Raw genomic sequence first — 144179 nt, 5'->3', positions numbered from 1 at the left:
CTAATATCATCCTCAATGGGGAAAAACTGAGAGCTTTCCCCCTAAGGTCAGGAACAAGACAGGGATGTCCACTCTTGGCACTGTTATTCAACATAGTATTGGAAGTCTTAGCCTCTGCAATCAGACAACACAAAGAAATAAAAGGCATCCAAATCGGCCAGGAGGAGGTCAAACTTTCCCTCTTCGCAGATGACATGATACTCTATATGGAAAACTCAAAAGATTCCACCAAAAAACTGCTAGAACTGATTCATGAATTGAGCAAAGTTGCAGGATATAAAATCAATGCACAGAAATCGGTTGCATTCCTATACACCAACAATTAAGCGACAGAAAGAGAAATCAAGGAATCGATCCCATTTATAGTTGCACCAAAAACCATAAAATACCTAGGAATAAATCTAACCAAAGAGGTGAAAAATCTACACACTGAAAACTATGGAAAACTTATGAAAGAAATTGAAGAAGACACAAAGAAATGGAAAAAGATTCCATGCTCCTGGATAGGAAGAACAAATATTGTTAAAACGTCTATACTGGGGCACCTGGGTGGCGCAGTCGGTTAAGCGTCCGACTTCAGCCAGGTCACGATCTCGCGGTCCGTGAGTTCGAGCCCCGCGTCGGGCTCTGGGCTGATGGCTCAGAGCCTGGAGCCTGTTTCTGATTCTGTGTCTCCCTCTCTCTCTGCCCCTCCCCCGTTCATGCTCTGTCTCTCTCTGTCCCAAAAATAAATAAACGTTGAAAAAAAAAATTTAAAAAAAAAAAACGTCTATACTACCCAAAGCAATCTACATATTCAACACAATCTCTATCAAAGTAAAACCAGCATTCTTCACAGAGCTATAACAAATAATCCTAAAATTTGTATGGAACCAGAAAAGACCCCGAATAGCCAAAGCAATCTTGAAAAAGAAAACCAAAGCAGGAGGCATCACAATCCCAGACTTCAAGCTATACTACAATGCTGTAATCATCAAGACAGTATGGTACTGGCACAAGAACAGACACTCAGATCAATGGAATAGAATAGAGAACCCAGAAATGGACTCACAAACATATAGGCAACTAATCTTTTACAAAGCAGGAAAGAATATCCAATGGAATAAAGACAGTCTTTCAGCAAATGGTACTGGGAAAACTGGACAGCGACATGCAGAAGAATGAACCTGGACCACTTTCTTATACCATACACAAAAATAAAGTCAAAATGGATGAAAGACCTCAATGTAAGAGAGGAAGCCATCAAAATCTTCAAGGAGAAAGCAGGCAAAAACCACTTTGATCTTGCCCGCAGCAATTTCTTACTCAACACATCTCCAGAGGCAAGGGAAACAAAAGAAAAAATGAACTACTGGGACCTCATCAAAATAAAAAGCTTCTTTACAATGAAGGAAACAATCAGCAAAACTAAAAGACAACCGACAGAATGGGAGAAAATTTTGCAAATGACATATCAGATAAAGGGTTAGTATCCAAAATCTACAAAGAACTTATCAAACTCAACACCCAAAAAACAAATAATCCAGTGATGAAATGGGCAAAAGATATGAATAGACACTTCTCCAAAGAAGACATCCAGATGGCCAACTGACACATGAAAAAATGCTCAACATCACTCATCATCAGGGAAATATAAATCAAAACCACAATGAGATACCACCTTACACCTGTCAGAATGGCTAACATGAACAACTCAGGCAACAACAGATGTTGCTGAGGATGCAGAGAAAGAGGATCTCTTTTGTATTGTTGGTGGGAATGCAAGCTGGTGCAACCACTCTGTAAAACAGTATGGAGGTTTCTCAAAAAACTAAAAATAGAACTACCCTACAACCCAGCAATTGCACTACTGGGCATTTATCCAGGGGATACAGGTGTGCTGTTTCGAAGGGGCACATGCACCCCCATGTTTAAAGCAGCACTATCGACAATAGCCACAGTATGGAAAGAGCCCAAATGCCTATCAATGGATGAATGGATAAAGAAAATGTGGTGTATATATATATATATACACACACACAATGGAGTATTACTCAGCAATCAAAAAGAATGAAATCTTGCCATTTGCAACTACGTGGATGGAACTAGAGGGTATTATGCTAAGTGAAATTAGTCAGTCAGAGAAAGACAAAAATCATATGACTTCACTCATATGAGGACTTTAAGAGACAAAACAGATGAACATAAGGGAAGGGAAACAACAATAATATAAAAACAGGGAGGGGGACAAAACAAAAGAGACTCATAAATATGGAGAACAAACTGAGGTTTCTGGAGGGGTTGTGGGAGGGGGAATGGGCTAAATGGGTAAGGGGCATTAAGGAATTTACTCTTGAAATCATTGCTTGACTGTATACTAACTAATTTGGATGTAAATTTTAAAAAATAAAAAATAAAGTTAAATTACAAATAAAAAAATTCTTTAAAGAAAATTTATTATGGATCTTAAATTTGAATTTTATATAATTTCACATATCATGAAAGGATTCTTTGTATTTTGTCAACCATTTAAAAAACATAAAGACCAAGTAACATAAGTGACATTCATCTTCTATCCTCCCATGAATGAAGATTAACAATTTAAAATCACAAGATCAACCATTTAAAAACATAAAGACCAAGTGACATGAGTGACATTCAGCTTCTGGTCTCCCATGAAGATCAACAATTAGACAGATATCCACAGCATAAACAGCTCTAGAAGATCTCTGGAGTCCACTTAAGAAACTTTAGCAACAGAGTGGGATAAAAGCCTGAGAAGAACTGCAAAAGAAGAGAAGGAAAACAGATTCAGTTTGCCTGCATCATCCCATCCCCAAAGTAAGCATTGCTCAGTACCAAGGGAGAATTTCTTCACTAGAAAGAACTCTTCTCACCAGAAAGGGTAGAGTGAGCACCAGCTTTCCCAGCCTTTTGGAGAACCACACAAAGGTCTCGCTTTGGTTTTATCCAGCCCAGATTGGCAAAGCTGAGATGTATGGGCATGGCTAAGAACAAGGGAAAAAAATGCAGAGGCTATCAATAGCTAGGGACAAGGAAGAAAAGAAAGGGCTACCAATAGTAGCCATGATGAAGGAGCACTTGTAGTTCACAGTAACCTGCTGTGCAAACAAACCCAGCAGATTTTGTCACTGAAAAAACAAACAGTCAGCAAAACCACCCTGGGCCCTCTGCAAACTTCACCAGCTTTTGCACAACAGGTATTTATGTATGTTGACACTTGAGTCCCTCCTTACTTTCTCCACCCCCTACCTTTAGAACCTAAGAACTGCAATGGCAGACAGAGCAGGACATTGTGGCTGCACAGCGCAAGACACCAGCCTAAACACCCACAGCTGACCATCCTCCTCAGTATGCATGTGCTCAGGGCTAACCCCTCTAGCTATGTGCCTGCATGCCTACAGCCCAACTTCCATCACCAGCCTCTATTACTGTATACATTGAGCAGCCAGGGAGAGCATGCTGACAACCTGGGCAACCACAACTGCCAGTGAGCCTATACTTGGCTCTGGCCCTTTTTTCCTTCATTTGCCCCCATTACTAGGTGTGTTTCTGCACCTTGCACCTAGGCACCTACAGGTAATCCCTGCAGCCAAGTCTCCAGCCACCATTGTTGCCTGCTCACTGGAACTGGAGGTATACTGAGGACCCAAAAACCCTGAAACACTTCCTGCAGTGCTCACCAAAACCACATGGTTATCAATGATGTGGACTCCAGTAGCCTTAGCTGAAGAGACATCACACACCTTTGGACCTATGCTATCATATGCCCCCACACTTGGCACCCTGCACCACTAGACCCAGGGGTACAGTATATTCCAACATGCCCCCACCTGCAGGTGAAAGTCTTCCCTTACCAGAGTCATTTCATAAAGTTTGGAAGAGGAGACTATTTCTTCAAATGTACAGATACCTTTGCAAATCTACAGGGGTAATGAAGAATCAGGGAAACATGACTCCACCAAAGCAATACAGTAAACCTCCTATAACTGGCACCAAAGAAATGGAGATCCAGAAATTCAAAATAAAATTTCTAAAGATGCTCAGAGAGCTACAAGTGATATAGATAAATGATTCAATAACATCAGGGAAACACTATGAGAACAAAATGAGAAGATTAACAAAGAAATAGAAGACATAAAAAAGAACCAAACCAAAACTTTGGATATGAAGAATACAGTGATTGAAGAATTCAATATAGAGATTCAATAGAAATTAAACCAAACAGAAGATGTGATTAGAAAGCTAGAAGATAAGATCAGTTGAAATTATCCAATAAGAGGGGCAAAAAGAAAAAGAAGAATGAAAAGGGATGAAGAAAGCCTACATGACTAGTGGGATACCATCAAGACAAATAATGTAATTATCATTGGAGTTCCAGAGAGAGAAGAGAGGAAAAAGGGGGTGGAAATAAAGCCTGAGATATTTCCATACCTGGGGAGAGATTTGGATAAGCTAATAGGTCACCCCCAAAATTTCAATCCAAAATAATCTTCTCTAGGACACGTCATAATCACACTGTCTAAAATGAAAGACAGAGTTTTAAAAGCAGCAAGAAAAAACAATTTTCTCATATAAGGGAATTCCATAAGGCTACTAATGGAGTTTTCAGCAAAAATCTTGCATGCTAGAAGGTATTGGGATGACATATTAACAATGTGGCAAGAAAGAAACTGCCAATCAAGATACATTACCCACAAAAGTTGTCCTTCAGAAATGAAGGTTAGAGAAAGACTTTTCCTAACAAACAAAAACTGAAAGAGTTAATCACAACTAGATCTGTCCTACAAGAAATGCTAAAAGGAGTTTTTCAAGCTAAAACAAAATGATATTAATTATTTACATGAAAATATAAAACACATTGTTGAAGACAAGCATACTCAAGCAGATTCAGAATACTCTAATACTGTGATGTGGTGTTGTGTTAACTATTAAACTCTAGTATAAGCCTAGAACAAAATGGTTTCACTGGTGAATCCCACCAAATATTTGAAGAAAAACTAACAACAAACTCTTCTCAAGCTCTTCCAAAAAAAAATTCAAGAAGAGGTAACACTCCCAAAGCCACTTACAAGGCCACCATAACTCTAATACCAAAGCCAGATAAGGGATCTACAATAAAGGAACATCACAGGTCAATTTCCTTTATGAATATAGATGTAAAATTTTTCAACATAATTTTAGAAAACGGCCCACCATGATCAAGTGAGATTTATCTCTGGGATGTAAATATGTTTTAACATATACAAATAAACAGATGTAATATATCAAATTAATACCATGAAGGATAAAAATTATATAATTTCCTCAGTAGATGCAAAAAAATTTGACAAAATTCAACATCCTTTTGTGAAAATACACAATGCTGGGTATAGAAAGAACATACATCAATGTAATGAAGGCCACATGTGACAAACCCTCAGCTAACATCGTACTCAACAGTGAAAAATTGAAAGCCTTTCCTCTAAGATCAGGAAAAAGACAAGGAGGTCCACCTCACCACTTTTATTCAACATAATACTGGAAATCTTGTAGCGAAATCAGACAAGAAAAAGAAATAAAAGACATACAAATCAGAAAGGAAGAAATAAATCATCTCCTTTTTTTGCTGATGATATGACCTCATATATAAAAAATCATAATATTCCACCAAAAATTGTTAGAACTAATCAATGAATTCAGTAAAGTTACAGGGTATAAATCAACATACAAAAATAAGTTGCAAAAAAATAAGTTGTATTCATGTGTAATAATGTTGAAACATTTGAAAAAGAAATAAAACAATTTCATTCACAACAGTATCAAAAGCATAAAAATACTTAGGAATAAATTTAACCAAGGAGGTAAGAGATATGTACACTGAAAACTATAAAACCCTGATGAGGGGTGCCTATGTGGCTCAGTCAGGCAAGCATTCAACTTCAGCTCAGGTCATGATCTCAGGTTTGTGGGTTTGAGCCCCACGCCGGGCTCTGTGCTGACAAGGCAGAGCCTGGAGCCTGCTTCAGATTCTGTGTCTTCCTTTCTCTCTTTTCCCCTCCTCTGCTCATGCTCTGTCTCTCAAAAATAAATAAACATTAAAAAACAACAAAAAGACCACAGATGAAAGAAATTGAAGTAGACATGAACAAATGGAAAGATATCCTATATTCATGATTCAGAGAATTACTGTAATTAAAATGTCCATACTACTCAAAGCCCTCCACAGATTCAATGCAATTACTATCAAAATTCCAATGATATTTATCATTGAAATAGACAAAAAATAATCTTAAAATTTGTATAGGAACCACAAAATCCCCAGACAGTCAAAAGAATCCTAACAAAGAAGAAAAAATCTGAAGACATCACACTTCATGATTTCAAACTATACTAAAAAGCTATAGAAAACAAAATAATATAGTTCTGGCATAAAAATAGACACAAAGACCAATAGAACAGAATCAAAGCCCAGAAATAAAGACTTGCATATACAGTCAACTAATGTTTGACAAGCCAAGAATACTCAGTGGGGAAATGTTCATCTCTTCAGTGAACAGTTTTGGGAAAACTGGATAACCACATGCAGAAGAATGGATCACTACCTTACACCACTCACAAAAATAAAAAAAAAAATAAATGAGTTCAAAGCTTAAATGTAGGACATGAAACCATAAAACTCTTAGGAAAAAAACATAGAGAAAAAGCTTATCAATATTCGTGTTGGCAATAATTTTTTGGATATGACACCAAAAGCACCAGCCTCAAAAGCAAAAATTAATAAGTGAGACTACATTAAACTAAAAATTTTCTGTATGGCAAAAGAAACAATGAAATGAAAAGGCAAGCTATGTAATGGGAGAAAATATTTATAAAATACATAGACTCATACAACTCAATTGAAAAAAACCCCACAAATAACCCAATTTTAAAAAGGGCAAACAACCTAAATAGACATTTTTTCCAAAGAAGATATTCAAATGGGCAACAGGTAAACAAAAACGTGCTCAACATCAATAACCTTCAAGGAAATACAAATCAAAACTACAATGAGATACCACCTGTTAGCTATAATTTAAAAAAAAAAAAAAAACAGTTAACAAGTGTTGGTGAAGACATGGAGAAAAGGGAACTCTTGTGCACTAATGGTGGGAATGCAAACTGGTATAGCCACTATGGAAAACAGTATGGAGCCTTCTCAAAAAATTAAAAATACAACCACCAGGGGCGCCTGGGTGGCTCAGGTCATCATCTCACAGCTCATGAGTTTGAGTCCCTCATCAGGCTCTGTGCTTGCATCTCGGAGCCTGGAATCTACTTCAGATTCTATATCTTCTTCTTTCTCTGCTCCTTCCCTGCTTGTACTCTATCTGTCTCTCAAAAATAAATAAACATTAAAAAATTATTTTAACGTTTATTTATTTTTGAGAGACAGAGCATGAGTGGAGGAGGGCCAGAGAGAGAGGGAGACACAAAATCTGAAGCAGGCTCCAGGCTCTGAGCTGTCAGCACAGAGCCTGACACGGGACTTGAACTCACGAACCATAAGATCATGACCTGAGCTGAAGTCGGACGTTTAACCAACTGAGCCACCCAGGCGCCCCCCAAAATTATTTTATTTTATTTATTTTTTTTTTTATGAAATTTTTTTTTTGAATACATATGAGAGATGATTATTCTTAGAACAAATACATCAGAAATTAGAAATCTAAGTATATTAATGTATAAAGAGACATATTGAGAGATTAAATGTTTTCCAATGATGTTGCCTTTACTCAAAATGTATTTGCCATTTCTTAGTAAATAGCCTTCACAGTATATATTTACATGTTTTAATTTTCTCTAAATATTTTCCTTGAGTATTTCACTTTTTTTAAATTTTATTTTATTTTATTTTATTTTATTTTATTTTTTTTATTTTTTATATATATGAAATTTATTGACAAATTGGTTTCCATACAACACCCAGTGCTCATCCCAAAAGGTGCCCTCCTCAATACCCATCACCCACCCTCCCCTCCCTCCCACCCCCCATCAACCCTCAGTTTGTTCTCAGTTTTTAACAGTCTCTTATGCTTTGGCTCTCTCCCACTCTAACCTCTTTTTTTTTTTTCCTTCCCCTCCCCCATGGGTTCCTGTTAAGTTTCTCAGGATCCACATAAGAGTGAAACCATATGGTATCTGTCTTTCTCTGTATGGCTTATTTCACTTAGCATTACACTCTCCAGTTCCATCCACGTTGCTACAAAGGGCCATATTTCATTTTTTCTCATTGCCACATAGTATTCCATTGTGTATATAAACCACAATTTCTTTATCCATTCATCAGTTGATGGACATTTAGGCTCTTTCCATAATTTGGCTATTGTTGAGAGTGCTGCTATGAACATTGGGGTACAAGTGCCCCTATGCATCAGTACTCCTGTATCCCTTGGATAAATTCCTAGCAGTGCTATTGCTGGGTCATAGGGTAGGTCTATTTTTAATTTTCTGAGGAACCTCCACACTGCTTTCCAGAGCGGCTGCACCAATTTGCATTCCCACCAACAGTGCAAGAGGGTTCCCGTTTCTCCACATCCTCTCCAGCATCTATAGTCTCCTGATTTGTTCATTTTGGCCACTCTGACTGGCGTGAGGTGATACCTGAGAGTGGTTTTGATTTGTATTTCCCTGATAAGGAGCGACGCTGAACATCTTTTCATGTGCCTGTTGGCCATCTGGATGTCTTCTTTAGAGAAGTGTCTATTCATGTTTTCTGCCCATTTCTTCACTGGGTTGTTTGTTTTTTGGGTGTGGAGTTTGGTGAGCTCTTTATAGATTTTAGATACTAGCCCTTTGTCCGATATGTCATTTGCAAATATCTTTTCCCATTCCGTTGGTTGCCTTTTAGTTTTGTTGGTTGTTTCCTTTGCTGTGCAGAAGCTTTTTATCTTCATAAGGTCCCAGTAATTCACTTTTGCTTTTAATTCCCTTGCCTTTGGGGATGTGTCGAGTAAGAGATTGCTACGGCTGAGGTCAGAGAGGTCTTTTCCTGCTTTCTCCTCTAAGGTTTTGATGGTTTCCTGTCTCACATTTAGGTCCTTTATCCATTTTGAGTTTATTTTTGTAAATGGTGTGAGAAAGTGGTCTAGTTTCAACCTTCTGCATGTTGCTGTCCAGTTCTCCCAGCACCATTTGTTAAAGAGGCTGTCTTTTTTCCATTGGATGTTCTTTCCTGCTTTGTCAAAGATGAGTTGGCCATACGTTTGTGGGTCTAGTTCTGGGGTTTCTATTCTATTCCATTGGTCTGTGTGTCTGTTTTTGTGCCAATACCATGCTGTCTTGATGATGACAGCTTTGTAGTAGAGGCTAAAGTCTGGGATTGTGATGCCTCCTGCTTTGGTCTTCTTCTTCAAAATTCCTTTGGCTATTCGGGGCCTTTTGTGGTTCCATATGAATTTTAGGATTGCTTGTTCTAATTTCGAGAAGAATGCTGGTGCAATTTTGATTGGGATTGCATTGAATGTGTAGATAGCTTTGGGTAGTATTGACATTTTGACAATATTTATTTTTCCAATCCATGAGCAGGGAATGTCTTTCCATTTCTTTAAGTCTTCTTCACTTACCTTCATAAGCTTTCTATAGTTTTCAGCATACAGATCCTTTACATCTTTGGTTAGATTTATTCCTAGGTATTTTATGCTTCTTGGTGCAATTGTGAATGGGATCATTTTCTTTATTTGTCTTTCTGTTGCTTCATTGTTAGTGTATAAGAATGCAACTGATTTCTGGACATTGATTTTGTATCCTGCAACTTTGCTGAATTCATGTATCAGTTCTAGCAGACTTTTGGTGGAGTCTATCGGATTTTCCATGTATAATATCATGTCGTCTGCAAAAAGCGAAAGCTTGACTTCATCTTTGCCAATTTGGATGCCTTTGATTTCCTTTTGTTGTCTGATTGCTGATGCTAGAACTTCCAGCACTATGTTAAACAACAGCGGTGAGAGTGGGCATCCCTGTCGTGTTCCTGATCTCAGGGAAAAAGCTCTCAGTTTTTCCCCGTTGAGGATGATGTTAGCTGTGGGCTTTTCATAAATGGCTTTTATGATCTTTAAGTATGTTCCTTCTATCCCGACTTTCTCAAGGGTTTTTATTAAGAAAGGGTGCTGGATTTTGTCAAAGGCCTTTTCTGCATCGATTGACAGGATCATATGGTTCTTCTCTTTTTTTTTGTTAATGTGATGTATCACGTTGATTGATTTGCGAATGTTGAACCAGCCCTGCATCCCAGGAATGAATCCCACTTGATCATGGTGAATAATTCCCCAAAATTATTTTAAATAAAACTACCATTGATCCACTTTTGCATACATATCCAAATAAATGAAAAGATAACCAACCTCAAAGAGATATCTGTACCACATGCACATTACAGTATTATTCACAATAGCCAAGACACAGAAACAACCTAAGTGTCTGTTAACAAATGAATGGATAAAGATGTGGTATATATACAATGGGATATTATTCAGCCATAAGAAAGAAAGAAATCTTGCCATTTATGACAATATGGATAAGACTTGAAGGCATTATGTTATGTGAAATAAGACACAGAAAGATAAATGTATGGTATCACTCATACATGGAATCTAAAAAAGTTGAACTCCTATACAGAGAAAGAGTAGAATGATGTGGTTATCAGGGACTGGGGGTTAGGAGGAATGGGGAGATATTAGGAAAAAATGTACAAACTTCCAGTTATAAAATAACTAAGTTCTGGGGATCTAATGTGCAGCATGGTGATTACTAATAATAATTACCAACACTGTATTATATACCTCAAAGGTGCTTAAGAGATTAGATATTAAATATTCTCACTACAAGAAATATCATTCCAATTTTAGTATATGTGCTGCCGAAGTGAGCAACTCACCACAAAAAATAAATGGTAATAATTATGTGATGTGATAGAGGTGTTAGGTAACACTATGATGGTAGTCATTTTGAAATATATAAATGTATCAAATTAACACCTTGTAGTTCTTAAAGTTACACAATATAATATGTCAATTGTATTTCCATAAAGCTGGAAAAAATTATCAGTAGCAAATAAAAAAGAAAAAAATTAAAACACAAAAACTATTCTTAGTTTGTGGGCCATGCAGAAAGTCTGAAAAACAGGCTCTTCTGAGCATTTGTTAAGTCAAGAACTATCTGGGCTTCTGCCTAAAGGTCTGACCAGGAGGCCCAGGTGAGGCTGAAGCACCTCAAGTCCTAATCAGTTACCCAACATTCTAGTACAGCTAGCCCAAAACTGTGCATTCAAAATCACTGTGGCTGGTGGGGGAGAGTCATTGAAAGTTTCTATTCAGGGGAGTGATGTTGTTGAGAAAATCTCCCAGGCTGAAGTATAGAGGATGGACTGAAAGAGGCAGAACCAAAGGCAAGAAGCCCCATTAAAAGTCTGTAACCAAGGGTGGAAAAAAGGCTGTGACCAGGCTCTAGGAACAACACCAGAGTCTTGTAGCACAGTAGTGCTGGAAAGACCAACAGAGGCAGAGGATGGGGTGAGAGATAAATGTTTGAGAGGGAGAATAGATGAACTGATAGAACTTATCTGGATATAACGTGTTGGACAGACAGAGTAGGTTTAGAATGCCCTGTGAGACTGAGGACATGGGAACAGTGAAAAGAGCAGTTCAAAGTGAAGATGCTAAGCTCAGGTTGGAACGTGTGGAACATGGAGGTATCTGTGGGATAGCCTGTGATACTGAGTTCCATGATGAAAATTGATGTTGACTCCAGGGATAATAGGGATCCATTGAAAGTCCTTGAAGTAGCAGTGCAACATGGAGAATTTAGAGTTTAAGGAAGGTTACATTGATGTGGAAATTGCACTGTAGATGGGGTACACAGGAAAGAGGTCAAACATCTAGCCAGTGATGGGGCTTGTCCAAGTGAGAGGTGGTGTGTACTGAAGCTGGGGAATAGCAGGGTGCTGCTAAGTGCTATCTCTAAGGAAGAATATTAATAGGATTTGTGAGCTCCTTTGTAATGAACAAAAAAGTACTTATTAATTCATCTTGATTACAAACCCACCCATTCACACTTGAGATCTTAAAGTGGGGCCACTGTGTGCCTGACCAAGATGGGACAGCCATGTTGGGATAATGCCTACTGGTTCCATCCATCTTTCATCTTCTGGAAGCTGGCTGATAGACTATACTTGAATTCTGGCAGATGCTTCTTTGACTTTTGCTCAACAGTCCTGCTCTTACCTTGGCTTCCCAGTTGTGCTTTCCTAGAAATCATGGCCAGAAGAAACCAGACCCTGACCCTTTTGTGCCCAGGGCTGGACTAGCTGACAGTGCATGTTATTTCTTCATGCTCATGGGCCCTTCTATCCTTCTCTGCTATGGCTGCCATGTTAGAGAACAAGCCAGGAGACATGTCTGTTCATTGCAGGCTCCACATCAGGGCCTAGTTTGAGGAAACCTCTCCAAAACCACTTTGTTAATGACATAAATAAAAAATCAACCTGGCGTAGACTTTTGAGTGAGATTGGATTGGTGAAAATCATCTAAATTGTTTTGAACCAAACCTTGCTTAACCAAGTCTTATTACTTAAGATAATGATCAAGCTGGCTAGAGCTGTTAAAATATGGAAGAAATAGAAAATTATAAGCCCCAAATACTGTGATTCTGTCTTGGTTAAAATTGTAGTTAAACACAAAGGTCATGGTAATATTTAAAGAGAAAACCTGAGAGAGAAAAAAAAGGATTGATAACTTGTGTGCTTCTGGGAATGCCAGCTGTCTCAGTGTGTTCAGGATGCCATAATAAAATACCAGACCCTATGGCCTAAACAATTTATTTTCTCAGTTTGGAAAAGACTAGAAGTCCAAGGTCAAGGTGTAGGCAGGTTTGGTTTTTCCTGAGGCCTCTCTCCTTGGCTTGTGAATGGCTGTCTTCTTCCCTGTATTCTCACATGTCTTTCCTCTGTGCATACACAACCCTAGTGTCTTTTCCTCTTCTTATAAGGACATCAGTCAGATTGGATTAGAGCCCACCCTAACAGCCCCATTTTACCTTAATTATCTCATAAAGGCTCTATCTCCAAATACAAGTCATAAATGGAGTTACAGCCTCAACATATTAATGGGGGGAAGGGGAAGAAGACACTTTAGTCCATGAAACCAACCCTTTGAAATAGAATAAGAAGGTTGAGAAATACTTACTAGTTATCATTAAGGTGCAAGGGATAAAAATCTTATCCTTTAAATACTTTATTTAAAAAATTCTTATACAGTACTTATTATAAGTCAGGTACTGGTTCTAGAAATTTACATATATTAATTCATAAGGTGAAGGACCTATTAAAGGTCAATTTGAATATTTTTTCCATCTTGTCACGATAAATTGATATACCAGCTGCATATCATTTACTACAAAGAACAAAGAAGTCCCTGGTAATAATGACGAGTATTACATCTATATCCAGATCCTAAGGTCTGTAACTTGTGTCCTTGAGACCCGGATAATTGTTACAGGAAACTGCATTTCTCAGAATGTTTACTATAGACAATTGTATCAACTCACTCCAAGTTATACACTATATTTGTTTCAGGAAATTAAATTTACTCACCAACTTTGTTGTGATTAACCCACTATCGCCTCATCCTTCGTTGTATTAATTTGATATATTACATTATATTGATATATTACACCAAGATACTGGCAAATTGAATTCAACGGTACATTAAAATAATTATTTACCATGATCAAATGGGATTTATTCTTGGACTGCAGGGCTGGCTCCGTATTTGCAAATCAATCAATGTGATACATCACATTAATAAAAGAAAGGATAAGAACCATATGATCTTGTCAATAGATGCAGGAAAAACATTTGACAAAATACAACATCTATTCTTGATAAAACCTCTCAACAACATAGGGATACATTGAATATACCTCATTAAGGCCATATATGAAAGACCCACAGCTATATCATCCTCAGTGAGGAAAAACTAAGAGCCTTTCCACTACACTCAGGAAAAAGATAAGGGTGTCCACTCTCACCATTACTATCTAACAGAGCACTGGAAGTCTTAGCCTCAACAAACAGACAAAATGTTTATTCTTCTGATCTATGAGCATGGAATGCTTTTCCATTTTTGTGTCCTCTTCAATTTCTCTCATAAGCTTTCTATGGTTTTCAGAGATCTTTTACCTCTTTAGTTAGATTTATTCCTAGGTATCTTATTGTGCTTGGTTCAATTGCAAATGACATTTATTTCTTGATTTCTTTTTCTGCTGCTTTTTGTACAGAAATGCAACTGATTTCTGCATGTTGATTTTATATCCTGAGTCTTTGCTGAATTTGTATATTAGTTCTAGCAATTTTTTTGGTGGAGTCTTTCGAGTTTCTACAAAGAGTATCATCATCTGAGAAGCTTGACTTCTTCCTGCTGATTTAGATGCAATGTATGTATGTATGTATGTATAAATGTATGTCTGACTGCTTCCCCTGGAAAGCCATTTGGCCCAGGAGTCTATTTTGTGGGAGATTTTTGATTACTGATTCAATTTCTTTGCTGGTTATATGTCTGTTTAAATTTTCTATTTCTTCCTGTTTGAGTTTTGGTAGTTTGTGAGTTTCTAGGAATTTGTCCATTTCTTCCAGATTGCCCAGTTTGTTGACATATAATTTTTCATGGTATTCTCCTTTAATTGTTTGTATTCTGTGGTGTTGGCTGTGATATCTCCTCAAATTTTATCTATTTGAGTTCTTTTTATTTTCTTTTTGATTTTGAGTAGGGTGTTACCAGTTATTTTATTCTTTCAAAGAACCAGCTCTTTGTTTTGTTAATTTGTCCTACCATTTGTTTTGTTTGTTTCTGTATCATTTATTTCTGCTCTAATCTTTATTATTTCCCTTCTTCTGCTGGCTTTCGGCTTTATTTGCTGTTCCTTTTCTAGCTCATTCAGGTTGTATAAGATTAGGTTGTATATTTGGAATCTTTCTTGTTTCTTGAGATAGGCCTGAATTGCAATATACTTACCTCTTAGGAGCACCTTTGCTGCATCCCAAAGGTTTTGGACTGTCTTGTTTTCATTAACATTTGCTTCCATGTATTTTTTTTTCTTTAATTTATTGTTAACCCATTCATTCCTTAGTAGGAGTTCTTTAACCTCCATGTATTTGAGGGGTTTCCAATTTTTTTTTTCTTGTGGTTGACTTCAACTTTCATAGCATTGTGATCTGAAAATATGCATGGAATGATCTCGATCTTTTTGTACTTGTTAAGGACTGATTTGTGACCAAGTATGTGATCTGTTCTGGAGAATGTTCTATGTGCACTTGAAAAGAATATGTATTTTGTTGCTTTCAGATGAAATGTTCTGAATATATCTGTTAAGTCCATCTGGCCCAGTGTGACATTGAAAGTCATTGTTTCCTTGTTGATTTTCTGCTTAGATGATCTGTCCACTGTTGTAAGTGGGATGTTAAAGCCCCCTAATGTTATTGTATTATTATCAATGAGTTTCTTTATGTTCGTGATTAATTGATTAATATATTTATATATTTCTTTCAAGTTGGGGGCATAAATATTTACAATTGTTAGATCTTGGTGGATAGGTCCCTTAATTACCATATAATATCCTTCTTCATCTCTTGTTACAGTCTTTGTTTTAGGGACACCTGGGTGACTCAGTCAGTTAAGCATCCAACTTTGGCTCAGGTCATAATCTCTCAGTTCTTGAGTTTGAGCCCCACATTGGGCTCTGTGTACAGCTCAGATCCTGGAGCCTGCTTCAGATTTGCTGTTTTCCTCTCTCTCTGCCTCTCCCCTGCTTGTGCTTTCTCTCTCTCTCTCTCTCTCAAAAAGAAATAAACATTAAAACATTTTAAATCTGGCTTATCTGATGTAAGTATGGGCTATTCAGGTTTTTTTTTTTAATGTCCATTAGCATGATAGGCAGTTCCCCATCCCCTTACTTTCAATCTGCAGGTGTCTTTAGGTCTAAAATGAGTCTCTTGAAGGCAGCATATAGATGGATCTTGTTTTTTTTTTTTTTTAATCCATTCTGATACCCCATGTCTTTTGATTGGAGCATTTAGTCCACTTCCATTCAGAGTGATTATTGAAAGGTATGGATTTAGTGCTATTTTGTTACCTGCAGAATTGGTGTTTCTGGCCCTTTTTAGTCTTTGTTGTTTTTGGTCCCTTTTTGTTTTTCTCCACTCAAAGAGTCCCCCTTAAAATTTCTTGTGGGAGGGGCGCCTGGGTGGTGCAGTCGGTTAAGCGTCCGACTTCAGCCAGGTCACGATCTCGCGGTCCGTGAGTTCCAGCCCCGCGTCGGGCTCTGGGCTGATGGCTCAGAGCCTGGAGCCTGTTTCTGATTCTGTGTCTCCCTCTCTCTCTGCCCCTCCCCCGTTCATGCTCTGTCTCTCTCTGTCCCAAAAATAAATAAATGTTGAAAAAAAAAATTTTTTTTTAAAAAAATAAAAAAAAATTTCTTGTGGGCTAGTTAAGTTGTCACAAACTCCTTTCGTTTTTGTTTGTCTGGAAAACTCTTTATCTCTCCATTTTGAATGACAGCCTTTCTGGATGAAGAATTCTTGGCTACATATTTCCCCCATCCAGCATGTTGAATATATCCTGCCACTCCTTTCTGGCTTGCCAAGTTTCTGTGGACAGATCTACCTTGAACCTCATCTGTCTTCCCTTGTAGGTTAAAGACTTTTTTTCTCTTGCTTTTTTCAGAATTCTTTCCTTGTCTGTGTATTTTGTGAATTTGATTCTGATATGTCTTCGTGATGGTTGGCTTTTGTTGAATTTAATGAAAGTTTTCTGCGCTTTTTGGATTTTGATATCTGTGTCCTTTCCAAGAATAAGGAAGTTTTCAGCTATAATTTTCTCACATAAACATTTTGCCCCCTTTTCTCTCTCTTCATCTTATGGGACTCCTGTGATACAAATGTTATTACATTTTAATAAATTGCTGAGTTCCCTAAGTCTGCCTTTGTAATCCCTGACCTTTGTTTGCCTCTCCTTTTCAGTCTCAATATTTTCCATACTTTTACCTTCTATATTGCTAATTCGCTCCTCTGCCTCATCCACCCTCGTTTTTATGGCCTCCATTAGTGTTTGCATCTCAGTTATAGCATTTTTAATTTGGTCTGAGTAGATTTTAGTTCTTTTGTCTGCATAAAGGGATTCTCTGGTGTCTTCTATGCTTTTTTTCAAGCCCAGATAGTATCCTTATAATCATTGTTTTAAATTCTAGTTCAGACATCTTACTTATATCTTCATTGATTAAGTCCCTGGCCATCATTTCTTCCTTTTCTTTATTTTGAGGTGAATTCTTCTGTCTTGTCATTTTGGAGGAAGAAAAACAATAACAACAATAATAGAATGAAATAAAAATTTAAAAATTAAAAAAAAATCAGGGGCGCCTGGGTGGCGCAGTCGGTTAAACGTCCGACTTCAGCCAGGTCACGATCTCGCGGTCCGGGAGTTCGAGCCCCGCGTCAGGCTCTGGGCTGATGGCTCAGAGCCTGGAGCCTGTTTCCGATTCTGTGTCTCCCTCTCTCTCTGCCCCTCCCCCGTTCATGCTCTGTCTCTCTCTGTCCCAAAAATAAATAAACGTTGAAAAAAGAAAAAAATTTAAAAAAAAAAATCAAATAAAGGAAGCTAGATCCTAGGTGTGTTTTCATGTGCTTGTTAAGAGAAGCTTAATAGAAAAAAAAAAAAAAGGAAACAAATAAAAATAAAAAATTATAAAAATTAAATAATAAAATAAAGATTTGCTCTTTCTGTATCCAAGAAACAAAAGAAAGACAACAACATCAACAAAAACTGAAACAACAAAAAAAGCAGACAAATAGAGCTGAAACTTTGCAGCAGTCTATGGTCAGTAGACAGAGTGTGGACGGGATTTGTACTGGTCTTCTCAGGGAGGGGCTTGCTGCTCTGATTCTCAGGTCAACTTGCCCTAGTAGAGGTGTGCTTGGAAGGCACAGGTATAACAGCTCTATTCTCCACTTGGTGGTACTGTTTAGCTCACTGAGGTCCATCAGTGTTGGGCTACTGGTGAAAGTGGCTTCACCCCACTCTAGTCTCTGGAGTGGGAAGTTCAGACCCTCACAGCTGAGCTATCTATCACCACTCCTGTGTCTCCCACTTCTGTCAGCTCCCTGCCTTCCCCTGTCTGTGTCCAAGCTGTCTGCCTACCAGGTGGTACCTCCCTCCAGAGTTTTATCTCAGGCATGGCTGTGTTTCAAAACCACACACTTCAGAGACCCCTGTGGCTGGGCTTGGACCTGCAGTGGTCCTCTGGGGGAGGGTTTTACCGCACTGTCACTAGTGCTGGCCTGTTTCAGAAAGTGGCACTGTGACTGGGCAATGGCAGTGTCTCAGTGTTTCTGGTAAATTGCAACACACAGCTGACTCAGCCGGCATCTTTGTTCCTAAATGGGTGAATACGGCAGATTGATGGCACCTGCTGGGTCTTTTGTCTGTGGAGAAGTCATAACACCTCTACCAAATGCACTCCAAGCAGGGGAACCACTTCTCTCCATGTGACACAGGGACTCCTCAGACCACACTGCCTGCTCCTGTGACTCCATCCTGATTCCTCACTGGAGCACTACCAGGTGCTGACCTCTGAAACTTCAGACTCTATGCGCTGTTTATAAAAACTGACAGTATTGAAACCCTCTCTATTTCCCCCTTTCAATGGTTTTGGGAAATAATTTTCTTGTGCAGTCCACTGTGTGTGTTTTCACTCTAGCTGCTTTCAAGGGGAGTGCTTTCTCGCAGAAGCCTAATGCACTGCTCTCTCCCTGCCTTCTCTTTCTCCTCTCCATGCAAAAGGTTCCCTCCCCTCTGTGGCACCACAGCTCCTTTCTCTCCAATTCACCTCTCTGCACCATGTACTTGCTGTGTTCTCTCCCTGAAATTATATAACTTGTTCTGTTAATCCTCAGATCAATTTACTAGGTGTTCAAAATGGTTTGATATTGATCTAGCTCTATTCGAGGGATGAGGCAAGCTTAGGGTCCCCTTACTAGTTTGCCAACTTAACTCCTCCCATAATTCTATTTTTACTTTTTTTTTTAAGTTTTATTTATTTATTTTGAGAGAGAAAGAAAGCACAAGTAGAGGAGTGGCAGAGAGAGAGGGAGAAAGAGGGTGAGAGAGAGAATCCCAAGCAGGCTCTGCACTGTCAGCATAGATTCTGATGTGGGGCCTGATGCAGGGCTCAAACTCATGAACTGTGAGATCATGACCTGAGCCAAAGTTGGATGCTTAACCTACTGAGCCACGCAGGTGCCCCCTATTTTTATTTTTTTGAAGAAACACCATACTGTTTTCGACAGTGGTTGCACCAATTTGCATTCCTATCAATAATGCATGAAGATTCCTTTTTCTCTACATCTTTGCCAACACTTGTTATTCCTTATGTTTTTAATGTTGGTATTCTGATATGTGTGAGGTGATATCTCATTGTGGTTTTAATTTGCATCTCCATTGTGATGAGTCATGTTGAGCATACTTTCGTGTGTCTGTTGGCCATTTGTATGTATGCCTTCTTTGGAAAAATGTTTATTCAGGTTCTCCGCCCACTTTTTAATTGGATTATTTGGTTATTTTGGTGTTGAGTTGTATCAGTTCTTTACATATTTTCGATATTAACCAATGGGTATATCATTTGCAAACATCTTCCTCCATTAATAAAGGTGCTTTTTCTTTGTTGATGGTTCCCTTCACTGTGCAAAGGCTTTTTATTTTAGTGTAGTATCAAGTTTAATTTTCCTTTTGTTTCCCTTGCCTGACGAGACATATCTAGAAAAATGAATCTATGGCTGATGTCAGAGAAATTACTGCCTATGTTTTCTCCTAAGAATTTTGTAGTTTCAAGTCTCACGTTTAGGTCTTTAATCTATTTTGAGTTTAGTTGTGTGTATGGTGTAAGAAAGTGGTCTGGTTTCATTCTTTTGCATGATGCTGTCCGGTTTTCTCAACACCATTTGTTGAAGAGACAGTCTTTTTCCCATTGCATATTCTTGTGTCCTTTGTTGTAGATTAATTGACCATAAAAGTATGGGTTTATTTTTAGGTACTCTATTCTGTTCCATTGATATATGTGTCTACTTTATGCTGGTCCTGTACTGTTTTGATTACTACAGCTTACTATACCTTGAAATCTGGGATTGTCATACCTCCAGCTTTATTCTTCTTTTTCAAGATTGCTTTAGCTATTTATGGTCTTTCCTGGTACCAAACAAATTTTAGGATTATTAGTTCTAATAATAGAACTAGCATTTTCTGTGGAAAATGCTGTTGGTATTTCATAAAGATTGCATTAAACCTGTAGATAGATTTAGAAATATGTACATTTTAATAATAATTTCCCAATCCATGAGCATGGAATATCTTTCCATTTGTTTGTGTCATATTTAATTTCTTTCATCAAGCTTTATAGTTCTTGGAGTCAAGTTTTGTCACCTCCTTGGTCAAGTTTACTTATACATATTTTATTATTTTTGGTGAAATTATAAATAGGATTGTTTTATTAATTTTTCCTGCTACTTCATTATTAATGTATAGAAATGCAACTGTTTTCTGTACTTTGATTTTGTATCCTGAAACATTACTGAACTCATTTATCAGTTCTAGTAGTTTTTTTTTAATTTTTTTAATCTTTATTTATTTTTGAGAGAGACAGAGCATGAGCAGGGGAGGAAAAGAGAGAGAGGGAGACACAGAATCTGAAGCAGACTCCAAGCTCTGAGCTGTCAGCACAGAGCCCAATGTGGGGCTCGAACCCATGAACTGTGAGATCGTGATCCGAGCCAAAGTTGGATGCTCAACTGACTAAGCCACCCAGGCACCCCATCAGTTCTAGTAGTTTTGTGGTGGAATCTTTAGGGTTTTCTATGTATAGTATCATGTCATCTGAAAATAGTGACAGTTTTGCTTTTTTCTTACCAATTTGGATGCCATTTATTTCTTTTCCTTGTCTGATTGCTGTGGCTAGGACTTCTAGTACTATATTGAATAAAAGTTGTGATAGTGAACATCCTTGTCTTGTTCCTCATCTTATACGAAAAGCTCTCAGTTTTTCACCATTGGGTATGGTGTTAGCTGTGGTTTTCCACATATGGCCTTATTATATTGAGATATGTGCCCTCTAAGCCTAGTTTGTTGAGTTTTTATCATGACTGGATATTGTACTTTGCCAAAATAGATTTTGAAATCTATTTGAAAGGATGAAAATATTTGCATCTATTGAAATGATCATGTGGTTTTTATCCTTTCTCTTATTGATGTGATGATCATATTAATTGATTTGTTCAAATATTGAACCATCTTTGCATCCCTAGAATAAATCCCACTTGATCATGGTGAATGATTTTTTTAATGTACTGTTGGATTTGGTTTGCTAATATTTTGCTGAGGATTTTTGCATATATGTTTATCAGAGATATTGGCCTGTAGTTTTGTGGTTTTTTTAGTGTCTTTATCTTGCTTTGGTATCAGGGTAATGTTGGCCTCATAGAATAAATTTGGAAATGTTCCTTCTTTTTCCATTTTTTGGAATAGTTTAAGAAGAATAAGTATTAATTTTTCAAATGTTTGGTAGAATTCATTTGTGAAGCTATCTTGTCCTGGACTTTTTTTGTTGTAGGGTTTTTTGTTTTGTTTTGTTTTTTTGTTATTTTTATTATTTTTGCTTTGTTTTATTTTTTATTATTTCAATTTCATTGCTAGGACTGGCCTGTTCAAATTTTCTATTTCTTCCCAATTCAGTTTTGGAAGGTTATAAGTTTCTAGGAATTTATCCATTTCTTCTAGGTTGTCCAATTGTTGACATATAATTTTTCATACTATTCTCTTAAAATCCTTTGTATTTCTGTGGTGTCAGTTGTTATTTTTTCCTTCTTTATTTCTGATTTTATTTGAGTCTTCACTCTTTTTTTTTCTTTGATGAGTCTGCCTAAAGTGTTATCAATTTTGTTGATGTTTTCAAATAACCAGCTGCATGTTTCAATGATCTATTCTATTGTTCATAAGTCTCTTTATTGACTTAGTTTTGTTGGATGTATGTTTCTAAGGGTTTGTCCATTTCATCTAGATTATCCCATTAATTGACATATAAATGTTCATAGCATTCTTTTATAATCTTTTTTATTTTTGTAAAATGGTAGTAACATTCCTACTTTCATCCCTGATTTTAGTACTTTGAGTCTTTCTTTTGTTTTCAATCTAGGTAAACATTTGTCAATTTAGTTCATCTTTTCAAAGAACCAACTTTTGGTTTTGTTGACTTTGCAATTGTTTTTGTATTCTCCATTTTATTTATCTCTACTCTAAGCTTTATTATTTCCTTCCTTCTGCTGGCTTTGAGTTAGTTTTTCCTCCTTTTTCTCATTTCTTAAGGTATAAAATCAGATTATTGATTTGAGATCTTTCTTTTTTTAATGTATGCATTACAGATATAAATTTCTCTCATATTGCTTACTCTGCATTCCATAAGTTTTGGTATGCTGAGTTTCATTTTTATTTGTCTCAAGGTATTTTTAAATAAAGTTCCCTGATCCTCCATGTTGAGTCTGTGATGAGCCCATCAAAGGAATTCTTCATTTCTGTGCCAGTACTTTTGATTTCAAGCATTTTCTTTTTATTTATTTCTTAAAATTATTCTTGTAAGTTGTTATTACCACTGGTTATTACATGTTGTCTACTTTTTCTCATTAGAGTTCTTAACATATTAATTGTACTTATTTTATAATATTTATCTGATAATTCCAACATCTGTGAGTCCAGTTCTGATGATAGCTTTGTCCTTCAAAGTTTGTTTCTTCTTGAACTTTATAACTTTGTGTTGAAAGCAGGACATATTGTATAGAGTAATATGTACTGAGGCAAATAGGCTTTTAGTGTAAGGATTTACATTAATCTAGCTAAGAGTTGGTCTGTGTTAATATTAGTCGCAGCTAAAGGCACAAGAGCTTCATATTACTCTAGTGAGCTTACTTTTTCCTCCCTTCTCATCCTCATCCTCCTGCTCCTCATCTTCGCCCTCCTCTCCTTCTCCCTCTTCCCCATCCTTCTCCTCCTCTTCCCCCTCCCCGCTTCTCCTTCTCCTACTCTTCCTCCATCTTCTTCTTCCCCTCCCCCCTCCTCCTCCTGCTTCTGCTTCCCTTTGTTCTGGTCCTTAGATGGAATCTTTATCTTGTAACTCTTCTGGCTGTGATTCACTGTTATTACTGGATGCTTATTAGTGTGTTGATAGGGTGAGTGGGTAGGGTGGGGAGGGAAGGGATGTTCCTTTACACCTAAGCTTCTAAGTATGTCTCAGTCCTTTGTGGGCTTGTACTTTGGGGGTGGGGTTAGACCTTAAGAAGATTTAGTCTCTCTCCTACTGTTTCCAATCTGTTTTCTTGAAGTCCCTCTTCCAATTGACTGTCACTTACTTTACTTATTTACTTATTTATTCACACATGGGAAAGGAAGGTTGGAGAGGACTGGAGTAGGGTGGATTTCTTTTCCTTCAGCTTGGAAAAGTTTCAGAATCGCCCTCTGGAGAAGTCCTTCCCATGTGAGGTAGACCTATTAGGGAGAATGGTCTGGAGGGTTTCATAGTAGCTACTTTTCCTCTCCCTCTGCCAGGCCTATGAGAAGATCTTTCTCTGTCCTCACCCTGAAAACGTTCCTAGAGGAAAAAGGCTATGAAAGCATAGCCCCTTTTTACTGTCCAGCTTTCCAGCTTCTTGCTCAGCCTGGAACAATTTGTCAAAATTACTTTTTATCTCTTCCTAACAGTTTTTGTCATTTCGTAGCTTCTGCTCCAGGTCTTGGTTGCTATATTTCTCTGGATGCACCTGTTTCTCCATATTTCAAGGAAGTTGTTTGCTCTGTTCTCTGGTCATGAATAGGCATTGACTTTCAGTTTGTCCAGCTTTTTCTTGTTGTAAGGATGGGGATGGCAGTTTTCAACGTCTTACATGTAATAACAAAAAACCACCTTTCCCTTCCTAAATATGGGTGTGTGTGATATGTGTGTATCACCATGGAGCCCAGAGCATTAACATCAAGGCTTCAGGACAGCTGGGCAGGGGGTGAGTACAGGAAACAGGATGTATTGTTCACTTTTTAAATGTATCTTTTCATTGTTAAGTTTCATTTTTATAGTTTTTAAGAGGACTTTAATAAAGAAGACTTAGGAGAATAAAGAAGTGACCAATGCATTGTTTTTTAACAGCAAAAATCAAAATAACTTTAATAGCCATCAACAGGAGAATATCTAAATTAATTGTTACCTATAGGAGATTGCTGTGGAATTGTTCAAGAGAATGGAGAAACTGCCTGCTGCTGGCACCTGCTAAGAAGATGTCTGTGATGCACTGTGCAGTAAAAAAGATTAACATTCATGTGTGTTTATTTCATGGGCATAAAAAGGGTCTGAGGACATACCCAGTGTTCAAGAAGCTCCAGGAAGTGGAGGCTCAGCACTTTGCTTTGTTTGGATTGTTTGTAGTAAATGGGAATAAATTTTGTAATCAAAACAACAGAAGGATAAAAGAAGGAAAGAGACTTACTTTTTATTGTCTTCTCTTCTGTGTCTTTTGAGTTCTGTATCCTGCTTATTTATCCCCATTCCATAAAAAGTAAAATAAAATAAGAAACCAGGAAAGGTAAGAAGTATCCCCTGATGTAGTTCACAGGCTCTTCCTTAGCATGTGCTGGTCTTTACCTGTTTTCATCACCTCCCCCCTGTTCTCTTTCTTGCCCCCTGGTGTACTCCAGGTTACTCTGCTGTAGGTCCAGGCCACCACCACATTTAGGGCAGGCTTGGAGGCTGCCTGGCCTCCTCCCAGCACCTCCCATTTCCCCATGCAACCCTGGAAGACTGGATGTTTGAAAGGCATAGTTCACAGGCCCCAGGGTGAACCCCAGCTCTCTACTTGCCACTGTATGACCCTAGGTGAGTCAGACTCTGTGGAATATTTATGGGCTGCAACAACTAGATGTACTTCTCAGGATTTTACTTTATATGGGAGAAACAAGCTCCTATAACCTCTATAGCCATGTGAATGAGAGAGTAAAAAATGACCGGAATTCTGAAAATGCCTCATAGGCCTCTGCTACTCCCAACACTGGGCTAGGCACTCAACCCAGGAGCTGGCCCTGCAGTTCGATCCTATGCTCTCCATGGATCACCTGGAGAACATCCTTGAGGCCTGCAGAACCCTGACAGACGGGCACTGCCTGGACCCCTCTTGCAAGGGAGGGCAGCCTAAGGGGTGGGATGTGGAGAGAGATGGTCTTTGGCTTCCTCAGACCCTCTGGACACAAGAGAAAGGGAAGTGCCTCATCCATTCTCCCAGCAAGGTGCCTAACAGGCCACTGCTGGGACTTTCCCCAACATTGCTGAGAATGAGAATTTCTAGGGTGTCAGGATTGCTTAAGATGCTTCCCAGAGTGAGAGCCACTGGGTTGGGGGTTTCTCTCAGGAGGCAGGACCTGTTCCTTGTCTGTCCTGCCCTGCTGTGTGTCACTGTAGACTACCCTCACCATAACCTCTGGGTCCTGGGTCTACTTTTGTCCTGTCATCCTGACCCTAGGCCCCTCCTGACTGTGCCTGAACCTCCTCAGTTCCTGCCTCTCCCAGCGCTCTTGGAGCTGGCTGGATTTGCCTCCATCACCACCAGTCACCACATCACATCAAGGAAATGTTCCATCAGAGCTTCTGCCAAGGTAAAACCTTAACTCTGCTACTCTCCAGACACAAGACTCACATTTAATTAAAAAATCAGAAAGCCACAAGCAACCTTTTGATATTTCATTATTTGAACAAGTAAATATGCACTGAGCACTTGCTCTGCTCAGGTGCAGTACAAAGTGATAAGGGCCATGACTGAATGAGATACTCAGCCTGCTTACAGGGGGACATGTGGCTGGCACCCAGACGGTGCTCAGACATCTGTGCCCTGAAAGAAGGGAGGAGTGGAGGCTTTGAAAGAGGTGTTTGCTGCAGGAGCTCAGCAAGAGAAGTTCTAGAACCTCGTGAAGAGCTGGGCCTTAGGAGTCAAAGTGTGGGATTCAAACCCCATCAACCCCACACACTAGCTGTGTGCATCCATGGGCAAGTCACATCAGCACTCTGTGCCTTGGTCTCCATATCTGAAAAATGATGACAACAATTATATCCAGGTTGATGCAGGGATGAGATAAACTATTCCACATGTAACCTGTTCCCAGCACAGTTCAATAACACTAATCATTTGTGGAGGTCCTGAGAGGAAGCATCATGTGTGATTTCCCAGGAAGACTGGCCCTGTCTTTCCTCAGTGTCCAAGGTCTGGATAGGCCTGGTCAGCAGCCTATAGGAGCACACAGTAGGCTCCAGTAAGCAGTTGTTAATGAGGGCAGAGCATTTTCTATCCTGAAATGAAGCCTCAGACAATCAGGAGAGGCCCCAGCCGGTGATCAGCTATCAGACTGCATCCCTATGGTTGGCATTTCTCCCCTATCCCCACTTAACCTATCCCTTTCTGATGACCTTTCCTCTAGAAACAGGTTCGTATCTGTGGTGGCCATCCTTTACATCTCACTGCAGCATGTCAGGTGAGGTAGGATCTTATCACAGAGAACCTTGATGTGTGGTCTGTTGCTGTACCCAATATCCTGACACCTGCCCTTCCTGAAGATGTGGGCCACCTTTCACTCCAAGATTCTGGACAGTTGGTATTGTGCATGTTGTTGTGGGTTTTGGGAAGATGAGAGAGTTGCAGCTTCATTCCAAGGTAAGTTTTCCTGAAGGGGGAGGCAAGGATGCTGACAGTGTGGAGGGATGACAATGGCAGAGTTGCGAAGAATCAATCAACTTCTTCCCTAAGAATATTTTGCCATCCTTGGCTTCATTTAGAGAGTGAAAGTTTGGGGAAATTATCGGGCTGATTTGTAATTGAGAACTCACCAACACCCACAGGATCTTCAGGGCTTGGCTAGCCCTGGCAAGGTTGCACAGTAACACATGGTGTCTGCTGATTCAAGGCTCTTACTGAGATGAGACCTGTCCTGCTTCTTACTCCCATGAGAAGTCCTTCAGGGCCCCAGCACATTGTGGCTGCTTGTCCTGGAGGTAGAGATCAGGCTTGTGTGGGGCCAGTGGGCATTCCTGAGCTCATCCGTGGCCCCCTATCCTGCCTGTATCCCATTCTCTGCATCCCACCCGTAAGCCTTGGATCACACATTATTATTCTCAACCACCTATGCAGACTTCATGGCTCCCTCTACCTCCGATTTATAGGATGTTCTGTTATCTCCCCATCAGTTTCAAGCCTGAGTTCCTCTCTATGACATGCTGTATAAGGAGAAGCCAGGTGTGGCCACTTCACAGCCAACTGGGTTTTGAGTCTTCATTTCTCTGTAGGGAAATCAGTGAGGCACACTTTGAGAGCAATGGCAGCTTTTCAGCTGTCCTTGGCCTTAGGTTACCCAGTATCTGGCCTGGCTGAACTGGTGGGTTCAGGCATAGATGCCTCCATATTAAAATGCTCTGCTCCACTTGCTTGTGTCCTGCCACCTCCTACCCCCCAATAGTCCTTACATCAGGGACAAAGATGGAAAGTTGGGTCTTAAGTTCTCTTGAATGTGGCCACAAAGATGCAGTTCCTGGTGACTGGGGGTCCATGCTACACGTGAGGCTCAAACATGGATGGCTTAGGGCCCCTACTTCCAGCTGGTTTCAGGGGAGGCCCTTATGGTCCAGGAAGTTTTCTGGGACACTTGCAGAAGGGGTTCACTCGTGCTGGTTTTTGGAAGTGAAGTCCAGGATTCCTGGCAATTTGCCCCAGGGTCTCAGCTGGGTAGCAGGGCCAAGAGGGGTTATAAGCCCAGCTGGCCCCTGTGTGCCCCTGCTCCACAGCCCTTGAGTTGAGCTACAGGGGCTGGTTCTCCACAGAGGCACGAGACTGGGCATCCATCCTGGTGTGCTCCACCCTGAGCTGGCTGAGGTCAAGAACATGGCCTGGGCACCTCTGGTCCTGTGAGCTGTGTAGTGGACTACCCAGGGAGGGCAGGCCACATGAAACTGCCACGCTAGGGAAGCTGTTAGGCTGTTTCTGCTGCAGAATTTCAGGGCCCCTGGTTTGAGGTTTCCTGCAGAGCCCACTGCTCACGTCCTGCCTTGGGGGCTGTTTAGTAGGGGGTTGGCAGTCTGGTTGGATCTGCAGGGCTGCAACCTGGGCCGCACAGCCTGTCAGGGTGGGCTCTACATCGAGGGTGCTTTCCCCAGGACCAGGCCTCCAAGAACCTCGGAAATACTCCAGATTCCCAGGTGGTCTGGGCTCCTGGGAGCTAGGCCAAAGGTTTGAGACTTTGTTTTTGCTGCAAGTGTCTGTTGTTGCAGAGGTTGCAGACCCCACAGGGGAGAACAAGCCTTCATAGCAGCCTTGTGTCCCTCCTTCCCCAGAGACCTGCACACACTCCAGAGATGGGTCCCTGGACAGAGAGCTAGTTACCTGCTCAGGCCCTGCTAGGACCTTGCTGTCTCCAGCAAGTAGGCCCTTGGTAAGCGAATGTGCCCACAGCTCCCGCCTGCTGGGTACTGAGCCCACAATGGTCCTACCTGCATCTGAAGCCCCAGGCCCCCTGACCTCCAGCTTCACTGGACCTGGGCTCTTTTGCTCAGAGCCAGCTTCCAGTTTCTCTGTCTGTCCCCTGGGTGAGGTTGCAGTATCCCCAGGGGCTGAGGCAGGTGGGGTGCGGAGCTCAGGGCTACGGCGAAGCCAATTGATAATGCCCATGGTGATGGCAAGCTCAGTGTCACAGAGCTTTAGCAGACACTCTTTGCCCTTCCAGGAGCTTTGCAAAAAGCTCTGGCTGAGCAGGTCTGGACCTGGTGTTGGGGCCAAGTTCTCCTCTGCCCCCACATGGAAGCTGCACATGGACAGTGGTGCTCCTAGTGCTGGCCCTGACAGACTCTCAGACACACACAGGTCATCATCCAGGCTTGGGCCAACAGGGCCCTCGCTGGGGTCATAGAAGAGCTCATAGAGGGCATCTCCACTGTAGCTATCCCGGGGGAAGGCAGCTGCAGGTGTGCCTGGGCTCGAAGCCTCCTTCTTATCCTCCTCGAGGCCAGGTGAGAAGGAGTCATAGTAGCCTTCATCACTTGTGGACACAGATTCTGGCTGTTCACTCTTGGGGGTACCTGTGTCTATGGAGCTGGCTTTGGAGCCACTGTGGGGGTCCCTGCAAGGACACAGGGGGAGCTCAGCAAGCCCAGCTGTATCCAGCCTGGGTCGGTCTGTATCTGTCCCCTGGGGACTCCCCAGCCATGGGCCCAGTAGGGTGCTATGCTGCTGTCTCACAGAGCGATTCACACTGTCCCAGAACTTGGCAAAGTCAGACATCTCATTTTGGGCAGGTGATGCCAGCTGTTCCATGCTGCCCTGGAAGGGGCCCCTAAGAACTTTGTTTTCAAGGGCCTGTGATACCTGAGTTGGGCTCTCCAGGCTCTCGTTCAGTTCCAGGGATGGCACGGAACTTTCATCTGCAAAGATCTCCCCACAGCCTGTGAGAGAGTCAAAGCTCTTGAGTGAGGCCACATCCTCACACAGGGCCCTACAGAGGTCAAAGGAAGAGTCGGGCAGGAGCTCGCTGTCAGATAGGTCTTGACATAGGCCATCTGGCCCCAGTCCTTCACCAAAGGGAAAGAAGCCTGTGTCTGTCTGCCCTCCAGACTCTGATGGGCCTCCAGGCGAGGACAGGCTCTCCCTCTTGGTTACGAGTGAGGCCAAGTTCTCAGTCTTGTTTCTGCGAATGTGGAATAGGTTCCGAAAGCACTTCTTAGGTCGTTTCAGGGAGATCCTCTTCCTTGGTATGCTCTTGGCCACAGCTGGCACGAAGGGCATCTGGGGTACAAAGTGGCGGTAGTCAATCATGCGCTGGCTGCTAGAGGGTCCTGGGAAACTCGCGCTGCCCACCAGGTGCCCTGTGGTGGCACTCACCCTGCCAGCCCCAGGCACACTGTCATGAGTCTTGCTCTTTCGTACCAGTTTGAAGGTGGTCCCACAGAAGGCTGTAGCCCCCACCTCGGGTTCTGGTTTCGCTCCCTTGTTGGGGCATCTGTCATAGCCTTGGGCGTTGGGACTAACCTGTGGGGCTCTCTCACTGTAGGGCCGCTGTTGCCCTCCTGGTGAGACTGACCAGGGACCTGCATCCTCCCTGACTGGAGCAGTGGCTGCTGGGTCTGGGGGTTTCTCATGGGAAATCTGCAGGCTGGATTTGATGAAGGTCTTTCCTCTCTTCAGCTCCATGCTGCCAGTGCCCCAGGCTGCTGTGAAGGAAAACAGGAGGCACTTAGTATCCAAGATGGAGGCCTATGGTTCTAGAAGACCTCTTCCTATCCCTGCTTACATAGTTGCTTTGGAGCTGAACTCTGACATCTAAACTTGGATCCTTTCAGAGGTAAGAGAGAGGGAGATGGGATGGCCCCACCCAGACTCACTGCCCCAGGGCTGCTCATTGCTCCATAGACAACTGATCCCAGAGAAGTTAAGTCACATGCCTAAAGTCACATAGTAGGAGCCTAAATGAGGACAGACTGGGGTCTGATTCTATTGTGTCTGTGATCTCTCAACTCAACCAAGCATCATCTCAGAGTTTACCTGGCCAAGTCAGATTCCCATTTCTATGCCCAGGCACTCTACAAATAGCACCCATCCTCACGGGGGAAGTATCATCGCTCTTTCAAGTGGTGGAGGAAAGGATTCAACAAATAAGTTCCTGCCTTCATCTAAGAGACAAAACTCAAAGGGAAACCCAAGCCTGTATCCTGGGCTGGATGGAGTAGCTCATCAGTTGGAAGGGGAGACACATACACTATCCTTCATGGCTATTGCATCTGTCTGAGGAAGTAAGAGTTGGTCTACACAGAGACCATCAGCAAGGCACAGCTGAGTATCTAATGGTGCATGTTGAGCTTGAGCACTGAGAAGAGAGACGGCATCATGGTAGAAGGCAAAAGAGAGGAGGCAGGCATGAGGCCAGGATCAGACAGATTAGATAGACACAACACATGATGGGCTGGAGAGCAGCCAGGTATCACCTTCTATGCACATCTTAACTGAGAGGCATTGATGCCTGGAATGCCATCCAGAGTTCCATCCAGATGAATGCCCAGTCTGAGTTCAATGGGAAAGGGTGTTGTGGTTGACTATTGATGTCTGTCCTGGTATGGGAGGGGGAAGCCACATAGGAGTGTTAACTTGACCATTTTTGCATTGCTAGGGAGTATGGCCTTACTCTGAGATCAACGAAGAGCTATTTGATGGTCTAAGATATCTAATATCTGATATCTAAGTGGAGGACAGAATAAATTAGGAGAGAAGCTTTGAGCAGAGAAGATTCACAAAGGGCAACTAAAGTGGTCTGAGTATGTGGAGATAAGATCCAGATGGAAACTGCAGTCAAAGTCATGAAAAAGAGAGGTAAAGTTATAAGGACCTTTCAAAGGCAGAAATGCTAGGATTTGGCAACTGAATAAAGAGAGAAAAGTCATCAACAATGAGGAAACAGTAAATACTGATCCAGACAAAGAAAAGTGGGAAATGGTAAGGAAGTGGGAGTGGAGTGAAGGTGAGGAAGGGGCTTATACTAAGAGCTGGTTTGAAAAAGGGAAGTAAGGCTCTAGTTTTAAACATGTGGCCTTTGGGGTGAGCTTGGAGACCCCCAAGACCAGACCAAAAGAAGGTGATGTCCAAGAGCACCTGCAAACTTCCCCAGACTCTCCCTTGCTGTGTCTTCACAGGTACCCAGCTCACAGCTCAGTCTGTGCCAGCAGCTGGGAGTGGTGAGTGACCTGTGGGTCAATCCTATCAGTCTGGTGAAGGAAAGACTAGAAGAGAGAGTTTGGGGATGGTTTCTTTGACTTTCTTTTTTTTTTTCTTCTTAAAAAAACTTTGTTAAATGTTTATTTTTGAGACAGAGAGAGAAAGAGAGAGCAGGAGAGGGGCAGAGAGAGAGGGAGACACAGAATCTGAGCAGACTCCAGACTCTGAGTTGTCATCACATGGCATGTGACATGGGTGTTGAACCCACAAACTGTGAGATCATGACCTGAGCCAAAGTCAGCAGCTTAACCAACTGAGCCCCCCAGGTGTCCTTCTTTGGCTTTTCATAAGGACTTCTCCATAGGGAGCATCTGAATTCACTCCCCACCCCCGCCCCTGGTGCACAGCCTGTGAGGGACGTACACCACAGGTGTGAAGGCAAGTGGCTCTGTCAGCCTGCTTGCCTTTCAGACCCACTTCCCAGGAAGCTTTGCAGCTACCTTCAGAAAGCTGCTTGACAGTTATGAGCTGACCAGGGTCAGCTTCGGAGTCTCTCAAATGCTTAGACATGAAGACCTGGAGGTGAAGAGAGGGGCTGCCTCACAGCCCAGGTGACAACACTAAAGCTGAAGATGAGAAGTGGTGACAAAGCTGCCACTGCAGGGGCTCACAGGGACAAGCTGACTGGCCTCAACCCTACTCCCACTCATGGGCAGCACTTCCTCCCCTACAGGGGGACACTTGGGACTTTTGGCTGGAAGATAGGAGAAAGTGCTATGCCGGGGAAAACCACAGAACCTGGACTTGGCTCTGGCAGCAGCTCAGCTCTTGGTGACAGCATCCTGGACAGTGGGACAGTGCTTCAAGTTACCTTTCTGTCTCCTATGAGGTGTCATGCGCCCAAGCCTTTCCTACCCTATACCTGCAAATCCCATTTTCACTCACCACAGTCCTCTGTGGCTGAGACAAGTCCTTCCTTAGCTCTGATGAATTTTCTTTACACTGCATAGTGGTTAATATTTGGACTCTGGAGTTGGAGAACCCAGATTTGAGTCGTGGTTGCATCTACCTAACCAGGTGAGTTCTTCACCTATAACCATATAAGAGACATAACTTCCATTTTACAAAGGAGAGAGAATAAGGTCGAAAAAAGTCAGTCAATTGGCCCAGGTCACACATGTGGTAAGTGACAGAACTAAGATTTGAAACCAAGCCTGTCTGATTCTGGTCATGTGCTCTTAACCACAACAGACATTCTGTGAACCAATACCCAAACTCTTCTTCATGGGAAACTTAAAAATCAAATACTAAACGTGCTCTTATGAAGAATTTTGAAAGCACAATGAAAATGGAGATTAAAAACCAAAGTGCAGCTTACACAAATTCAGAAAAATTATAATTGAAGGTCATATACTTTCTATGACAAGAAATCTTGGAGATATTTTATTATGAGATCTCTATTCTATGTTAGAAAAATATTTTTATTAACACACTTTTGGAAATAATTTCAAGTAAGCATGACAAAGATTACTTCACTGTGTGCAGAATTTGCAACTACAAGAACTAAGGTGGTTCATTTGATATCGATCTCTATCAATAAAACTGCTGATTTCTTATTTCTCAGTTCAGTGAACTGATTTAAACTCATGAAGAACCAGAAATTTCACCACATTCTGAACTTGGAAAATAGCCTCTCAGAATAGCAGTCACTGCTAAAGATGGCTACACTCAGTGTCACTGATGTTGCCAAACCTATTTCTTGAGTTCATTTAATACTTTGGCACATTGATGGGACAATAAGCGGTAATGTCCAGAATAATGAATGAGAGACTTGCAAAACACTGGAGCAATCATGTGAAATCCAGTGTATGTTCAATCTGGTCACATTCCACATTAAAATATTTTATCAGAGCCTGACTCTCTGGAAATGTGAGGCCCATATGTGACATGGGTGGGAACACCCTGAGGAGTCAGAGGCCTCACTGTCCAACTGGAGACAAGCTGAGCAGTCTCCTTCCATGACAGTTCTCAGGGACAGAATGGAATTTATCTGGAAAGCCAGATGCTGGCACTGTCATTGCCTAAGGGCAGAGGCCAAATATGTCCAGGTTCCCAGCTGCAAAAATGTACACTCTGCTCTGTAACTCTCTGGCTGAAGACCCCCTAAGTGGATCCCAGCATGAAACCTGAGAAAGAATCCTCTACCACATGCCACATCCCTCCCCAAAGGACAAAGTAGGCCTGTCCCTTTCCTGGTTTGGTGCCTTCTTGTATATAACACTCAGGGATCACTGGCTGCTCATTCTGGTGCTTGCTTGGTCTTGCAACTCCCCAGTGAGGTTGAAAACTTCTTTAAGATTCAGGACTCCAATGGTGGTCAACTGTGAGCTACTACTTATTTAAATGAAGTATTTATGTTTTTGAGACATCTTAGCTATATATTTATATCTAAGTTTCCTAAATGGAACACTGAGTCTAGTTTTTAATTCCATAATTTATGTACATCATTCTTTAAGACAGTTCTCAGTGACAACAAGACCCTGGACCGAGTTCTTCATCTCTAAAATGAACTTGCAAATTCCACGAGAACAAGAACCATACCATGTACTTTATTTAATCAACTCTGATTCACGGATGTGCTATTTTAACCAAGATCTAAAAGACAGCTGAAGACAACCAGGCAAAAGACGTGGGAAGCATATTCCAGGCAGAGGGAACATCCTGCAGAAAGGCCTTGAGGAGCAAAGGAGGAAGAATGTTTAAAACTCTGAAAGCAGGCCCAGGTGGCCAGAGCAGCCGGATGAAGCTGGGAAATGGGCAGGGCAGACTGTACTCTGCCTGAGGTCACAGGGAGGGTCTTAGCTTTTATCCTATGCACCATGGAGAGCATATGCACCATGCTTTTATCCTATGCACCATGAGATCCAGCCATCAAGGGTGAGTAACATGGCTAATATTCAGTTTTTAGGGCTGCCTGGGTGGCTCAGTTGGTTAGGCATCCAACTTTGGCTCAGGTCATGATCTCTCAGTTTGTGGGCCTGAGCCCCGTTTTGGGCCCTGTGCTGACAGCTCAGAGCCTAGAGCCTGCTTCAGATTCTGTGTCTCCTCTCTCTGCCCCTCCCATGCTCATGCTCTGTCTCTTTCTGTCTCTCAGTAATAAATAAACATTAAAAAAATAAAAATTAAAAAAAGACAGATTAGGAGCCAGAGCAGGGTCTAGCTGAAAGTAGTGACAGAGACTGCTCATGTATGTAAACCTTTCCTCTCAGCACCTTACACAAAGTATGCACTTGCATATGGATTTATTACAAACTGAGCAAATGAAGTAATTCTAATGGCTGCTTTTCTACATGATAAATAATTTTAGCTCAACTGCCTACAATTTTTTTTTTCCTTTGGGAAGGTAATTCTGTGCTCTTCTTTCTTTTTTTTTAACATGAAAGTGACTGAGTGTTTCATGGATGAAAATAAAAATCGCTCAGGTACACATATGTAACAGAAGTGGTTGGAGATACAAACATTTTGACTAATAGTTTTGGCATTGCCATGCCTTCTCCGGCCCCGCCCCCAACATCCAGTAAAACCAGAAGCCTAGACATACAAAGAGGTGAATAGTGATTAGAAAGCAAAAGCCTCAGAGGGGAGCCTTGCCCAGGGACATCCAGGACATTGGGGCCAGGGTGAGAGGCTATAAATGGGGCCATAGTTTATCTCTGTAGAAGGTACCTGTCTAAGCCAAAACCTTCAGGATGGATGGAGTGAAGGCTATTGTGGGGAGAGAAAGCCTCGTGTTATGGGGTGGGTGTGGGTTGGGGAATGAAGCAGAAATAGAATCCGCAGTGAAAACATCACCAATTCACCCAACCCCCACGTCAGGGAGACAAAGGGCCCTTTAGGGAGCGAAGGTTCTGGCCCACCTCCTCTAAAGGGAGTCTCTAGGTGTTCCTGGGCTGCTCAACTGAAAGAAAATCGGTCTTGAATCTAATCTATTCTTTCTCAGCCCCTGCATCCGCGCGTAAGGGGTCTCTCTCTTCCCGTAGCCAGACCTAAAAGGGTCGTCTCCCTCAGACCCCAGATTCCTCATCAGCCACGCAGGACACCGCAGGGTTGAGAGGGTGCACACCCTGGTTCCTCCACTCAGCCCGTCCACTGCGCGAAATAACGCACAAAAATTCCCCCCAAATCTTTCCTCCAAGTCTACATCGCAGGGCCGTTGGCGACTTACCGCTGGTGGCCGGCCGGGAGTGTCGCAGTAAGCGTCCTTGGCAGGGCCGGGAGCCGCTCCCGAGCCGCGCACGGAGCTCAGCACCACGGTCAGCTCCCGGCGCCGCGCGTCCCCGCCAAGTGGGGGAGGAGGAGGGCCAGAGCCCGCCCGCAGCGGCTGGAGGGGCTGGGCGGCTGCGGCAGGAGGCGGGCAGGCGAGGGTTAAGCTGCCGGAGAGCACTGGGGAGGGGGCGGAGCCGGGCCGGGAGCCAGCTCGCCAGAGAGGCAGGCGCCCCCAGCGAAGCAGTGGGCGAGATGGAGGGCTCTGGGCCTGGGTGGGGGATGCTCCCGAAGAACTGCAGCCTCCTTGTGCCGCCACCGCTTGGGCCCCGCTCGGTCTCGCTTTGTTAGTATTTCTCCCGGTCTCTGTCTCTGTTTGTCTGTCTCCCCGCAGCGCTGTGGTTTTACATCCTTCAGGCCTTGCTGCCAGGGCTGCCAGGATGTACAGACGCCCAATGGTCTCTCCTGGTTCGCGACTGCACGCCTGCGCGGCGGTCTGAACCCCTTAGAGCTCACAGGTGTGGGTGCACTAATCCCTGCAGCCGGTAGCGCCCAGGCAGATTTAATCCCAACGCTCTCGGAAGGGCTGGGCACACGGGGCCTAGTTAAAGATTCCTACTCAAGATTCCGAGCTTGCTTGGAAGAAGTGGCAGTCCAGTCTCGGGATGCAGGGCTGAGTTTTACAGAACCTTTTTTACAGAGTGCCTTTCTTGTACCGAATTGTATTACTAATGGAACGCTTCCCTTAAAGCGCTTCCCTTACAAGTACTTACTGTGTGAAGTCAGCCGGTGCTTTGCCCTGCAGCAGTTTGTGGGGAAGAGCAGAAATGTTGTGGGGACTCTCCCCTCTGAGCTCAGGACCAAGGACCTGATGGTGGGAAAGGAATAAAGTAAGGATTAAATAACTTCTGGATGGCTCTGGGAGCGGTGCCAGGACCATGGGGGAAGGTGTGTGGGGTGGAGAGGGGCGGGAGCGCACAGCTGGTGCTGGTGAAGCTGCCTATCCCTCAGGAGTGTGTAAGGGAGACAGAGATCCGGGTGGTGGTGATGGCTGATCCCACACAACAGGGGTGAGTGCAGGCAGTGAATGATGGAAGGAAGGACTCAGGGGTCGCCTAGTCCAGCCTTGGGTTGAGACCCAAAAGAGGTCAGGACTAGGGCAAATGACAAAAACCATGAGTTCCTTTCAGCCTGATGGTCTCCACTTCGTCCCCATGTCCAAAAAACCCTCTAGACACAGGGTGTGTCATGTTGGTGTGGGCTGTCTTTGGCATAACCCATCAACCTTCTTTATAGTCATCTTGAGATCATTTCACCCTAGAGTCAAGAGGCTTCTCACTGCTGTCCCTTCCTCCAGAGAGTGTCTGCCACCACCTTTGGATAAGTCCACCTAATTAATTGCATTTCTTGCTATTAAAGGGCCTTTCTACCTAGTGACTGATGCAAGATGACCCCAGGTGTCCCCTCTCCCTGTGGTGTAGTCCTGACCTTTTCTGGCAGTTTCTGGCCATCAGACTTCCCTCAGTCAATTCTTCCCTGTTAGGTAGAAACAAAGGCTGGTCTATGTTTCATCGCCACATACACCCTGAATCAAGAGGAGGACTCCCACAGACTCCACAGTCCTCACTAGCTGAAGTTAACAAACGTTACTTTCTTCTGTTAGGATCTTCCATCTTCTGCATTACAAGGACTTTATATTTTTCTTAATTTTCTCCTGTTTTGAGGATAATTATGGGCTTAACTTCTTCCAGTGGGTGATAATTGCTCTTTTCCATCTGAACCTGTTACCCTTGGGCCAATGAGAGCTATTCTAAGCCATCTACTCTCATCCTTTCAGAGAATTTTAAAACATCCTTACTTTTAGGGGCAGGTGGGTGGCTCAGTCGGTTGAGTGTCCGACTTCAGCTCAGGTCATAATCTCACAGCTTGTGGGTTCAAACCCCGCATCAGGCTCTGTGCTGACAGCTCAGAGCCTGGAGCCTGCTTTGGATTCTGTATCTGCCTCTCCTATGCTCATGCTCTGTCTCTGTCTCTCTCTCTCAAGAATAAATGAACATTAGAAAAATTTTTTAAATAATATAAAATATACTTTTAGGTAACAAAACAAACTATGTGTATAATTTATAATATATAATTTTTTTCTTTCCCAAAGATATGGGATCAGGTCTTCTCCAAGGATCCCCTGGAATGATCTTTCACAGCAAGATTTCCCAGTTCAGAAACTACTGATGATTTTTCTTTAATAGTGTCCTATTGTAAACTTCCTTTATGTAATTTTTATAACACACTTAGTTTTCTTATCAGACCTCACAACATTTTTGGGCCATGGCTGTAACTCTTTTCATCCCTGGCATGAGCCCTTAGGGTTCTCTGACCTTGCTCCCTGTCCTCTTGATTGGCCAGCGGGTCTCAGACCTTCTGGCCATAACCCTTGCTTTCTGAAAGACCCAAAAGATTTCAGTTGACTGAACACAAATACAATACGTAGGTGCTGATCTGTCAACTGCATTGGTCATGGTGCAAGAATCCAGGTTTGCAGCCTGAACTCAGTAGTTCCTTATGGATCCTACATCAGAGAAGACTGGGAAATGAGACAATGGGATCCTAAGAAGGCTGGCAGGGCTGGGACTGTCAACTTGGAGAAGAAATGCTTCAAGGGCCACAATTTGGAGTAGGTATCTGGGTGAGGAGGAGGAACTCTAGTACTCAGGCTAGTTCTCCTGCAGAAAGTTGTTCTCCCCAATCTCAAACAAACGCACATTAGAGAGTACATTCACATGATGTGGCCTACTGAAATGACTTGGTGGTTTCTTGTTCTTCAAAGCTATCTGTATTTTGTTTTATTTAAAATATGGAATACTTCATGGATCTGCATGACATCCTTATGCACAGGCAATGCGAATCTTCTTTGTATCATTCCAATTTTAGTACATGTTCTGCAGAAGTGAGCACAAAATCCATCTATATTGTAAAACTTCCATTTAAAAAAATTGAACACAGTTGTTTCTTTTTCTTTTTTAAAATTCTGGTAAAATATATATAACATTGAATTTTCCATTCCAATACGTTTTAGGTGGACAATTCAGCATCATTAGGTACATTCACATGGTTGTGCACCATCACCTCTAGCCATTGCCAAGATATTTTTATCACCTCAACAAAAACTATGAACTAAGCAAAAACTCATCCTTCTCTCCCTAGCTGGGGGTAACCTCTATTTTACTTTCTTTCTCTGTGAATTTGACTGTTCTAGGTAACTCTTAATGAGGGAATTATTCAATATTTATCCTGTTGTGTCTGGTTTATTTCACTGAGCTTAAGGTTTTCAAGATTCATCCATGTTGTAATATGTATCAAAATTTCATTTCTTCTTAAGGCTGAATACATTGCTTTATCCATTCTTCCATTGATAGACATTTGAGTTGTTTCCACCTTTTGTCTATTGTGAAAAATGCTGCCATAAACATTGGTATATAAATATCTGTTCAAGTTTCAGCTTTCAGGTCTTTTGAGTATATTCCTGGAAGTGGAATTATTTGATCATAATGGTAATTCTATGTTTAATTTTTTGAGGAACATTGTACTTTTTACTACATTCCTGCTAGCAATGCCAAAGTTCTCCATTTCTCTACATCCTTACCAATACTTGCTATTTTCCATGATTTTGTTGTTTTTCAATTAATAGTCATCCTAATGAATATAAAGTAGTATCTCATCATGGCTTTGACTTGCATTTCCTTAATGATTAGTGATGGTAGGAAATCTTTCATGTGATTATCAGCCATTTGTATATATTCTTTGGAGAACTGTCTGTTCAAGTCCTTTATGTATTTTTAAATTGGATTGTCTTTTTTTTTCCCAGCTGTATTGAGGTATTACTGACATATCCATATGGAAGTTTAGGGCATACAACCTGGTTATTTGATACATGTATATATGGCAAAACATCCCTCCTCAATATTAGGGTGTTGTAGTAACATTTGAAGTTTACTCTCTTAGGAATATTCAAGTATATAATACAGTATTGTCAATTATTGTCATTATGTTGTACAGTAGATCCCCAAACTTATTCATCTTATGCTGGAAGTTTCATCCTTTGGTCAACATCTCCCCATTTCTCCCCCCACCATCCCCTGCCAACCACCCTTCCACTCTCTACTTCTATGAATTCAGCTTTTTTAGATTCTACATACAAATGAAATCATATAGTATTTGTCTTTGTCTGACTTATTTCTCTTAGCCCTCAAGATAGGTCCATGTTGTCACAAAAGGCAGGATTTCCTTTCTTTTTTATAGATGAATCATATTCCATTATGTTTGTGTGTATATATGTGTGTATATGTATATGTACATGTATATACATGTACATATTATTTATCCATTCATCCATTGATGGACACTAAGGTTATTGCCAAGTCTTGGCTATTATGAATAATGCTGGAATGAAATATGTATATGTATATGTACATGTATATACATGTACATATTATGTATCCATTCATCCATTGATGGACACTAAGGTTATTGCCAAGTCTTGGCTATTATGAATAATGCTGGAATGAAATATGTATATGTATATGTACATGTATATACATGTACATATTATGTATCCATTCATCCATTGATGGACACTAAGGTTATTGCCAAGTCTTGGCTATTATGAATAATGCTGGAATGAAACATGAGGGTGCAGACATCTCTTTGAGATAGTGATTTCATTTCCTTTGGATATATACCCAGAAGTGGAATTGCTGGATCATAAGAAATTCTATTTTTAATTTTTTGATGAACCTCCATTCTTTTTTTCATAGCGGATAACTCAATTTACATTCCCAACAACCACATACAAAGATTATATTTTCTTCACGGTCTCTCCAACACTTGTGGTCTCTCGTTCTTTTGATAATAGCAATACTAACAATTGTGAGGTAATATCTTGTGGTTTTGATGTGCATTTCCCTGATAATTAGTGATGTTGAACACCTTTTCATGTTTCTTGGCCATTTAGAAGTCTTCTTTGGAAAAAATATCTGTTCAGTTCCTCTGCCTATTTTTTAATTAATTGTTTTGTTGTTGTTGTTACTGAGTTGTATGAGTTCTTTATATACTTTGGATAATAGCCCCTTATCACATAGAGAGTTTGTGAATATTTTCTCTCATTCCATAGATGCCCTTTACATTTTGTTGATTGTTTCTTTTGTTGTGCAGTGCAGAAGATTTTTAGTTTAATGTAGTTGCACTTTATTTTTGCTATTGTTGCTTATGATTTTAGTGTCATATTTTAAAATCCATTGCCAACACCAAGACAGCTTTTCCCCTTGTCTTTTCTTTTATGAGTTTTATAATTTCAGGTCTTAAATATATTAAGTCTTTAATCCATTTTGAGTTAATTTTTATAAGTAATCTAAGATAGGGCTTCAGTTTCTTTTTTCTGCTTGTGCATATACAGTTTATTGAAGAGACTATTCATAGTCTATAAATATGCTATGGTATTTTGATTACTACAGCTATGCTATGCTATAGTACTATGCTATTTTGATTACTACAACTTTGGCATAAAATTTGAAATCAGGAGGTGTGATGCTTCCAGCTTTGTTCTTTCTCAGGATTTGTGTTATTCAGGGTCTTTTGTGGTCTTTTTGGAGTTTTAGGATTGTTTCTTCTGTTTCCATTAAAAAGTGCCATTAGAGTTTTGATAAAGATTGCATTAAATCTATAGATGACTTTGGATAGTATGGACCTTTGAACAATATTAATTCTTCCTCCACAAACTTGGAATATTTTCCCATTTATTTCTATCTTCAGTATCTTTCATCAATGTCTTGTAGTTTTCAGTGTACAAATCTTTTACCTCTTTAGTTAAATTTACTCCTAGGTATTGTATTATTTTTGATAATATTACAAATATAATTATTTTATTTAATTCTTTTTCAGATTATTGTAAGCATAGAGAAATGCAACTGATTTTTGTATGTTGATTTTGCATCTTTCAACTTTACTAAATTTGTTTATTAGTTCAACAATGTTTTGGTGGAGTCTTAGGAATTTCTACGTATATCACATCATCTGGAAACAATGACAGTTTTACATATTCCTTTCCAGTTTGGATTTCTCTTTTTTTCTTTTCCTCAGCTAATGGCTCTGCCTATAGTTTCCAGTACAATGTTGAATTAGGAGTGGTGAAAGTTGTCTTATTCCTGGTCTTAGCAGAAAAGTTCTCAGCCTTTCACTGTTGAGTATGATGTTAGCTGTGTGCTTGTCATATATGGCTTTTATTGAAGTATACCCTTTTATATCCATTTATTGAGCATATTGATCCTGAAAAGACATTGAATTCTGTCAAATGCTTTTACTGCATCTATTGAAGTGACCATATGATTTTTCTTTCATTCTATTAATATGGTGTACCATATTTTATTGATTTGTGTATTTTGCTTGCTTGGGAGTGTTTCATACATATGAAAGTATATAGCACACTTGTAAAGGTAAATATGCAATCAGATTTAGAAAATGATAATTTGTAATAGAATGGTATGTTAACCACTTAACTATAGTTTGAAAGTCAGAGGGAAAGACTATTAAAAATAATTATGGCTACTATACTTTGTTAATGAATTCAATATAAAAAGAAGTAAAAGTGACATCAAAAATAAAAGCAGTGGATTAAAAGGTGAATTTTTTAACAGGTGATCAAAGTTAAGTTACTATTGGCTTAAAAAGGACTGTTTTATCTATGATATGTCTTATGTAAGCCTCAGGATCATCACAAAGCAAAACCCTAGAGTAGATTCACAAAAAAATAAAGAAAGGGGAAACAGAGCACACCACCACAGAAAATCACCAATTTACAAAAGCAGGCAGAAACAGAGGGAAGAAGAAACAATGAAACTACATAGCATCAGAAAGCAATGAACAAGATAGCATTAGTAACTCAACAACAACCCAATTCACCAGTCAGAAGGCACAACGTGCTGGAGTGGCTAAAAACACAAGACCAGCTCACATACTGCCTGTAAGAGACTCACTTCAGCTTTCAGGACACATGTAGGCTCAAAGGGAAGGAATAAAAAAAAAAAAAAAAAAACAACCAGGCAAATAGAACAAAAGTGGGGTAACTATATTTAGATAAAATAGACTTTAAGCCATAAAAGGTAACAAGAGACAAAGAAGATCATTATATAATGATAATTGGGTCAATACATCAAGAAGCTATACCAATCATAAATATATACATACCCAACATCAGAACACCTAAATATATAAACTGAATACTAGCAGATCTGAAGGGAGAAACAGACAATACAGTAATAGTAGAGGCCTTCAATATCCCACTTTCAACAATGAATAGATCATCCAAACATAAAAAATCAATGAGGAAACATTGAACTTAACCATGCATTAGTCAAAATGGACCTAACAGACATCTATAAAATGTTCCATCCAACAGCAGCAGAACACACATTCTTCTCAGGTGCACACAGAACATTCTCCAGGATAGATCATATGATAGGTAACACAGAAAACCTCAGCAAATTTAAGATTGAAAAGATCATACCACTGATCTTTTCTGACCACAATGGCATGAGACTAGAAATCAACAAGAAGGGGAAAGCTGGAAATTTTTAAAGCATGTGGAAACTAAACAGCACACACCTGAGCAACCAATGCATAAAAAAATCAAAATGGAAATTTAAAAATCTCAAAACAAATGAAAATAAAAACAACACACCAAAACCTATGAGATCCTGCAAAAGCAGCTCTGAGAGGGAAATCTATAGCAACAAATGCATATAGTAAGAGAATAGAAAGGTCTCAAACAACTTAACTTTACACTTTAAGGAACTAGAAAAAAAAAAGAACAAATTAAGCCCAAAGTTTGCAGAAGGAAGGAAATAATAAGGATCAGAGCAGAAATAAATGAAATAGAGACCAGAAAAACAATAGAAATGATGAATAAAACAAAGAATGGGTTTTATTGAAAGGTGAAAAAAATTAACAAACCATTAGCAAAACTAAGAAAAAAAGCAAGAAGCCTCGAATGAATAAAATTAGAAATGGGGGTGCCTGGATGGCTCAATACAATTAAGTGTCCACCTCTTCATTTTGGCTCAGGTCACGATTTCACTCACAGTTTGTGAGTTCAAGCCCTGTGTTCAGCTCTGTGCTGACAGCGCAGACCCTGCTTGGGATTCTCTCTCTCTCTCCTTCTCTCTCTGCCCCTCCCACTCTCACTCTCTCTCAAAATAAATAAACTTAGAAAAAATTCTAAATGAAAAAGGAGATATTATAACTGATACCACAGAACTATATAGGATTATAAGAGACTTCTATGAACAATTATATACCAGTGAATTGGATAACCGAGGAGAATTGGAAAAATTCCTAGAGATGTATATTCTATCAAAACTGAATCAGGGAGAAATAGAAAACCTGAGCAGACTAAGTATATTGAATAAGTATTCAAAAAACTCCTAGCACGGAGGTGTTCAAAACCACTGGTAGATTTACTAAACATTTAAAGAAAATTAACCCCAATATTTATTAAACTCTTCCAAAAAATTGAAGAAGAGGGGACCTTCCCTAACTTACTTTAAAAGGCAGCATTATCCTGATACCAAACCCAGATATAGACACTACAAGAAAAGAAAACTAAATTCCTGATGAATATAGATACAAACATTTGCAAAAAATAGTAAACTAGGGGTGCCCGGATGGCTCAGTCAGTTGAATGTTCCACTCTTGATTTCATCTCAGGTCATGATCCCCAGATCATGGGATCAGGCCCTTCATGAGGCTCCTGGCTAAGTGTGAAGCCGGCTTGAGATTCTCTCTCCTCCCTCCCCATACCTCCCTACTCACATTCTCCTCTCTCTCTCTCTCAAATTAAAAAATATATATATTAGCAAACTGATTTCAATAACATATTAAAAGAATCATACACCATAACCAGGTAGGATTTATCCTTGGAATGCAAGCATGGTTCAGCATACACAAATCAATCAATGTGATAAGCTACATTAATAGAATAAAAGAAAAAATAATATAATCATTTCAATAAATGATTGAAAAATCTGTTGACAAAATACAACATCCTTTATGATAAAAATAATTCTCAACAAATTGGGTGTACAAAGAACATACCTCAACATAATAAAGACCAATGGAACAGAATGAAGAGCCCAGAAATAAATCCAAACTTATATGGCCATTTATTATTTGACAAGAGAGACGAGAATACTCAATGGGGAAAGGATAGTCTCTTCAACAAATGGTGTTAGGAAAACTGGGTAATCAAATGCAGAAAAAAAGAAATTGGAACCTTATTTTAAGCCATTCACAAAAATTAACTCAAAATGGGTTAAAAACAAACATAATTCCTGATGCCATAAAAATATCAGAAGAAAACATAGGGAAGAACCTCATCACAATGATTTTTTAGTTAACACACCAAAAGCACAAGAAACAAGACGCAAAAATGAATGAGTGAGACTACATCAAACTAAAAAGCTTCTACATAGAAAAAGAAGCAATCAACAAAATGAAAAGGCAACCTAGAGAAGGGGAGAAAATATTTGCAAATCTGTATCTAATAACATGTTAATATCCAAGATATATTAAAAAATAAACAACTCCTACAACTCAATGACAAAAACCAAACAATTGGATTGAAAAATGGGCAGAGAAACTGAATAGAAATTTTTCCAAGACGACCTTCAAATGGTCAACAACTACATGAAGAGGTGCTCAACATTGCTAATTATCAGGGGAACGGATGCCAAAACCACAATGAGATATCACCTCACACTTGTCAGAATGGCTATCAACAAGAAGACAAGAGATAACAAGTTGGCAAGGAGGTGGAGAAAAGGGAACACTGTACACTGATGGTTGGAATGCAAATTGATATAGCCACTATGGAAAACAGTACGGGTTTTTGAGGTTCTCAAAAAACTAAAAATAGAATTACCAAATGATTCACCAATCCCACATCTGAGTATATATTTAAAGGAAATGAAAACAGGATATTGAAAAGATATCTGCATCTCTATGTTTACTTCAGCATTATTGATGGAAATAACCCAAGCAGAAAAAGATGTATATATACATATGCACACAATGAAATATTATTCAACCATAAAAAAGAAGAAAATTGTACCATTGATAACAACATGAATGGACCTTGAAGGCATCATGCTTAGTAAGATAAGCTGGACAGAGAAAGACAAAAACTGTACGTCACTCACACATAGAATTCAAAGAAGGCAAGTTCATACAAATGGAGAGTAGATATAGCATAGAAAATTGTTAAAGGATTCAATATTGCAACTGGAAGATTAGAGTTTTGCATGGCATAATGATTACAGATAGCAGTACTGTATTATATACCTCAAAATTGCTAAGAGACTGGATCTGAAATGTTTTAACCATAATAAAGAAATGATAATTATGTGTTGTGTCAGTGGTGTTAGTTAAAGCTATATTGGTGATCATATTGCAATATATAAATGTATCTAATCAACATATTGTACACCTTAAACATATACAATATTATATGTCAATTATATCTCAATTAACTAAAGAAAATATGCATGTGCAATGATAAGTGTAGGATAAATAACTAGGAACAGAATCCTGGGTCAGGTGTATGAGTAAAAACGCTCATATGGGCTAAGATTTGTGAGCATGTGATTTAACACCAGACTGCCTGAGTTTGAATCCCAATTCTACTACTTATTAGATGTGTGATGTTGGAGAAGGTACTTAACTTCTCTCTCTGTGTCTGACTTTCCTAATCTGTAAATGGGAAAGATGACATGGTGTCTATCACACAGCGTTATTATTGTGTGAATTTTAAACATTGTTAGTTACTGCAAATTGCCCTCCCTAGAGTTTAGAACAATTTATAATCTTACAACCCATGCTTATCACAGTAATCAAAAAAAAGGTATTCTTAAACTTATAGAATTTTTATCAATTCAAGAAGTGGAAAATGTTATGTCATTGTTTTATTTTCCATGTCTATTGTATTAGTGTAGTGAATCACCTTTTCAAAAACTTATAAGACTTGACTAGTTTCTTTTATGTGCACCGGGTATATGTTTTTCAGCAGTTTTTAATTGTGTGATTTGGGGTTAAACTTATGGACTATATAATACATATACATATGTATATATTATATATATATATTATGGACTATATATATTATGGACTATATATATATTTATATATATATATTTAATGTTTATTCATTTTTGAGAGACAGAGATAGAGCGTGAGTTGGGGAGGGGCAGAGAGAGAGGGAGATACAGAATCCGAAGCAGTCTCCAGGCTCTGAGCTGTCATTACAGAGCCCAACGCAGGGCTTGAACCCATGGACCATGAGATCATGACCTGAGCTGAAGTCAGACGCTCAACCAACTGAGCCACCCAGGCGCCCCTGGACCTTATATTTTAAGGAAACCACTCATTTTTGAGATCAGTAGCAAGTATTTTGTCACAACTTTTGATTTGTCTTTTGACTTTACTTATGGTATTTTTCCCTTCTGTAGAGTTTTATAGCTTTAGATAAGTAAATCAATTAATATTTCCTTGTAACACTTCTGTGTTCTATATCCCATTTAAGAAGGCTTTCTACTGCCTTTGATGGCTTTATTTTTATATTTAAATATTTCTTTCATGTGAGATTGTTTTTAAAGCTAGATGGCCTCCCAGGTGTCCTAAAATAATTGAATAATTCATCATTTCTCACTGATATAGAATGATGCCTTTACTATCTATCTGTTATCTATCATCTATCTATCTATCTATCTATCTAGCATCCATTTACCATCTATATTATCTTATCATATTATTTTATCTTATCTAGGATTGGGAACAAAGGGAAGTGATTGGGGTTACCAGACCTAGAAGTTCAGTGAAGAGGTTTTGTGTCACTGAAACTCAGACTCTCAGAGGAAGAGGTGCTGTCTGGTGATGATACTTCTGAGGGACACAAAGAGAGAGAATCCAAAAGGGTGGAAACTGGAACCAATTGTTACTGCTGAGGTAAAGGGCTATTATTGAGGTGATGCAGACAAGAACAGGGAGCAAAACTGGAAGGGTCAGTATTTTATTCCTCCTTGTGCCCTCCATTCTCTCTCTAGGACCCTTTTGGGCAGAGTTTAACAAGAGACGAGTGGGCAAAGGAGAGTGTGGCTTGAGAGCCCAGCTCCAGCATCACAAAGATAAGTATAAAGGGTGGGAATTTTTGCAGGGGGACAATAGCTTACTAACCTGCGTGCCATATGTTTTAGAACTACTTCTGGACTTTCTATTTTGTTCTGTTCTTCTGGCAGTTCATGTGCTAGTACCACATTGTTTTATGTCTCTGCTATGACTAGTGCCCACTCATTAGTCTTCTTTTTCAGAATATTCCCCGTTCCTTTATCTTTGTTCACTATTTCTTTTTCCCAAAGCAACATTGCTGTAAGTATGGATTGGTATAATGTTAAACCTATCAATTGGTAGAAATAATTGTCCAGTGTATGATGTAGAATATTCAGGACAGGGCTTTCTATGAGTTCAAGGCTTCTTTGTTGTTGCTTAAACCCATAATTTATAACACCCCCACTTTCTGGACCAAATTCTGTATAAGTTCATGTTCTTAGTCGCCAGCAACAGAACTGTCCTCTGACTGGTTCATCCAGAGAAAAGACTGCACTGAAAAATTTTGAGTAGGTCTCAGAATTTTCAACAGCCCTGCAGAACAAGACACAGAGGCCATGTAGCCATAACCCAGCCCAAACCATAGTACCACCTCTGCTCCTGGCAAGGTGAGGCTGTGGCTTGCACATTGACCACACAGCATGGACCTAGCTCTTCTGCTGTCATCACTGGCTCCTGTTTCCATGTATGGGTTGGGGACATCCCACCAAACAAGCCCAAGTCATGCACCCACCACTGGCAGGACAAACTGTAAGGGAGGGGAAGCAAATCTGGATATTCTAACTTCCCAAAACATATCGAGAGAGTGCAGAGCTCTCTCATCCAGGTGTCCACAGATGGCTTCTATTGAGCCTACAAATGAGAAAATCTGTGTCCCATTGTCCAAGACTTCCCTGCCATTAATGGGAAAGTTAATATACATGCTCATCTCTGGGCCAGTAACAGCCAGTTACAGTTGCCCTAGAAATGCTTGTTCTCTTGACCACATTCCTTACCCTCTCTAGGTCTTTACCTTCTCATATATAAAGGGAGGTAGAAAGGTGGGAGAGCTGAAGAAGGAAAGGCTGTAGGTCACGTATTTTATTAATTCTTTTGTTTAACACAGCATATGTTAAACAGTATGTATAAGTTCTATGCAATTTTAAATATAAGAAATGGAACAAATACTGTGGACCCTGCTTATAAAATATATTAAACATAATTTAGAAAATCCCTGTTATCTCCAGTGACATCTTCCTCCTTCCCACATATAGTCTTTTTTTCTGAATTTTGTGTTAATCACATTCTCTTTTATACTTTCCAAACATAAGCATGTATTGGTAAACTTCATGTTGTTTAATCTTCTCCATTTCCTTCTGCTTTATAGAAATGAAACTGGAAAATATGTATTCTTCTGTCACTTGCTTTTTCCAGCAACAATATCCTTGTGAGATTCACCAATGTTAATGTGTACGCTTTTTGTTCACTTTTCAATGCTGTATAGTGTTCTGTTGTATGAATATTCCATAATGCATTTACCCATTCTTTTTTTCCTGGCCATTGGTGTCATTTTCCATTTTTAGCTATAGTAGCAGTGCTGCCGTGAACACAAAATACCTGACAAATGTTTCTCTAGGAACTGTATCTTGAAATGTAATTCCTGGATTATAGAGTAGGGCATCTTCAACCTTGTTATTTTCCAAAATGGCTGTAAATTGCTATAGTAACCCTCCCTGTATCCTTGTCCCTTGTAATGTGATTTGGAGCTTCTCCCATCAGGAGGTAGAGTCTGTTGTTTCATCCCTTGACTGTGGGGTGGTGCTGTTCTTTATCCAACAGAATGTGTTGGAAGTAATGGTGTGCTTGTTCCAAGTCTCTGAGTACTTCCCCTCCCTTGAAACTTCCACTGCCATGTGAACTGCCCAGGTTAATCTGTGGTAGATGTGACACTATGGGGAGCAGAGAAGAGCCATCCATAACCAAACCCACTGTATTATTTTCCTATTGCAGTTGTAACAAATTACCAAAACTTAGTTGTTAAAAATAATACAAATTTATTATCTTAAAGTTCTGAAGATCAGAAGTCAAACATGGGTCTTACTAGACTAAAATTGAAGTGTCTTTTGGAGATCATAAGGGAGAATCTATTTTCTTTTCTTGTCTACATTTTAGAAACCTCCCACATTCTGTGGAAGATGGCTGCTTCTCCATTTCAAAGCCAGCAGTATAGCATCTTCAAACAGTTCCCCCTCTCTGGCTTGTGATTCCATCATCACATCTCCTGCTATCCTCCTGTTTCCTTACTTCTTTGTAAGAATCTTTGTGATTACATTGGGCCCAGGCAGATAATCCAGGACAATCCTCCCTTTTCAGGATTCCATCTGCAAAATCCTGATGAGACACAGCCATTGCTAACTGATAACATACATGTTTTATCTTCAGTTTCTTAATTTGGATACTAGCTCATTAATTTTGAGACTTTTTCCTTTTGGATAGAGCATATATGATTATGTATTGTCCTCTAAATTCTGCTCACATGTCAAAATTTTTGATATTTAATATTTTATTGTTATTCTATTCTAAACATTTTCTAAGTTCCAATATTAATGAACTGGTTTTTGGTCCATGAGTTGCTTAGATCATGGCTTTTAAATTTCCAAGCATACAGCAAAGGAAACAACCAACAAAACTAAAAGGCAACCAACGGAATGGGAAAAGATATTTGCAAATGACATATCGGACAAAGGGCTAGTATCCAATATCTATAAAGAGCTCACCAAACTCCACACCCGAAAAACAAATAACCCAGTGAAGAAATGGGCAGAAAACATGAATAGACACTTCTCTAAAGAAGACATCCGGATGGCCAACAGGCACATGAAAAGATGCTCAACGTCGCTCCTCATCGGGGAAATACAAATCAAAACCACACTCAGATATCACCTCACGCCAGTCAGAGTGGCCAAAATGAACAAATCAGGAGACTATAGATGCTGGAGAGGATGTGGGGAAACGGGAACCCTCTTGCACTGTTGGTGGGAATGCAAATTGGTGCAGCCGCTCTGGAAAACAGTGTGGAGGTTCCTCAGAAAATTAAAAATAGACCTACCCTATGACCCAGCAATAGCACTGCTAGGAATTTACCCAAGGGATACAGGAGTACTGATGCATAGGGGCACTTGTACCCCAATGTTTATAGCAGCACTCTCAACAATAGCCAAATTATGGAAAGAGCCTAAATGTCCATCAACTGATGAATGGATAAAGAAATTGTGGTTTATATACACAATGGAGTACTACGTGGCAATGAGAAAGAATGAAATATGGCCCTTTGTAGCAACGTGGATGGAACTGGAGAGTGTTATGCTAAGTGAAATAAGCCATACAGAGAAAGACAGATACCATATGGTTTCACTCTTATGTGGATCCTGAGAAACGTAACAGAAACCCATGAGGGAGGGGAAGGAAAAAAAAGAGGTTAGAGTGGGAGAGAGCCAAAGCATAAGAGACTCTTAAAAACAGAACAAACTGAGGGTTGATGGGGGGTGGGAGGAAGGGGAGGGTGGGTGATGGGTATTGAGGAGGGCACCTTTTGGGATGAGCACTGGGTGTTGTATGGAAACCAATTTGACAATAAACTTCATATATTGAAAAAAAATAAATTTCCAAGCATATTTTAACTATCTTTTTCATATTTATTTCTAACTTAATTGCACTGGACTCAGAAGACGTGGTCTGCACAAGAATTTCAATTATTTGAAATTTACTTAGATTTGCTTTGTGGGTAGCATGTGGTCAATTTTCTTAATAATTTCAGACGTTTAGATATCCTATATATTCTCCAATTGTTGAGTGTCATATTTTAAATTTGTCCATTGGGTCAAGCTTGTCAATTGTGTTGTTCAAAATTCAATATCCTTGTTTATTTTGCCTGCTTGATCTACCAATTAAGGAGAAATGATCCCCAAATTCTTTATGAGGGTTGATTTATTCATTTCTCCTCATGACTTTATCAGTTTTGCTCTGTTATTCTGTGTTATTCTGTGTTAGTTTTTTGTCCTGATAAACTGGGCCTCATATCATTATGCAATGAGCTTTTTTAGTAATGCTTTTCTTGCTTGAAAGTCTACTTTCTGTCTTCTGTTAGCTTACATTTAATGAGCATTTGCTTTCTGTATCTTTTTCTGTTCTTTTTACTTCCAGCTGTTCTCTGCTATTTATTTAGGGCTATCTTTTATAAATGACATATATCTGATTTAAAAGAAAACTGACAATATTGTCTACCCATCATCAAATTTTAGTCAATTTAAATGTATTGTTTTTGTACATTTAAACTAGTTGTTTGGATTCTATCATATTATTTTATGCTATTTTTCCTGACTTTTCTATATAGTTTTTCCTTTCTTGCTTTATTTTGGATGATTTCTGTTTTCTCTTACTCATTGTATTTGTTCCATAGATTTTTTTGAAAGCTTTCCTCTTTTTGCCTACTCTGTTAGTGGTTACCTTGGGTATTTTAACATACTTGCTTAACAAAGTCTTAGGTTAATATTTCTACCCTCGTCCTGAAGACTGCTAGAACTTTAGAATGATTTGTGTGCAATTATACCATCCCATTCATATGATATTTTTGTATGATACTTTTTTTAACCCCCTAATTAGACATTTTTATTGCTTTCATACAGCCAACCAGACCATGACTGTTCAGATTTATGCACATAGATTTCAATGTTTATTCCTCACCATTTTTTTCATGCACCTCAAATCATCCATGTGGAATAATTTTCCATCTGCCAGAAATATATCCTTTAAAATTTCTTGGGGCGCCTGGGTGGCGCAGTCGGTTAAGCGTCCGACTTCAGCCAGGTCAGGATCTCGCGGTCCGTGAGTTCGAGCCCCGCGTCAGGCTCTGGGCTGATGGCTCGGAGCCTGTTTCCGATTCTGTGTCTCCCTCTCTCTCTGCCCCTCCCCCGTTCATGCTCTGTCTCTCTCTGTCCCAAAAATAAATGTTGATAAAATTTCTTTAATGTGCACTGTTAAGAATAATGTCTTTTGGGTTTTGTGTTCTATAATGATTTTTATTTTGCTTTCTGAAAAGATTGTTTTCCCATGTGTAGAATTCCAGATCAACAGTTATTTCTCTCATTACATCAGACTTTTGCTGTTTTTGTCAGAAGTCAGCTGTCTTTTAAATTGTTATTCTTTTGTCTCTTATCTCTACCTGCTTTAAATAGCTTGTCTTTGTATTCAGTTCCCTGCAGTGTCACATGATGTGCTTCAGGTGGATTATTTGTCATTTGTAGTATTTGTAACTAGTTAAGAGTTCTTGGGTCTGAGGTTTGATATCTTTCAAACATCTGAAAAATTATCAGATATTATGTCTTTAAGTATTTTCCTTTCCACGTTGTCTCTATTGTATTCTTAGATGTCAGTCTTTTCTATTCTAAATACAATGTCTCTTAATCTCTCATTTATATTTTTTTATTTCTTTGTCACTCTAGGCTGAATTTTAGATCATTTATTTAAACCTATCTTCCAGATTTCAAAATATCTCTTCAGTTGTGTCTAATATACTTTTTTTTGTATTGCGTAAAAGATTTATTAACATAACTTCGGAGAGTTCAAAATTAGCTGTAATGAAGAATCTGCTGCATACTATACTTTTTAACCCATTTTAAATATAACCATCTTTTCCAATTCTAATTATTATGTATATATTTTTATTTCTAGAAGTTCTATTTAATTTTTTCCCTAATCTTCTCAGTTATTGTAAAAATGTATTGCTCTTTATTCATATGCCCATGTCATTTTTCATGTCTTAAAACATATTGAGGGGTACCTGGCTGCCTCAGTGAGTAGAACGTGTGACTCTTGGTCTCAGGGCCATGAGTTCAAGCCCCACACTGGGCATGGAGCCTACTTAAAAACAAACAAACAAACAAACAAACATTGAACATTTTTGTATTAGCCAAGTGTCTGACAGTTCAAGGAGCTGGATGTAGTATACTGCTGCTATCTTTTTTCTTCTCACTTTCTTTCATGGTGCCTTATTCTTTTGTGTGATTTTGTGAGTTTTGACTACATGCAATTCATTTTCTTTGGCATTCTTTTACCAGGGAAATTCTTTGAAGCATGAGCTGAAGCTCTAGTCCTGCAGAAGAGCCACATCAACCACAGTATGAGGTTTGTTGACCACAAAAAAAATTTGAAACCTAGTTCTAGTCCTGTCTGAAGGGTAGCTTCTATTTAAGAATTCTTGAGGAATTTTCTTCCTCTTCTGCACAGCACCAATATCAAGGCAGTAAAGTCCTTGCTGTTTGTTAGTTGTCATATATCCTTGTTGAGACTATAATCGTTTGGGGTTCCAGCTTTATAGATGTCTTCATGACACTCCCTGGTATAGATGGGTCCTAGGTTTGCTCTCCTCCCTTCCACATCCTGAGAAGCTACCCAAATGGAGGTTCCTGGTCCCAGATTCAGCAAATCTGCTTGCTTACACTTCAGGTTCAGATTACTTTCAGTAATCTTTTGGTTTCTGTGTGTTTGTCAGCAACATGCTTTGTCAGTGGCCTTGGAGGGTATGGGGGAAACCATTGGAAAGGCACAGATCTGGCCTCAGCTTCACTTTGATCAGAGCTCTGCTGAGTCATTTTACTTGCTTCAATTTTCAGGTAGGGCTTCAGTGAGAAGTTAGCTTTCTCTACTTAAAAACTTTTGAAATGTTGAATGCTGAGGTCATCTTAAAGGTCCTGTTGCACAAGTATATTACAGTTCTCTGGAGTTGATGATAATTGAACGCTGATGCATCCAACATATAATTTTTAGCCTCAGCTTGCCAAACTGTGAAATTTGTAGCTCTTAAAAATGGTGAAGATGTCACTGTGCCTCGTGGAGGAGAAGTGGCCCCCGACCATCCCCAACAGCTACCAGTAGTGGAGTGTATACAGGTATGGGAGCATGGCACGAGGAGCATCATAAGCACCTCGCTGTTGGCTGCCATGAGCCACACATGAGTTTTGGCATCAATGTGGTTGTACTTGGTTAGCATGATATCCAGGCAAAACACCATAACAGGGCTAACGTACAATATGAGTAGCACTGTATGGATGAGCAGGGTGCCCATGGCCCAGGAATAGCCTTGGACCCAGATGCCTGAAGTCCTGGTCTCTGCATAGATCCTCCAGAAGCAGTAGGTGATGAGACCTGTGCATAGATAATAAATGCATAAAATGTAGGTGTGGGTAATAGTGACCAGGGGGCCACAGCCTGGCTCATTGCACAGGGTCAGCTGCAGGATGCATAAGGCCCCTTGTTTCTCTAAACTGGCATCTTGCTGCTTGCTAAGCCAAATGAGACATGTAGGGAAGAATTAGGCCAGCAGCCAGATGAGGGCCACCACTTTCTGGACAGCCTCACATGACATGAAGGAGAAGTAGCACAAAGGATAAGCAACTGCCAGGTAGGTGTGCAGCATGGTGGCCATGAAAGACAGGATGGTGCTGGTGTAGGTAGCAAAGACAACATCTGTGAGAACACCACAGGTGATGTGGCACAGAGTCCGGCCACCCAGGTTGCTGGATGAGATAAGCATTTAGAACACAAGGTAGGCCAGATCTGAAAGCAGGATGCTAGCCAGCAGTAGGTAGTGGAGCTCTTGCCACAGCTTCTGGCTCTTCAGGATGGTTGCCAGCAGCAGGAGGCTCAGAGTCAGTGTGGCTGCAGCCAGCAGGCTTGAGGGAAGGAACAGCCAGCACAGCACGGAGACAGGCACCCTGAGGTCCCCAAGGTTTAGGAGGTGTTGCTGGCTAACGTGGCTTGCTGATGAGCTGGTCAGAGGCTGGCCAGGCTGTTGTGTCCAAGGGGAAGGGTGCCAACTGAACCCCCAGGCTTCCTGGCAGGAATGGCAGGCTTTCTCACAGGTGGTTGGTTCTGTACCCGCCCAAGGTATAGATCTCCCCTGCAGGATCCTCATGGTGCTACTCCTCTGCAAAAATGTTGAGCTTGAGCAGGTCTTAGGGATGACTGTTTAACAAAAATAAAACAACAAAGCAAAATTCTGCTCATACAGGGCTTCCTACATTCATGCATAGCTGTCAGCTGTCCTGGCTGCATGTGTGTGGGCACATCTAAATGGATCAGCCTATTGCCATGATTCACTGGTCACTGATCTCTGATCTCTTGAGAAGTGTCCCCCATTTTGATGTCCCCCAAACCCATCTGGTTGGCTAGCAGGGAGTGTGCAATGAATGCTCACCACATTGGATTGAATTCAGTGGTCATAGTCAGGCAGTCCTATCTGAAGGGAAGGAGCAGCCATCTGGGAACTAGGATTTCTGGACTGTGGAACAGGCCTAGCTTCCGTCTGAGGCTGCACATGACAGGGCCTCAGGAAGTGGTACCAGGCTAGAGGGGCCTGGGTATGCTCACATAGGTGACCCTATGTGTGAATGTGTGTGTGTCCCACAACGCTTCTACACAGGACTCCACATGGGAGAGCATTCAGCTGCCCTCTTGTGGTGTCCCTGTGTGGCAAGACAGATACCCCACTTGGCAGAGGCTGCACAGATGCTAGAGGAAAGGGGCGGAAGGCAGGAGAGAGAAGAGGATGGGAGGTTCACAAGCAGCTGGGACATCACAGGTTATCCAGAAATGTATAGACAGTTATGTGCACTTGGTTGGGGCCCACAGTGGGGTGGCCTGGGAAAGAACAAGGCATGCTCCAGTTCAGGTAAGCAGGCTTTCTGTTATTGAGATCCTGGCTTTGAAACCTTAGGAAGCTTTGCTCATCTCTCTACATTTGTTTCCTTATCTGTGAAATGTGAGTGCTTCCTATGCAGACCTCTTGGAAATGCTGCAAAAACCTAGAGGTTACATACTTAGTGCAATGTGTAGCCTGGGGTAAATGCTCAATATCAGAACACTAGCCCTTACCTTACCACACTCTCCAGAGGCTTGGGTCCTCTCTGCTCCACAGACCCCCTTGCCCTCACTGCAGAAGGAGTACACTAAATGCTTCATGCCCCTGGGACCCCCGCCCCATGCTGCTTGTGCCACACTCCTCCAGCCCCTCTCTGGCCCCACACCAGGCCCCAGCTTGACACCATACTGAGCCCAAGGAAGGAGCTGCTACAGAGCTGTTGACTTCCTGAGCACAGGCGGAATGTTCTTAAGATTAGAGGGAGACAAAAATTTCAGACATTGAGCCACAAGAAGCCCAGCCTCACATCATGAATGTCACTTGGAACATATTCAGCAAGTGACACACCAGAGTCCTGCTTCATCCCTCAGCTAAGGGCCCTCTGACCACACAGGCATTTGCTTTCTGCCTCCCTTCTCTTTCTCAGCAGTGTCAAAGCTGAAGACTTCAGAGGAAATCTGGCTTTGCCTCTTATGATTAACTGTAGCCTTGGCTGAATTACTTTGCCCCTCTGGGTCTCCATGACCCCACTGGGGGCCCATGATGACAATACACCTGTCCTGGAGGCCTGCATCCAATTACACAGGTGCTGACAGTCACTGCCAAGTAAGTAGCTTCTTTCCTAAGAGTGCCCCATGGACAGAGCCTTGCCATAGAACATATCTGGGGTACAGGTAAGGGGAGACCCCCACTTAACTCCCACTCAACCCAGGGACCATGCCTTTCTTGAGGGTTTGTTACAGTATTTGAGGAGGAGCAGCAACTTCATTCTGAAGGTAGACTATAGTAAAGACTCTAAAGGTTGTTCTGACAAAGTACATCTCCCTCCTCCAGAAAATTTGCAATGCCAGAGAGCTAACCCTGCCTCCCTATCTCCTCTGCCAGGGCCTGTGCTCCCCAGGGGGTCTCCCCTCAGACCTTAAGTGGCCCCAGGTCTGGGGAGGGAACAGAGCCCTGCCCTGCAGGTGTACTCTGAAGCCTGTATGCCTAGAGCTGGGCTGGAGGTAAGGCTGCCCCCTGCTGTCAGCTTTACAGATACCCTTGCCAGTCCCTGGCTGTCAGTCTTGCCCTCAGCAGGTGCTTGTCTTAGAATACAGATTCCCTGGGAGAGAGAAACCATTAAATGACAACCCTTCAGTAAAAATGTAACTGAAGGCTCAATCCTTCTGATAGCTGGTGACAGGCAACAGCTCCAGGGAAATGGAAAGTTAGTAACTCCCATGATGAATGAGCTGGTAAGTGTAGTAAGGAGCCTGCCTTACTGTTGAAAATCATGCACCACCCAGGTTGCCCTTTCTGGAAAAATCCAGACTAGCATGGATGTGGGGTCTCTGGTATCAGCCTTTCTCGAAGGTCAGTATGTGCTGACTGCTGTAGGGATGACATAGCACTGCCCCTTCTTGGTTAGTGACATCACCACCTTTAAATGCTCTATTCCCCTCCATTCTCTGATCTCAGTATGGGTCAGAACATGCCTGTCTGTATACGTTGTGGGTGCTATAGGAGACCACATACTGATACAGAGAAAATGAGCAGTACAGGTTATCAAATCTACATGTCACTTTGGAAATAAAATCTTCACCATGTGTGGCATTTCAAAAGCCTCTGGCTCCTGGGACTGCCCTTGTCCAGGGACCAGACAGAAGGCACCATCCAGGAAGCTGGAGATAAGCTGAAACTATGGAAAAGCTTGATGCAAATTCAAACTGCCAAGTGGACAGGCCCCCAAGTCCTGCCCCCCAAGGGAGAGAGAAACTAAGTGACTGCACACAGCCTCACTGTGGGGCACCTACTGCATGCAAGCACCAGCACATGACATCATGGGAACACTACACTGAATCAGCAAGACAGCTTCTAGGTGGGAAACTGAGACCAAAGGAGGTTAAGTGCCTTGCCATTGTGGGAAGGCTCAGGATGAGTACAAGCTGCCTTTCCCGAGACATGCAGAGTATTCATTGCTGCATCCCCCAGAGTTGGCAGCAGAACAGGAATTACTCACTGTAGTGTTAGCATGAAGCTCAGGTGTGTCAGGGTGTGGGCAGTTGAAGTGGCAGAAGTAGCCCCAAGCAGAACCTCTACCTCACATAGCTGTTCCCATAGACAGCCAGCAGCCAGGACTCTCAAGTTGAAGGGAATGATCTAAACAAGAGCTCTTGGGCTCCTAGAAGCAACACTATGTCCCTCAGCAATAGGCAGTGTCACCTGACTGGGCTGCAGGAATGAGGCCCTCATAGTCATATGCTTAGCTACATGCCTCTGTGTCAGGGAGAAACAAAGGAAACTTACAGTTGTACCTACTGGGTGCCAGGTAATTTTATACACATTGTTTCACCTTTGGGATTCTTTTTGAGGGTGAGGAAATTGAGGCAGATGTGAGATGAAGGTATTTTCTCAAAGGCATCCAGAAAATAGATGGCAGAGCTCTGGTGTGTCTCACTCCACATCAAGTGTTGTTTCTTTCCATCCTTGCTCCATCAGTGTCCAGGACAGTCCTCTTGTCTCTACCGTCCTAGCAGGTATTGGTGCTGGACTCTTCACCACCATCACCATTTCCATCAGCATCTCAGTCAACACATCTTTTTTAAAATTTTTTAGATTATATTTTTGTTTTTTTGAGTATAGTTGACACACAGTGTTACATTAGTTTCAGGTGTGCAACCTAGTGATTCAACAAGTCTATATGTCATGCTATGCTCCCCACAAATGTCACCACACAGCGCTGTTACAACACCCTTGACTATATTCTCTGTGGAAGCCTGTACCTCCCCTCACCTGTTTTGCACATTCCTCCACCCCCATCCCCTCTGGCAACCATCAGTTTGTTCTCTGTATTTATAGGTCTGGTTCTTTCTGTTTATTTGTTTATTCATTTTCAATCTACATATATTCATCATCACCATTATTATCACCATGTCAGCATCACTGTCACCATCACATCGGTCTTATCCTTATTTCATCCCTGTTATCACTGTCCTCATCATCACATGATCATCACCATCGTCACTGTCACCATAATCTTCCTCCTCAACAGTCTTACCATAACAGGATCACTAGCATAGCATCAACATGTTGCTCCTATTTTAAATAAAACTCTTCTCATTGCTCTTAAGATAACGACTAAGGTCTTTGTCTTAATATATGAGACCAAGTGCAGCCCATCCCTTGCCCCTCCCTCCATCTTCAGTCTGTTCTCCAGCTCACTTCCCTCCTTTCCATTCCTTAAAGAACATGTGACTCTTGCTGCCTGGAAACATTGTTACCCCCCTTCCTTATCAGCCAGTTATCAGTTTGAAGGACTTTTTTGGCAAATGTCTCCTGCCTGCTGGAATGGATCACAGCTATCTTCTTTATACTCATATATTTCCACCCCTGCTTTTTTTTTTCTATTTACAATTTGTTTTAGTGTTTCCTTGTGTGAGTCACATCTAACTTTGTTATCAGAATCAGGTCCATAGAGGCTGTCCTGCTCACTAGCAGACCCTCAGTGCCTGTCACACAGAGAGGTCATGTAAATGCTAGGCTGAGGCTTAAAGTGGATTGACCTGAAGGCCAGTTGCTGAGACAAGGAAAAGAGATGGGGTAGAAGTTCCAAATGAGGGACTCAGCTTGAGCAGAGCCAGGAAGATGAAGGACCCAACACTGCCAGGGCACTGCCTGTGGGCCACATGGGCTGTGGCAAGAAGGAGGAGGGGGGAAGCAATGAACACTGCAGAGCAACAAGACAAAACTTACCTACTATGAGGACAGAGCTGACATCCAGATGGACAATGGGCTGGAGGAGGCCTGGAGGCAGAGTGAGATTTCTTTGTGATGGACCAGATGTGTAGAAGAGGAATACTTTTGCAAAGACAGGTCCTAAGTTGACCGTTCCATTGGTAGATATACCACTTTTTAAGAACTGTCCCTGAAATCCTAGAGGCCTTCACCATACTGACATCTTTAGAATTAGCAAATTTTCAGAGTACCTGCTGGCTTAGTCAGTAGAGCATGCAAGTCTTGATCTCAGGATCTTGAGTTCAAGCCCCACATTGAGTGTATAGCATACTTAAAAGAAAAATTATATATACATATAAAATATGTATAAATATATACAAATATATACATATACATGTGTATATATATATATATATATAGCAGAGTTTCAATCCATAGTCAAGTAATATTGGAATGTCATCTGCATCTCCTGGTTAAACCTAGATTTTAAAAATAAAAAATATATACTGATGAAATATAAATTAAAACTCTGATAGCTCCCACAGGCCCTACTATTCTCTCCATCTCCTGTGTTCGTTTGTTGGCCTTGTTCTCTACCACACCGAGCTCCCTGAATGCAGGGCCACAGCTTATTTGCATTCATCCCCTTTCAGATGGTGTTTCCGGGTCAGCACTCCTACCTGGTAAATCTTAGGATAATAAATAAATGGATGATAACACCTGGAGCCTGGCTGGGGTAGCTGGGCCAGAAAGACCATAGTGTTTGGTCCTCATTACCTGTATGCAAACCTGAGTGTCTCTTGGTCTTCAGGGCTGGCCCAGGTCTCACCTTCTACACACACTAGGGTGTCCATTAACCTTTCTCCACATTGTAGTCAGAGAAACTTTTTTTTTAAATTTTTTAAATTTTTATTTATTTTTGAGAGAGAGAGAGAGAGGGCATGTGTAAGTGAGTGGGAGAGGGGCAGACAGGGAAGCAAAGGACCCAAAGCAGGCTCTGTGCTGAGAGTGGGGCTCAAACTCAACCAGCTGTGAGATCATGACCTGAAGTTGGGCGCTTAGCCAACTGAGCCACACAGGCAACCCCAGAGGAACTTTTTATTCATGCAGTCACTGAGGCAGTAAGTAAAGATTATTTTATCGTATTTTAGCATGAAAAGCCTCTTTAACTGTGCATATAATTCTTACCATCTCATTTACCCCCTCCTGAAGTCCAAAAAGGCCCCATAAAGACTGGAAAATCATTCTCACTTCTGTCCCAGCTGAAGAAGTATTGGGACTGTGCCTCCCTGTGCAGCAGCTGCCCACGAGCCTCCCAGCCTTGTACACTCTGCCCTGCCCTCACCTGGTGCTCTCCTCCATAGCCAATTCCTTGGTTTCTTCCTGTCTCTTCTGTGGAGGCTGCTCCTTCCCATCTTCTGTAGACTCAGGCCCTCTCCTCACCTCACCCTGCTACTACTTAGGATTCATTTTGTTCATTTATTTAATTCTAAAAGTTAATATATAACACTATGTTCTTTTATTATCATTGTGAGCTATTTTAAATATATTGAAAAATTCAGAGAGGAACTAACAAATGTTCATGGGCCTACTATCCAGAATTAACAAATGTTTGTATTTTGCCATATTTGCTTCCAATAATTTTATATACTGTTTTAATGTTATATATATAGATATATATACATAGATATATAAAATATAAAATATTGTATATTTTATATGCAATATATACATGTGTAGCATATAAGTATAAAAAAAACATTACACACATGGCTTACAGCTGCCTTTGTCACTATCCTCTGGCCTGCTCCCTCTCCTACCTCCCCAGGGGGAAGCCTCCATCCCAAATTTAGTCTATATTCCTCCTACCCATGCGTTTGAACTTTCAATGCAAATACACGGTTCCCAAATCATATATAGTATTGGTGTTCATGTTTGGTGTTGAACTATGATTAATTCCACTATTGCCTTTTTTTACTCAATATTATACCTTGTAAGCCAGTGTTTTTCTTACACAGATTGTTCATTCTATGAAAATGCCCTACACACATGCACCCCAATGTTTACAGCAGTGCTATCGACAATAGCCACAGTATGGAAAGAGCCCAAATGAGCCATCGATGGATGAATGAGTAAAGAAGATGCGGTATACATATACATATATGCAATGGAGTATTACTCAGCAATCAAAATGAATGAAATTTTGCCATTTGCAACTATATGGATGGAACTAGAGGGTATTATGCTAAGTGAAATTAGTCAGCCAGAGAAAGGCAAATATCATATGATTTCACTCATATGCAGAATTTAAGATACAAAACAGATGAACATAAGGGAAGGGAAGCAAAAATAATATAAAAACAAGGAGGGGGACAAAACATAAGAGACTTAAATACAGAAAACAAACAGAATTGCTGGAGGGGTTGTGGGTGGGGGGATGTGCTAAATGGGCAAGGGACATTAAGGAAGACACTTGTTGGGATGAGTACTGGGTGTTATATGCAGGGGATGCATCACTGGATTCTACTCCTGAAATCATTATTAGACTATATGCTAACTAAATTGGATGGAAGGAAAGAAAGAAAGAAAATGAAAGAAAATGAAAATTTGCAAAATGAAAATGAAAGAAAGAAAGAAAGAGAAAATGCCTTACCGCATTTCATTCTCTGTTTATACCACCACTCTATATCCTTTACCTATTGATGGATATTTATGTTATCTCCAATATAAGCAGAGCAGTGATGAGGATGCTGGATTGAGTCTCTTATGTGCATACATGATGTTTCTCTAGTAGCAATAATGATCAACCATAAGAAATCATACATTCATCAGAATTTTCCTTTGGCAGGCAACATGTAGGCAGATACGTACCCCAAGAAATGGAGAATACCACTATGCACACAGTCCTGTCTCAGCCCTGAGCACCCACGGAAGAAAAGACATACAGAGGTCACATGGAGGGGAAATGCACATGAATTCCAGTGGAGCAAACTCTTCTCAGCCCTGCCTTCCATGGCTGGGAGGGGAAGGTCATTATAGGGTCCTTGGATGCAATATTCCAGCTGCAAGCCATTGCTCCACAATGAGGCTGTGTCACAGACACCAGAACACAGCCTCTGCCTCTAGGAAGCTTGTTGTAATACAGCAAGAGGGTGGGAAAAGGACACTGCACACACAGGACAGAACAGGGGAAGACAATGTTTTTAAAACTCCCCACAAAGATGCAGCAAAGGCAGTCCTAAGAGGAAAATACATTGCAAGCCAGACCTATCTTAGGAAATAAGAAAAATCCCAGATACAAAATCTAACAGCACACCTAAAGGAACTAGAAGCAGAACAACAAAGAAATGCCAAGGCCAGCAGAAGAGAATAAAGATCAGAGCAGAAATAAACAATATAGAATCCAAAAAAACCAGAACAGGTCAATGAAACTAAGAGCTGATTTTTTTGAAAAGATAACAAAATTGATAACCCCCTAGACAGACTTCTCAAAAAGAAAAGAGAGAGGACCCATATAGATAAACCCACAAATGAAAATGAAAATTAATCCCTCAGAAATACAAACAATTATCAGAGAATACTATGAAAAATTATATGCCAACAAAATGGACAACATGGAAGAAATGGACAAATTCCTGGACACCTACACAATACCAAAACTCAAATGGGAAGTAACAGAAAATTTGAACAGACTCATAACTAGTGAAGAAACTGAAACTCTCCCAACAAATAAGAGTCCTGGGCCAGCTGGCTTCCCAGGGGAATTCTACCAGACATTTAAAGCAGAGTTAATACCTATCTGTCTAAAGCTGTTCCAAAAAACAGAAACAGAAGGAAAACTTCGGGACTCATTCTATGAAGCCAGCATTACTGTGATTCCCAAGCCAGAGACCCCACCAAAAAGGAGATTTACAGGCCAATTTTCCTGATGAACATGGATGCAAAAATTCTCAAGATACTAGCAAATCAAATTCAACAGCATATAAAAAGAATTATTCACCATGATCAAGTGGGATTCATCCTGGGCTGCAGGACTGGTTCAATATTCACAAATCAATCAATGTGATATGTCACATTAATAAAAGAAAGGATAAGAACCATATGTTCCTGTCAATAGATCCAGAAAAGCATTTGATGAATTACAGCATCCTTTCTTAATAAAAACCCTCAAGAAAGTCGGGATAGAAGGAACATACCTAAACATCATAAAAGCCATATATGAAAAGGCCACAGCTAATATCATCCTCAATGGGGAAAAACCAAGGCTTTCCCCCTGAGATCAGGAACATGACAGGGATGTCCACTCTCACCATTGTTGCTTAACATAGTGTTGGGAGTCCTAGCATCAGCAGACAACAAAATGAAATAAAAAGCATCAAAATTGGCAAAGAAGTCAAACTTTCACTTTTTGCAGATGACATGATTACACAGAAAACCTGAAAGACTCCACCAAAAGGCTGCTAGAACTAATACGTGAATTCAGCAAAGTTGCAGGGTACAAAAATCAGTGTACAAAAATCAGTTGCATTTCTATACACCAATAATGAAGCAACAGAAAGAGAAATAAATAAACTGATCCTTTAGTTTACAATTGCACCAAGAACTATCAAATAACTAGGAATAAACCTAACCAAAGATGTAAAAGATCTATATGCTGAAAACTATAGAAAACCTATGAAGGAAATTGAATAAGACACAAAGAAATGGAAAACATTCCATGCTCCTGAATTGGAAGAATAAATATTGTTACAATGTCAATGCTACCCAAAGCAATCCACACATTCAATGCAATCCCAGTCAAAATTGCACCAGCATTCTTCTCAAAGCCAGAACAAACAATCCTAAAATGTGCATGGAACCACAAAAGACCCTGAATAGCCAAAGTAATGTTGAAAAAGAAAACCAAATCAGGAGCATCACCATTCCGGATTTTAGCCTCTACTACAAAGCTGTAGTCATCAAGACAGTATGGTAATGGCACAAAAACAGACATATAGACCAATGGAGTAGAATAGAGAACCCAGAATTGGACCCACAAATATAGGGCCAACTAATCTTTGACAAAGTAAGAAAGAGTATCCAAGGAAACAAAGACAGTCTCTTTAACAAATGGTGCTGGGAGAACTGGACAGCAACATGCAGAAGAATGAAACTAGACCACTTTCTTACACCATACACAAAAACAAACTCAAAATGGATGAAAGACCTAAATGTGAGACAAGAAACCATCAAAACCCTAGAGGAGAAAGCAGGCAACAACTTCTTTGACCTCAGCCACAGCAATTTCTTTCTTGACACGTCTCCAAAGGCAAGGGAATTAAAAGCAAAAATGAACTATTGGGACCTCATCAAGATAAACACCTTCTGCACTGCAAAGGAAACAATCAACAAAACTAAAAGGCAACCGATGGAATGGGAAAATATATTTGCAAATGACATATAGGATAAAGGGTCAGTACCCAAAATCCATAAAGAACTTACTAATGTCAACACCCAAAAAACAAATAATCCAATGAAGAAATGGGCAGAAGACATGGATAGACACTTTTCCAAAGAAGACATCCAGATGGCTAACAGACACATGAAAAGATGCTCATCATCTTCATCAGGGAAATACAAATCAAAACCACACTGAGATGCCACCTCATACAGGTCAGAGTGGCTAAAATTAACAATTGAGGAAACAACAAATGCTGGCAAAGATGTGGAGAAACGGGAACCCTCTTGCACTGTTGGTGGGAATGCAAACTGGTGCATTCCAGAATGCATTCTGGAAAACAGTGTGGAGGTTCCTCAAAAAAATTAAAAATAGAACTACCATACAAGTCAGCAATAGCACTATTGGCAATTTATCCAAAGGATACAGGAGTGCTGATTCATAGGGGCACATGTACCAGAATGTTTATAGCAGCACTTTCAACAATAGCCAAATTATGGAAAGAACATAAATGTCCATCAACTGACGGATGGATAAGGAAGATGTGGTTTATATATACAATGGAATACTCCTTGGCAATGAGAAAGAATGAAATCATGCCATTTGCAACAACGTGGATGGAACTGGAAGGTAGTATGCTAAGTGAAATGAGTCAGAAAAGACAGATATCATGTTTTCACCATATGTGGAATTTGAGAATAAGTTTCTCAGAAGACCGTGAGGGAAGGGAAGGGGAAAAATAGTTACAGAGGGAGAGAGGCAAACCATAGGAGTCTCTTAAATACAGAGAACAAACTGAGGGTTGATGGAGAGCAAGGGGGAGAGGGGAAAATGGGTGATGGTCTTTGAGGAGGATACTTGTTAGAATCAGCACTGGGTGTTGTATGTAAGCAATGAACCACCAGAATACACCCCCAAAACCAAGAGCACACTATACACACTGTATGTTAGCCAATTTGACAATAAGTTGAATTTTAAAAAAGGAAAATAAAAACAAAATTTTCTCTTTCTGTTTTCAAGAATAAGAAAAGAAAAAGAAAAAATTGAATAGATGGACCAGTGAACAGAATGAAATATGATTGAAATTACATCTGGTTTCCCCTAGAAGTTGAACTTGAAGCACTTTATAGTCTGTGAACTAACCAGGCTGGGAGACTTATAGTGTTCCCCTAGAGCACGCTTATGTGCCTTTGGTCAGGGCTTGGTGTAACGTCCACATTCTCCACTAGATGGCGGTGTTTACTGTAGTGGGGCAGATGGTTGTGGCGCATGTACTGGTGTAAGTACATGTGAGGGAGAGGTGAAAATGGTGTCACCCAGTTACCTAGTCTCTAGTATCAGAACTCTGCGCTCTCGCCAACCAGCAATTGAGCGCTCCTCCTTTGTCTCCAGCTTCCATCCATTCCCCACTTCTATGCTGTCTGTGACCAAGCCATCAGCCTGCCAGGTGTCACACCTCCCTCCTGAGTTTTATCTTAGATGGAGCTGTGTTTCCAAACTCCTCACTTCTGAGGGTCCTGCGGCTTTGACTTGCTCCGACCCTCTGGGGGAGGATCTCGCTGAGCAATGGCTGGGTGCCAGCACCCCCAGGAACGTTCACGTGACTGTGCTACTACAGATGCCCAGAGACTATGGCTGGGTGACAGCCTGCCCCAGAAGTTCACGAGATCATGTAGCAGCAGCATTTCAGGGATTATGGTAAATCACAACACACATCTGGCCCCAGGATTTACCCTTAACATCCTTGTTCCAACACCAGCAAATGTGGCTGTTCTCTGGGGTCCAGTGGGACCTTTGCTTATGGAGAAGCCACAGAACTTCTACCAAATGTCCTCCCAGCAGAGGAACTGCCTCTCCCTGGTGGCCCAAGGACCCCTCTGACCTTGCTGTCTACTGCTGGGGATTCACTCTTCCCACCAGAGCTCTGCCAGGTATGGAGCTGAGGAGTTTCAGACTCTTCATTCCCCTGTTTATAGTATTTATACCATTTATCTTAATGGTATTTAAACCCTCCCCTTTCTCCCTTTCTTATTCAGTCCATTATGTGTGTTTCAACTCTTTCTCTTTCTCTCCAGCTGCTTTGGGGGAGTAGTGCTTTTCCTGTACTCTCCCCCCTGTCTCTGTCCTCTTTCCACAAGCAAAAACAAGTCCCTACCCTCTGTGACTTCTCTCTCCCCCAGTTTACCTCTTCACGCTGCATACTGCCAAGTTCTGTGGTTCAGGTTATGCAGATTGTTGTGTTAATCCTCAGATCAGTTTTCTAGGTGTGCAAGATAGTTTGGTGTTGATCTGGCTGCAATCAGGGATGAGAGAGACAAAGAAACTTCCATGCTACTCTACCATCTTGGCCCCTCCCTAATATTTGCTTCTTTTATACTCTCTGAACTGTTTTGTTTTTCTTTCCCTCTTCCTTACTTTTTCTTGCCCTTTAATATTTTCTTGACCTTAACAAGAAATCTTCAAACTTTATAAGAGAACATTTGTAGTGCTTTAGAGATTTACATGAATGAAGTTCTAAATTTTTCTGTATGAGTCATGTAGTCCTTAATAGATAATTTCATGAGTTATAGCTGCAATCTCAATGACTATATTTTAAAGAAGAACTTTAAAATATTGCTCTAAATTTATTTGGAATAATGGAGGCTCTCTGAAAAAAATAATAAAGAAAATAATGATTGGAAACAATTATTGTGTCCTTTTTAGGGGGAAGTACTACATAGCTGCACAAAATTTGTACCTGAGTAGCTCTGTCAACTTGCTTCCCCTTAGTAGAGATCTAAGGGCCCAACTTCCATTTTGTATTTTATCTGTCCCTGTCAGTAGAAAACCCCAGTACTTCTGCTGACATAAACTCCAGAACCTTGTGGTCCTTGGGTGGATTTCATTAGGTTTCACGCTATTAGATAAAGCCACATCCACACATATTTTTGAGACAATTGTTTCTCTAAATTGGCCTCCTGTTGAGAAGTTATGTATATCCCTCCCACCTCACCACACACAAAAGCTGAAGAATAAAAGTACTACACTTCTCCCTAATATAGTCTGAGACATAGAGGACAAGATTGAGAGTTTTGAACAGAAGCTGGAAAAAGTGACCAGAATGGGCAAGGTGGGGAGGCATGATGACTGGGCCTCAAAGGGGGCATCAGGTGTGGGGAATTGGAGACATTTCAGAAGCTAGGAGTCACTACTGGGCAGGAGCCAGGGCACACCAGGCAGGTGGGTCTAAGGACAAAGGCAGCCTGCCACTGAAAAACCACGGGAAAACTGTTTTCAGGAAATGTGGGAGATAAAGGGAACTTTGGAGAAGATGGGGTATAGGACATTTGTTGCTCATCATCTGAGATGCTTTTGAAGGTGCTCAGGGTGAGGGAAGGACATGTCTGGCATTGGGACATGTGCCTTCCAGGCTTCCCACGTGTCATTTCCACAACTACGCACATGAGAAGTTTGCAGGTGAGGAAACAATCCAAGGAAAACCCAACAATTATGCAGGAAACGCAGGGCCAGGACTCAACTCCAGGTCTGCTGGTGCCCCACTGTGTCCTGTTCCTGGTCAATCAGAGCTCTAACCTTTTCCCCGCCTACCTCAACTCCATGCTGTTTCCAAGGAAGTGCAGAAGATAGGCTTGGGACAGGGGTGCCACCATCATGAAATCGGTGGTTTTGGAGAGTGAAGAGCACCCTGTGAGCAGTGGCAGGGTGCTAGGTGGGCTGTGGGGATGAACTATCCTAATCCCCACCTCACACATAAGGAATCAGCATCCTCAAGAGGCAAACTGGCATGCAAGCAGGGTCTGTGCCAAGACTGGGCCCAGCTAGCAGGCTCTAGAACCATGACGGTAAATGATGAGAAAAATCAAGGCAAGAGAAATATAGCTTAAATTAAATCACACAGCTTGTAGCCCACTGATAGACACCTAAAACATTCAGAGTGACCTTCCTCAAGCAACTCATGGCTGCCTTAGTGTCTTAGTGTTTTGTTTTATTAAAAGCTAAATGTAACCATATCTTAACAGCAGCTAGTCCTTCAAGGTCCTGAAATCCTGGCTTCCAAATTCCTTAGAAAACTTATTTTATCTCCCTCCTTCCACATAAAATAAAAAAGGAGATAAAGAATAGGCATAAAGAGAATAGATTAAATATGTCTGCTTAAACAAACCAAGAACCAGAGTAACCAGACTAGAGGAGGGAATAAATAAGGAAAAAAGGAAGAAAAAAAATATGTATAAGAATTGCCCAAAAATTAAATCAGAAAATGAAAAATCACTGGGTGCCTCGGAACCACTGGCAGCGCTGGTCTGGATGAGGGCCTGTCTAGTCCATCACGTTAATCCCACTCCAGTAGATACAAAGTTACCAGGTGTGGAGGGGCATGGTTTTCTATAGGTGGGTCCCACCTCCACTGTGGGCCCACTGTTGGTTCCCTGAAGCCCCCCCTTGTTGGTGATGGGGAGAAAAATGGTGACACCCCAGTCTCTCCTCCACAGACAGAGTTACCCAAACCACTCTGTTCAGACCATCCTCACAGTGCCACGGGTGTGAACGAGGCAGTTTGTCTTGCTCTGTTGACTCCCATGCCTCTCTGGCACTCAGCTGGGATTTAAACCCTGATGTCTTAAAGAGTCCCTCTCTGTGTGCCCTGTTTCTTAGGAAGTGCTTCTCCACACCTGGACATTTGGCCTCTGGCTGGCAGGCATAGGCAGTCTTTGTCTTTTAATGGTTATATACTTTCTTCCCACTGCACTCCAGGGAGGGGATTGCTTTCTCCCACTGCAGACTGCACCTCTGAACTAGTTACTGATCCCGGGGCTGGCTTCCCTCCTCCCCAGGTGTGCAAACAGGTCAGCTGGCCCCAGTTGGAGAAAGCCTTGAAGTTAGAGATTGGATCTCTGTCTGTCCCGTTCCATGGTTTTTCTCTTGTCCAGATACAGTCTTACACTTCCCCAGCCTCTCTTTCTCTTCCCTTTGTTTCTCCATAGAAGGAGTTACCACCCCTCTATGCCCACGCCACCTGTTTTTTCTCCACCAGTTTGCAACACACACTTATGGCCCTCCAGGTTGTCCCCGTGGACGCCTGGAAATGTCTTTACCCTAAATAATGTTTTAAACCACTTATTTTAACAATCTTTTCTTTAAAATCACACAATTAAAATAAAGGGTGTTCAAAAGTCAAAGTTTTTATATGCTACCATCTAGTGGAGACTAGAACATACTCCACTAATTCCATCTGAAAATGCATTCAGATCTTTTGTTCATAAGACAGAAGTAAGAGGAGTTTTGCTTACTGCAATCATTTGAAGTCCTTCTCAAAGTATAATCCAATGACCTGGGGTATCAGAATTAAGTGTTTAATCACAGTTTCCAAGAGCCCATGAGAGGGTGGCCCAGGAATATGCATGGTTTAACCCCACTGGAATTTGAAAACTAATGTTCTATCTCCTTGAGAGGCATGGTATAAATGTAGGCATTATCATAAATCTAGTGTCTAGTTAGGATGCAAATCTCTAAATCTTGATGGGATGTATATATTGAAATTCTCTTTTCTTTATTCCAGGGTTTAAAACAAGTAGAAAGTAAATATTCAATCAGTTTCCTATAAACTTAGGAAAAAGGATCATGCGAGCACCTGAGTGGCTCAGTCAATTGGGTGTCTCACTTCAGCACAGGTCATGATCTCACTGTGTGCTGACAGTTGAGAGCCTGGAGCCTTCCCCAGATTCTGTGTACCGCCCCCCCGCCCCCGCTGCTCCTCCCCCACCCATGCTTTCTATCTTAGTTATTGGAATGAGATAGTATCTCACTTCACATACCATGGAGTAATAGTATGGAAAATAATGAGGCAAATAAATATGCTCCAATGTGAAAGATCTTATAACAGATCAAAGATCAGATGGTTCTATTATCCTCCAGATATGACGTTCATCCTTGACTCCAAGGTGGCTGCTACAGCCCCTGTCATCACATATGGATCCCACCTGGAACCCCAGTCTTCAGTCTGGGAACTGTGCTGCCAATGGAGCCAGTCATCATTTCTGTTTTTATAAAAAAAGATTATTCTTTCATTTTTTTCTACTGTATTTTTTACTTTTTTGTAAATTTTTAAAAATTCTGTTTTACTTTCATCATTTCATTTTATTCTATTTTTTATTTTCAAAAATTTTCCTTCCCTCCCCAACCTTTTTCTTTTCTTTCCCTTTTTTCTCTATTCTATCAAGCTTATTTCAACAACCAGACCAAAAAACACCTAGGATTTAGCTTCCATTATTTGATGTTTTTGTGCTGTTCTTAATTTTTCAATTTTAATTTTTAATTTTATTAATTCTTTGTCTTCCTCCAAAATGGCAAGATGAAGGAATTCATTCCAAAAGAAAGAACAGGAAGGTATGACAGCCAGAGACTTAATCAATACAGATACAAGCAAGATGTCTGAACCAGAATTTAGAATCACAATAATAAGAATACTAGCTGGGGCTGAAAAAATCATAGAATCCCTTCCTGCAGAGATAAAAGAAATAAAATCTAGTCAGGACAAAATTAAAAATGCTTTAACTGAGCTACAATCTTGAGTGGATGCCATGGTGGCAAGAATGGATGAAGCAGAGCAGTGAATCAGCAATATAGAGGACAAGCTTATGGAGAATAATGAAGCAGAAATAAAGAGGGAAACTAAGGCAAAAGATCACGATATAAGAATTAGAGAACTCAGTGACTCATCAAAAATGAATAACATCCAAATCATAGGGGTCCCAGAAGATGAAGAGAGAGAAAAAGGGATAGAAGTTTTATGTGAGCAAATCATAGTGGAAAACTTTCCTAACCTGCAGAAAGACACAAACATCAATATCCAGGGAGCACAGAGAACTCATGTTAGACTCAAGAAAAACCAACCATCAACAAGGCATATCATAGTCAAATTCACAAAATACACAGACAAGGAAAGAATCATGAAAGCAGCAATGGAAGAAAAGTCCTTATATTACAAGGAAAGACAAATCAGGTTCACAGCAGACCTATCCACAGAAGCTAGGCAGGCCAAAAAAGGAGGGGCAGGATATATTCAATGTGCTGAATTGGAAAAATATGCATCCAAGAATTCTTTATCCAGCAAGGCTGTCATTCAAAATAGAAGGAGAGATAAAAAGTTTCCCAGACAAACAAAAACTAAAGGAATTCATGATCACTAAATCAGCCCTGCAAAAAAATTTAAGGGGGACTCTCTGGGGGGAGAAAAGATGGAACAAAACAAAAAAGACCAAAGCAACAAAGACTAGAAAGGACTAGTGAACACCATCAGAAACTCCAACTCTACAGGCAACATAATGGCAATAAATTCATATCTTTCAGTACTCACTCTAAATGTCAATGGACTAAAAGCTCCAATCAAAATACATAGGGTAACAGAATGGATAAGAAAACAAATTCCATCTACATGCTGTTTAAAAGAGATTCATTTTAGACCTAAAGGCACCTTCACATTGAAAGTAAGGGGATGGAGAACTATCTATCATGTTAATGGTCACCAAAGGAAAGCCAGAGTAGCCATACTTACATCAGGAAATCTAGATTTTTTTTTTAATTTTTTTCAACGTTTATTTATTTTTGGGACAGAGAGAGACAGAGCATGAACAGGAGAGGGGCAGAGAGAGAGGGAGACACAGAATCGGAAACAGGCTCCAGGCTCTGAGCCATCAGCCCAGAGCCTGATGCGGGGCTCGAACTCCCGGACCGCGAGATCGTGACCTGGTTGAAGTCGGACGCTTAACCGACTGCGCCACCCAGGCGCCCCAGGAAATCTAGATTTTAAAGTAAAGACTGTAACAAGAGATGAATAAGGGCATTATATCATAATTAAGGGGTCTATCCACCAAGAAGTTCTAAAAATTGTAAACACTTATGCTCCAACTGTGGAGGAATGCAAATATATAAATCAATTAATCACAAATAAAGAAACTCATTGATAATAATACCATAATAGTAGGGGACTTCAACACCCCACTCACAGCAATGGACAGATCATCTAAACAGAAAATCGACAAGGAAATAATGGCTTTGAATGATGCACTGGATGAGATGGACTTAACAGATATATTCTGAACATTTCTCCATAAGGCAGCAGAATACACATTCTTCTCAAGTGCACATGGAACATTCTCCAGAGTAGACCACATACTGGGACACAAATCAGCCCTCAACAAGTACAAAAAGATCGAGATCATACTGTGCATATTTTCAGACCACAATGCTATGGAACTCAAAATCAACCACAAGAAAAAATTTGGAAAGACAACAAATACTTGGAAATTAAAGAACATCTTATTAAAGAATGAATGGGCTAACCAAGAAATTAAAGGGGAAATTAAAAAGTAATGGAAGCCAACACAAATGATAACACCACAACCCAAAACCTCTAGTATGCAGCAAAGGCGGTCATAAGAGGGAAGTATATAGCAATCCAGGCCATCCTAAAGAAGAAAGAAAGGTCTCAGATACACAACCTAACCTTATACCTTAAAGAGCTGGAAAAAGGGGCACCTGGGTGGCTCAGTCAGTTAAGCGGCCGACTTCGGCTCAGGTCATGATCTCGCAGTCTGTGAGTTCGAGCCCCGTGTCGGGCTCTGTGCTGACAGCTCAGAGCCTGGAGCCTGTTTCAGATTCTGTGTCTCCCTCTCTCTGACCCTCCCCCGTTCATGCTCTGTCTCTCTCTGTCTCAAAAATAAATAAACGTTAAAAAAAAAAGTAAAAAAAAAAAAAAGAGCTGGAAAAAGAACATCAAATAAACCCAAAACCAGCAGAACATGGGAAATAATAAAGTTTAGAGCAGAAATTAACGCTATTGAAATAAAAAAAAAAATCAGTAGATCTTATCAATGAAACCAGGAACTGGTTCTTTGAAACAATTCACAAAATTGATAAATCCTGGCCAGTCTGACCAAAAAGAAAAAGGAAAGGACACAAATAAATTAAAACAAGAATGAAAGAAGAGAGACCACAACCAACACTGCAGAAATACAAACAATAGTAAGAGAAAAGAGCAGTTATACACCAACAAATTGGGCAATCTGGAAGAAATGGACAAGTTCCTAGAAACATATAAACTGAAACAAAATGAAACTGAAACAAAAAGAAACTGAAACAATAGAAACCAGTAAAGAAATTGAATTAGTAATCAAAAATCTCCCAAAAAACTAGAGTCCAGGGCCAGATGGCTTTCCAGGGGAATTCTACCAAACATTTAAAGAAGTGTTAACACCTATTCTTTTGAGGCTGTTACCAAAAATAGAAATGGAAGGAAAACTTCCAAACTCATTCTATGAAGCCAGCATTACCTTGATTGCAAAACCAGACAAAGACCCCACTAAAAGGAGAACTACAGACCAATTTCCTTGATGAACATGGATGCAAAAATCCTCAACAAGATACTAGCCAACTGGATCCAACAATACATTAAAAGAATTATGCACCATGACCAAGTGGGATTTATACCTGGGATGCAGGACTGATTCAATGTCTGCAAAACAATCAATGTGATACATCACCTCAATAAAAGAAAGGACAAGAACCACATTATCCTCTCAATAGATGCAGAGAAAACATTTGACAAAACACAGCATCCTTTCTTGATAAAAACCCTCAAGAAAGTAGGGATAGAAGGATCATACCTCAAGATCTTAAAAGTCATATATGAAAGACCCACTGCTAATATCATCCTCAATGGGGAAAAACTGAGACCTTACCCCCTAGGGTCAGGAACAAGACAGGGATATCCACCTCTCACCACTGTTATTCAACATAGTGTTGAAAGTCCTAGCCTTAGCAATCAGACAACACAAAGGAATAAAAGGCATCAAAATCAGCAAGGAGGAAGTCAAACTTTCACTCTTTGCAGATGACATGATACTCTATATAGAAAACCCAAAATATTCCACCAAAAACCTGCTAGAATTGATCCATGAATTCAGCAAAGTCACAGGATATTAAATCAATGCACAGAAATCAGTTGCATTCCTGTACACCAATAATGAAGCAACAGAAAGAGAAATCAAGGAATTGATCCCATTTGCAGTTGCACCAAAAACCATAATATACCTAGGAATAAACCTAACCAAAGACATGAAAAATCTATACACTGAAAACTATAGAAAGCTTATGAAAGAAAATTGAAGACACAAAAAATTTGAAAAATATTCCATGCTTATGAAAGAAAAAAATGTTGTTAAAATGTGAATACTACCCAAAGCAATCTACATAGTCAATGCAATTCCTATCAAAATAACACCAGCACTCTTCACATAGCTAGAACAAACAATCCTAAAATTTGTATGGAACCAGAAAAGACCCCGAATAGTGAAAGCAATTCTAAAAAGAAAACCAAAGCTGGAGGCATCACAATCCCAGACTTCAAGATGTATTACAAAGCTGTAATCATCAAGACAGTATGGTACTGGCACAAAACCAGACACTCAGATCAATGGAACAGAATAGAAAACCCAGAAATGTACCCACAAATGTATGGCCAACTCATCTTTGACAAAGAAGGAAAGAATATCCAGTGGAATAAAGACAGTCTCTTTAGCAAACGATGTTGGGAAAACTGGACAGTGACATGCAGAAAAATTAACCTGGACCACTTTCTTACACCATGCACAAAAGTAAGCTTAAAATGCAAGAAAAACCTAAATGTAAGACAGAAGCCATCAAAATCCTCGAGGAGAAAGTAGGCAAAAACCTCTTTGATCTCAGCCACAGCAACTTCTTACTCAACTTGTCTTTGGGGGAAACAAAAACAAAGGAAACAATCATCAAAACTATAAACTAAAAGGCAACCAATGGAATGGGAGAAGATATTTGCAAATGACATATCAGATAAAGGGTTAGTATCCAAAATCAATAAAGAACTTATCAAACTCAGCACCCAAAAAACAAATAATCTAGTGAAGAAATGGACAAAAGACATGAATAGACACTTTTCCAAGGAAGACATCCAAATGACTAACAGACACATGAAAAAATGCTCAACATCAACATCATCAGGGAAATACAAATCAAAACCACAATGAGATATCATCTCACACCAATCAGAATGGCTAAAATTAACAACTCAGGCAACAGCAGATGTTGGTGAGGATGTGGAGAAAGAGGATCTCTTTTGCACTACTGATGAAAATGCAAACTGGTGCAGCATTTTCTGGAAAACGGTATGGAGATTCCTCAAAAAATTAAAAATAGAACTACCCTACAACCTAGCAATTGCACTACTAGGTATTTATCCAAGGGATTCAGGTTTGCTGTTTCAAAGGGGGCACATGCACCCCAATGTATAGCAGTGCTATCAACAATAGCTAAAGTATGGAAAGACCCCTAATGTCCATCCACAGATGAATGGATAAAGAAGATGTGGTATATATATACAATGAAGTATTACTCAGCAATCAAAAAGAATGAAGCCTTGCCATTTGCAACTGTGTGGATGGAACTAGAGGGTATTATGCTAAGCAAAATTAATCAGTCAGAGAAAGACAGATATTATATGACTTCACTCATATGTGGAATTTAAGGTAGAAAATAGATGAATGTAAGGGAAGGGAAGCAAAAATAGTATAAAAACAAGAGGCAGACAAAACATAAGAGACTCTTAAATATAGAGAATAAATTGAGGGTTGCCAGAGGGGTTGTGGGTGGAGGGATGGGCTAAATGTATAAGGGGCATTAAGGAAGACACTTGTTGGGATGAGCACTGGGTGTTATATATAGGGGATGAATCACTGGAATCTACTTCTGAATCATTATTGCATTATATGCTAACTACTTTGGATGTAAATTTAAATAAATAAATAAAAATAAATAAATAAATAAATAAAAAGCAAATAAATAAATAATGAAATAAGCAAATATTAAAATTAAAAGAAAAAGCAGGAGAAGGATAACCAAGAGTCTAAAGAGCAGAGCCAAGAGTCACAGAGAATTCTTTCCTAAGGCCTTGAAATCTTGTCCAGTAGGATATACAAACTTATGCACAAGTAACTCCTTTGTATTTTCCATCTCCCCTCCTCCTCCCTCTTTGAATGGCAATGTCTTGCATTGTTATCCTAGGCCTGTCCCACCATTGTGTGTTGGGAATGTTGGGTAGGTAGTTTCTTTAGTTTTATAGGTCCTCAGATGGAGGAAAAATTTTGTTTAAGAATGATGTTTAATGGATTAAAGCTAGGAACCTCATCCTCACCTAACTTAGAGGATTTAAATGATGAGATTTTGCACTTTGAGCTGATGAGATACTGATGCTTACATTTAGATGACTAGGTTGGCTCACAGATTGGCCCCTGTTCGCAGAGGTCAAGGAGAGGCTAGAAAAAGAGGCAGGCTGCTGCAGATTGGTAGGTGGCAGATTTAATTAGCAAGAGAACTTAAATATGAGGCTTGTCTTGGGTGTCCTTGAAGCAGCTCCCACTTGGTGGGCAAAGCATACATTCCAAGGCCAGGGGAGAGTGAGGGGCCTCTTCTGCCTGGATCTAGCTCTAAGATCAACCAGTGGTCATATCCTCTCAGTGACCTTCTCTAACAGATGAGACTCTGAATTTTGAGTTGATACTGTAATGGAATGAGACTCTTGGGGACCTTAGAATATAGTGAATGATTTTGCATTTGGGAAGAACATAAGTTGTTGGCAGCCAGAGGTTGAACTCCGCATACAACCCATACCCTTGCATAATGCCCTCTTGCCACCTGTGACTATAATGAAATATCCACCCCATTACTATGCCATGCTGTATTGCTCAAGTGAGTTTAAGAAAGAGATATTATCCATAGTGGGTCTGACCTAATTATGTGAATGGGGGAGGGGTAGAAATGAGCGCTTTGGATCTTGAAAGCCAGTTAGAAATATTTGGTGACATTATATAAGCACATGACCTCTGACCATTAGTGCATATTCCTAGGCATACACCATAACCACGCTGTGTCTGCCATCAAACTGGGGTCCCTTGGCAGAAGACTCTATATGTCCTCTGCTTCTCCCATCAGCCTAGGGACTCTGGCATCGTGTGTGGGCCCATTGCCTCCTCCTGGTACCCACACAGGCTGCAGGGCAGGAGGCGACACTCCCTACAGAGGGAGACGGTTTCCCAGCAGCCCTTGCGGCCTCGCGTGGCGCAGGCCCCTTGTCTGGGAAGACGACGTGGACTGGCCCAATGGCAAGCGCCCGGGCCGAGGGCTCAGGCCCAGGCTGGCAGGGGGCCTGCGTGCTGGCCACAGCCCTGCTCTGGCTGTGCCCACTGTTGCTTCGTGCTGAGCCCGAGGGAACTGCTGCGGATGGTGAGTGTAGGGGGGGGAGTATGGTGAGGGGCGTCAGGTTCCCCCACCTTTCAAGTGTCCCTCACCCACCCCACCAGCCAGGAGGAACTCTACCTGGCTGAGTGGGGCCCTAGAATTCCTGGGTTCCCCTTCGGCACGGTCAGGGAGACCCATGGCTGAGGAGACCAGGGCACCCCCTCTTCTTGCCAGCTCTTTCCTTCTGGATCTCAAGCCTCCTCAGTTCAAGAGCGGAGGTTCATCACTGGCCTGTCTGTGTGGACCCCCAAAACCTCTTCATTTTAAGAACAGGATGCAGTGCTTTAGGAGAATTATCAAGCAAAATGTGCTCCATTTGGCCTCAGTCTCCCTAGAATATTGGACTGAGGTGGGAGGGGTGCAACCACTTAATCCTCAGTGGCCCTGAGTAAACAGCATCCCTAAGTAAGTCCTTAGTTTCTGGGACTTCAAATAATGGTGTGCTAGTTAAGTGAAATAAGGTCTGGTGAAGCACCTGGGGCAGCACCACCTCCTGGTCTTGACTTGCGCACCCCAGTGGTATGCAGATGTGTACCTCTGCAGGTGCCTGCACCACAAACCTCACCCCCACCCTTCTTACTGAAACCCACAGGCTGCTTCCTTAGTACTAGCATCACCAGCAAAGCCAGGTGGCTCTTTGTTACATGAGCCATGTCTCTTCACCCTGGGCCTTGGATTTCCCAGCTGAAAAGTGAGGAGGGGCCATGGTGGCCCTGTGTCCTGTTGATGCTGACATCCAGAGACACCAAGGCTGGCATCCATAATACCTCATGGTGCCTCATGGGTAGGATTGTCTCCACAGTGTGTGGGAAGCCAGCAGTAACTGGGAAGATCTTTGGTGGCCAGAATGCACCGGACCGTCGGTGGCCATGGCAGGCCAGCCTACTCTACCATGGCAAGCACATCTGTGGAGCTGCCCTCATAGATGCCTACTGGGTGATCTCAGCTGCCCACTGCTTCCAAAAGTGCGTGTTCCCAATGGGCCCAGTGACTCAGGTGGGATTGGGGAGGGAACACAAGATGGACAGAACAGAAGGAGGAGAATGATGTCCCAGACCTTTTTCCCTGGGCTTTGTTCCTGGCCACCACCAGGTGTCTGTGTGCACTTTGCCCCTGCCTTTGACCGAGCATTCCCCTCTACTTGGAATGCCATCCCTTCTCACCACCTTACTCCAGTCTCCTGACTCTCTGAGTTCACATCTCCCAGTACAAAGGCCATTTACCTTATCTCTTCCTTCAGGGATGTTCCCATCTGTCCCCCTCCTCACACTTTGGTAATACCAAGATGGTATGGCTGTCTCAGCTACATGTACATTACTTGTACATAGCTAAGTGGAAATTAACTTCAACTGTGATTATCAGTAAGTACTGGAAAACAAACTTTAGTTCCAAAGTCATTGCCTTCAGCCCACTTTTTGTCTTCTTTAAATTTTAGGATTCTGAGTCCTGTTCCCACTCAAGGTAGATTCTGCATTCTACATCTTACCCAGCTCTAGACAGGCCAACAAGATGTCAGTGGGTTTGTTTCCTCTTGTGCAGATGGTAGTGGGTGTGTAGTATCCCTGGCTGAACATATGGAACAGGTTTTAGGCTTTAAGTCAGAGCAATAGTTCTAGGGTCCCCACTTTCCAGGGCTGGGGGAGCATTAGAGCCTGGACAAATTGGGCAATTATTTTGTCCTCTTCCAATCAGGCTGTTCAAAGGTCATCATTGGCACAACTGCCAGAGGCTTCCCTGGGTCCTAACCACCTGCACATTCTAGCACATTTCTCTGTGGAAGCATCATGGGACTCTGGCTGTTTAACCAGCATCCAGAAATTCCTGTCACTTCTGTAGAAATATGTGCCTAAGAGCAACTGTGTTCACCACTGTCTCCATAGGCCAGAGTGAGGCATGAAGCAAATGGCCTCTGTCCTCGGATGGGACACAGATAGTCAGGAGAGTGGGCTGCATCTCAGGTGTATCCTGAGCTTACTCTGTGCCCAGAGGGAGCGGGGAGAATATCACACTCGAAGTCAGAGGAGGTAAGAGCCACTGGCATCAACTGGCTTTGAGAACCACTTGGGTTCTGTTCATTTATTCAGCACTTGTGGGTGGTAGGCCCCTTGTGAGGCCCACCATGGAGGATGTGGAGATGCAAGACCCACCTTGAAGTTTCTCATCCTATCAGGAAAGTGACACATGAACCCAGCTACTGTGCTGCAGGATGGAAAGACCAGAATATGCAAGAGGGTAGACCCTGAGCCAGTGTCAGGAGAGGTACCATGGGTTGCATCAGAGGAGGGGCTCGGAGCTAGTACGGCCTTGTGGGAGAAGAATCCAGTCACATGGAGTCTGGGCAAGGGAGCAGCATGAGCAGACCACGTATGTTGGAAAGCTGCTCACATTCCAGAAGCAAGTTCAGTTCCATGTGCTCGCCTGTTTGCTCCACACAGGCTTATTGAGTGCCTGTCTCCAGATGGGGTTCATCCTTTAGGGAAGTCTGAGTGTGAAGAATGGGAAGAGGGAATGGATGATTCTGCACTGAGAAATGGGGTCTTTGAGAACCACTCCAAGTGATGGGACCTTCCAATAGTTCTGGTCAGAGCTGGGAAGGAGCCAAGTCTCCTCTGTTCTAAAATGAAGGGGTATAGTTTGATGTGCCCCAATGTTTCTTTCCAGCACTGAGATTCTCTGCTCCTTTGATTTGGGGGCATACTGGGAAAGCCATCAGAAACTTTCAAAGGACAGATTTCCTGAGGCAACAGACAGACAAGAATCCAGCCCACCTGATGAGAATATTAGGAAGGGAGGAGAGAGCAACCTCTGGAATAATGGTGATGTCTGGTTGCTTATGGGGTTGGGAGAGTTGGGGGTAGGCAGTCAGGTGAGAGTGCAAGGGTGTTAGCCCAGTGCTCAGAGGAGACAGGTGATAATACAGCCTCTCACAACAGGTCCCATGAACCATCTGACTACCAGGTCCTGCTAGGGTACCATCAGCTCCAACATCCCACTGAGCATAGCCGGCAGATGACAGTGTATCGAGTCATTGTTCACAATGACTTTAACAAACGCTACTACATGGGCAGTGACATCGCTCTGTTGCAACTGCATCTATCTGTGAACTTTACTTCTCACATCCTCCCTGCCTGCCTGCCGGGGCCTACCATGAAGCTGCCCCTTCACAGCAGCTGCTGGATAACCGGCTGGGGGATGATCACTGAGGATGGTAAGTAGGAGCAGGGCAGGCAGGGAGGGTAAGGGTGGTGGAGGAGGAAGGTGTGTTAACCATTGTGGGGCCCTTCCAGCCCTGATACCATTTCCTTCTAAAGCTTCAGTTTCCTTCTGTCATGCTTCAAAAAGTCTGAGCATATCTAACTTTTGGAATCAAGAACTTGGGCTCTTTGACTCCAAGCCATTTAGGATTCCACTCTGATTCACAGGTCCTGCATGAGACCATGTCAGGCCCCTCCAAAGCTTCATCAGGCACCTCTTGGGCTTTCCCTACCATGGAAGGTACTCAGGGAAGCATAACAGTAAGGAAATGAAAACAAGTTTGCTTGTTGGCTTGAGAGGCAAAGTTGGGTGTTTCTGGATTAAGAACATATTCCTATGTGAATCTCACTTCCCCTCATCCATTAATTCAAGTAAAACTTGCCTGTTCTGCCAGCTTGCTGGGCTTGTACATTTTTAGGCTGAGAGAGGAGAAATGGTGGGCAAATATTTTTTTAACACAATGGAAAATGCTTTTAATTTAGGAAAATGTAACATAGAGTGAAAAAAGCAGAATGTAAATTTGCCGTGATTTGTAGGGTCATAGGGTCATGATCTGGCAGAGTATCTCACTGGAGGTATTTGGGGCAAGATTTTCTTTGCTGTGCTCTGGCCACAAATATCAATCACACTGTCTAGTCATGAAAACAGCCAATGCTTCAACATTTCCAAAGACACCCTCTTGGGAAGCACTGTCACTCATTAAGAACCACTGGCAGAGCAAGGAGGATTCTGCAAAACTGGTCGGAGGGTAGGAATTGGGGTATGAGGGGAAGTTGCAGGCTAGAGCAGCCAGCAGGTCAGGGAGCATCTGACATCAATGATAGACTCAGCCTGCAGCTGTTCTGTCCTCTCCCTGACCACAGTTGCTGGGCCTGGGTTGTCCCCAAGGACATGTGAGAGCTGTACATGGCAAGCACTCCACAGGACGGAGCTGTCACTGTGACACTGAAAACACCAGTCTGATCTGTGAGCAATCTGTGGAAATAGAATCCACATGGAAAGCATCCACAGACCAGCTGCTCGTTGAGGCTGGGCCATGTCTTATTTGACATACTACCTCACCCCACCCAGCATCCATTAGGTGCATCACTGGAACCTGGGCCAAGCCAGGACTCTCAACTTCCACCCTCCACCTCTACTTCTATATCTGCATAGCTGCCAGATTAATTATTTTCAAAACACAAGGAGACCCTTCAGTGGTTTCCCAGTGTGCTTGAGGGAAATCCAAACTCCACATACTGGTGAAGAGGCCTTGCTCGCTCTGGACCCTGCTGTGACCTTGTCTCATTTTTTTCAACTCCCATGCCACTGCAGCCACCCAGACCTCCCTCCTGGCACTTCCCACCACAGACCCTTCACCTTTGCTCTCTTGTCTGCCTTAAATGTCTTTTCCCTTCATCTTTGCAAGTCCTCTGAGAGACTTCCCCAATCCTGTCAGTTGGAAATGGCAGCATGTCCATTAGCAGGCCAGTTGGGGAGGTAGCTAGCCCTTCTCTCAGGCTCCAACCCACATCTGACCTTCCCCCACTCCTGACCCCTGCAGATTTCCTGGCTGCACCATTTCAGCTGCAGGAAGGAGAGGTTGGCATCATTGACAGTGAAGTCTGTAAAATGTATTTCCAATCGCCAGACTCCAGCAGCAGTGAATATTCTATACACGAGGATATGTTTTGTGCTGGGGACCTCATGACAGGAAAGTCCATCTGCAGAGTAAGTGAGATTGGCTCTGTTTATCAAGTGGGAACTCCCCTCTCCCTTTGTGTCTTCTCTGGATCCTGCCCCTGACTTCCTCCTCCTAAGCTCACCCCAGCCTGAAGTGTCAGAACTGAAGGTCAGAAGACCCCAAAGAATACTAGTTCATTCCATACATTTCTTCGTTTAAAAAAAAACGTTGTTGAAGAATAGCATGCATAGAAAAGGGCATAATTTAGACATGTGCCATTTGATGCATTTTTAGAAATTTGCACAATCAGGGACACCTGGGTGGCTCAGTCTGTTAAGCATCCGACTTCAGCTCAGGTCATAATCTCGTGGTCCGTGAGTTTGAGCCTCATGTCCGGCTCTGTGCTGACAGCTCAGAGCCTGAAGCCTGCTTCAGATTCTGTGTCTCCCTCTGTCTCTGCCCCTCCCCTGCTTGCACTCTGTCTGTCTCTCTCTGTCTCAAAAATAAATAAACATTAAAAAAAAATTTTGGGGGGCGCCTGGGTGGCTCAGTCAGTTGAGCGTCTGACTTCGGCTTAGGTCATGATCTCGCAGTTCATGAGTTCGAGCTGCATGTCGGGCTTTCTGACAGCTCAGAGCCTGAAACCTGCTTCGGATTCTGTATCTCCCTCTCGCTGCCCCTCCCATTCTCTCTCTCTCTCTCTCTCTCTGCGTTAAAAATGAGTAAACATTTTTTTTTAAATTAAATAAAAAAAAAAAAGAAATTGGCACAATCACGTAACAACCAGCACCTAAAGAATCCTCCTGATACTTCCTTCCTGTTACTAACTCCCTGAGACTAGTCCTGGCTTCTGAAGCTCTGTGGATTAGTGTCGGGACTTACCTACATGGAATTATAGAGGATGCATTCTCATCTGGTCAATATTATGTTTCTGAGATTTATGCATCTTGTGTGTAGTTTACATTGTTCATCTTGTTGCTGTATGGTATCCACTGTGTGAATATACTACAATTTTATTTATCTATTCTAGTCTTCGTGGCATTTGGATAGTTTCCACTTGAGACCATTACAAATAGATTTGCTGTGAATATCCTAGTGCATGTGTTTTAGTGCACATGGGTTCACATTTTGGTTGAGTATAACCCTGGGAGTAGAATTACTGTGCCATAAGATATGCACAGGTTCGTCTCTCACAGGTACTGAGGAGCAGCTTTCCAATCCACTGGTACCAGTTTGCACTCCCCCCAGCAGGGAATGACAGTTGTGTTTGCTCCACATTGCCTCCAGTACTTCATGTTGCCCGCCATTTTCAATGTGATTTTTAATTTGCATTTCTCTGAGAATTTCTCTGTGAATAATGAAGATAAGCACTTTTTTCATATGTGTATTGCCTCTTTTTAAAAGTGTCTATTCAAATTTTTTTGCCATTATTTCAATGAGATTGTGTGTCTTTCTCATTGAATTTTAGAATATGAGTATGTTATTGAATATATGTATTAAGAATATTTTCTCCTACTCTGTGGAATCCTTCTATTCTATGGTGGAGAAACTGACACCCAGAGAGGAAAGTGGATAGCTCAAGGTGAAGTGGCATGATTATAGTCAAACCTAGAAAAGCTTGGAGCTATGGCCCCCACATGCTTCCTCATACAGAGCTCCTTCCTCTCCTGCTCCTTTTGCTACCTCTTTGTCTCTCTCCTTGACCATCTCCCATCAGCTGAAAAACATACTGTCATGATGCCCATCTTAAAACACCCTACACATACCTTCCCTTTTCCCCAGCTCTCTGCCCTGGGCCCTGATTCTCAGCCTGCCTTCCCACAGGGCTCACCCACTTCAAGGGCCCTCTCTGGCTTACTCACTTCTCTTTCTTGCCTCAGCCCATTCTATCAGACTTTTGTGCTCGCCCTTCCTCCACAGTTTTCTCACCAAGACAGCCAGATGCCTAGGTGCACCTCTGACCTCCTCCCACTTGGTGCTTGGCCATGCACCCTGCAGCACATCCCATCATACTTGAAGGGCAGCCCCTCTTGTGTCTCCTGCTTTCTTCCTCCTCTTTCTGACCTCCACACACCAAGGACCCCCCACTCAGCCCTTATTCTGCTTTTCCTGCCTTGCTCCATTTTTACCTTAAATGGAGGGAAAGGGTCAGGTAGGGCAAATCTGTGCCTCACCATTTCTTGCCTGTCTTTATCAGTCTCTTTCTGCTACAGTAGTTCATGACTGGTCTCCCTGTGCTGATTTCTGCCCTGCCACATACTGTGCTTCACCCAGCCCCAGAAATCCTACCATCCTTTTAGAATCTGTATCAGGTCACACTACCTCCCTGCTGAGTGTCCTTCAATGTCCCTTCATCCATACCCTCCCAGCTGATAAGCCTGGGCATGGCCCTGCCACTTCTCAGCCTCACCTGTGCCAAGCAGGCCGCCTACCTGTGCCTGCAAATTCCAGGTCAGGCCTTGCTCATCCCTCCCATCTCTGCTTAGAGGCTCTCTGATGGTCCAGTTAGGGCAGCCCTTCCTGCCATTTACCACCCCCTGGGTGCCTCTGTTCCACACCTTGCATCTGTGCATGGTGTGTGCTGTACTGTCTGTGTTCATGTTCTGTGTCATATCAGTGTCTCCTACACACAGGGTACTCTGTCATGTTTATTCAACAGAAGGCTGGAAGGGTGCTATGTTTCTTTGGTCCCTACTTTATAACCCATGAGATAGAAGCATTATGCCCAATGGTGCCTTCCTGCCTTGGAGTCCTGACCTCAAAGTCCTTAGCATTTTTCTGGGACCCCCTTGGGCTCCCTGCCATTCTGACCACCCTACCAGTTTGGACTTGGGATCACTTCTTTTCTGCTGAGCACATTTAACAGTTTGCGTTTTCTAAAGGAGCTCCACAAACCAGAGACCTTAATAAGTCAAAAACAAATGCCCAGGTGGGATGTTGTACTGGACTGATAATTACCCAGAGGCCTGCAAGCCCCATGGGACTTCAGGTGGTACCTTCACTCACTTAGGATTGGGAGCACAAAGGGCTGGTGTCCGATATCTGGAGTCTGCCTGCATATTCTGATAGGTCTATGACTGCCAGCTTAGAAGGATGCTCAGAGTCCCCTCCACAGGCTTTGTGAAGTGAGCTCCAAAGCCCTACCCTTGCGATTTTGATCAAAGAGGTCTGCAGTGGGACTCTGTGTCTGGATTTTTCAAATCCTCCATGTAATTCTGATGAGAACAATTCACAGCCCCACCTTGACATGAGGCTTCCTAAACTCCACTCTGGTGGAGGGCAAAGGTACTTCACACTGTCTAAACCATGTGTGTCCCCCTCTATTTTGGTCCCCATGACTCATGCTGTCTCTTTCCTCAGGGAGATTCTGGAGGCCCCTTGGTCTGCAAGCTGAATGGTGGCACTTGGTTTCTGATGGGGCTGTCTAGCTGGAGCCAGGCCTGCCACTATCCCATAGGCCCCAGCGTCTTCACCAGGCTCACCTACTTTTCCCACTGGATCAGTGAGAAGCGGAGCACCTTGCCCAATCCTGATCCTTCTTTTGCTCCTTCTCAGGACAAACCTCCTGTTTTGAGTGACTTTTCTTCTCTGGGCACTGTCCACAAGCCCAGCACCTGCATAACCCTTGTGTCTTTACAGACCTTCCTCCTACTGCTGATTTTCCTAAGGATTCTGTGACAGACCCTGTGATGCCCCTCCTGGCCCTCCCCAACAAGCTTGTTTGCATTAATGCCAACAGGCTCTACATTCTTCTTAAATGTGTCCATCTCTGAGCAATCCTGTCCATCTGAAGCTTACTCCAGGCCTGATAAAATTTTAAAAAATATATTAAAGAAGCTTCCTGCTCCTGTTTCTGACCTATCAGAGCTACCTTCTGTCCCCACCCTACTGTCATTCAAGCTCCTTGGCACATGAAGTTCTCCCCGCTCCCTCAGCTGGGAGTAGGGAAGGGCAAGGACACTGAGGGCCTGGCTAGCTATCTGGAACTGAATCACTAGCCTTGAGGAGTCTTCCAAAGAGCTGTCATGGCTTAGGGCCCAAGGCCTCACTCCATGGAGGAAGTGGCATCCCCTAGGTCCCACAGAACACTAATGGCCAATGTGATAGGGACGGGTCGCCCTACAGGTGGATGATTTGCCCTGAGCCGGAGATGAAGAAGGATACTCCAGGCCCACAGGTCACAGAGGTTCTATTTGAAAGGCTCTATTTAAAGTAGACTGTGAAGGGCTCTGGCTACCAGGCTAAGGTCCAAAATCACAGGTCAGCTGCCCTCAGATCTCTGCTGTTAGTCTATTCCCCTTGTACCCACAGTACCTGTCCTCCCCCTATCTCCAGGGGCCCAGCCCCCCACCCCCTGGGAACCTGTCATAGCTTGTGGTTTGGCTGACCCAGGACTTGCTGGCCCAGCACTGAGCCTTAAGCCATGTCCTGAACTGTTCCCTACAAATATGTCTGGGTCACAGAATTGTAACTAGTTAGCAGAATACTCAGAAGAGTCTCATAACCACAAGACCCACCCTGAACTCTTGGTGATCAGGGAGCAGCCCTCAACCATTGCAGATCCACTGTATCAAAATGCCATCAGGTGTTCTGTGCAAATTCTTTCCAATCTTGTCCCCCAGATAGCCTGGACTCTCACCAGCAGGTGAAAATAGGTGAAGTCACATCCACATGGTCACCAGAATCTTGCTGGCTTTAAGCCCTCTGCTACTCATGCAGAGGTTTTCTTCCCAGCTCAGCAGTGTCTGGAAGTGATAAAAAAAAAAAAAAAAAAAAAGCATTCTCTCCCTATTAGTAGACTCAGTTATGGGGCTTCCTGGCTGTATTGCTGGGCCCGGAGGTGGGAGTCAGCACTTAGTTCAGATTTGGAGCATTATCTACCCACTGCCCCTAGAACTTCCACTTACCTTCAACCCATGGTGGCTTTGTGCTGACTGTGCTGGGTTTCTCTCCCACAGTGACTTCTGCTTTGTCCATCAATAGCCATGTTTCTATGTGAAGCACCGAGTGGTGTGACTGTTGGTCCTGCATGAAGTTTCTTGGGTCCCCTAACTCAGTAGATGCAAATACATTTCCAGTCCACTCTGAAGATCTGCCAAATCACAACTTTCCCACAGCCTACTTCCCTGTTACAGCCAGCTTCAATGTTTGGTATTATTATCCATGTTTGATCTCTTTTTACAGATCTTAACCCAAGATCTAGCATGGTTAGGTAACTTGTCTGAGGTGATGTGGGTAGTAAATAGCAGAGCAGAAATTCAAACCCAGATTTCTTAAGGAGCTCAGGGGTCTTCCCTCTAATGCAGGCCATTCTCAGGCACCTCAGGCCCTGTGTGATTTCCTCTCTCAGGTTAATTTTGAGAGGTACCTTGAGAGGTTTGGGTTAACTGTCCCAAGTGTGGCCCTGGTCAGTGACAAGGAAAGATCCCAAATAACAAGACTGATGTCAGGGTGCAGAGCAGGTCTGGAAGGCCAGTAGGACTGGGGCTGGGGAACAGGCTGGGAGTGCTGCTGAGGTGGATTTCACCAGACCCGCCATCAGAAGCTCCCAATGGGCTGCTAGGTCGCACTCCCACATCAACCCTGGATGAGCAGGGAAGGTGAGAAGGAAATGTAGAATCAACAAGAAATCCTAGAGGAAGTAAAGTTTTCCTGAAGTGGCCTGTAGCTGGGTTAAGAGAGTAGGGCAATGATAGGATGGGCTTGAAGGCTGTTTGCATGTCCCACTCTCCCCCCATCCGATACCGTGTGACAAATGCTGCCTAATCTTTCTCAGGTGCCAGTGTATTCCAGGGTGGATGTGTCAACTAGTGTGTAGCTTCTGATAGCCATCTTGAGTACATGCCCTCCGTGCCCACGCTTCTACCCCTGAGGTCGGGGGGAGTACTACATGGGGAGACTTGATCCTTCCACTATGACTTCTTCTAAGAGCTTTAATGTTGAAGCCTTGGCTGCAGAAAATGCCTGGCAGATATCAGTATGGAGGAGAGGTTAAGAGTGGATTTTTGATGCCTGGGGCCTCTGGTCTAGGGTCACCCTCCCTTCTCCTTGAACTCACCAGGACTTCTGTCCTTCTCTGGTATACTGTACCAAAGAGTGACAGAGTAGCTGCTAACCCATGGGTTATATGAGCACATGTGCCAAAATAACTGCACAACTGAGAAGTATGATTGTCACATAAGAAATACAGAAGATTGGACGTTATATGTTATTTGAGATAGAATTATTAGAAGAGACAGACCACCAAAAATTAATAAACGCAATAAATATCCTTATGGATATAGGAAAATATTATTAGCAATAAGACCCAAGACAAAGAAACCACAGGAAAGAACCAAGTCAAAATATTGTGTATGGAAAATACAATGGTTGAATTAGAAGGCACAACAGATTGGATGAATAACAGGTAAACACAGATGAAAGAGGCATACAGTTGCTACTTTGTGTAGACATTGCAAAGTATGGACTTTGGAGCTGGCACACTTATGGTAGGATAATGTGTGGAGTTTCTTTACAAAAGATCTAATTTCTAAAGTATGGTTGGGGATAAGGAGAAGAGGAGGCCAGTGCAGGAGCCTGGCATAAGCTCTGCCACCCCCCACTCCCCCCACCCCTGGCCCTAAGGAACAGGGAAGGGAGAAGAGGAGCAAGGACTGACAGCTGAGGGACATAGCTAACTGAGGAAACCTCACAAATAGGGTTTTTGTGGAAATAAACACTGTGACCACTTCTCTCGCCTCCTCAGATCTTCATCTGAGTCTCCCCTCTGGTTGAACCCACTGTGGCCAGAGAGAATAGGAACCTGTCAGGCCTTCCAGCTTGCACTTCCACCCGCACAGAAGGAGTGGGATGGGGTGGAGAGTATGCCTGGAGGGACAGACAGGAGATAATTGCTACAGGGGGTCTAGATTACTTGGGTCCACTCTCCTGCTAAAAAAAAAAAAGAAAGAAAGAAAGAAAAGAAAGTCTTTATTAATTCAGTAAAGAAAATATTCATGAGGTACCCGGCTGTCTCAGTTGATGGAGCATGCAACTCTTGATCTCATGATTGTGAGTCTGAGCCCCACAATGGGTGTAGAGATCACTTCAAAAAATAAGATCTTATGTAAAGAGGCAAACCTAGAAGTTGACTCTCACCTATAGAGAACAAACTGATGGTTACCAAAGGAGAGGTGGGTGGGGTCATGGGTTAAACAGGTGATGGGGATTAAAGAGGGCACTTGTGATGAGCACTAGGTATTGTTTTGAAGTGCTGAATATTGTACACCTGAAACTAGTATTATGCTGTAGGTTAACTAACTAGAATTTCAATAAAAACACACAAAAAAGTAAAATAATAATGAATAAAATAATGAATAAATTATTTGAATAATTTGATATTTGAAAATTGAATAATTTAAAATTTGAATAATTTGAATAATTCGCCAGGTATGTTTTGATAGCTCATTGAAGTAACCCTGGAAAAAATGGAAAAGAGTGGGGTGGCAGAAGCCTTTTACCATACAAAAAGAGAAATTTCAGGGGCAGAAAAAAAGACCAGGCAGAAAATCAAAAAAACTATAAGGCTTAATCCAGAGAGAAACAGAGGAAAATAAAGAAAAAGGAGATACAGAAAATATGTAAAAAGAATAAAAATGCCTTCAGTTTAAAATTCTCCACCAATAATACGGTCCTAGAAAAGTTGGCAGCATAAGGTTGGCAGGGATTTTCTGGGCTTAGTGACAATATAAACTAAACTCATTTTCTTTTTCGTGCGTGAATTAGATCAGGAAGTTACAAATGAGTGCTTGAGCTTGGAGAGCTGGGCCAGGCTCTAATTTGAATAGTTCAAATAAGTTATTTCATTAGTAAATTAAATGAATAAAAATTATAATGAATAAAATAAAATCCTTTTTAAAAATCTTCGGGGCGCCTGGGTGGCTCAGTGAAGCGTCTGACTTCAGCTCAGGTCATGATCTCGCGGTCTGTGAGTTCGAGCCCCGCCTCGGGCTCTGTGCTGACAGCTCAGAGCCTGGAGCCTGTTTCAGATTCTGTGTCTCCCTCTCTCTCTGACCCTCCCCCATTCATGCTCTATCTCTCCCTGTCTCAAAAATAAATAAACGTTAAAAAAAAATTAAAAATCTTCATAAAGACATTGAAAAGGTAGGAAGAGAGCAGGGATCTGCCAGGGCAAATTCTGAGAGAAAAGCCTGCAATCAGAACATAATCAGAATATCTGATACCCAAAGTTATTTTTGTTGCAAGGATATATTCTTACAGCTCATATGTGGGCCTCAGGAGACTTCTGCAAAGACCATGGGAAGGAAGCTGTATTAGACAGGGGTCTCCAGAGAATCAATTAATGTCTGTATATAAATATATAGGATCTATATCTATACATCTACAGACACACACACACACACACACACACACACACACACAGATTGATTTATTTAAAGGAATTAGCTCATGATTATGGAGACTAACAATCCAAAATCTGCAGGGTGGGCTGGCAGGCTTAGACTCAGGAAGAGATGATATTGCAATTCAAAGCTATATTAATTGTATTTTTTGTTTTCTGTATTTTATAATAACTTGAAATCTCAGTGGGGGTTGACCACGGAGAGGCTGTTCCATACCTAGAGATAATAATCAACTGGGAACATACATTTCATATGCAAACCAAACCAAACCGAAGTCTGTACCCCCAATGCGTCTGTCTTACTCTCACACACCAAACCAATATTTTTCCCACCTTCAATCACTGCAAAGCTAGATGGTAGACAGAGACCACCCATATAGCCCAGAGCCTGTTGACATTATTCCAACTGACCAGTCCTAAACTGCTTCCTCTCCCCTGCCTTACTTTGTCCATGCAAACCACAATAAAGCGCTGGGCTGTACTTTCACCTCACTCCTGCTTCTATCTCCTGACCAAACAGGTGTTTCATTATCATGTGGCCCTGTGTGAAGTGACATGTTCACTCTTCTCGGGAAATGTAAACAACAAAAATCCCTCAATGGTATTTACCTCTCTGGGCCACCACATAGTCACCTCCATAAATTAAAATCGCACAGGTATTTTAACACAAAGTCCAAAGGTTGTCAGGCTGGAGACTCAGGAAGAGGCAACATTTCAGTTCAAGTTTGGAGGTGGTCTGCTGGCATAATAACCTTCTTCCTCTGGGGCAGTTAGTCTTTTGTTCTATTTAGGCCTTCAACTGATTAGGTGAGGCCCACTTACATTATGGAAGGACATGTGCTTTACTCAAAGTCTGCTGATTTGTGTTAATCTCATCAAAAAAAACACTGTCACAGAAACATCTAGCATAATTTTTGACCAAATATCTGAACACTGTGACCCAACCAAGTCAATACATAAAATTAACTATCTCAAGAATTTTATGGGAAATGTTCCCCATATTACACTGGGACCCCAAAAAGCCTAACAGGATAAGACACACTGGTCTCCTTCAAGCCCTAGAGCCTGCAGGGAAGGCCACATTGGCACTGAGTTGAAAGCAAAGAAACGGGTGGATGTACCCTTGCAGTTTGACTGGCTAGAGCTCTGTCAACCAACATCAAGATGTGAATGTAGTTTGAGGTGGTCTGTGACCAATAGGGCTCCAGCCTCCTGGCAGAAGCAAATGCTGAGCTTCCCTAAAGGAGGGTACATTCATTCTTGGTATAAGAAAATCACTGCAAGTTCTTCCAAGAATAAAAACCAGCATATGGTCAAATAGAAGCAACCATGAACTGAAACAAAACTCACTAAATAAGAACTAGAAGATATGAGAGAAAGCAGAAATGGACCAAGATTTCAGACTTTGTAAATGCCAAAGATTACATATACCTCTACTTGTTCCCCTGTGTCTGTTAGCTTTTACATATCTCTACTCATTTCCCTGTATCTGTTTTTACTGAATAACAAATGACCTCAAAACTACCAGCAAGGAGTACCACTGTGGCATGGCTCTATGGACCAACTCTCCAGTGAAAGTGGTGAAGATTGTTTTCAAAAATTAAAGTGTTCAAAAGTGGTCCTATGGACATATAACAAATGGAGAAAATTTTATTCAAGAAAACCTACAAAAACTTAGTAAGAATGGCAAGAGTCTGTGGCACTTGAACCACACCTACTTCCTCCCTTTCCCATTCCCAGATCAGCATGACACAAAGTCCACTCCAGATTCCTGCAGCCAAGGACACAGGGCTCCCTGTCCCCCAGTTAGAGGGTTACAGCATCCTCTTGGGAGAGGCAGGATGTCAGTCTTTCTTATCCTGACCCCAGCTACCTATGAAGTTCTGGGCAAGTGTGGCCAAGAGCTTGAGGATCTTTCTACCATCAGCCCCTACTCTGAAGGAAGGCTCTACATTGGGTGTGCTGCACTAAAAATACCTGTTCTTGCCCTGGACTTTAAAGCAAAGTATCTATGCACAGATTGGCAAGACAAGATGACCTGAGGCTACCACCCTCCTTCCCCCATATCATGGAGCATCTAGCTCCTAAAACAGGCTGATAGACAAGTGTGTCTGTCCCCAGAGCTCCAGTTCTGGCTCAGAAATTTGGTCCAGGGAGAGAATCAGGCTATACAACAAAGAAATCTGAAGCTCTTCCCAACAGAACTGACTTTGTTTACAATGGAATGTGGGAAAATTCAAGCTGAAGGGCTTCCTCAGAAATAATGGATTTTGTGGCAAAAAGCAATTAAGAGACTGGTAGATTTATCTGAGATAAAAGTTAAACTGCAGGGCAGCTGGTTTACTGGAGAGAACCAGGGCAAGAAGCAGCTAAGAAAAGCCCTCCTGGAATCACAACAAATCTGAAACATTTACTTCAAAAACTATCCCCCCAAAAGAGCTTGAATCTAATTGGATCAGGCCAATTCTATATGACACACTTCCCATGGCTTACTGTGCCCATGTCCCTGAACCCCCAGGTGCATGTGCCCATCTGGAGAACCTCCTCTGCTGTCCTTGTGCACATACTCTGTTATAAGTCACAAGCTCAAAGATAAAAATTACTGTGCTACCTGCCTGTGAAGCTGGGTCTGCCTGACTGTTCTACTTAACTGCCTTCCTTGACATCCAGAGAAAGACCATGATCCCATAGTCACTTGGCTGCACATTTGAGAGCACTCTGTACCATAGCCCTTCTGCCACCCTGTAGGACTCTGCTTGGGTGGAAATCCAGCCATCTCTACTCCTCCCTTGACACATGCTCCTTGATGCCTTGGCTACAAATCTCCTATTCTTATCTCTTCTCCTACATTCTCTCTCTCTGGCTCTGCCTATCCTTGGGGAAGTGAAACTTTTCTGCCCACCACTTGGAAAGCGAGTACAGGACAAGTCCATAACTTGATTATGTGAATACCCAATATCCTAGAAGTTACTTAGATCAATGGTCTTTGCCAGTGAGCCCTGTTGAGGCCCAGAGAGGTGACAAATATGCTCATGGGATGTAGTCAGCCAGCCCAGTGCTCATCTACATGTCACATATTCTGTCATCCATGAATCAAGCCAATCTTTACTGGAAGATTCTAGGACAGGGCTTCTGTGGGGATCAAATTTTGAAGGGGTCTTGTATGATGTAGCTCTCATCCTTTAGTGAAGAAAGATCTCTTGAGAATGTGTTTCAGATGGAGCTGTGACCACGGGTGCTTGAGTGGCTCAGTCAGTTAAGCATCCGACTTCAGCTCAGGTCATGATCTTACAGTTCATGGGCTCAAGCCCTGTGTCAGGCTCTGTGCTGACAGTGCAGAGCCTGGAACCTGCTTTGGATTTTATGTCTCCTTCTCTCTCTCTGCCTTTTCCTTGCTCATGCTCCCTCTCTCTCTCTCTCTCTTAAAAATAAACATTGGAAAAAAAAAGATGTAGCTGTGACCCTGGTTCGATGACTTCCCGCACTAACAGTCTGCTGGCAGTGAGACGCAGAGCACCCTGGGCATGGCAGTCTGCGAGAGCATTTCTGAACCTCTGGAATGTGAATATTCCTCTCCATATGCAGAGGACGAACATTTATGTGCTGTAAGCCACATAATTCTTAGCTTACATGTCTATTTTCAAGAGACCGAGTAATCAGAATCATAGCATAATGTGGCTGACGTTTTTTATGTACACTTGTTAAAATAAAAATAAGTAAAAATTAAGAGTTCTTTCTTTTTAGAGGTTATTTCCAAAACAATACTTTTATATATAGTATGGACAAGTATTTAAGATAATACTTAGAGGCTCTGTGGCTTACACGAGATCTGGTGGGGGAGCCTGGTGTCTGCCTGATAATAGCAAAAGCCATTTGCTGATGAAGTTGTAGGCCCAGTTAGACATGGTTCTGAATCTACATGACTAGGGATCCAAAGAGCTAGAATCAAAAACAGCCACTTAAGCACCAAAAATAAATTGCCATAATAAAAACCATATCCTTTTGAAAGTAGGCAAATCTTGGGGCGCCTGGGTGGCGCAGTCGGTTAAGCGTCCGACTTCAGCCAGGTCGCGATCTCGCGGTCCGTGAGTTCGAGCCCCGCGTCGGGCTCTGGGCTGATGGCTCAGAGCCTGGAGCCTGTTTCCGATTCTGTGTCTCCCTCTCTCTCTGCCCCTCCCCCGTTCATGCTCTGCCTCTCTCTGTCCCAAAAATAAATAAACGTTGAAAAAAAAAAATTTTTTAAAAAAATAAAAAATAAAAAAAAAAAGTAGGCAAATCTAAAATAAATAAAGTAATAACCTTCAGACTTCGACATACATCAAATGTCCTTCCTTTTCTCTTTTGGAAAGTTGAGTGTTATCTCCTACATGAAATCTTTATCAACTATGCCTGGAAATGTCACCTCCATAGGACTTCACCTGTATACTTTTTAACGTCACTTTTGACATTGTAATATATAAGAGTTTGCCTAAGACTGTAAGCTTCTTTGGGCTGGGATCTTTACCTTATTTGATTTTCTCTAAAAACCTAGTAGAGAAAATTGTATTTGCTAAACAAATGACCTATTCTAATTTTTAATAGAAAATGAAAATTAACAACTCTAAAATCAAAAGACTCAAATATAAATAACAAAGGAAAATCCATGACTAAAATAAATAAGAAATTAAAAATTAATGATTATAAGAGTAAAATACTTATTAAAAGTAAGTTTAGAGATGCCTGGGTAGCTCAGTTGGTTGAGCGTCCAACTCTTGATTTCAGCTCAGGTCACTCTCTCATGGTCCTGAGATCAAGCCCTGCATCAGGCTCAGTGTGGAGGTCTGGAGCCTGCTTGGCCTCCTCTCACTCTACCTCTCTCTTTGCCACTTTCCCACTCCTGCTCTCTCTCTCATTCTCTCTCTTAAAATAAAATAAATTAAAAAAATATTTTTAAATAAGTTTAAAATTCTAAATTGAAATAATTAAAATATATGCATATAATTGAAAATAACTTCAAAGTTAAATGAGTCTGAAAGTAAATAATCCATTTAGGGATGCCTGGCTGGCTTGGTGAAAACATGCAACTCTTGATTTTGGGGTTGTGAGTTCAAGCCCCATGTTAGCTATAGAGATTACTTAAAAATTAAATCTTAAAAAAAATAGATATCCATTTAAAGGAGTAGCTGTATACTTGGGGAAGATGAATGCAGCTGTTCCTTCTAAGTTGTACAAGTTGCTCCTGGTATTAAAGGACAGAATCAAAATAGAGCAGGACAGTGCAGTAGGAGTAGCAGGAGGCACCCTACGAGTGAAGGGTAGGGGAATACAGCTAGGAAAACTCCAGAAGCAAGCTGCCATGTTTTCAAGCATTTCACAGCAACAACAGGAGAGAGAGCCCTGGGATGTTAGAAAGTCTGTTTAAATCATACTGCTTTTGCACTATCAACAATAGCCAAAGTATGGAAAGAGTCCAAATGTCCATCGATGGATGAATGGATAAAGAAAATGTGGTATATATATATATATATATATATATATATAATGGAGTATTACTCGGCAATCAAAAGAATGAAATCTTGCCATTTGCAACTACGTGGATGGAACTAGAAGGTATTATGCTAAGCGAAATTAGTCAGAGAAAGACAAATATCATATGACTTCACTCATATGAGGACTTTAAGACACAGAACAGATGAACATAAGGGAAGGGAAGCAAAAATAATATAAAAACAGGGAGGGGGACAAAACACAAGAGACTCTTAAATATGGAGAACAAACAGAGTGTTACTGGAGGAGTTGTGGGAGGGGGGATGGGCTAAATGGGTAAGGGGAATTAAGGAATCTACTCCTGAAATAATTGTTGCACTATATGCTAATTTGGATGTAAATTTAAAAAATTAAATCAATCAATCATACTGCTTTTGAGACGCCTGGGTGGCTCAGTTAAACGCCTGACTCTTGATTTTGACTCAAGTCATGATCTCGAAGTTCATGAGATCAAGCCCCGTGCTGAAGCATGGAGCTCACTTGGGATCCTCTTTCTTTCTCTCTAAATAAATAAATAAATAAACTTAAGAAAAAAATGAGAGGCAGAATGACCTTAGTGGCAGTCACCAGGGAAATTGCCTCATAATAATTTTTTAAGAGCTTGCTTGGTTTGGGGTACTTTTCATTTATATAAAGATACTTTTTAAACAACTGGTAGGGGGCTCAGTCAGTTGCGTGTACGACTTCAGCTCAGGTCATGATCTCAGGTTAGTGAGTTCAAGCCCCACATCAGGCTTGCTGCTGTCAATGCAGAGCCTGCTTCAGATATTCTGTCCTCTCTCTCTCTGCCCCTCTCCCACTCATGCTCTCTCTCTCTCAAAAAAAAAAAAAATAAATAAATAAATAAATAAACATTAAGAAAATAAATAAAGGAAACAACTGGTAGCAAATATTGTGTAATGTAAAACTTCCAACATCAAAAGTAAAGAATGTTCACCAAACTAAGTCTAGGTCCACACATTCAGGAACTAAATAACTGGCACTACAGTAGCTGACTTGGGAGAGAGGAGTGTTCAGGAGGAGCCCAGGGGCACCTCCGTTGTTGGCCTCATGACTTAAGGCCCCCAGCGGTGGACATCTCCAGCCCCTCTGAGGCCTCTGGTCACCAGTGCCCGAATCTGTAGCACAAACAGGAATCCACGGGGGTCAGAGTGATGGATGGAAGAGGGTGAGTGTGTTGGGTGTGTCCTGGCCCCTGGGAAGGTGACCTTGGCCCCTAGAATCATCCGGGGTCATATGCACAAGGTACTGAGACCTATTTGCTGCTCTGTACTAAGTATGTGATCTATCAACACACAGAGCCATTCACCCCAGGTGATGGGCAGGGCAGCCTTCAGAGGACTGGTACCCTGGAGAGTGAAATAATGCAGGGCAAATGGGAAAACTCTAGGTCTCCAGGATGAGCAGTCTGAGTCCCACGGACCTGGGCTGAGTGAGGAGCTGCCTGTCTCGGGTCTCATGGAACAGGAGTGGAAGGGATGACCCTTTCTTTTCCCCCACCCCTCCACCCAAGACAGTCCTGTCATGAGATCTGCACTTTAAAAGTGGTTAGCTCGCAGGGGCGCCTGGGTGGCTCAGTCGGTTGAGAGTCTGACTTCAGCTCTGCTTGTGGGTTTGGGCCCCCCATCGAGTTCTGTGCTATCAGCTCAGAGCCTGGAGCCTGCTTCAGATCCTGTTTCTGTTTCTACCTGCCCCTCCCCTGCTCATGCACTCTCTGTCTCTCTTTCATATATAAATAAACATTAAAAAAAATCTTAAAAAAAAAAGTGGTCAGCTTCTTGGAGTGCTTCCCTTTTGCCCTAATAAGGATTTTTCTTTCTAGCACAACCACCAAACCTTGCCTGTACCTTTCAGTTAAAAAAAATATATTCTTATGCAGTGGTAATAAAAACATAAATTCTATGGCTTTAGTATATTCCAATGTGAAAATGTCTACAGGAGATGCTCCTTTTTAAAATGTAAGATATCCAGTTATATTTATTTATTTACAAAATGAAAAACACATGAATACACTTGTACTCCTACCCTTTAAACACGTTTCAAGTTAACTTTGGTTTTTCACCTTCAGGTTTTTGTATTTTGTTTGACTTTTACACACCAATGAAAAAATATACAGGACTCCAGCTTTTGAAAAATTGTGTCACGTTGTAACCATAGGCCTTGGACAGGGCTCTATAGAGGCCGTGGGACCCCAGGGCTTGGGCGACTCCCAAGTGTACCATGTGGGCTTTCCTGCTTGCATGGGAGGGGGCCCTGGGTGCCTCTATGCTGCTCACCATTTTCTGAGATCTGAAGCCACAGAACCCAGTACTTAACTGTGGATGCTCCATGCTGACCTTAAGAGATTGAAGGATGGGGTTGGTTCCTGCAGGACAAGCAGCTCTCTTCACATGGAATACGTAACAGCAAGTTCTAAAGTCACTGGAAGGTGGTTCTGCAGGTACCTATAACCTTCTCCTCCTAATTAAGGAACTATTAGAGGTCTAGCCATGCAACCTGAGGGACTTTTATGGAACAGACATCCACTCCCTGGGAGGATGTTCTAAAGACATCCTTCACTTGATGGCACTGATCCTCCTCCTACAGTCATACACAATAGTGCCCATCCCAGTGCTCTCCTTGGTTTTGTTGGTTTTCCTGAAATGCCAAAAAGAACATGAGGAAAGCACCAAAGTATACATGAACTTGTTTGCCTTCTCTACTTCATCTCACTTGCTCCACATGCACATTTCTGCTACTTTATCACATCCTTTTACTACTCAGTCCCTTCTCTTGAGTCCATGACAAGAGAATGTCTGGAACCAGACTCCTGCTGGAACAGAGTTGACAGAGCCACCCAATGCAGGAAACTTCCTGTGTAGGGAGTACCCAGGGCACAGCCAGCCCTATTGCTGCCACTTCAGCAGGATAGGCCCAGTTCTTCTGACTCTCAGCCCTGCTCCTTTGGCATTCACGGCTGTTCAATACACTACGGTGCAGCTCAGCACTCAGAAACCAAGGACATACTAGGAAAGTGGGTGAGGGGCCTGCAGAGAGATTATTTATAGACACTGATGACCCAATGACCTCAATTGCCTGGATGAGACCAGGTCCTTCAGGGTGAGAATTGTGAGAGAAGGAATGGGGAAGAGCTACAAAGAGGAGCCTATGACTAAGAAAGAGAATTAAAAAGAGACAGAAAAAGGAAATAAATCACATGCAGGTTGCTACTGTTTCTGAATCTTTGGATTATGTGAAGTACAAGGACAGCAGCCCTGTGCTGGGCTGAAAGCAGCTGCCCAGGACAGCATCTGTGAGGCAGGGAGATGTTCTCTCTGCACAATCCAGCATGGTGGTCGCTGGCCACAATGGGTAGGTTGACAAGCACTTGAAATGGAGCTTATGTAACTGAGGGACTGTATTTTAATTCACTGAAATATAAGCAGGCTCATCTGGCTAGTGGCTGCCATGGCCGATAGAGTAGTTCTAGAATTCCATTGATGAGGAAGATCCACCGGTTTTCCTTGCAGAGTGGTTCACTGGCCTGGGCACATACACAAGTGCCAGGGCCTCTGTGAGGCCCTGGGGACACTAAAACAGTAAGGTCAACATTCAGGTCCTAGAAGAGTTCCCAGCAGAGGGCCACTTGAAAACAGAGGTGCAAATCATGGCCCCACAGAGCCTGTACTAGACAAAATCAAAGCATAAAGTCCCTTCACTGTCTTCAGAAGCCCACCCTTGATGAAAGCCTGGGCAGGCACTGGCTCCATCTGGGGCCCAACAGGCCTGAGCAGGCTGAGAAGGGGTCCTTTTCAAACCTGAACTAGATCCTACTCCAGGAGTGTATTCACCTGACATTGCCCAGTGTTGAGCACTGGCAATGAGGATGGCATGTTGCTGCCCTTGCAGGGCTTGCCCATAGCCATGATTCCCATCCCCATGAGAGGAAAGACTTATAAAGGAAGAGTCTGGGCCTGAGAATTCCAAGACACTTTTAGAAAAACTCCCAGTGGGAGCACCTGGGTGGCTCAGTCAGTTAAGCGTCCAACTTTGGCTCAGGTCATGATCTCACCATTCATTAGTTTGAGTCCAGCATCAAGCTCTGTGCTGACAGCTCAAGAGCCTGGAGACTGCCTCAAATTCTGTGTCTCCCTCTCTCTCTGCCCCTCCCCCTACTTGCACTCTGTCTCTTTCTCTCAAAAATAAATAAATGTTAAAAAAAAATTAAGAGAAAAATTCCAACGGAAGTTCTCGCCACAAAGGGAGCAGCAAGGACCACCTGAGCTCTGGGATATGCTCCTATCTCTGCTGGGCTTGCCCTGCACTGAAACCAGTGCCCTGCCCACTTCCACTGCAACAGAACATGCTACCGCAGCTGCCCTAGCCTCTTAAACTGCCCTTCTGGGCCAATGCGTTTCTGAGCCAATCTTTGGAGACTTCACTTCGCTGCCTTTCACTAATTTCTGTTGGTGAAATTGCTAAAGTCATGAAAGAAAATACCTGGTATGTCACACAGTTGGAGAAGACATGAGAACAGAAGGAAGCTCTAATGCAGTCTTGTAGGGAGACCTCCATACAGTGATCATGCTAGCCATAGTGGCATATCCTGCCTCATCCCCACTCAGGGGAGCACAAATATTGGTCAGTCGTGGCTGGGCTCAGGTGATGATGCTCTACTGATTCTTCTGTTCTTGAGACCTTTGACCTCTCCTTCATCCCATCATCTGGTGTGCCTAGTGTCTTCCTTCTGCTTTCATAAATCTTTTTTCTTATAACATCCAGCACTAGGCTCTGAGTGCTGCACTCACCCATGGAGCCTACCAGGTAGTCATCTCCTAATCCTTAGAACCTCCCTGTTAATGTCATGGAAACTATCACCCAGAGATTAAGAATTTCAAGGAGTTTCTGGGGGTGAATTGTGATATTTTTCAATCCAGCAGTCTCAACTGTTTGTTTTGTGGAGGAAAATATTGACACTGACAGGACAAACAAATTTCACTAAAATGCAACATATTTCACACATATACAGGATCTAAAAGGAAAATTCAAACCATAATTTGTCTCATTATAGATTTATATTCACTTAAAACAATGACATAGGCATGATTCCTTGCAAAGGTCCACAGAAGACAGCAAGAGCCTATTTTAAGTGGTTGACTCCACACGAAACTGAGTGGTGCTTTCCCTCTCCTACTGCTGAACTTTCCTTCCTCCACCTTGCAATTCACAGCCTGTTTTTTCATTTCTTGTAAAAGAGCCGGGTGCCCACCTTAATGGCCAGTCCCTGAAGATCTCTTGCTTTTCTTTTTTTTTTTTTAAATTTTTTTTTTTCAACATTTATTTATTTTTGGGACAGAGAGAGACAGAGCATGAACGGGGGAGGGGCAGAGAGAGAGGGAGACACAGAATCGGAAACAGGCTCCAGGCTCTGAGCCATCAGCCCAGAGCCCGACGCGGGGCTCGAACTCACAGACCGCGAGATCGTGACCTGGCTGAAGTCGGACGCTTAACCGACTGCGCCACCCAGGCGCCCCTCTTGCTTTTCTTTTTATTTTATTGTGTCTTTTGCGCATCACACAGAAACCATGGCTTGCACAAATGAGGGAGAGAGATTTTCCACAAGGGAATGGCATTTCCTGTTTTGGGCAACATTATCTGAAGTGAAATGTTAGATCCCAGTTGGTGAAATCTGAAGTGAATTTCTCCAGCTCTGCCTGAAAACTCCTCCTTTCTCAGATTCCTACCAGAGCTGGGTGTGGCATATGGCTGCCCCAGGGCCTGACTACAAAAGATTGTAGGAAGCCTGTAATTGAAAGAGTTTGGGAATGAGGAGAAGGGAAGGAATGTGGCATCAGAGGGGGAAAATGCCCACTTGATCCTAAAAGTACTTGAGGGAGCAAGGACTGGGTTACTGAAGTCTTGGGGCTGGCAAGCGCCCCACACAAGGAGGCTCTAGAGCAAGAACTAAAATCACAATTGATGCCTAATTCATAGTAGAAATTTACAGTCCCTTCCAGGCAGTAGAGATGTGAGAGAAAATGCATCATGGGCTTTGGAATCAAGGCACCAAAACTTCAGTGCCCTGTTTCTTATTTGCTGGCTATGTGCCTGCTTAGTCCTCAAGCCTCTGTTCCCTCACATGGCAAAGAAAGACAGTTATGGTGGCTTTTCTTTCATTATGATTGATCAAATTCCATGAGGGAAATATAAAAGCCTCCTTCAAGGTAAGGTTTATTATTAGATGAAGTTACTATTGACTCAATAACAGAGATTCTGAAATATGGTTTTTGTTCATTTACAACCTTGTGAACATTTTGAGTGGTGATGACCTTTCCCCCGCCCCAGATGAACTGAGGTATCTCTCGGTATACAGTAAACTCCAGAGGCCCAAGCAGTACCAGGCTTCCCTCGAGACAATGCCTGGAGTCCAAGTGTATGTTTTACTAACCATCCTTGTCTAGACATGTGGGTCACACTTGCATGGTTGGCCTTTGTGGAGGTTCAGTCAGCAGTAGATACAAAGTTACCACACTAGCATTTGCAGCTTTCACAGTGATGACCCAGTGCCAAAGCTTACACGGTTCTTTAGTCCATTATACTTCCAATGTATGAACAACTCATTCCTATGTGTCTTAAAATGTAGCTTCTATTACTATTCAGGTGTGACAAGGCCATTGAAAAGATAGTTTGTTATACTCACAAATCTCAAGAGGACAGGTAGAGAAGCACAGAGTCAGTTAGGAGGCAGAGGGGGCAATGGAAAAATGTACCAGGAAACTAAGGACAGACTCTCTGCCCCAGAGTCTGCTGAAATTATTCAAACTAGCCAATCCTAAGCCTTCTTACCTTGCCTTGCCCATTCCTTCCCATGGAAACCAAAATTTAAGGCTTTTGCCTACATTTTTCCCTTGTTCCCTCTGTCTCCTGAATGACCCTGGTGTTTCCCCATGCGGCTCTGTGTGGTGTTCTATGCCTTCTACTTCTAGGGATCTGTAAGTGTAAACTTCTTCCTTCATGACAGTCATTTCTGTGTCCATATGTCTTACCGTTCTTGATTAAAACAAATCCCAGTTACATTCTAAAACAGTAAAGAAGTTATTCATGTCAACAAGCAAGTGAAGTTCTCACACATGTACCAAAGTTCAAAAAGGTTTCAGATATTTAACATCATTTGTACGGACATTAGACATAGATTCACAAATCACATATCAGATGTAATGACAATAATGTATTGGAGAAAGAGTCAGTGAATGAGGATGCAGCACCATTTGTCAAATTATTGTTGAATCACAATCATAGGTTGGGCACAGATGCAAAATTTGGTAAAAGGTCAACAAAAGCTTATTGGCTATGTGGAATTCATGACAGAATATTATATATGTTATTATTATGTACAAATTCTGTGCTATCTATATTTATAAATAACAAACTGTATCTACCTTACTTATAATAAACTGATAGATATGCCTATTTATAATATATAACATATTTATAAATATACAAAGTAAATACTATAACATTTTTTATAGATATTTTTCTGGAGAGCCGGTTATTGAACATTTGTTTACATGTCAGGGTATGAACACCAATGGATGTGTTGCAAACATTTCCAAGCACAGCACTCCCACTCAGATTGGCAGTGTTCACCTGCTGGGGACCCTGCTATCTCTCTGGCTAAACTTTCATAGTGTCTAGTTGGGATCCAAAAGGTGTCCAGCTCCTGGTCAGATCAGTGGAGTGCCCAGCAGTTCTAACTGGAGGTGACACCACTCTCTGTTTTCCTTTCCAATAGCAGACAATCCAGGTGAAATGACAAAAGCCTGTGTATATAATGTTTATACAACTTCCTTTTAAATATTCAAAAATGAATTCAATAGAAAGGTCAGTCACAGGACTTACTGCCTGTGTGATATAAAGCTACTTGTGCCAGATGGGTTTTGCAGACTACAGAGATTGGAAATACATATACAGCTGCTTTTAAATGCTACCAGTCAAGAAGTTAGTGACTTCAATCCTGGGGCAGAGGGAGTGTGAGGTGGCTGGAAGGTAAGAGAGGGCTCCTGGACTGGCAGGCATTCGCTTTGGCTCTTAAGTAAATTCTAATGCAGGAATGGGTTAAAAGCTCTGAACAGTCAGGAAATTGAAACCATGTGACAGGTGGCATTCCCTGTTCCTTTTCTCAGTGTCCCCAAGTGGTTCCCCGAGTAAGAGCTTACATGGCCTTATAATAACAAACCCTACTTTTCTAGGATATGCCAGGGTAGACTGAGTGAGAAGGAAAGCTGGCAAGGAAAGAGTCGCTTCTATAAACAATATAGAATGGAGACAGATTGTAATTACTTTCTCCAAAGGAGGTCCCTTCACCAGCTGTCAGGGTGAGCAAAACCAGAGGTATGAATAGGCTCATCCCTGGGATGGGGCAGCTCTGAGATAGTGGCCTAGGAAAGCTGCCTTTATCTGCTTTCCTCAATGGCAGGATACAGATAAGATGTGTGACACATTTATGTGAAGTTTCCAACCATGAGCCCAGGATCCCCTTTTGTCTCCTGGGAAGTTTCTGCCTTTTAATGATCTCTCTGGACACCTGGAGAGCTATTTACAGGGAAAATACCTTTTATCCTCAAATTCTCCAAACACTACAGAAGAAGGTGGTGGTTTACTTTTCACAATTGCTGGATGAGATTTTATATTATTTCAGAGCTAGGTAGGTAGGTGGGTAGATGATTGATGATAAATGGATGATAGATAGATAGGATGGTTAATTTGCTTTTATTATTTATAGTCAGGAATTATTCTATTAGGAGGATCCAATTTCCCACTTATAATGTAAATGAGAGTTTGTATCTTACATATTCATACTAGTAAGGAAGAAATCTTGCTTTTCCGTTTCACCACAACTGTAGCCTCTCAGACATGGAACAGTTCTCTCAGTTCAGTTTCCTAAGTGCAGCTATCAAAAATGAGACAATTTTTGCCTGCCTATGTTTTTCAGCATACTTCATATTGGTATAAAAATGTAAAAAGTGTAAAACGTATTTTGTGAACATTCTACACATAGTATAAACATATTCATCAAATTCTGAGAATACATGTTCAAAGTTCATCACTTGTTTGCTTCTACAACATTTGAGTTGCAATACAAGGTACTGACCAGAATGCACTTGAAACTATTTAAAGGCAACTTTGCTATCAAAAATCACTATTGCCTAGAAATACTTCTCAAAAGTTTAGTAATTACTTTTTCATGAACTATAGTCCAAATAAACCCTTTATTGACCTGAACTGACATTTCCCCAAAGAAGACACACAAATGGTCCATAGTATATGAATAGGAACTCAGCATCACTAGTCATCAGGGAAATGTAAATCAAAACCACAATGAGATGTCCAACCTGTTAGGATGGCTATTATGCCAAATACAAGAATTAACAAGTATTCGCAAGGATGTGGAGGAAGGGGAACACTTGTACACTGTTGATATAACCATCATAGAAAACAGTATGGAAGTTCCTCAAAAAATTAAAAATAAACTACCTCATGATCTAGCAATTCCATTTCTGTTTATATATGTTAAGGAAATAAGAGATACCTGAAATCCTTTCATCATTGTAGCATTTTTCACAATGGCCAAGATGTGGAAAAAACCTAAGTGTCTGTCAATGGATGAATGGATAACAATATGTGTCCTAAGTGTCTGTCAATGGATGAATGGATAAAAATGTGTGTGTGTGTGTGTGCGCATATACATAATAAGTACACATATATACAGAGGAATATCATTCAGTGTTAAAATGAAGGCAATCCTGCCATTTTGGACAATATAGATGAACCTGGAAGACATTATGCAAAGTGAAATAAACAAGACACAGAAAACAAACCCTGTATGATCTTACTTATATGGTGAATCTAAATTAATTGAACTTAAAGAAAGGTGGTTGTCAGCACTGGGAGGGTGGATATATGGAGAGATGTTGGTCAAAGCGTGTAAACTCAGGTATAAGATGAGTAAGTTCTGGGATCTATTGCACAACATGATGACTATAGTTACTAATACTTTATTGTATACTTGGAATTTGCTAAAAGTAGAACCTAAGTGTTCTTATCTAGAAAAAAGAACTATGTGAGGTGATGGGTGTGTTAATTAACTTGACTGCACATACGTATATCAAATCATCACATTATATGCCTTAAATATAAACAATTTTATTTGTAAATAAATAAAAAGATCCAATATAGGGGGATAACTCAATCCTTTTCTGTATTCTACCTTCTTTAACATTCATTTGAATATTGCACATTCTGAATTCATATTTTCATAACCAATGGTTGAAAATGCCAACAAACTAATTTATAGTATAGATTTTTAAAGTAATTGTATTACATAGGCTAATAAAGTGAAGTGGACTTAAAAAGCTGAAAAACTCAATGGAAGTCCAATCTATTTGAAATGTATACTTTCAAAGTGGATCTTCTGGACATGCCCCTCTCATCTGGTGTCTCCAGTGTGCCCCTGCCCCATTCTGATGTACTTCTGTAGTCACTGACAACCTTTGCATTGTTTCACTTCTCTCTCCTATTTCCTGCTTGAAGGACTGTGCCAATGGGCCCAGCTTATAGTGGGCCTCAAAAGATTTTGTTGAATTGTTACATGTGAGTGTGTAGTGTGTGTATGCTATGTGTAACACTAAAGTAGTAGCCTATTTAATTCAGCATCACTTCCCATTTTAGTGCTCACACCAAGAGCTCTCTATTCACCTATAAGTAGAGTGTTCTACTATCTAAATAGAGTCAAAACTACCCTCCAATGCAGTATTTTGACAGTTGAGCATTGTGGCAACTGTCTCGAGGCAGGGCACTTTTCTGTCTATAAAAGTACTCCAGTACATGCAGCTTTACATCACATGAGCAATGGGAAGGCCTTTCTATTGAACTCAGCTATGAATTCTTTAAATGAAGTTCTATAAGCCTTATAAAAATATCAATATCTTGATCAATTAATATATTAATTCAGGCTGTATTATCTATTCCAGAGTCCATTTCTTGATCCCATTTTATTCTTATCGTTTACTTGAATAATTTGTAATATTCTTCTTGTTTTCACTCCTCTGATTTCTAGTTGTGGTAACTGTCCAGAGTTGTGATTATCTGAGAGCTAATGTACTTGACAGATCCAGCTTAGAAACGCCTAACTCCCAAGTACTGTGTGATTGATAGGAAGATGGGTCCTTCAGTCCCTTTATTTTTCATAAATTCTTTATACATACTTGATTTCAGATTGGGATTCAGATTGAGGCTGGATGCTTGGTGGCTGGACCTGTTTTGAAAGCATAAACAGTACTACAGTTGTAGGATTTATATTATTAACCTAACTTCATGTTGCTTTTTATGTTCCTATATTTTATCCTCCTTTCAGCCCCATTAACTCTGCCTTTTTCACTCTCTATTCCTTGTTTACACATTGATATAGAAACTTAATAGAGACCAGATGATAACATCTGTCTTGAAATTATCTGATGCCCCCCCATCATGAATGCATACCTTCAGGTTGTTTCAAGGCTCCCCCACCCAAGATTTCAAGAAACCTATCACTCCCCTTTCATGTATTCACCTCCTTCCCCAATCACTACATATAAACTGTTCCTAGGTTCAACAGAGCAAGGCAGCTTTAGGAACTACAAGCAAGGCACATCATGTTCGTGGACAAGTTTGAGTCTGTAACAAGATTTAGTGGCTGGCCTGCTGCGGGTAAGCTGTGCTTGCTTGGTTGGGTATCAGATCACTAGACTCCAAGAGAGGAGGGCTAGCCTAGAGCCTGAGGCTCTGACCTCTTTTTGCTGAATTCTCTCTGCCTTGTCTTCAGAATGGATTCTGCTATGGAGAATCTTCCCCTTTTAAGGAGATGGTGATAATCCGAAGAAGTGCCAAAGGCCCTGAAAAAGGTGTCACAAAGGAGCTGGTTTAGTAGGGGAAGCTGCAGAAAAGGAGGTGAGAAAAAAGTGGCTGTCAGCCTCAAGTCTTGTCTCCCTCCTTCATACCCTTTCTCCCCCTTCTTGCTTCTTTATCAATGAAGCATTTTTTAAGGCAGCAGCTCTTTGCCAGACCCACAGCACATGTGGTGCTGTCCCTGCCTCTCAAAGATTTATAAGAGTAGTGGGGGACACTGACAGTAAACAAATGCATGACATGAAGTGCTGCCACATCCATGGTGTATCTATGTGTGTGGGAGATGAAGGGGTACTCAAAGGGAACTTGTTATCTGGGAGGGGCCGCACGCTCGGTTTATTCTTAAATCATCAGAGGTAATTTAGGCTTGAATAGGCCCCAGCACAAGTGTTTACTCATGGTTGCTCTAGGTTGCAGACCTTGAAATAAGGCTTAGAGGAGAAAATCTGTTTCATGAAAATATTTATTAAACAATAAAAATATTCACCTAATGCTTCAGTTCTAGGAAATGAAACAAATCTATTACCTACAACACAGAAAACGATGTGGATGCACAGCCCTGGCTTTCCCACAGAGAACCATGCTTGCTCAAGCTTGTGCTGGGAACACCAAGGTTCTTCCGGTGTGGAACTGCGAGTTAGGTCCTCTAAGATCCAGTCAGGAGTCTCCCGCTTCACTAAGGATGCTTTGTACGAGCAAGCAGGGAAGGAGGAAGAGAACATTCAGCATGTGTTGTGTTCTTTCTCCATTAGACCGTGCAGCAAGAAAGTCTTCCAGGTCTGAAAAAAAAAAAATCCCGAGTATGTAAGACACACTGTCACAGGCCGGCTTTAAGAGACTGAAGCAGAGAGGTCTGTACCTGCTCTGTTAGAAGCCCTGCTCTGCTGGGGCCTCCTCACTAGACTGCTCCGGTGAGGCTCCGAGAATAGATGGCTGTGAAGCCCCACCCCATGCGACAGTGAGCTCCCTTGGCAGCAAAAGGAAGCCTCCGCTGTGGGGGTCACAGCTCAAGGAAGAAGATGTGCCTTCCTCTAGCTTTTATATTCCTTTCCTTGCAGCCAGAAACAATGGGATTTTTGTGGAACTTAGCTGAAGGAGAATTTATTGGTTTTAGGGTTTAGCCCTTCTTATGTAGCATGTGAGCTGACCACAGGTGATCTGTCAGAGAATTCCACACCAAATCATTTAACAATCAGGAGCAAATAGATCTGATTTGAAATGCAGTAACATAAAACAGCTTGCATCCATGTGTTTCAAAGAAGGTCCAACTTTTCCCCAACTTAGTCCTAACACTATGATAGGGAAAGATAGGGCAAAATAGGCAGAGAGGGAAAGAAAGGTTAGGACCTGAGGTCCTTGGATGGAGAAAAACACATATTTTGGAACAACGCTGAGAGGGACTGACCAGAGGAGTGGGACTGACCCTCGGGAGTAAGGTTCCTCTTAAGAATATAACAGACACTTGGGTGGCTCAGTCGGTTGAGCATCTGACTTTGGCTTAGGTCATGATCTCACAGTTCATGGATTCAAGGCCACGTTGGGCTCTGAGCTGACAGCTCAGAGCCTGGAGCCTGCTTTGGATTCTATGTCTCCCTCTCTCTGTGCCTTCCCCCATTCATGCTTTCTCTCTCTCTCTCTCTCTCTCTCTCTCTCTCTCTCTCTTTCAAAAATGAATAAACATTGAAAAAAAAAAGATAGCTGTTAAAAAAAAAAGAATGTAACAGAAACCACCTACTCCCCTTCAGGAATTTGACAATCAAAATACATAACTAAAATAGGTAAACCATAAAACTTATGTTATATGAGGGGCATTATGACCATACCCTGACTCCTCACATGATGGAGTCAAGCCAATCAGGAATAGACAACCCAGCACCTAGAGTTATCAAGCCAATAAGGGTAGGATCTGAGAAGGAGCAAGGGGGAAGCGGGGGGGGGGAGGGGGGGCTACCAGAACCTTCTAAAACAAAGACCCTTGCCTATAGTCATGGACATTCCCTTTTAAATGCCCCCTCTCTGCAAAGACAGTTTTCATACCATTCTTACTTCCTAAACTTATACTCTAATAAACTTTTGTGTGTTTTTCATTTTATTGTGTCCACCTCTTCATTCTTCAAAGCAGCAAGACAACAAACCCCGGGTATTGAGGTAAAAAATCCTGCAATAACCCATTTCCTTGACTAGGGACTGCTTATTAAACAGGAGGAAAGCACCAATTCCTAAAGCAATGGCTGGTATTTCCACAGAGTAAGTCACAAAAATAAATAGCTTCACAGCATTTTGGAGGCTAGTGCCACACCCCAAGGTGCTCACCTTCCCTGTTGTCACAAGGGGGTTCCTCCACAGTAGGTCTCCCTTTGAGCCCTAAGGGTCTATGATTCTGGCTGCCTGTATGGCTGGACCCCATCCCAAAGGTGCTGGGTGGGAGTCCTGGGGTCGTGGGGCCCAGCAGAAGTCTTGGCTAAAGTCCTTACTGAGTGATTACTATGTGAAAACCACAAGCCCCATGGGCAGGGGGCAGTGTCTCTACTAGAACACTCTCACAAGCAAACCTGGAGCTACATGTGGGGAAGGCTGGGCAGGTAAGCATGCAGATAAGGAAGGGCCCAAATATAGGAAACTTCTCCCCAGGACTGCTCAGCAGAGGCCAACCCTGCTGGAAGCCAAGCTATCCCAGCCTGAGTGGCAAAGCCCCGGCTGTGGACGGATTGGTGACTGCAAGGCGGCCCACCGACGGTGAAGCTTCTTGTACTCCTGCTTTTAGGTAATTTAGCTTTAAAACTACCTGGGGTATTGTCTGTTGGGGAATTGCCCTCAGCAGGCCACCTGGGAAAAGAACCATTAGGGAAGAAAATAAGGTTCCACAAGAAATGGTGTGGCCTTACGTTTAGCCCTTGCCATCCCCTATGGAGACTCCTCTACTTACAGGAAGGATAGCCTCATACCTTTGCCAGCAAAGAGGGCCTGTAAAGAAGAGACTATGGATTTGAAAGCCCCACTCCAGCAACTAAGGAGTGTATCTCTGGGCACAGGTGACTTCAACCCCTAGGCCCACCTGGCCCCCCGGAGGCATTCCAGATGATGACTGAACCTAGTCAGTTAAACTAGAATGGTTCATTGGTTCCTAGGTGCATTGTCTCTCTGAGAATGTATGAGGCATGGGTTTCTAAGGCCTTTTCAGCCCCTTTCTGGCACCTCGGACCAAGGCAAACACATTGTTCTTCTGGCCTCATGTGGTTAGGAGGTCATGTCCCTGTAACTGTTCCACTTGAGGTGTTGAGAAATGGAGGGCCTTTCACGAGAACAGCAAAGCAAATGCTTTGTAGATTATAGATAAACGCAGATGCATAATGGAATAATGTAAGAAGTAAATCTATAATCAAAGGGTATGCGGGAAAGTTAGGGGAAAATCACCATGTTATTTCTTAAAGGTCGTTTATACATAGGAACATTTTCAAAATTAGGTAATGTTAGAAAAACACAGATGACGTATGCTACAAGGAAATCACTAGCATATATAATGCCACGTTTGCTACAATAAATGGGCCAGTTCAACACGCTGCTGTTGTCTCTGTCCATTTTTATTTTAGTTTTTTTATTTTAGTTTTTTATTTTAGCTTTTTATTTTAGTTTTGTATTTTCATTTTTGTTTTAGTTTTGTTTTATTTTCACTTTTTTGCTGACACCATTCATCCTTCAGAAACCCCTGGACCTGCTAGAGCTGGACTCCAGCACAACCTGGTGTTATCCCCCCTCCCCCTGACCCCACTCCAGACAGGCCTGCCTGGTCCTGCCCTCTGAATGTGAGAACCTATGGTGAGCATGAAACACTGGAAATTAACAAGCAGTGATAAGCAACTGCAACAGGGACCCACTCTGCACATGTTCACAGGTGGGCTTTGGTGGGACCATCTAGGAGGCTAGATTAAGGATAGGACTGAGGTCAGGCCCACTCTAGGCCTGGGTACCACTTCTCCATACCACCCCACCTTGGGAGAGGGTTGTTTCAGAGTACCAAAACCCCACAAAATAGAAAACCTAACATCTGGGCCCAGAGAAGTCTCCAGAAAAGCTGATGCTAAGACAGGTGCTCACAGTGTACGAAGGTATTTAGGTGAGAAAAGAGTCAGCCCATACTGACCTTCAATGTTCACTCTCCCCTGGTAGAAAGAAACAGGCTTCCCATAGGAAAGGGTTCAGGCCCGTTGGCAATCATTGCTTATACATAAACTCAAAGGCTGTTTTAGTCAGCTTTGTGAATTTGGTTAGACCAAGGCAGCCCTGCAAGCAGGGGTCCCCAAACTGGGACTGTGAACACCATGTGGTGTCCCTCTCAGGAAGCCCAAGGTCACCCACAGAGCTTAGACAGAAAATATTAGAACTTCTACTGTACATTTATAGGAAAATTTAAAACTAAGCTTAGTAATATTTACTGTATTTATTAGAATCTACCAAATTAATGGTTCTATGGCCCACCATTATTCACATCATACAAAAAAGAAAACTGTTACCAATAGATGACTTACTATAATCTGGGATTTTTATTATATACTTATCAAAAGGCCTTTTTTAGACTTGGTCAGACATAGCAAAGATTTTTAAAAATTTTTCTTTATGTTTATTTATTTTTGAGAGAGAAAGAGAGAGAGAGAGAGAGGCAGAGTGTAAGTGGGAGAGGGGCAGAGAGAGAGGGAGACACAGAATTTGAAGTAGGCTCCAGGCCTACTGTTAGCACAGAGCCCAACGTGGGGCTCGAACTCACAAACTGAGATCATGACCCAAGCCGAAGTTGGATGCTTAACCGACTGAGCCACCCAGGTGCCCCTCATGGCAAAGATTTTTATCATGTGTATTAGTCCTGTACATATGTATAAAGAGGAAGATATAAGTAAAATCAAGTTTGTACATGCTAGCATGGCAACTGTGTTACCGCCACTGAATGGGGAACAATCTCAGGTATTTTTACTGGAATGGAGTGGGAAATTAAAAAGTTTGGAGACCACCCTGGATGAGTATAACATCAGATTTCAGTGTGAGGTCCAGAACCAACATTCCCAAAAGTTTCCAATTTGCAGATATCTCTGGGAGCCAGATGGCTTTGTCTCCTGCCATGACACCCAGAGAAGCTCACCTATTGGAATGGCACCTATCATGGGAGGGTGGTTCCTGGAGGGCAGGACCAAGGGTCGGTCTCTCTCTCTCTCTCTGCCATACAGCACACTTGGAGCTGGCCAGGGCCAGGATGCTGGAGGGCCATCTCTCCTATGGGCCTATATAGGCTGGTTCTGGCCCAAAGATGTTTGTTTGCTTGTGTGGGTTGATTGGCTGGTGCCAGAAATGTATTTTTAAAATTGGGTGTGAAGTGTGAGGTGAGGCTTGACCTGACCCCAATCTGACATTCACATTACCTGTTTACTTCTGAAGGCACTTGAGTTTGCTATTTCATTTTATCAGTACTTAAGACTAAATCTTAGAATATTAAACTGGTTCCTGAGGCTAACGAAATACTTAATTCTTTGGGACTATGTGTGGGAAGAACCACCCTGTTGGTATAATGAGATCTTGGGCTGGCGCAACACAAAGCAAAGGTCCTGGTAGTTGGAATGTTGTCTTTTTTTTTTTTTCTAATGTTTATTTTTGACAGAACGAGAGAGAGAGAGAGAGAGAGAGAGCGCAAGCATGATGTGGGAGGGACACAGAGAGTCACAGAATCTGAAGCAGGCTCCAGGCTCCGAACCGTCAGCACAGAGCCCAATGTGGGGTTCGAACTCACGGACCGCGAGATCATGACCTGAGCTGAAGTCGGACGCTCAACCGACTGAGCCACCCAGGCACCCCTGTCTTTTTTTTTTTTAACCCTAATTAACTTAATGCCCCTTAGTGGATATTGTTCACAACCTAAAAGACACATTTCTTTAAAAAAAATTTTTTTTAATGTTTATTTATTTTTGAGAGACAGAGAGAGACAGAGTATGAGCAGGGGAGGGGCAGAGAGAGAGAGAGAAAGACACAGAATTTGAAGAGGCTCCAGGCTCTGAGCTGTCAGCACAGAGCCCGACGTGGGGCTTGAACTCACAAACCTCAAGATCATGACCTGAGCTGAAGTCGGACACTTTAACCGACTGAGCCACCCAGGCGCCCCCTAAAAGACACATTTCAGTAAACTTGCATATAAATGCTAGATTATGAAATAATTTTTTAAACCTCATATTGACTTGAATACTGTTGATGGTAGTGATAATAAAATAATTTACTCTGTGCATAACATGTAACAGGTTTAGTGCCTTTACATCTTATCAATGGGGTAAATATTCAGCTCTAATTCTGCAGTTGCAGAGACTGAAATACAAACAAGTTATTCAACCTTTCATAAAGATCATAAACATTATAAAAAGTATTTTTTGGGGATTTGAAAAAGTATTTTGGAGGTATGTTCCCACGCTTTTTCTATTATGCCACACTGTCTCTTTAAATGCAAAATTAACAGATGTAAATGGAGAAAATAGTAGAAATAATGATAGTTACCTGCAATGTAGGTAATTGATAGAACCCTATCATTTTGATAGATTGATAGAACCCTGCAATTGATAGAACAATTGATAGAACCCTGCAATGATAGAACCCTACAAATGGTTTCTTTTAATTGCAATATAATAACAGGTAATGGCTTTTATGGTGTTTCTTCTTTCGAGCTGTATTTGGAACTAATTGGTCAAAGGTCATCCATTCAATATTTATTTAGAATTATTATTCACAAAGCATTATTTTAGATCATGGAACAGAAAATAGCTCACACCACAAACAAGATTATTTTGCATAAAATTTATCCTTCAACATGTATGTGAGGGTAGAGGGCAGGTTATCCTCATTTTATATAAAAACTGAGAAACAAATAGAGCTCTTCTGAATCAGAATGCCCTTGGAAAGGCATTATATTTGGGATTAAGACAGCCTGTCATTCTTGGACCCAGACAGGATTGAGCAAGAAGGCCCCTTAGAGACCCTTTGGCTTTCAGGTAGCCTGCAGGTGCCACAAGGCCATGATTTTATAGTGTGTTATTTTCTGTTTGTGATTCCTGCATCGAGATGTATCCTTTCACCTCATTATATTATAAACATAATTTTTTATTCTATCTTCCACATGTTTTTCACAATCCTCATAACATCCTATTACAGTATTTACTTACCTATTACTCTGCTGTTAAATTTAGAATATGGTCATATTTTCAGTATTCTAAATAACACTATCAAAACTATTTCTTTAGTTTATATTGATAATTATTCTTATAGGATGAGTATAGAAATGGCACAATAGTTAGGATTCACATCCTGAACGCTTGTGCACTGTTGGTGGGAATGTAAATTGGTGTGGCCACTATGGAAACCAGTATGGAGGTTCTTCAAAAAATTAAAAAAAGATGGGAATGCAAGCTGGTGCAGCCACTCTGGAAAACAGTATGGAAGCTCCTCAAAAAACTAAAAATAGAACTACCCTATGACCCAGCAATTGCACTACTAGGCATTTATCCACGGGATACAGGTGTGCTGTTTCGAAGGGGCACATGCACCCCCATGTTTCTAGCAGCACTATCAACAATAGCTAAAGTATGGAAAGAGCTCAAATGTCCATCGAAAGAAGATGTGGTATATATATACAATGGAGTATTACTTAGCAATCAAAAAGAATGAAATCTTGCCATTTGCAACTACATGGATGGAACTGGAGGGTATTATGCTAAGTGAAATTAGTCAGTCAGAGAAAGACAAAAATCATATGCCTTCGCTCATATGAGGACTTTAAGAGACAAAACAGATGAACATAAGGGAAGGGAAACAAAAATAATATAAAAACAGGGAGGGGGACAAAACAGAAGAGACTCATAAATATGGAGAACAAACTGAGGGTTACTGGAGGGGTTGTGGGAGGGGGGATGGACTAAATGGGTAAGGGGCATTAAGGAATCTACCCCTGAAATAATTGTTGCACTATATGGTAACTAATTTGGATGTAAATTTAAAAAATAAAAAATAAAATAAAAAAATTAAAAAAAGAAATGTCATATGATCCAGCAATTCCACTTCTGGGTCTTTATCCAAAGGAAACAATCATACTAACTTAAAAATATATATGCACCTCCATATTCATTGCATATTATTTATAATAATATGGAAGCCAAAATATGGAAGCAACCTAAGTGTACATTGATGGATGAATGGATAAATATATGATATAAATATGTATAAATATAATATAAATATGATATAAATGTGGGTAAAATATTTAAAAAAATTTTTTTCAACATTTATTTATTTTTGGGACAGAGAGAGACAGAGCATGAACGGGAGAGGGGCAGAGAGAGAGGGAGACACAGAATCGGAAATAGGCTCCAGGCTCTGAGCCATCAGCCCAGAGCTTGACGCGGGGCTCGAACTCACGGACCACGAGATCGTGACCTGGCTGAAGTCGGACGCTTAACCGACTGCACCACCCAGGTGCCCCAAAATATGTATATTTATATATAAAACACAAACACACAACAGTGGAATATTTTTCAGCCACATAAAAGAAGGAAATCTTGCCATGTGTCACAACATAGATGGACCTTGAGGACATTATGCTAAATTAATCAAACTGAAAAAGACAAATACCATATGCTCTCACTAATATGTAGAATCTTTAAAAAAAAAAAAAATGGAACATAGCTACAAGAACAGTTTGGTGGGTGCCAAAGGTGAGGGTTGGTAGGTGGGCAAATGGGTGAAGATCAAAGGTCAGAAGGTACAAATTTCCATTTGGAAAACAAATAACCAATGGGATTGTAATGTACAGCATGGTGACTATAGTTAATAAAACCATTTTGTACATTTGAAAGTTGTTAAGAGAGTAGATCTTAAAAGTTCTCGTCACAAGAAAAAATTTTAACTATGGAGGGTGATGGATATTAAGTAGACTTAGTGTGGTGAACATTTCACAATATACACAAATTTTCAATCATCATCTTGTACACCTGAAACTAATGTAATGTTATATGCGAATTATATCTCAATTTTAAAAAAAGTATATGACAAATTTCAGGGATGTCCTTACGTACTCCATAAATGGTAGCAATTTTAGTCATAGATTCATATTAGTTATTATTCACAGAATAATGTTAATTATTATTATATCAATATGCTATGGTATGTTTCTTTACAATATTTTTAAATAATCGTTATAAAATATATCTTACTTTATATTTATATATATTTATATACCATGCTATATTATATATACCATATTATATATTACATATATTATATATTATATATGTACATATACATATACCATATTATATTGTATATATTTATATACCACATATATTTTATATATTTATATATATTTTATTTTATATGTATATATATTTTTATACCAACTAGCCTCTCATGATTATCTCTTAAGAAATAAATATCAGACCCTGTTTATTTGCTGTAGGAGTTAATTCCTCTAAGTCTCAGTCTCCTCAAATACAAAAAAGTATAATAATACCTATTTCATGGGCCTAAGAGAATCGGATGGGATGAAGTGTACGAAGTGCCTGAAATATACAAAGTGCTAACAAAAACAGCCATCATCATCATCCCTCCTATCATAACCACTGTCAGCACAGCCACCACAGTCATCTGCTATGAAGAAGAATCAACAGGCCAAAGAGTCCAAAAGTGTTGCTGTGCTTTCTGCACCTGACAATTCACTCTGAAACATGACTATTTCATTCAACATTCATGAGCAGAAACCACATTTTGGAGCCATTTTCACTGTCCTTGACAGACAGCATTCCCAGCCTTGGATGTTTCCAAAGATACAAATTAGTAAGCAGAGAGCCTGGGACCTAGTCTTTGCCCTGCTGCTTCTGAAACCAAGCTGGCTTTGCATGGGAGACTGGGAAATGATCACAGCTAATCCCTTCCCCACATTACTGCTGGGAGTGCCAGTGGCACGTGGGAAATGACTTCACTTGTAGGACTACACAGGTTCCACCTGCAATATCAATATCTGTTCCCTAATTTGTGTGTCCTTTCTCTGGAGCACGGAAGGAACAGCTAGTGAATCACAGGTCAGCAAAAAGCCCAGTAGGAGAGGGGGTGCTTTGGGAAATGTGGTGGGCATGACAGAGGGAGGGAAAGATACAACGTTTTCCAATACTGTACTATAATCACAGTCTCCCTACTGGCACCACCCACACCATGCACAGCTGGATGAGAAGGGCAGGGCAGGAAGTGGGGTTGATGGGTTGTACCTTCACTAAGCATCTTTGACAGGTAATCCTACCCAAGGCTGCAGAAGAGGGAGAAAGGTATAGGAATGTGGGTTGAAAGCTGAGCATTCATTCAGTGTGCTCCTCCACTACTGGCCCCACCAAGAAGGCAGGGGTAAGAACTTGGTTTGGAGGTTTCTTATCCTCACTTACTGCTGCTCCTCCACTGCAGTCCTGACAGTGGACAAAGGGGTGGGAAGTGGGGTTGAAGGGCTGTGATATCATTAAGTGTGCCCTTCAACTGTGGGATTTGCCCAGGAGCAAGGACAAAGAAGGACAAGAAGAAGGACAAAGGAGGAGCATAAAAGGGGACTTAGGAGTTTTGACTTCTCACAGCCAAGGCCACCAGGATTGACTGAAGAGGGCTGAGGGCTGTGCCTTCATTAACTGCTCCTCAGTGAAGTCCGGTCAGAGCATGCTGAAGAGGGGAGAGGGTGCAGGATGTGGGATTGAAATGCTGTACCTTCTTTAACTGTGCCCCTTGAGGTCATAGTAGAGTGTTACATCTGTTTTCTGACCCAGGAAATTTCATGTTTCGTACTGCATTTTAAAAGTGAAACATTTGCACGAAGTTTGCTCCCTGCTCAAAATCCTCACAAATGAGCGTTCACCCCATGTGTTCTCCACACCATGCTGGCTTTTAATATGTGTGGCAAGCCTGAACACCTTCTTTCCCTGGGAGCACTACCTGGTAGGCCCTAAAGGGTGGCGTGTAGCCATTCATCCCTGTTCCTGTCCTGCTCCAATGCCCTCCTCATTTCACACTGGAGAAGATGGTGTTGGTGTGGTTTAAGGAAGTCACTGGAGATTTAGTCCGGTAAATCAGTCCGGTAATCTGTCTGCCAGGCTTGGCTCGGTTTACCAGCTTGTGTGCTCCCCAAAGTAGGCTCACTGAAAGGATACTTGAAGAACACTGGAAATCACTTTTAAACCCAGCAATCGGGACATAGTAAATTTAGGAATAAAAATTTAAATAATAATAATGATATGCTGATAATCACAGAATGATTATATGTGATTCACGACGAATGTGACTTTCCTAAGTGATGAATTTTTGCTCATTTCTGTGTCGCCTGGCACAGCTAGATCTCTGCGGATAGATAGGTACAAAGGAGCAACCACCTGCGTGTGTGGACTGTGCTAATAGGAGGCGGGTACTCTTACCGCAGCTGCCGGGTGTCTGGCGGGGGAGGCAGTGCAGGGCTGCGAAAACACACCTGCAAAGGCGGCAGCCGAGGAAGGTCCAGGCTCCATGCTTCACCGAGCCGCATTCGCTAGGGAGGCCGCAAGGTGGAGTTAGCCTTGCCTAAGCGCATGCGCTCCCTTCTCCCACGCCCATCCACGCCCCACCCCGCACAGGCCCCGCGGCCGCTCCCATCCACTCCCCGCTCCCCTCCCCCACACTCCACCTGCGAGCCCCCAGAGCCCGCTCCCCTCCGCCACGCGCCGCCCCGCGGGTTGCCCCAGTGCCCGCTCCAGGGCCCCCGCCCCATTATCCCCGCCCCACCGACCTAGCAGCCCGCTCCGTGACGCGCTCACCTGTGCCTCTGGTCGTGCTCGCAGTAACGGCCGGTGAAGTGGGCGGGGCACACGCAGAAGCTGCCCAGCACGCAGGTGCCGCCGTTACTGCAGCAGTGCAGCAGCTGGGGCTCACCTGTGGGGGGAGTCGCCTGGCTGTCAGCCTCCGCCTGCCGCTGGGCTTTCCGCGTTAGACAAGCCCGAAGAGGGCTTCGCGAGATCACCCCGGAAAAGCAATAAAATTTAACTCCCTGCTAAGTGTGTTTGCTCAGGCAAACCCTACTTGTTAAGTTAAGGATTAAAAGCAAACTGCCAGGAATACCGGAGGGTCAGGAACCAGTCCGAGGACCCGACGAGAATCCCTGCCCCCAGCAAGTAGGATTCTCTCTCTTCATTCCTTTCACATGTTAAAGTCAGGCTGTGACCTGCCTGGACAGTGATTAAAGACAGGCCTCCTGGGAGGGGACCACCCACCGAGAGAGGACTGTAGAAAACCCTCTCACCTCCAGCCCTCCCGCCAGAAAGACCGCCTACCCCCGCCCCCAGCCTCCACGCCCCCGGGATGTGGGGTCTGGAGGCTGACAGTCTGCAATAAGCCAAGCAAGGGTCCCCTATTATCTTGGGTTGGGAGGTTGTTTTGCATATATATTTAAATCGCAGTTCTCTGGACCTGAGCAGATGGAAAGTTTTACCAATGAAATAGTAAAACTTTTCAGAGCAAAAGAACACCTCACTAGGAAATAGTTTTCACTTTATAGTGTATCATCATTTGAAGATGATAAAATGTGCTTTGTTGGATTTTTCATTTTATGCTAAATTTATTCCAGGTTTTTCTCAGATCCTAAATCTGCAGACCACCGACTGAGATGACCACAAAGGTAATGTGGGCGCCTTCGCGACTTGCAACTTACGCTGTTGGAGATCCGGAAAGTAGGGACGTGAATTCTGGGGCCTCCAGCCATTGGCGCTTGCATTCACCTCCCCAAAATTATTCAGGGTCCAGTTGAGTGTTTTCTGCAGGAGCTTTTGGACTGTAGCATTGTTGATTTCTTCTCTGTTACCTTTATGTTTCTCTCTTTGATAACCTTTTAAAAACACCGAAAATATGAGACTGATAATGATTAAGAAACAAATAGGCAATAAAAAGTAAGAGACTATAAATAAAACGCTTCTTACTGTTGTTTCCCAAGTGGATGATCTGTAATGCCAAACTGGTAAAAAACAGAAGCCTAGAATATTTAAAGGAAATTATTGAAGTTTAAAATATTAAAAGTATAAGTAGAAATTTACATGTTCAAAATGTAATGCAATCATATATAAACATAAGTCTATACAATATTTAATGTGTAATAAATATTATGCCATGTTTTATAACTTGTAGATTTTAATTAATGTTGTCATGACTTAGAAAGATTTTGAGACCAAAGAAGTGTACATGTCCCTTAATGAGAAGGAACAAATGTGCATGCATTGCAGTTTATTCTGGAGGCTTTTAAATGCCCCTCTTGGCTCTCAGATCTGGATGATCTGTGTCCTTACCTAACAGGGTGGCTCCGGACCATTTTCCCACTGACACGTCTGCTGTGAGAGTCTCCTCTCATCCATACACTGAAGACCAACTTCCAAGGAGGTCAAATATGACTGGGTTTTGTACTTGAAGGTGTCTTTACTCCAGCTCTTGTAACAACTGCACTAGGACATAAAGGTGGATAAGTAAAGAAGATACGGGTATTTCCTATCCTCTGCCTAGGCCATGAGAAACAACAGTGAGATCTCTGGGTTCTGCTGTGGAGGCCCATTAGGCAATGACCTGCTGTGACAGGCAGGGCCCATGCGGAGCCTCCAGGACTGTTCCCTCAATGAGATCTGGTGGGGGGGGGGGGTGGGGGCCGGACACTTGGACTAATTCTCTCCCCAGTAGTGTTAACAGTGTTGACAGCGGCAGGAGTGGTCCACCCCTGATGTAAAACATTTGTGGCTAAGGCAACAAGCCTTTCCCTCACCAAAACAACAACAACAAAAACAAACAAACAAACAAAAATTAAAATCCAACATGAACAAAACCTTTTCACAGGAAAATGGAAATTTTATATTGCATACTCCTTGTACTGGTGGTGAGGGCCCAGCTAGAGAAGGGATCCATTGTGTGGGACATAACCAGCAAGTGTGGGTCCCAAAAGTCTTGACTGAGAAACATGAATATAAAGAGAGACATTTCAACCCCTATTTTCTGAGGATGTATCAATATTTTAACAGACTGATTCATTTCTCTGTGCCCAGCATGGTGGTGAATATGATACAGCATGCCCCTGGGGAAGTGTTATTATTATCCCCCATGTAAAGGGAGAGGCAACAAGAAGCTTAGAATCTAAGTCCATTGTGGCACTTAGATCTTTGAAAAATATGAAATGTACAGATTTTATAAGAAGGGACCTACAGTGTGCTCAGTATGTGAAGACTACTGAGTATAGAGGTGACCCCCCCCCCATTAAGCTCTGAATCCAAGAAGGGAGTGATTGCCAAAATAAGGACCAGAGGCCCTTTTATCAGCACTGAGGAGGATACGTTGCAACTCTGGGGCAAATTGTTCTGTGATTTTAATATAAAAACTGCTTTCTAAAAATAGCATGCTTCCTCTGAGGATGAAATAGTCTTTGATACTTATTTAATTTTTTAAACATTTAATATGAGGTTTATTAAAGAGGCTGTTACATAAACCAATAGGGAATTGGTGAGCCTGGCTGCCATGGGGCCTCCCAGGGACTGGGTCTGTGAGCTGCCAAGACCAGGTCAAGACCAGCAGACCTGGCTAGGCAAACCATATGGAAGATGATACCTCACACTTTCATGGAAACATCTGTAACTGGAGTCATGACAAATACACTTTTAAATTTAATGGTTATTACTTGTGAAGTGCATAATTTAGTTATATATAAAAGGGGCACCTGGATGGCTCAGTAGGTTGAGCATCTAACTCTTGGTTTTGGCTCAGGTCATGATCTCTCGGTTCGTGGGTTGGAGCCCTGCATCAGGCTCCATGCTGGAGAAAGTAAGTATGTTTTATGACTTCAAATCAGGAGAAACTTTTATTTGAGCAAATGGGTTGTGCTAAAGTAAAACCATGTATAAGCTAAAGGATTATATTTCTTTGAATAAGAAGATTTAAAACTGTTCACTTTGCAGGATATCGAATCCAAGCCTTTCTGATAACATTAAAGATCTAAGACTAATATCTAAAATCTAATCGCCCCCCCAGTTTCTTCTGTTGAATTTTGTATTGTAGACATTATTTTTAAATTTACAATCTGATTCTTTTTTTTTTAAGTTTATTTATTTTGAGAGAGAGAGAGAGAGAGAGCAGAGGGAAGGTCAGAGAGAGAGAGGGAGAGAGAGAATCCCAAGCAGGCTCTGCACTGTCAGCGCAGAGCCCGACTTGGGGTTCAAACTCATGAACCGTGAGGTCATAACCTGAGCCAAAACCAAGCTTAACCAACTGAGCCACCCAGGTACCCCTGTATTGTGGACATTTTTCAACATACACAAAAGCCAGGATAATAAGGATTCAATAAACTGGGGTTTATCGATTAAGTATCAATTTTTGCCAATCTTATTATTTCTCCCAAACATATATTTTTTTCTGGAATTTTTTTAAAGCAAATCTCAGACATCATGATATTTTCTATGTCAAATAAGGTTTTGAAGATATAAACTTTATAAAAGGAAAATGCAGGGAAAGGAAAGGAAATGTCTTGACAGCAAGACAGGATTGAGAGTCTAGAAATATGGATGGAATGTCCCACTAGCTGTTTGCTTAAGACCTAAAGTCAGCTCCAGGGAGGGAAAGGGCTGATGGCCTAGCAGTGAGAAAGCTGCTGATTCCTATTTTTCAGTATCCTGTCACTTGATCTCATTTACTTACAGGCATTATAAAAAAGAGTTTTGCATTTCATGGCAGAGGAGCCCAGGTTTGCTTAGTTAACAAGGCCCAGGTGGCCAGCTGGAAGGGGCTGTCTGGGAGCAGCTGTAAGCCTAGTGAGGGGGCAACAGATTCCCAGCTCTGGGGAAGGTTTTTTCTTGTTATCAGTTATAAATAGATAAGATTGGAGCCAACCCACTCACCAGACCTCCACTGGTACTTGTGACTCATTTTGAGCTGATATAAAGTGTGTGGGAATTGGGGCACCCGATCCCAAGATTAGAGACTACCCCACCTCTGTGTCCACAGTATATCAAACAATCTCTTAGGGAAATGTTCTGTAACAAATTAGGTGTGAAGGAATTCTCTGAGAGTGACTCTAAAGCAGTAGTTGTCCATGTGTGCTGCTCATTGGGGTCTCTGGGGAAACTCTGAATCCGTACTTAAGCCACACCTCAAGCCCTGAGCAGAGCCCAGCATTGGGATTTTTTTTTTTTTAACCTGCTAAGGGGACTCCAGTATTCAGCCAGGACTGTGATTCTGCTGTCTGTGTTTTATGTGGCTATGTGTTCCCAGTGATGGGAGTGCTTCTTTCTTGTTGCATTCCTGACTTTTAGCTCAGTGCCTCATGTATGGTATCACACAATCTGGTGTTATTTATATGAATAAAAGAATAAATGGATTATCATATTTACACTCACTTTTCAGTGAAGAAATTGAGATCTAAGAAGTTAAGAAACTGGCTTGGGTTGTATGACTAACAGCTGTGTGGAGTCTTGAACCCAGGTTTATCTGATCTAAAATCTTGTTTGATTCAAGTTGCTTTAAAATTATTGTGTTTAATGTAGACCAGGCATACTATACTCACTGAATTACACAGAATGCTTTATTTTATTGTCATCCATTCTTATGACCTAGACATTAATTTCTCCATTTTATAGATGAGAAAAGTGAGGTTTCAAGAGTTGAGGACTTGCGCAGCACCTCTCAGCACTGGCACAGGCGGTCAAAAGCTGAGCTACTGCTTGCAACCATAATAGCATGCTGCTGCCCCCTGAAGCAGGCTAAGGGCTTCTGAGTGGGCACAGTGGAAAAGACTAAACGGAGAGGCACTGCCCCAGTTCTACACTGTAAGGGAGGGGTTTAGAGAGCCCAAAGTATTTACCAAGACAGGACATTACAGGGCAGTGACAGGATGTGGTCTCTGGGAGGCAGTGTTGACAGCACTGACTGAGGGAGGGAGGTGTCCTGGAAATAACAACAGGGACCACGAGGGTCCCTCGGAGGGGCAGAAGGGCAGAAGGAGGAGCTGTAGGTAGACACATGATGCAGGAGAAACTATAGCATATAGAAAGGCCAGTTGATGGGGAACCTCCTGGATGCTCCTGCAGGAAGTCATGAAGATCTGAATAGGGATCAAGTGGGAATTTAGAGAAAAGTATAAATTCTAAACATATATTTAGCAACCAATATCATTTTTCTCTAATTTTGAAAAACATAATATATCCTCATGTTAATATTAGGGTGACTGATGGCATGGACAACAAAGAATTGTACAGAGTGGAGGACACCAAGCAGGACAGAGTTAATTCACTTTCCAAGGGAAGAGAGGGGCCAGACGTCAAGAAAAATGTCAGCCCTGAGTCAGGTTGGGCTTTTTAAGGGGTTTTGAAGGATGTCCAAGCTGTGCTCATGGCAGAGTGTGGGGAGGGGGCTGACTCTTGGCCAGGTGGAGCAGGAGGTGTCAGGTTTCTGGAGGGGCTCTGTCTGGGGCTCCTCCAGAATGTGGGTTGTGGTCAAGCTAGAGAAGAGTGTTTTGTAGTTGGAGTCTACTTTCTGAGAATGTAGGGCACCATAATCTAGAAAAACAAAGTTAAGGCCAAGTGCAGACACCTGTGACTTTTGTTTGTAAGTGTGGCTGGGGGTAGGTGCTTTGAACAGATTCCTTTCAGTTAGTTTGAGTAGAAGAAAACATGAAAAAGAAGATAAATATCACTCCTCTTGTTCAGAAATAATGACTATTAGCTTTTTCACCCAAGTCTTTTATTATTCCCCCATGTAAAATGTGAGGCAAACAAGCTTTAGAGCTTCAGTCCCTTGTGGCAGTTAGATCTTTGGAAAATATGGAATGTACAGGTATTATGGGAAGAAACCTGTAGGGTGTGTGTGCAGTATCTGAAGGCTGCTGAGCACAGAGTAACTTCCACCTGTTACTGTGCCGTTTTTTAAAGTTAATCCTAAGTGGTTTATATATTTTAATTTCACTGTAAATAATATTATCTTTGTTACTTAATTCCTTTCTTTGCTGCTTGTATTTAGGAATAAAATAGATTTTGTTCTCGTAAAATGTATATAACACAAAATGTCTTAGCTCAGGTTGCTATAACAAAATACCACAGACTGAGTGGCTTAAACAACACACATTTATTTCTCACAGTTCTGGAGGCTGAGAAGTCCGTGATCCAGGTGCTGGCAGAATTGGTTCTCGGTGATGTTTCTCTTCCTGGCTTTCAAACAGCTGCCTTCTCACTGTGTCCTCACATGGCAGAAAAGAGGACAAGAAACAAACTCTCTGGTCTCTTCCTATAAGGCACTAATCCCATCTTGAGGGTCCCACCCTCATTCCCTGGTCTAAACCTCCCAAAAGCTACCTCCAAAATTCCATCACATTGGGGGTTATAGTTTCAATATGAATGGGGGGGGGGCAAAATTCAGTCCATAGCAAAAATAGCCATTTTGCCATATATAAATGTAAAATTTAGTGGCATTAATTATAGTAATAATGTGCAGCCATCAGCACTACTTAAAAGCATAAAAGCATTTTCACTACCCCATAAGAAACTCTGTACCCATTAAGCAATAACTCCCCGTTGATTGCCTACCAAGCCCCAGGTAACTTCTAATCTATTTTTTGTCTCTATGAATTTGTGAATTCTAGATATTTTGTGTAAGTAGAATCATATACTATTTGTCCTTTTATTTCTAGATAATTACTTAGCATAACATATTCAGGTTCATCCATGTTGTAGCATATAACAGAACTTCATTTCTTTTCACAGATGAATGATATTCCATTGTTTCTATATATACCAATTTTATTTATCCATTCTTCTGTTAATGGACACTGGGGTTGGTTTTAGCTACTGTGAATACTGCTGTTATGAACACTGGTGTATAAATATCTCACTTGAGTTCTTACTTTTAATTCTTCTGAGTATATACCTACGAGTGAAGCTGTTGGCACATGTGGTTATTCCATGTTTAACTTTTAGAGGAATTATTACACCATTCTTCATAGCAGCAGATGAACTTTCCCTCACTGCATTGCAAGTACAGTGCAAGTAAGTAACCCCTCACTCCAGAAAGGTAGCCTGCTGGGTTGGGGGCAGCTCCTGTACACACCAGCCTAGAAGTCCAGGGTGCCTGAGGGTAGGAGGTGCACGGGCAGCGATGTGCATACATTGAACAGTCTGAAGGTGCAGCCAGGATCCTGGGTTTGGCCCATGAATCAGGGACATGGAAATATAAATGGGGACTTTGGGAACACATGGGGCCAAAAGGTTCTATCCAGCTCCAAAACAAAGCAGCTAATTCCTCTGAAGCCAGATCTCTTGGGATCATGATGGGCATTCCAGGCCTGACCAGGGCTATAAGAGATGGGAGAAAACTTGAAATCATGATTGTCAGAGAGGCCCCTAGTCCAGTAAGGACAGAGGACCATATGGGCTATGATGGTAACAACTATTCAAACCTTTTCGTCACTGGATCATTGAGTAAAAATGATGCTCTAGGAAAATGATGTTGTAAGCAAGAGCAGAGCCTAGCCAATAGTGGGTGTGGGACTGACGCCTGGGGACAGGTGTGCAGGACTGAACTGTTTATGCATGAGCCAATTCAGTATGTAAGCACCCTGGGATCAGTTTCTGGGTCCTGGATTTGTGAGGGTGGACAGGACCCTCTGTGGGGACTTCTGGGGAACTCACAGGGCTGACAAGTTTCACCCCACTGCAAACCCAAGTTGCCTGTTATCCTGACGCTAGGTCTCATGGGAACTCCCAGCACAACCAGGAAGTTCACTGATGAAAGTCACCTGAGGGATCTGATGCCCATGGATGCTGAAAGTATGCCCTGGCACAGAGCTCCAAGGGGTCTCACTGAAATATCCCTCCTCTGCTTCAGGAATGCAGTGAAGGTAACCCTAGCTACAGGAAGATGTCCTGCTGGGCTGAAGTGACTCCTACTTCCACAGGACTAGAGGTCCTGGAAACCTGAGGGCAGGAGGCAGGCAGGGAGCATATGCTGGCCTCTCCAACCCTGAAGCCAGGCTCCCTGTCATCATTCCCTGGTCAAAGCTCTCTTGGGAGAGTCCCTACCACAAGTTCAGACTTGTGCAGTGTACATGTGTTTGCCAGTGGCCATTCTGCTCCAAAACAAGGTAGCCAATTTTCCTGATGCCAGATCACCTGGGATCTTGGATGCCATTGCATGCTTCACCAAAGTGCTGAAGAATGAAAAACACCAGAGAATAATGATTGCCAGGTGGGTGCTCAGTCCCCATAAAGATAGCACACCCATATGGGGTTTGACAGTAGCCACCATTCAAATTTTTTCATCAATGGCACAGTGTGGAAAAGGAGGCCCCAGGAAGATATCCTGGACAGTGAGGGCAGGCACATTCCAACAGGCCAAGAGGACCTGATGCTTGCATGAGGGGCACAGCTGGGAAGTACACTGATGACACACCTGGGAGACCTGACTCTAAAAATAGCACTGAGTATCCTAGCAGCACAAGGCCACAAGGGGTCAAACTCAATGACATTTCCTTCCCCACATCTGTAGTGCAGCAAAGAACCCCTAGCTTCAGGAGGATGGCCTTACAGTTCAGGTCTAGAATCTGGGAGACCTGAGGGTAGGAAATACAGAGGGAATGATGTGCCCATGCATAGGCCAGTCAGAAATGAAAGCCAAGCTCCATGTCTTAGCCTCCACATCAGGGCCCCATGTAGGCATAGTTTGGGCCACAGGCAGGGACTGGTGGGTACAAATGGGGCCCAAAGTGCCCATCATGCTCCAAAACAGAATGGTTATGCTGATGCAGGATCTCATGGAATCACAGAGGCAGATTTCGAAGGATCTTGATAGCCATTCCAGGCATGATCAAGGCTATGTAGAGTGGGAGACAGCTTGGAATCATGATAGCCAAACAAGTCCTTAGTTAAATAAGGACATGAAGGACTCTATGGGTTGTGAGGGTAACCACCATTCAAGTCTCTTCATCAATGGATCAGTGCACAGAAACACTGCCCCAGGAAAATGGCAGAGTAAACAAGTCCAGGACCTGCATAATAGGCCAAAATGGGAAATTCACTGATGAGAGACACCTGGGGGACCTCATGCTCACAGGTGTCCTGAGTATCCCCTGGCACAGGGTCCCAGGAGTCTCATTCAAACATCTTTTCTCTCTCTACTTCAGGAGTATAGTGCTGTAATCCCTAGCTACAGGAAGGTATCCAGCTGAGATGGAATAGGCCTATTTCCATGTCACTAGGGGGTCCCAGAAATCTGAGGACAGGAAGTACAGAGGGTGGAAAGTGAGTATACACTGGCCCTTCTCACCCTGCAGCCAGGCTCCCCAGCATAGTTCCCCACAGAAACATGTAAAGATATTGAAGGCCAAAAGTGTGGACTTGAGGGGGACACAAGGGGCTACCAGAGGTCATCCTGCTCTAAAACAATGTAGCTAATTCCCTTGACACCAGATATCTTGGGACCTCAGATGCCTTTTCAGGGTCACCAGAACCTAGTAGGATAGGAGACACCAGGAAATTATGATCATAGTCTCCTAGACTGCATAAAGACTGCAAGGTCCATTGATTTCTAACATGAATAATCATGATTCAAACTTTTTTTATCAATGGCACATTGCAGGGAAAGGCTGCTCCAGGAAGATGTCCTGGTGGATGAGTGCAGGCTCATTCCAATAGGAAAACTGGGCAAGATGCCTGTGGCAGATTCCCAGGAGTGGACTGCCAATGCCTGAGCCTCAGTGACTCTGCGTTCAGGCATCCTGGGATGGGTCTTCAGGTCTGAGGAGAAGCCTAGCCCCTTTTGAGGACTTTTGGGAGACTCACAGTGATGTCAATGTCCACTTTGCTCCCAAACACTCCTGTTCCCTGAAGTTGGATCTCATGGAACTGCTTAGCCTTACCATCCCAAGTATGGCCAGATTATCCACTTATAATTATGAGACTTCTGGGAGACTTAACTCCCCCAGAGGCCCTGATTATCCCACCAGGTGCACAGAGTTACAAGGGTCTAAATCAAAGGAATGTTTCCATCCCCCCACCATAGCACAGTGCATGGAATCCCTAGATCCAGGAAGAATGGCCAAGCTTTCAAGGCTCAACCCCCAGGTAAGTGTCAGGTATGTCAATTTGGGCTAAATGTAGGGTCCATCAGGGTACCCACTGGGCAAAAGGTCCATACTAATCCAAAACAATGTAGCTAATGACTCTGGTGCCAGATCTGGTGCCATTGTGGGTCTGAACAGGGTTTTTCACAGGATGGGTGTCAACTTGGAGTTGATTGTTGAAGAAATGTTTAGTCCAATAAGAACAGGACAGTCCAGTGGGGTCCAACTATAAATGACATTCAAACCTCTTCATCACTGGATTGGTACAAACACTGCCCCAGGAAGGTAGCATGGTAAGCTATAGTAGCTCCTATGTAACGGACCAACTAGGCCTGATGCCTGGGGGCAAGTGGGTGGGAACCAACTGAGCACACTTAAAGTGCTATTACTCAGCATCCAAGCACCCTAATTCAGTTCCCAGTGCCAGCCTTGTGGGTATGGACAGGGTCTCTGGTGGGGACTTCTATGACTCTCACACGGATGCGCAACCCACTGCAAAAGGAAGTTGCCTGCTCCTCTAGCCAGATCTCATAGGAAATTTTCAGCCTTTCCAACCTGAGAACAGCCAGGAAATTCTTGATGAGAGAGACACCTAGTGACCTCACTCCCACAGGTGCCTTGAGTATTACCTGGCACAGGGTTGGTCCCAAGGGGTCTCACTGAAATAATTTTCCTATCACTACTTCAGTAAAGCAGTACTGATAACCCCTAGCTAAGGAAACACATCCTGCTGAGCTGGCAAAAACTCTATTGCAAATGGACTAGAGAGGTGCCTGGGTGACTCAGTTGGTTAAGCATCCAACTTCAGCTCAGGTTATGATCTCATGGTTCATGGGTTGGAGCCCCGCGTTGGGCTCTGTGCTGACAGCTCAGAGCCTGGAGCCTGCTTTGGAGTCCGTGTTTCCCTTTCTCTGCCCCTCTCCTGCTTGTGTTTTGTCTCTCTGTCTTTCAAAAATAAATAAATGTTAAAAACAATCAGATGGACTAGAGGTTCTGAAAACTGGAGGGCAGGCGTTTGGTGGGAAGCAAAGTACACATGAGCTAGCTTCTCTGACTCTGCAGCCAAGCACACTGGGAAAAGTCACAGTGTCTCTCTACCATTTAGGAATGTTTGGGGCCAAATGCAGAGACCTGTGGAGGACACAAGGGGGCAGCCACTATACTTACTGCCTCCAAAGGAACTTGCTAACTCCCCTGATGTCAGATTTCATGAAATCAAGGCAAGATTTGTGACCAATTCCCTGCCTTCTCATTGGGCTGCCCTTCTAATAATAAAGCTTTCTCTGCTTCAAACCCAGTGATTCAGAGACTGGTTATTGCACATCAAACACATGAATCTGATTTTAGGATTTGGTAACAATTTCATGTGGCAGGAAGGCCCTGAGTGATGGGGTCACTTGGGGGATTCCCTGTGGCTGCTTGGACCACAGACTGAGTCCAAGGGAGTTCTCTTGACTGTCTCCCTGACCAGCTTGGCTGCCTTCAAGCTCGAGTCACCACTGGAGCAGAGAAATCTCTGGCCACTAGGAGGAATTCTGCAGCTCAAGGGTGAGTTTCTAGTGCACACACCATCAACTGTGTTTTCCTCTCATTTTGCTTTTGGCCCTTTCAGGGAATTTTTCAGATAGGCTGTTTTTACACTTTCCGTTTTACAAAATGGAAAAAGTTGTATAACTACCCTTATTTGATTTTGCTTCCTCTCACAGGTCCTTAATTGTCTTTGTGTGTTATTGTGTGTTTGTCTTGTTTGTACCATGGGAAATGCTGATTCCAGACTGTAGCCCTTTGGGATGCAAAATTGGTATACTTTTAGTTATGAGTCTATGAAAAAGAAAAAGATAGTCTTTTGTAATGTGGGTTGGCTGCAATATGCATTGAGTGACAGAGAAGTAGCCAACAAATGAAATTTATTGAAATGAAATTATAATACTACTTTGCAATTAGAACTGTTTTGTAAGAAGGAAATGAAATGGGATGAAATGCCCTATGTACAAGATTTGCATCAAATGAATCTGCCCAGAAGTCATGTAAGTTATGGTGCAACAGGCCGTGAAGATTCGATCTATCCTCCCTGATTCTGACAAAGGGGTAATACAAAAATTATTATTGATATGATAACAAACACCCACCCAGGGAAGCAGAAAATGGGACAGAAGTTCCTGCTCTAATGCCAGCTCCTCCATCTGTTCCTGTCACCCAAGACGGAACAAAGCCACCCCAATAGGGAACAAAGGACCCTAAACCAGGGACCCCTCAGAGGGAAGCTTAGGAATAGTCTCCCCCTGCACACCCATCAGGGTCCCCCTTTCAATGTTGGTTTGCAGCCTGGCTTGCCAACAGGGCAATATCCAAATGACAATACATATTTGGGGGATTAAATGCTAATGGGAAACCAATGAGAATGGTTTGAGTCCATTCCCCACTTCCACATCAGATCTATTTAACTGGAAAAACAACCTGCATTCTTATCATGATGATCCACTCAGCATGGAAGGATTATTTGCCTTGATATTTGCTACTTACTATCACACTTGGGCAGATATCCAATCCTTCTGACAGTAGAAGAATATTGTATGGTTTTGGATGAGACATGGGAGGAAGCTCCACCTTCTGGACCCAAATAATCAGGCCAGACTGGAGGCCCTAAGAAGTGGTACCAACCTGCAACCCCAAATAGGCTGTTAATGAAGGTGGGCTTCGTAGGCTCCAGAACTATCCGGAAGGCATTTTAGGGGTATCTCAGTCTGTAAAGCATGCAGCTCATGATCTCGGGGTTGTAGGTTCAAGCCCTACATTGGGTGCAGAGATTACTTAAAAATGAAATCTTAAGGGGCACTAGGGTGGCTCAGTTGATTGAGGGTCTGACTCTTGATTTCAGCTTGGGTCATGATTCCAGAGTCATGGGATCAAATCCTGTGTCAGGCTCTGTGCTGGCATGGACTTCTTAACAGTCTCTCTCCCTCTACCCCTCTCCCCTGCTTATGCACGCACTCCCTCTTTCTCTAAAAAAATAAACATAAATAAATAAATAATAAATAAAATCTTAAAAAGAATGCATTTTAGTAGGATCAAAAGGAGGGTTCCTAAACAGAAAACTTTGAATAAAGTTCGAGAAATTTTTCAAATGCCTCAGGAGGACCACTTGTCCTTTAAAAACATTTTTTTTTAATTTATGCAAGATCAAAAGGATCCAAGTACTGAAATGCCTGAAGACATCTTGACTCTGGTAAACATGCTGTTGGGGCAGATGGGAAGCCAGGAAAACTTTGATTGCTCAGCTGGTCAAAGTTCTTTTAAAGAAGGAACATGTTATTCCTCATTTGAAGCAATATCCTCTCAAGAAAGAGAATACAACCCTTAATAAAAGACTTCTTGGGGCGCCTGGGTGGCTCAGTCGGTTAAGCGTCTGACCTCGGCTCAGGTCATGATCTCACAGCTCCTGAGTTCGAGCCCCACGTCGGGCTCTGTGCTGACAGCTCAGAGCCCAGAGCCCGCTTCCAATTCTGTGTTTCCCTCTCTCTCTGCCCCTCCCCTGCTCATGCTCTGTCTCTGTCTCTCTCTCTCTCAAAAATAAATAAAAGATTAAAAAAAAAAAGACTTCTAAAAATTTGGACTCATTGGGGCATGTCAATTGCCTTATAACTAATACTCACATCCCTCATATGGAGGGATATTGGTTTGTTCAGGACCTTTGAGCAATCAACCCAATAGTACAGGATAGAGATCCAGCAGTGTCAAGTTCATATTCCCTCCTAACAGCCTTGCCAGGGGACTTCTGTTGGTTTACTGTCTTAGAGCTAAAGGAAAGCTTCTTTTGCATCCCCTTAAAGAAAGACTTTTAAAAACTTTTGCCTTTTAATGGTAAGATCCAGATACCCAGATGAAACAATTTTGAGGAATGGCACTTCCTCAGGACTTAAAAACTCTTTGACTCTGTTCTCTCCACAGACCTGAGGGACCTCCAATTAGAAGAAGGTACTCTTTTACAACATGTGGATGATATTCTAGTTGCTAGCAAAAATGCAGGACACCATCACCATCCTCAATTTCCTTGGAAGAGAGTGGCTATAAGGTCTCTAAGAAACAGGATCAAATATGCTAGCCAATAGGAAGACACTTAGAATTTGAGCTCTCCTAGGAACAAATTTGCTTCCTGATTGATGAAAAAGGTCTTGCCTGTGCAGCTGCTTCCATGCCACAACAACTGAGGGTATTTTTAGGCATGGCCAGATTCTGTCAAACATGGATCCCAAATTTCATTTTAATTGTTAAACCCCCTTTATGAGGCCTTAAAAGGAGAAGATCATGAACTTCTAATATAGACTAAGGAAATGATCCAGGCATTTGACAAAGTGAGAGAAAAACTGCTCACTGCCCAGCCTTGGGCCTGCCTGATTTTAAAAAGCCTTTTGATTTGTTTACACATGAGAGACAAGGTGTGGGCCCAGGGGTTACTTACCCAAACATTAGGATTTGCTCCACGTCCCATGACCTACTTCTCACAGCAACTAGAACAAACTGCTAAGGGATGGCACATCTACCCCAATAAGTGCTCTGCTTATCAAGACAAAAAGGGGGCTAATGATTAACTGCTAGATGACTTGGAAAATACCAAGCCATTCTTGACAAGTCCTAATGTCAAATTAAAGGCAGTAACTTCTCTGAACCCACCCACCTTACTGCCTAGCTGTTTCGAGGAACCCCAATTGTCTCCAGACCATAGAGCAGATGGATTCCAGCAGATCAGATCTGGTGTACCAGACCCTCAAGAGACCTGAAGTTGAATTCTTAACAGATGGGAGTAGTTTCCTGGAATGCAGCATAGCAATGGGTATGTGGTTATAACTCTTCATGGAAATGAAGCCCAGGACTTGCTTTCCAGGGTCTCAGTACAAAAGGCTGAATTCATTGAACTACCTGTGCTCTTCAACATAGTAAGGACAAATGGATCAATTTGTACACAGACTCCAGGTACACTTTTTCTGTTATACATACTCATGAGGCAGTATAGAAGGAAAGGGGATTCCTTTATTTATCTATTTATTTATTTATTTATTTATTTATTTATTTATTTATTTACTTTTTAATTTATTTTTTTTCAATATATGAAGTTTATTGTCAAATTGGTTTCCATACAACACCCAGTGCTCATCCCAAAAGGTGCCCTCCTCAATACCCATCACCCACCCTCCCTTTCCTCCCACCCCCCATCAACCCTCAGTTTGTTCTGTTTTTAAGAGTCTCTTATGCCTTGGCTCTTTCCCACTCTAACCTCTTTTTTTTTTCCTTCCCCTCCCCCATGGGTTTCTGTTAAGTTTCTCAGGATCCACATAAGAGTGAAACCATATGGTATGTGTCTTTCTCTGTATGGCTTATTTCACTTAGCATAACACTCTCCAGTTCCATCCATGTTGCTACAAAGGGCCATATTTCATTCTTTCTCATTGCCACGTAGTACTCCATTGTGTATATAAACCACAATTTCTTTATCCATTCATCAGTTGATGGACATTTAGGCTCTTTCCATAATTTGGCTATTGTTGAGAGTGCTGCTATAAACATTGGGGTACACGTGCCCCGATGCATCAGTACTCCTGTATCCCTTGGGTAAATTCCTAGCAGTGCTATTGCTGGGTCATAGGGTAGATATATTTTTAATTTTTTGAGGAACCTCTACACTGTTTTCCAGAGTGGCTGCACCAATTTGCATTCCCACCAACAGTGCAAGAGGGTTCCCGTTTCTCCACATCCTCTCCAGCATCTATAGTCTCCTGATTTGTTCATTTTGGCCACTCTGACTGGCATGAGGTGATATCTGAGTGTGGTTTTGATTTCTATTTCCCTGATGAGGAGCGACGTTGAGCATCTTTTCATGTGCCTGTTGACCATCTGGATGTCTTCTTTAGAGAAGTGTCTATTCATGTTTTCTGCCCATTTCTTCACTGGGTTATTTGTTTTTCGGGTGTGGAGTTTGGTGAGCTCTTTATAGATTTTGGATACTAGCCCTTTGTCTGATATGTCATTTGCAAATATCTTAGGAAAGGGGATTCCTTACATCAAATAACAAGGAGGGGTGCCTGGGTGGCTCAGTCAGTTAAGTGTCTCACTTTGGTTCAGGTAATGATCTCCTGGTTTGTGAGTTTGAGCCCTACATGGGGCTCCATGCTGTAAGCATGGAGCTTGCTTGGAATTTCTCTCTCCCTCTCTCTCTGTCCCTCCCCCACTCATGCTCACTCTCTCTCTCAAAATAAAAAAATATTTTAAAAAAATAACAAGGAAATTAAGCCTCTAAAATTAGTAGAGGCTATAAACCAGCCTACTGAAGTGGCTGTTATTCATTGTGCAGGACATAAAAAAGAAGACTCACATACAATTAAGGGAAACCAATTGGCTGATCAAGCAGCCAAATATACAGCTAAATTCTCAAAAATAAATGATAAATTGGCATTTTTTATTCCACAGATCCCATTCACCCAATATGTACCACATTATTCATAAAACGATTTGGAACAGGCAGAAGAAAAGGGATTTAATATTGAGTCTCCCACATTTCCAGGATGGAAAAGTAATGAACAAAGCATAGTGCTAATTCCAGAAGATTTACTAGAGGACATCTTAAAAGAAGTCCATCAGGTACCTACTGTGGGAAAGATGCCACCCTCCAATGGATACAAAAATATTTGCTAGGACTCACTTTCAGAAGATGATAAGGTAACTTAGCAATGTGAAATATGTGTCAAGAGTAACCCTAAAGTTTGAACTCCAACCTTAAAAGGAGTCCAATATTGCAGAGAAATCCCCTGTGAAAATTAACAGTTAGGCTTTATGGTCATGCCAAAGGCTCCTGGAAATTTTTGTTCCCTATTAATCCTCGTAGATACTTTTTCCAGATGGGTAGAAGCCTTCCCAGCACAAACGGAGAAAGCATCTGAAGTCACTAAAGGTCTGTTAAAAGAGATTAGATTTAGGCTTCTGAACTCATTTTAAAGTGATAATGATGCCACCTTCATGGCAAATATTACACAGGAAATCTCAAGGGCCTTAGGAATTAATTGGAAAATACACACTGCATGGAGAGCACAATCTACTGGAAAGACTGAAAGGATGAATCGTACTTTAAAAAGGACTATTGCTAAAATCTGCCAAGAAACAAATTTTACCTGGGCCAAAGTGTTAGCTGTTGCCCTGCTGTGAATCAGAAATAGCACCCTGAAATAAGGTCCAATTATGTCCGTTTGAAATTTTGTATGGGAGACCATTCCAAGTCTCACCCCATCAGGCTGACCCACAAATTCATTTATTTATTTTTTGGTGCAAAAATGTGGTTTTATTAAAGCACAGGACAGAACCTGTGAGCAAAAAGAGCTTCCCCTGACCTACAAATATTAAAGGAAATAGCTGTAACAGGATCTGTAAAAGCTTTGGGTCACATGTTCATTTCTATCTGTAAATTTGTTTCTAACAGGTCACATTATCCTATGGATGCCACTACACCCCTTCAGACCTGGAGACCAAATATACCTGAAATTGTGGCAAAAGCCCTGCCCTGACAAGAAACTTAAAGCCTGATGTTTACAACACACTCCCCCATCAAACTCACTGGAGTTAAACCTTGAGTGTCAAGAACAAATGAGAGGAATCCATTAATCAGCAGTGCAAGCCTGTAGAAGACATAAAATTCTATTCACAAAAACTAAGTGATGCACAGCTGACTTCCATTTGTAATTTGTTTTGTGTTTTTTGCTCTCACAATGCTTGTTTTCCTATTAATTCAACATGTATGCTTGCTGCCCCCAATTTTAATCACTTCTTTTGCCATGATACTAATCATTCTTTGCCTTATGGATATGCTTACTGCCCTTTTCCCCATGAGCCTGGAGAGACAACTCAATGGTAAGACTCTCTTAAACTCTAGCTAGAAATGGGGACTTAACTAAGTGGTGGATCTTTCACCCTAAATTGCACTCTATACATGAATACAGTGACCACCCCTCCCCTTGACATATAATGATTGGAATCTGCCTCGAGGACCCTGCAATTCCTCTCATGCTTATAACATAACAAGCTCTGGTAAGTTTATTCAATCCTAGAATAGGGTGACCTATTCAAATTCCCCAAAACCTCAAAAATATTGAGAAGACTTTTGCTTCAACAAAACCTGTCTGTATTCTAAAACACAGGTCCGCTTAAACTGAGGACTGAGAAAACGTGGATTCATGGAGCCCCTATACCACTCCCTGAATATTCCTTTAAGAAAACCAAATTAGCAGTCACTTCTTCTTGGCCACAGCACATTCTCTAGAATATTCCTTCTAATGAACAAATAAATCCTCAGGGCTTTTCTAGGGTTCCCTGTGCCCCTACATGTTATATTTTCATATATGAGAACCAATAGCAGCCCTGGGGTTATGTTTGTATAAACATCTAGGGTATAGGAGGCACTTGTTTTCTGGAACATTTAGGAACCCTTGTTTCTGTTCATAACGTTTCAGAAACCCAACATTAGGCCCACTTTCTCAGGCTGCTTTCTCATCAGAGAAGGGGCCAAACTTTAGGATCCCAAGACTACATTTCTGGAAATCAAGAAGATGAATTTTGGTATTTCTTTGGGAGAACTTTCCAGCCTTGGTGAGGTTAGGGAGTCCATAAACATGATTAGAAACCTTTCTGTGAGAGTCTGGGTGGCTCAGTTGGTTAAGCATCTGACTTTGGCTCAGGTCATGGCCTTACAGTTCATGGGTTAAAGCCTTGCATCAGGCTCTGTACTGACAGCTCAGAGCCTGGAACCTGCTTTGGATTCTGTGTCTCCTTCTATCTCTGTCCCTCCCTTGCTGGCTCTCTGTCTCTTTCTGTCTCTCAAAAATAATAAATAAAGGTTAAAATTTTTTAAAAAAAGAAACCTTTCTGTGATTCTAGGAACTTTGGTTGAGGGTATTGCTCAACTAATAGCAGCTCAACAAAACAAAACAAAACAAAACAAAACAAAACAAAACAAAAACACCATTAGACTCCTTGACACAGGTAACCCCGGACAATAGGATTGGCCCTAGACTATTTTAGGAGAACAAGGAAGAATGTGTAAGGTAATTAACTCCTTGTGTTGCATCTATGTTCATTCTTCAGCTGAAGTAGAAACCTAAATGAATTAGAAAACAAGTCACTTGGCTAAAACAAATTCCTGTGAAAATCCCAGAAATAAAATGGGACTGGTTTTCTAATAAATTTTCCAGGATTCCACAAGAAATTCAATTATCTGTCCTAGCTGTCCTTTTTATAATTTTTTCATGAAATGCTGTTCATGGGCTGCAAAAGTTGGGACCAGCTTGATGGTTGTCAAAAATACTGAGGTTGAGCCAGGCACCAAAGAGTCCTCACAATTAGGAGCAAAAAAGTTTCATTTCTCAAAAGCCAAACTTCACCCCTCTTTGCAAGAAGTAGTGAAGAAGGATCGTTGCAAGAAGTAGTGAAGAAGGATCCCCATGATTGAGGAATTATAAACAGGATTAGGGAACTGGAGCCCAGTACATGCTTCATTCTTCACATAAATTTTCTCTAGGCTCTTCTACCATTGTAACCTTACATGTTGCATATAAGCAAATTCCTCTACAGCCTTGCAAGAATCACTAACTTTGTTCCTTGCTTTCTTCTTCCCAGCATGAGGTATTGGAACCAAGGAGGGAGGCTACCTAATAATGTTTGTTTTATAGATACAAAGCCAACATGTAATGCTATGAGACCCCCAGATAGAGCCCAGATGTCCCAATAGTGCAATATCTCAGAAGTTTCAAGTTTCCCCTCTAAGTACCAAAGTCCTTCCAGTTCCTGCCCTAACCCCCCCCCCACACACACATATCTTCATACCTTAATAACTGCATATAAACCTATCTTAGACTTAACAAAGGCAAAGCAGATTTGGGACTGATTCCCTGTCTTCTCGTAGGGCTGCCCTTCTGATAATAAAGATTTGTCTCTTTCAAACCTGGTGACTCAGAGTTTGGCGTACTGTACATGCCTGAATCTGACTTCAGGGTTTGGTAACAAAATGCCCTTTTCCTCTCCCCATTAGGCTGTACTTTTATGAAAAACTATCTCTGAGAAGACCTGCCAGGTTAGGGCATTCCCTGTACACACAGGCCAAACAATACAAGAGGTCTGAGGGCAGGAAGTACATGGGAAGCAATGAGCAGGCATTGGCTGCTCCAGAGCAAAAGACAGACTCCTTGGGTTTAGACCGAGATTAGGGAGTATACCCACACCTTACCATAGAAACAGGGACTTGTGGGGTAGACTCAGAACCAAAGGCTCCATCATACTCCAAAGCAATGGAGCACATTCCTGTGGTCTCAACTCACAGAATCAAGGAGCTAGTTCTCTCTGGATCTTGATAGACATCCTGGGTCTGGACCTGTAAATCCTGAATACTGGACAAGGTCCTGATCCAATAAGGACAAAGGTGCATATGGGGTGCCAGGATAAGCACTACTGAAATCTCTTCACCAGTGGAACTGTGCACAGGCAGGCTGCCCAAGTGAAATGACTTGGCAAGCAAGGGAAGTCTTTATCCAACTGTGGGTATGGCTCTAATACCTGGCAGCAAGAGCTCAGGAGCAAACTGGCAATTTTCCTGCCATTCTCAGCATCCAAAGTGTAGTATGAATCACACAAGGTGACAGAAAGTCAGACTGACATGGAGAGAGATAAAGTGTACATGAGGGTTTCTTTTATTGCTTTACACTATAGCTTTGCTCTTGTTAGTGTCACTTTCCCTGATAGCTTTGAACACTCCCCCAGATAGATCTGCATATATATCCAGAGCATCTGCATATATATCCAGAGCATCTGAAGGGTCTCAAGACTGATGTTTTACTAGGCAGTAGTAAATAGCCTTATCTTAGTAGTGGGTAGGCCTCATGGTCCTGAAAGCCTTACTTCCAAATTCCTTAGAGACTTCTGCTATCCTTAGCCCCCACTAATTAGAAAGTATATAATTAGTCACTTCTCATAAGCACAAAAGCAGTTCTTTTTGCACTGAAAATGTCTCAATAATTCTTTCTTGACTGTTCACTCCCAGCCCACATCACATCACATCACTTACTGCAATTATACCAGTAAGTTAAAATATAAAATAATCCAGATAGAATAAAATGGAGCTGAGAAAGAAGTAGCCAGGGTGGGGCCAGTTCAAAACATATGTTTAAGTACTTTAAAGTTATAGGAGGTATTGTTACACATTTTGTCTGAGTTTTCTAGAGATTACAACAGTTTGAAACACCTCAGCCCCTAATCCCTGGTGAAGTTTTCACCTCGAGTAACAGGCCTTCCCAGTGATCCCCAACCTGCCATCTGCACCATACAGAACTAAGACTCACTGATGGTGTTGGAGAAGTGAATAAAGTATGCCAAAGATGGCCGATGGGGCTAAAACAAGCTCTGGTCTCTAGCTTAGAGACCCCTCCTCCAAGTTCTTCTTCCTTTGTTTGCTGTGCATGCGAACCCCCCCCCCAAATATGGAGGCTTACAACTATAAATTACCCTTCCTGCTGGCATTCAGGGCTCAGATCTTTGGAGAAGTGGTCTCCTCTGAGCCCGTTGGCATTAAATGAATCTCTGAT

The 144179-nt window shown here is 42.0% G+C and overlaps 3 protein-coding genes, 1 non-coding gene and 1 pseudogene across 4 annotated transcripts; 1 reads left to right on the top strand and 4 right to left on the bottom strand.

The window, feature by feature from the left end:
• Positions 1 to 24251: 24251 nt before the first annotated feature.
• AMER3 (APC membrane recruitment protein 3) lies at positions 24252 to 30308 on the bottom strand. Its single transcript, XM_032594384.1, has one exon. The coding sequence runs from the start codon at positions 30302 to 30304 to the stop codon at positions 27923 to 27925; it is 2382 nt and encodes a 793-aa protein (XP_032450275.1). The 5' UTR covers positions 30305 to 30308; the 3' UTR covers positions 24252 to 27922.
• Positions 30309 to 35741: 5433 nt separating this feature from the next.
• On the bottom strand, positions 35742 to 57283 carry LOC115519800 (annotated as a pseudogene).
• On the bottom strand, positions 38928 to 39034 carry LOC115522540. The gene has a single exon (XR_003971444.1). It is a non-coding gene; the product is annotated as a U6 spliceosomal RNA (small nuclear RNA).
• A 22237-nt stretch (positions 57284 to 79520) lies between the features above and the next one.
• LOC115522049 (serine protease 40-like) lies at positions 79521 to 88255 on the top strand. Its single transcript, XM_030327631.1, has 5 exons — positions 79521 to 79644; positions 80462 to 80624; positions 82593 to 82867; positions 84458 to 84624; positions 87938 to 88255. Exons 1-5 carry the CDS (start codon positions 79521 to 79523, stop codon positions 88253 to 88255), a joined length of 1047 nt encoding a protein of 348 aa, XP_030183491.1.
• Positions 88256 to 110895: 22640 nt separating this feature from the next.
• On the bottom strand, positions 110896 to 123801 carry LOC115519799 (cryptic protein-like). Its single transcript, XM_030323677.1, has 6 exons — positions 123779 to 123801; positions 123416 to 123468; positions 123151 to 123324; positions 122261 to 122375; positions 121886 to 121995; positions 110896 to 111205 (listed from the first exon to the last, which is right to left on the bottom strand). Exons 1-6 carry the CDS (start codon positions 123799 to 123801, stop codon positions 111084 to 111086), a joined length of 597 nt encoding a protein of 198 aa, XP_030179537.1. The 3' UTR covers positions 110896 to 111083.
• Between the last annotated feature and the right edge of the window lie 20378 nt (positions 123802 to 144179).

Source organism: Lynx canadensis, chromosome C1, assembly GCF_007474595.2.
Source record: "Lynx canadensis isolate LIC74 chromosome C1, mLynCan4.pri.v2, whole genome shotgun sequence".
Lineage (NCBI taxonomy): Eukaryota > Metazoa > Chordata > Mammalia > Carnivora > Felidae > Lynx > Lynx canadensis.
The sequence above is the reverse complement of the archived record's forward strand: the minus strand, read 5'-3'. Positions and strand labels throughout refer to the sequence as shown.

Coding starts and splice junctions, on each gene's coding strand:
- AMER3 (XM_032594384.1), bottom strand. CDS start 30,304: ATGGAGCTGAAGAGAGGAAAGACCTTCATCAAATCCAGCCTGCAGATT.
- LOC115522049 (XM_030327631.1), top strand. CDS start 79,521: ATGGCAAGCGCCCGGGCCGAGGGCTCAGGCCCAGGCTGGCAGGGGGCC. Junction 80,625..82,592: donor GCTGCCCACTGCTTCCAAAA/GTGCGTGTTCCC, acceptor CTCTCACAACAG/GTCCCATGAACCATCTGACT. Junction 84,625..87,937: donor CAGGAAAGTCCATCTGCAGA/GTAAGTGAGATT, acceptor CTCTTTCCTCAG/GGAGATTCTGGAGGCCCCTT.
- LOC115519799 (XM_030323677.1), bottom strand. CDS start 123,801: ATGGTCCGGAGCCACCCTGTTAG. Junction 123,325..123,415: donor CATCCACTTGGGAAACAACA/GTAAGAAGCGTT, acceptor TGTTTTTAAAAG/GTTATCAAAGAGAGAAACAT. Junction 111,206..121,885: donor CCAGACACCCGGCAGCTGCG/GTAAGAGTACCC, acceptor TTTTTTTTTCAG/ACCTGGAAGACTTTCTTGCT.